The following is a 144,179-nucleotide window of genomic DNA, read 5'->3' as shown; positions in this document are numbered from 1 at the left end:
CTCTATTGTCGCAGGCCTTTATCGCCTTTTTATATGTAAATTACCTTAAGGCTTTGATATAAAGCAAAATTATAATGCCATTTAACAAATTTAACGGTACAAAAGATGATATACAATATTATATTTTAACATGTTAGATATTAAGTTTTTAGGCTTTTAAACATGAAACGTACCTTCAATAACTATCACTGTATAAAATGTCGTTTTTTGATGAAATGTCTCATGACTCGCCACCTTATTCTGCGTGTCCAACAAAGATAAACAACAAAGAAATTAATTATAATAAGAACCTATTATATATAGTAAATAGTAATAAACCTATATTAATACATCGCTCTCTGTGCACATAGATATACATATGTATAGTTTGTGTTTGCTCTTTACATCCAATTTTGTTCTTTATATTATCACTCCTCTTTGAACAGATTTGTTAATGTGCTTATTAACATGATATGTTGTCATCTTTACAGTCTACAAAGCAAACTGCTCTCGCAAAATGAAAAGCATTTCAACAGGTATGTTACTGAGTTATTTACTTATGTAGCCGAATAACATTGTATTAGATTATGTTTAAAAGAATAGTGTCAATATAATACATCTGATATAATGTTATTCAAAAATTGAGAAACTCAATGTCAATATTGTTCTTAGATTAAAATATATATATATATGTTACTGTAAAAGACCGAACTACGGTAAAACTTAAGATTTTCCAATAAAACCTAAGATTTACCGATTATCAATGGTAAACGTCTATAAAACTTTGGGATTCGAACTTTTACCATCTTTCACTTGGTAAATCTTAGGATTCGAAAGTCCGAAAAAGTCGTCCCTTTATAATAAATACTTACATTTACCAACTCATGTCGGTAAATCTTAGTTTTACTGGAAAATCTTAAGATTGACTTTATTCGAGATTTTACAGTAACATATTTATATATGTTACAGTAAAATCAAAGATTTATATCTTAAATAAATAAATCGCAAAAGCCGAACCATTTAGATTTATTTTTAGCTATCATTAATAAAGCAACATTGAATTGTTATATGTATGTGGCATATTTGTGAAATCAATTTTTCGGTTGAATAAAAGTTTTATAGAGTTTTGAGCACTGTCCCTACATCATTTATTTGCCTCAGTACAAGTAATAAGAATATCTTAGCGAGAAAAAAAAACACTAATAATATTTTTATTCCGAATTCGAGTCCCTTTTAGCTTACATTGAATATACTTAAATTCTGAAAATGCATTGCATTTTCAAAAGTATTATTTTCAACTTTACCCTTCTTAATTTAAAAATAATAAAATTACCGATAAACACTTACGCATGTAATGAGATTGATGTGGACCCTGCTCAGAGCAAGCACGGCGGCCTCGGGCGCTTAATAGCACCTCGCGGCGAGGGCGCTCAGTCACTTCGCACTCACTCGACTCTACGCAACCGCCGCCCTCATCTCGACCCTCTTCGACCACACACGCGGACATCACTACGTTTACCTAACGTTTATATTTGATTACCAGCCAAGCACATAAATTACAATGTAACACTTTATTGGCGCGTAAATGTCACGATTTAAAAAAAAATACACTTATGTTTGTAATGTTTGTCCGGATGCGTTTTGTATGAACCTGTAACAAAAAAAAAACATGGTAAAGTAAACAATTGCTTATAAAATTATATATGAGTAAAATTTATTTGTATCAATAAATTTAAACTAATCCGATTGAAAATATGCAGTATAGTTAAATATTCAGTACGAAATTTTATTAAAATAAATTGTATTAACTGTTACAATTACCGAGTATTACACAAATTTTATAACGAGTCATCTCACGGTCCAGTGATTCATGCATTATTTAATTGTAATTATTTCATAAATAAAATAGGTTGCGCTCCGTACATAAGTTTAATGTTAAAGCCTGTTATTTCTGCTAAACTTAATACTCGGTGTTGTTGCAGAATATTAAGATTAAAGTTTACATTATCCCTCGGCCATTAATTTACTTCCTACATAAACCGTTATTCAAATGAAACTATAGTTTATTCCGAGACCTGAATATATTTTTTGAGAAGGGTTAAATCATAACTATACCTATAAATAGTGTTAAAAAGTCGTTTTCTATATCCACTAACTTCTTCTGAACCATTCAATGGATTTCGATGCGGTTTTCAGTAAGACAAAGAATGATAAAGGAAGAACTTTTTTATAAATAATTTGTAAATATTTCATACAAAATGGATGAACTTTCTACTGTCACACAGTGTTATATGCAAAAAAAAAATACTTTCATACGTTTACATGGCTCACTTTGACTAAGCTTTGTATGTATGTTTTACACAAAAAGACCTACAGAAAAGTCTCGAATTAAACTACACTCATAATAACATTTTTTATCTATTACAGATAAGTAAAAAACTATATAGCAAATTCCCTAATCCATTAATAATCTTAGTCGGATAAATATATAAGTTAGCTTGAGAATTTAATATAAATTATAATTTTCTGTTCCGCTAACCCATTCGAATGAAAACTTTAGAAGATAACATCGATTCCAAATTACGTGCAACCAGTAAAATCTTTCGCTATGAAATGCCACCTTTTCGTAAAGCTGGTAACATTAACGTTTTGATCATGAAAAACTTACAACTCAAATTAAGTTATATTTTATTAATATTTCCTATTTGTCACATAATTATATAAACTAACAAATAAGAAAATAGTTATAAAATAAAGTAACCTATTTAATTCTTTCTCGCTAATCGCATTTGTCATTTTCTTTAATAATAAATTGCACTCGCATCAGGGTCGAAGTCGGGGCGGGTCGCTATTTACCTTAATAAAAAGAAACGTTCATACAGCTATAAAATATTGTTGACTAAAGTTAAATATTTTCACACCTTGACGAAGTATCGATTAGTAAAACAGAAAGCCCAAACTCCATTACTTTAATAAAATAATCCCGCAGGACACAAAACTCCACATCAAACATGTCAATCAGAATAACCATTTTCATCAGCTTGTCCAGCCCAACGTGTGTGAACGTTCCCGTAATATTTCTACCCGACATGAAAAGATTATCAATTTATTAATTTATTATTTGTGTATATACTAACGGTACCTTGGTCATATTAGAATTGGATATTTTATTGGATATGTTCATAATTTGACGGTAGCCTAATTTTTAATTGAATGTAAAGAAAAAATAGCTGTCGCCCGCGGCTTTACTAGTATTAATCAGTTAAATTAATGATTGTAAGCTGATTAACTGTGTGTTTAAATTATAAGAATAAATCTACTTATCTAACTAAGGAACACCTCATGTGTTTGCCTAAGTGACTCTGTCTGGAAAATAAAACAAAATAGAATCTGTAACTTTCACCTTTCAATGAGATATCAATCCTATCGTGTAAAATATATTTAAAACAGTAACGATTTTTTCCAAAGTTAATTGTAATAATTTAAACTATTTTTATGAAGAAAGAATTACCAGGAAATTTTATTGAAAATATAATTATACGAATTTCACTTTGATATTTTAACTTTTATAAGATTTACTCACATGACAGATAATTTTATAAACGCAAAACTTTATTTAAGTTTGACCTTGTTTCAGAGAACTAATGAGTTTTGTATATTATTTATGCCGGACAGTGACTCTTCCCGGAAAACGGACAAAAGTTGCAGGTGAAAGCAATTTGTTTTTTTAAATTGTATTTTTTTTACATAAATATTACGGTTATATTATTTACTTATTACCTTTTTTTTAAAGGTAATTATAGATTATTGTTTATTTTATACAAGAGATACCATAAAATTATACGAAAAAAATTGTTCTATCGGACATAATTCAAAAACATCAACTGTTTTCCCATTATATTGCGATCATACCTTTTTATTTTTCCCGACGTTTCGACAGAGTTGCACCTGTCACGGCTGAAACTCGAATACTTTATATAAAATGGATAACATACATTGCAAAACATTAGTCTTCAGAAATATATATGTTTTATAATTAAAAATGTTTATATAATATAATAAACATGTTTGAATTAACTAACTCAATTTCTTAATTTTAATTATCAATATAAATTACTTATAAGATCAACTATTGCTTACTTTGACATTTGAAACCAATGTGTTTACAATAAATAGTCATTGGTAACAGCAATCATTGGATATGTGGATAGATACATTAAACCTTGGTAAACAAACTGGTCACGACCTGAGAGATCGTTTGACACAATACTGATCAAAAAAATAGTTAGAGATAAAGCTTAATCCTTATACGTGAGAAATAGTCATATGGCTAAAGTAAAAAGATATAGATGAACAACAAAAAATAAAGCAGTGTTTGCACATGTTTGTTTACAATTCACGCATGATTGTTTGCTTCTGATTTTTTGATATTTCACCGCAACTGTATTTTCTACTTTAGTGGGAATAAATTTGAGAGGGGCGCTTCGTTTACTTTTATTCGTGCTCTCGAACTTTAACAATTTTGCTTATATTATATTTACAAAAATCTACGTCAATTTCGTTTCAAGTGCCCTCTTTTTTATATTTCTTTTTTTTCGATTGCATTCGTAGCTAATAATTATTTATATTTGTAAGTACAATAACATGAGTAAATTAGTATTTTCAATTATCTTAACAACTTACATAACGTTTGCTTGATACAAACACGAATTCCCCACCAACGACGCAAGTACATTTTGTTTATTGATGATCTCAACAATATTACATACTCGTGAGATTCCGTAAATTTCACGATCAATATTATGATTGTATAATGGAACTCTTTTATCGTAACCTCTTCTCTATATTCAGTATTTTAATCGAAAAAACTGTATTTCTAATCACTGGCAATTTTTTTCTTCATCTATTAAGGAGTAAGCATAGTAAGGAGTAGTAACTTGGTATATTAAATACCAGATTACTTCTCCTAGGATAAGCTAATATACTCATAAATTTTCCTCACATGCAAATTTCTTACACTATTTCTTTTCAACGCAAAGCAATTTATTGTGAAACAAATTGAGCTCTTGGGATTTTCTTCCTGAATTTCTTTCCTGAATTTCAATTAAGCGCTAAGGTATCCTTTTACAAACGTTGATGTCTAGAAAAAGCCGATCAGTCAGCATGCATTATAATAGCCAAGCTATTTTACGACAATAATACTTACGAATAAACAAAAAAAGCGAGTACAGAATACATGTACGATCATATTTACGGGAAAATATTTAAACATTCGATATAACAAGTCTTCAAAAATAACCTTACAACGGTTAAGTGCATCAACAATATGATTTATTGTTAGATAATATAAATATTCAATTTTTTCTGAATAAATATTACTATCATATACCTATATGCAAAGTTATATGTGGACTAGGAGAACTAATTATCGTTATCTGATTTAAAGTAATAGAACCGGAATAGACGTTGGAGATATTATGCATGGTCAGGACCTGTAATTGATAACATTACTCAGATTTGAATACGCTCTGAATGTTCCTAATATCATAGAGATATATTTGAATGACGAAACCGTTTAAACAAATTCTGCTTTTAAATTTTAGTACAATTTATTTGTAATTGATAAAATATTAAACATTAAATCCTAATTATTATACAAGTACATATAATATACTACAAGTATTAAAATATATTCGTTGCAAAACTCACAATTTATCTTTATATATTTTTTATAAACATTTGTTCAGTACTTCCTTGCCACTTATCATTCGTTAACAGTTTTATCATAGAAACCTTTTCTCAAGTCTTCATAATAAGTGTCAAAAACTTCAACTAAATCAAATGAATGTTTCCTAAAATAATGGAAAACGAACAACACCCTTTATTTATAACAAGCAAAACCGTCGGCAGACGTTATCCTTATTGACCATATATATATACAATACTGAAACCTTCTCCACAACATGCTGCATCTTCATACATAAGTATTATGTAAATTGGTTCGTTAGTTTTTCAATACAATAAAAGATAAATTTATTTTTTATTATTAATATAGATTATACATAAGATCATTCTAATATAATACAGATGTAAGTTACCTTCGTTTGGTTTTTTTTCAGATTCAAACACAATTACTATTTCGAATAAAATGGAACTTTCATATTATGATAACATATGGACAATGGTCCATCCGAACAGGAATGATCTTATCATTATAAGTTTGTGTTGTATATAATTTAAGATATACCAAATTATATTAAAATAGAAAAATAATTATTACACTTATATATCATTACAGACAATTTTTCTTTAATAATAAAAAACCATTTTATTTTTATCATACTGATTGATATAAATCAATATTAGTATAAATATTTTGTGCATGTTTATATAACCATATACACTTGAGATCTTGACAAGTAGTTTTATTGATATAACAAAATATATTTGAATAAACGCGTAATACGGATGAAAGGCGACGTATTCAGCTAAGATGATAGTATTGGGTGTAGAGTGACGAGAACGGATAGAATACGAAATATGTGCGTAAGAAGAAGACAGAAAATAGCCCCCGTTAGAGAAAGCAAACCCATAATCATGGTATGGACATGTAATGCAGTGGCTTGATCTAACATTATAAGAAATTGTTAGATATGAATGATGCAAATTGTATGTCTTAAACAAATAAAAAAGAAACGAAAATTTAAGAAGAAGTAACAATAATTATTTAATATGCGTTGAACGGAAAATATGGACAATGCTTATCAAACAAAATGAAATAAAAATATAAATAACTACAACTACCATAAACAAATGCACAACTTAAATATATTTATGACAAAAGTGACCACCTGTACGAGTATTCGTTATAACGAGACAAAAAACAAAACAAACTGTATGTGAGCAATGTATGCAAGAAGACATTTTATCAGGATAAGACTAGAGAAACGACTTCTATACTCTAATGCAGCAATATATATAAAATGAATACAAAAACGAAAACCAATTTATATATCACATCTCAAATTAAGGTAGTTTGCCTTTTGTCGTAGCAAAATGGAAATCCCTTTGTATGGCCAAATTCAGACGTTGACCGAGGCAGCTCCCAGCTCTGGGACTCTTTATCCCTATTGTCTCGATAACTCATTTAAGCTAAATAATATATCTTCATTTTTATTACTAAGTTGAGATGTAAATATATAAATTGAATATAAAGATACACCCTGATTCGAAATTTCTAGTAAATAAATAATCTTTTTTAGATTATCATAGAAAATTTGAAAATAAATTGGTTTTCTAATTAAGAAATTTAACGATATTAAAAAGGTAAATAATAATAAGGTGTATAATAAATAACAACGATGACATAGAAAATCAAGTATTATAGTAAGTTTTGTAAGTATGTATTTTCAATATATTAATATTATCGTTTTCCATGGGACTTACTTATTATAAAGATTTGTATGTCACATATAAAACCTCTTTTTATAAGTAAGAGGAATGTAATGTATTACTCGTAATTTACCCTTTATTTTTAAGCTAGTTCTACATTAGTGGTAATCGAATTATATATGATTACCAAATTGCAATTAATTTAAAAATAAAAATCTGTTGGTAACAGATGACAATCAAACACGATATTGTATAAGAGTTGCAATTTTTCTTACTTTTTTGTTATATTATGAGATCTAAACAGTTTTTTCGCAACATTACTATAATATATTTACATGCAACTTTAAAAGTGATTTGATGATCTCGATCACAAAGATAGTTTAGACAAAGAAGAATAAAAAGGTAAAATTATTACTTCAACACTACAAATACTGAACAAGTAAACAAGTAAGAAAATTGACTCAAGAGTTGGGTATAATAAGCAAGTAGTAACGTCTTATACAGTGTATTTTTAAAATTACTTCAATTTGAGGGCAATATGCCTTGTCGTGAAATGAGAAAAGTACGAATTGCTAAAACATGAACGTACCAAAATTCATCTTAAGTTTACTAAAGCGCAACTGTACTGAAAATTGAAGAAAAAAATTACAACGTGAAACTTATTTCGATTGTATATTTGTTCAATTCATGTATATATTACGGGTTATTATGAGGATTTGTTTGATTGATCTATAGTAAAGGAAATGTGTATTTAATTTTATAATTTTAATGTTTTTTTCTCCTTTAATTTTGTTCACTCACTAACAACTTTTCGTATACGTTTTATGGATAACAGTTTTTTTATGAGCAAATGAGCCACCTGCTGGTAAGTGGCCTCCATCGCCCATAGACAATGGCGCTGTAAGAAATATTAACTATTCCTTAAATCGCCAGTGCGCCACCAACCTTGAGAACTGCGATGTTATGTCCCTTGTGCCTGTATTTATACTGGGTCACTCACCCTTCAAACCGGAACACAACAATACTGAGTACTGCTGTTTGGCGGTAGAATATATGACGAGTGGGTAGGTACCACCCAGACGGGCTTGCAAAGCCCTAACACCAAGTAGAGTTTGCGATTCAATTGAGAGTTGTAAAGTATATTAATAAATAAATTATTACCAAAATGCTAAAGCATATTTTTCATGTTGAAAACCTATCAAAAAATTATGGTAAAAAAATGATGCTATCTGTTTTTCTCCTACTGATATAACTTATTATTCATATATAAAGGCTTCAAAGCAGGTGAGATGGATGCTCTAACGATGAGGACTATGACGCTTAAACCACAACTAAATTTAATCCAATTGACATTACAGCAATATTGCTATAGAGATATATAGAATCATTTTTTTTTATTTTATAAGAATGATACGGAACTGGAACAATTGAACGTAAAGGCTTAATGTATCTAGAAACAGTTAATAATAATTATTCTAAAGATATGAATATTTTAACAATATTATATTTTCTTCAGCGTTAAGTCAAACTTGAAGCCACGGTTACCGAAAAATGCTCATGTCATCTTATTACAGTAAAAATATATTTGTTTAATAAAAACACACTATTTTAACAATCACGTTTAAAACTGAAAGTAAAGAAAGTAATATTTTTCGTAAAACCTAAAGACATATCAGATATCAACAATTAAGAGGGCCTTAAAGTTAATCATTCAAATCTTTTTTGATTCACAAATCTCACTCGCCTAGGAGTAAATTTCTGCGGAACGAGAATACTAAGTTATAACTTACGCCAAGTGAAGCGCTTGAACAACAGATATACAATTTAAGCACTTAAAACTAAATGCATTGTACATACTCTGTAAGTCAGAGATATCACTTCAATGAAATATATTTTGTATTCGAAGTTAACTTTTATTAATAACAAGGTTTTAAATGTGGCGAAATCATAAGTCCATGCATTTTTCCATACTAAAATGTAGCTACATTTTAGTATTAGACTAATATAATATATACCTATTTAGAATAATTTGGAAAATGTTGGAAAATGAGTAAACCATTACAAATACATTTGACTAACTTATGTTTAAATTTGATTGTAAATTATCTGTATTTTCACGCTTTCCAAGATTCAAGATTCGACAAAAACCTTACACCGTTTTATCCATCAAAAATATTTAGCAAAAAATTAAAATATATTTTTTTAATCAAGATTTTTATAAATACATAAGTAAAGTTAATGAAGTAGGAAAACATTACAAGGGATATTTTTTTATACATAAAAACGTCTACGTCTTCCATCCAACTTTAGAACGTACATAACACACACGTAGTCGTTCCATAATATATTTATTACATTATATATTCATACAAATAATAATTAATAATTCTATGTTCTATAATTTGATAGAAAACCATCACAATCTTTCTGTTTTTTTGAACTTATGTAAATATCAATGTTCTATCTTAGCATCTAGCGAAAGTAAGTAATTAAATACAAATAATTTTACCATACGATGCTCACAATAACACACCGACATGACTGCGTACTTCAATAAAGGCTTCATTGCTTGCGCCTGACAGTCGGTCTGCCTATCAATTAATATAAATTAGCCGATGACCCAATAACCTAATAATATACAATATACGTAAAATAACCTGTTATTGAAAATAGTTTGACGTATAGTTTCAAACTTATATAATATGTACCTTCGACGTTAATTACTTTATAATAATAATAAAACTACTAGAGTTTAGTAATAAAAAATATAATAACGTATACATTAATGTACTAAAGATTGAATGTTAAAGTTGATTCTATTCTATAGTTATGTCATATCGACTATTTACAATGCTTTCGTTTCGTGACCTCCGTGACCTTATTATATTATCGGCCGAAGGTATTAAAGGTTTCTATTAATACTGATAGTTCACTGTTATTAACAGAAATATTGACTTGAGTTTTATTAAACTATGCACCAAAAATATAAATTTAACATAAACCATAAAAACAGTTTTGACTACTAATATTATATCATAATATATCGGTATATAATACAAGCGATTCATTATATTTTTACATTTATTTACAATCATATATATTTGTAATTTAATCTTCTTCCTCAACGTAATTAAGAAGCGCTTACGTGACCATATCAATAACTAACATCGTTATTTATCTTTTTCAAAGTGTATCCATGTAGTCACTATTAATCACTTGCATTTACTAACATATCATCATAATATTATCTAAATCATACTTACAAATGAATCCCTAGCAGAGAATTACCATGTTTGCAATCAAAACAATTCGAAAACTCACAGACATAAGTATGCCGCACATATAGAAATTGTACTTATTCTGCAGACAAGAGCTACCAAAACTATCTACAATATTAGTTCTAGGACATAGTTATGCGAAAAGTTTAAATAAATAGGTATATTAACGGCTGCTTCACATATTTATTATAATGTAATGTTTATACAGAAGAATATACAAAAATATTCCATAAAAGTTGATATACATACATACATTTGAACAAAAAAAAAGTAAATTGTAACCCCTGCTTTCCGCTTGCATACGATACAGAGAACGTGTCTGGGCAATATATGTATACGTATTCGCATATACAACAAGATCCCGGAAAATATAATCAACTTGCCATGTAACAAATATTAAAATTTTATTAAGATTAAATTAAACAATATATCTTTTTATTCGTTAAAATAATACTTTTTCGAAAATAATGCCTGGATTAGGCTCGAGCTCCATCACAGGACTGATTGAACAATAAATGTGAATAACAGCATTGAAAAATCTGTTTATTTATATATGTATTTTTGAAAAGAGCAACTATGCGAATTTCTTGACGTTTATTTCGCTAGAGGCTGCTTTCCGAAACGGTGGTAATGTTTAAATATTGACGATTCAAAAACGCTTTAATGTAAAATTTACTTGAATAAAAGACATTTGCTTTGATTTGATTTAAATTTAAAAAGTCTTAAGTAATTTATAATGAGGCTGTATTAAAATATACGAATAAGAAAAATGCGTGTTTTCTAAACCTAACTCAAAAACCTTTTTGAAATACTTACGATATAGTCTATTTAGTTGTATTAATTCTACATACATACGTATACATAAAAATTAAGCGAATAATATTTCTAAAGACTCTTTAACTAAATAGGGTTATAAGGAGCAAGACGACCAAATGGCCCGCAATTCATGGTACGTGGTCACCTCTTCTCATAGACATTACCATTACAAGCGGCATTAACCATTCCTTACATTGCTAATGTTCTGCCAAGCGTAAGTTCTAAGTTATTATGTTTCTTTTAGTCTGTTATTTCACAAGTTCGCTTGTCCTTTACGTCGACAAACAGTACCGTTTGACTTACCGTGATCTGGTTTATCTGGATTTTATGAATAGTAAAATGTAACGAAAAGGAGAAGTCACATCACATAGTCATATATAACGTTAAAATATATATTGCATCTGATGTGTTCATACATATGATACAAATTGGAATTTTACAAGGCTAATACCACCCAAATAACTACTTCTGTTCATAAAAATTAATGACCTTTGTTTGCATCTTATTCCTAAAGCAAAAAAAATCTGTCTGATTTTTTTTTTAAAAAAATTTATAAAGATAAACAGGCCAGCCGTTGATGGGTCGTCACCAAAGATATTGGAGCCGTTTCGAAACTAAAATTTTATGTCTCTTGTGTCTTGTTACACTGGCAAACTCATATTTCAACCAGAACACAACAATACTAATTGTATGGATTGCTTTTTGGCGGTAAATATGTGATGATTTAGATGGGTTTGCACTAATCCCTAACTACCAAGTAAATTTCTAATCATACATAAGTTAATATATATTTATTAAGATATATGTACATACTTCCTTCGTGTAAACTTTATTAATTGAATAATATAGTTCGAATTCTCGGATGTATATAAATAATGTTGGAATCACATCTGAGCCTCTAAGCTGTCCCTTACCAGCATTGTAACGAGTCGTGACCACATTCCGAAGAGGAAATGAAATCGACCGCGACCGTACAATATTCAAGATTGAAAACGCCCTCTTATTTCAACCCTAAAATGACAAATTTATACTTAGATAAGTACTTTTTAAAAAATCAAAATCAAAATACACTTTATTCAAGTAGGCTTTTTTACAAGCACTTTTGAATCGTCATATAATAAACTATATTAAGTGAAGCTACCACCGGTTCGGAATGTAGATTCTACCGAGAAGAACCAACAATAAACTCATTAGTTACTCTTTTTCAATATTTAAAAAAACAGCCATGTTAGTTAAATACAATTATTAATGTATGTAATATATCCTGCCTAGAAGTCAACAAGTATTAACTCCACGCTTTTTTATCATCTTTATAATCTTGTATTGATTAATATGCCTTCTCTATCAACGTATTTTTACAAATGATTTGAATTTATGAAAAGGCAAAGTTAAAAATGTCTGCGGAATTTTATTATAGAAACGGATACCTTGCCCCAAGAAGGATTTATTGACTTTGTTTTTTATTGCCTTTACGTTCTTATAAGTATTATTTTCAAAGTGCTTTTTTTTAATTTTACCGAATACATTTATTTTTGAAAAAATGAAATTTATACTTTTATTATAATTAAAATTTATATTTCTAAGATATAATCTATTACATCGATCAAACACGATTGTATAAATCTGAGTCCTCATCGTATTAGAACCACGATATTGAATTTTACGGATTTATGATTTTTCTCAGCAACCTTAGCTGCAAAAGAATGTCTACCGTCGTTTCCAGGTGATTTCAAATATTAAATATAAAAAGGATTTTGTTTCTTTCCGCTGATGGAGGAAGTTATAGGGAAGAATTTATGTTACTATACTATACTCTAATATAACATTAATAATATCCGAAAAAATATATATGATTATGGAGCCACATAATTATTAAGACGACGACTCATTAAATAATTATTTAAATCGAATAGTGATTGAGATTTGAACCAAGGTCCTAAGCTAATCACTAAACCGAAGAGCATCAAAAACATAAGTCTAAATATCGTATGCAAAAACAAAAAATACATATATCCTATTATATATGTATATCCTAATTCCCCCAATTTGTAATAAGCACGTCGGAACAATCCACATACAGCCGACAAAAAATATACATATTTATATAAATTAATGAATTTTCTCTAATATTGTGTGAATATTAAGCATTTACCAGAACAACTTTTATATTATTGCCTGATAGGAATCAGATAGGATTAGCAAAGTTCGCTGCAATTAGCACAACTCTAGATTTTATAAAACTTCCATCCTGAATCATAACCCATTTCGATTTAACTTTAAATTAACTTTAGTTTCATGACATTTACGTATTTATTTGTTGCTACTAGTCGTTAATTATCATACAAAACATAATTACAAATAAATGTTTTTAAATTTAATATAGGTAGTTAGGCCAAACAAACCACCTTATGGTAAGTGGTTCCCTCTATCGTAGGTAGTGTAAGAAATAATGAACATTAATTTTACCGCCAATCCACTACCAACCTTAGGAAGTAAGATGCTATGTCCCTTGTACCCACAATTACCTTGGCGTAATTACCATTTAAACCGGAACACGGCGATACAAATAATTGCTTTTTGACGGTAGAATAAACGATAATCGACACTAGCCTACCTACCCAGACCAGACTGACTTATACAAAGCTAAGACATTTTTTTCAAGGAAAAATCGTATCTTAACCTTTAAAACACCAAGAGTGGTGAATTACTCTGTTTATGTTTTGTAAATCTTCATACGAAGTCTAGTGATTGTGCCATGATACACAAATTTATATTTAATTTATTATAATTTATATATTATAAAAAATGAAGAGATACTTTTGTTTGTATAACCTAATTGAAAAAACTACTAAAGCAATATACATAAAACTAAAGTATATAATATAATTATATAAGTTACAGCATTACGCAGTTTCTGCTCTGAATGTAGAAAGGATATTGACGGTCTAAGTCTATATTACGGTTACGGCTTAAATTATAAAAAAATAAAACGTCAAATTTGAATGAAACCTTTCTTTCGTGATGAAGAAATGCGTTAAAGAAGCATTTAGATTTAAAGGTGGCTTGCGCCGTCTCTAATTTTAATTTCAATTCTGTGACTATATACAAATAAGAATAATTTTGTTACTGCATAAATCATGACGGAGTTTAAAAGTGGCAGTGTTAAATTTTATTAATTCTTATGTATATAAATAGTCTATGTCTATTCTGAAAATATTAATTGCTAATATATTTTAAAAAAAAAAATTTTTACAAATGAATGAGTACCTACAAATAATAACTGTCTCTAATATTAATATAATTTAGTATGAGAAATAAAATTTAAGCATCATTCATTATATTATTAAGATCATGTGACCACTGCCTAAACTTACGCAAGTTCAAAACTATTATTCACGAATTTATTTTTAGTTGTTTTTTTAATAAAATTAATTGCTTATGAAAACATATCTTACAAATAAACCTTTTCTAAAGCTACGTTAACAAAAATATAATGATCATATTCTTTTCTTGAATGATAAGTAAGATCTACATATGGGAACGAACATACGAAAATGTCAAATGTTAAAATAAACCTAATGGATCCATCATAACTGAAAACGTTAAAATATAATTCCAAGTAAAAAACCAAACAATATGTCAAGATGATTGAGGAAAAAGACGTTGAAATGCAGATATAAGTGCAGGTACGGGGGCACCGACCGTCGCACGACACGCGCCCGCTCGATATCTCGACCCACTTCCCGAATTATAACCATGCCTCCGTTTGTTTCTTTCCAACCAGGCCTACGATTACAATGCAGAAAGAACCTCTTTAGATAAATGAATCTTAACAGTTAACAATTTCGACGTAACATACTTAAAACATTCTTAATATCCTGGAATTATACTTACTCGTAATTTTTTACAAAACGTATTTCAACTTGTGTGGCTGATTATTTAGTGACATATCAAGTTCAAATCTTATATCCGAGACGCAAGGAGTTTTCACGTGCCTGGAGCCTAAAATCCTTTGTGATAAAGTAAACGATTTCAAAAGATTTTTTCTCTTTAATCTTTCCCATTGAACGTGTCCTCGACTGTTACAATAATATTGAAAAAGTTATAAAAAAAGTCTAATTGTAGTCTCCATAAAGTGGTAGAGTAAACAGCTTTGCGTATACAAAGGCGACATACTCTAGTGCTATCTCAAAATGTTTGTATCATTCTATTACAAAAATACATTCGTTTACTAAACAAATATTTTTAAATAATTTCAAGATGAAAATATATATAATTTTATAAGTTTCACGCGGGAAATTGGTTAATGTAATTGAGCTTTATTACAAACTAAATCAACGACAAATTCGTTCAGCGATTTCTAGGAAAATATTATATAATCCGAATGGAAGGTGCTTGAGACGGTCTATTATCATTAAAGCATGACTTATAAAAAGTGCCATTGAAGTGTTTATTCATATAATACATTTTCCACATAAAATGAAATTCGGGGAATATATAACATGAAATATGAGTACGATAAGATACAGTTACCTTAAATAAAATTTTTAAACATTTAATAATATTTATATGTAATTATTCTAGGTACTATAATTTAAATCACTTCTCATGAGATTGATATATTTAGCCATAACAGCAATAGTTTTAAGAAAAAATTAGACTGTTTGCTCAATTTGTGTCAAGATTTTGTGTTTTTTTAGTTTTTGCTTTTATTTCTTTTAATTTGGAGTAATTTATTATTGTTTTGGTTTCCTTTTTGTTACTTCATATCTTTCATATTTTTGTTGTTATTTTAAAGATTTATTAATGTAAGAGTGTAATGTTTTGTTATTATTTTGTTATTTGATGTGTAAAATGTAAACGCCTGTAGTGGTGTATCACACCGTACAAGAATGTATTTCTTACTTTTTCTTAAATATTTTGTGAATATGCCGATGGTGTTTCGAAAATTAATAAATAAATAAATAAATAAATAAATTAAATTTATTTAATTACATAATAGTCGGTTAAAAAAAAGGTAATTTTATTAAGTTAAAATATAGATTTTTTTTAATAATGGGGGAAATATGTTATAACGTGTAGCCCCAATTTAAAGACACGAAGGTCTTGAACACAAAAATCACACCCAGTCAAAATCAAAATATACTTTATTCAAGTAGACTTTTTTTACAAGCATTTTTGAATTGTCATTTTACAAAACTATATTGAGTGAAGTGATCAACCAATAATTTCGGGTTCATGTCACCGTACGCATGAGTAAGGGTATTTATATGCTTAATATATGTTTATAATAATTCATTTCAACTCGCTTGGTATCGAGATAAAAGATACATTTAGTTTTTTCTACAGGAATAAGACTACCTTCGCCCAACATTGGGATATTAACAAGTCCTTGCTTTGTTCCTTAATAGTGTGACATGATTATGAAAGTTACATAAAAAAACTAATTGTTTTTTTATGTAACTTTCAAAGTCGACGGTTGTCATTAACATTACGCTCGCAGTCATCACTCATTCGAGAACAGTACCCAGTATATAACATAACGCAAACTGCATTGACACTAATTTGTAGCCACGCCTGACTGGAATGGAAGCTATTATGCGAAACACGCCAACAATGCCACGATAAGATAGTCGTAGCTCGTTAAGTTGGGGATAATTTCCACGTTAACTAGAAATGCAAGGATTATAGGGAAATTACATTCTAAATATAGACAACGAATTATTTTGTTAATTTTATGTACCGTTATAACTTTAACGATTTTTATTAATTAGGCATGGAAAATATCGTATCAGGGATACTTGTTTCTTGCATTGCGTATTATAATAATTAACTTTATTTATGGTATTGTTTGGCAGACGAGCAATTGGGCCATCATCGCCACAGACAATGGCGCTTTAAGAAATATTAACAATTCCTTACATCGTCAATGCGGCACCAACCTTGGGAACTAAGATGTTATAACCCTTGTGCTTGTAGTGACACTGGCTCACTTACCCTTCAAACCGGAACACAACAATACTGAGTACTGCTGTTTGGCGGTAGAATATCTGATGCACAAAGCCCTACTACCAAGTAAATTATAAAAAATATGTAATATTATTATTTTTTATGGCATTGGTTGGCGGACGAGCATATGGGCTACCTGATGGTAAGTGGTCACCATGCCCATAGACAAAGGCGCTAAAGAAATATTAACCATTCCTTACATCACCTATGCGCCACCAACCTTGGGAACTAAGATGTTATGTCCCTTATGTCTGTAATTACACTGGCTCACTCACCCTTCTAACCGGAACACAACAATACAGTGTACTGTTATTTGGCGTTAGAATATCTGATGAGTGGGTGGTACCTACCCAGACGGGCTTGCCAAAGCCCTACCACCAAGTGAACAACGTATACAAATTAACTCTTAAATTATTACCAAAACAAAACGCCTTTTGACTAGTTCTTACTCAGACAGTGAGTGAATATTTAACATAGCTTTCCTGTTCAATACACGACAACAATCGGTTTTAATAATCGTCAACCATATTTTTTTTATTTAAAATAAATAGACAGATTTGCAAATGGGTCACCTGAATGTTTTGTAAGAAATATTTTCTATTCCTTCCATCGTAAATACGCCACCAACCTTGGGAATTAAGATGATATATCACTTGTTCGCCTGTAGATACGGTGGCTCACTCAGCCTTCAAACTGGAACACAACAATAAGCTTGCTAAGTTAAATACGAGACCCATCAAAATAGCAATACTTTGTGATCCAGAATTTAAGGTTGCGTGAACCAGTTTAATCAGAGACACAAATGATAATATTATTATTAGTAGTAGTTAAAATTAATTTCTAAAAAAGTATTTAAATTTATAGTTAAGGTCTTGATTTATAATAAAATAGCTACCCACCCAGACTTCACGCAGGTAATTTTTAGATTGAAGAATCGACATAAAATAAAAAAAATCCTGCATCTTTCGGCTAGAAAAGTTTAAATATCCGTATATTATACGAAACTTTTTTGAATCACTTTGTTTATTAATGAAAACCGCATTCAAATCAGTTGCATAGCTTAAAATATCTAGGCGTACAGATGCCGGAAAGCGACTTTGTTTTTTAATATGTAGAAACTGAGTTTAGCAAAGTAAAAACAGATTTTTTTGGTAACACATTATAATAATTCTTGAATTCAAAAATAAGAAATAAGCTTTTACTAATTACTAATAACTATTAATCCAGTGAATGAAACAAAACAATAATAAACATAACTCTAACATATTGTGTTTCAATGCGAGATAATCTACATAATTATAGAAGTATTAAGCACTAATCTCTTATATATAAGAGCTTAAAGAATAGAAACGTTTGGAATTGTGAAACGACCTTCACGAACGTTACTATAAGATTTTATGTATTTTCTTTAGGCATAAATATGACATAAATGGATTAAAGACTACTTACCATAAGGAATTATTAAACATCAGAACTTCACTTGAGTAGCTCTAACAAATATGGTATCGATTTGTAGTATATCCAATTTGGTTGAGGACAAATCGAAGCTATGGCTCTATCACCATAATACATACGAAGCCGGGATGACCCTCTGCCTAGATTACATCAATCTTAAACGACATTTGTAAGTTCAATCCTAACATACACCGTTCAGTTTTTATAGGCTTAAATTGTGCGGTGAAAGAAAACTTCGCGGGGATCACTATCGACCCACATTGAAATAAGTTCTAAACCTTCTCTTGAACAGGGAGCACGCCTTAGATCAGTAGTGGGAAATTGACCATCTGTTGCGTTGAAATACGTAGGAAATTAATTTGAAAAAATACAATTTGAACTATACTATTTTACGTTTATCTATGATTAATTATACGGTTACTAATTATAGATTTTTCTTCACTAATATTTGGAATACTTTTATAAAGATGAAAGTTTTATTTCCAAATTAATTATGGGGACTATTTACATTCATCATTCAACATTTTCGTATATGTAAGACCAGATACGTTTATGTGCACTTGGAAAATAGTAATGAAGTACGCAAGCTTATAGAATCTATTCCGTGTATAATATTTATCATCAGTTTGAGCAGCGTCGAAGTTTTCTATAAGATCTTCTAAATGTAACACTCACTATCACTATCTTCTAAGTAAAATTAGATTACATACGGGCCATTCAGCATTACCGGAAGATTACTTCTGTAACCTTTTAGGTGATGTAACTCTTTTGGGTTAATTCAAGGTCACACGACTCGAAAGGTAAGTTTTTGAGGAAACCCGATTTCTAGAATAATTTTTAGTTTTTTTACATAAAATCAGCATTAACATTAAACTCCTAAATACAAGTCTTTCCCTCTCGTACTAATGTATCCAAATCACAAATTACTCGCATGTTCCATCGGTCGGATTCGTTAATGACTACCACAGAAACCACCAAATATGCTACAACATTTAGGCCAACATAAGCGAAACTACAAACTAAAATACAAAAAAAAAAACAAAGATAGGGAAGGCGAAGGTATAATTGATTTGAAAAAAAAAAATATTTTTAAAAGATTCTTGTAATTTTTTATCAATCAGTAGACTAAGTCATTTGTTTCATTTGTAAATTACATTTTAAGTCTTTAATTTTAGGATAAAAAAAATAGCTAGTAAATTCAACTTCAAATAAAATCAATAGGTCCATCCATATTTATGTAAGTCAATACAATCAACATATTCCATCTATCAAAATTTAATCTTACTCTTGGAAAAAATTAGAAAGGAATTTTATAACAATAAAACCTTATTTCTCTACGTTTTAGGTAATTTTTGACAAAAGGCAACTCTTGGGTCACCCAAGGACTATGCCACTACAACTACTAGAAATATTAATCATCCCTTATATCGACAACGCGCCACCAACCTTGGGAACTAAGATGTTATGTCCCTTATGTCTACATTTACACTCGACCGAAAAACAAAAAATGTTATTTTGCGTTAGAATATGTGTGTGTGAGTGAATGTTCTTCAATCCTTACCACCAAGTATCAGTAGCATCCACTACTCTACCGTCTAATAGCAATTACTTCGCATTGCTATGCTGTGGTTAGTGCTGTAATTGAGCTGTACTAATTGCAGGTACAAGGGATGTAACATATTAGTTTGTGCTGCCCACCCCCGTGTATGTCGCATTGATTGACAAGAAATAATTAATATCTTTTACAGAGCCAATGTATATGGACAATATTGATCACTTACGATCAGGTGACCTATTTACTCGTGTGCTTTTATATAATATAATAAATTAAAGAAAAAAATAATTAATGTAATCCATGATAGCATACTACTGTTTTTCTTACAAATACATTGTGAAAAAAAATTTCACAATGTATTTGTAGTCGCTCTGAAAATTCGTTGCTTTTTTGCGGACCGCATTACAATAAAAAAAAGACACGACAAGGCACTACCATCAGGATGGTTAGTGGATGGTTAATGGTTAGTGGCGCCAAAAGAAATTTTAACCAATCCTTACATCACCAATACACCATTAGTTTATTATAGTTACACTGACTCGCTCAACCTTTAAACCGAAACACAACAATGCTTCTTGTTATGTTCTGCCAAGCATTGCTGCTTGGCAGAACCATAGAAGAGTAGGTGGTAGCTACAAAGACAGGCTTGCGAAAACTTTATCAAATTCAAACAGACTGTTTTATCTAACAGACTGGCATTTTATCCCAAGTAAGATACATGTATTTATATACCAAAATCTCACATTATCTTTTTTAAGAGTCACCTATCCAAAACACACAATTAGAAATAAGATATTTGTTTATATAACAATACAATTAGATTAAGTCAAAATAACTAGATAAGTTAACTTTCTCTCCGGATGAAAATTAGTGTAAGAATTTTTGATTAATCTACTTAAGTTCAGATTGTAATTAGTGTTGATCGCTCGTTTTTCATAGACTATAAACTATCTAAGCATGTGAATACAAAGCAAAGTGAGGAATATTTTTACAAGACGATATTTTAGGTAGATTATAAGTGTACATCATTTTATTTTAGTAAAGTAATGATCGAAATAAAGTATGATAAAAAAGTGAAAAAACTTTATCATCCGGCCAATTATTTTGTCGATTTTACTTTTAACAAGATATTTTGTAAAGAAGTAATTGTAAGTCTCTTTAAATATGTTCCAATACAAAACTTGTTTTAAAAGACAAGGACTTTTCGAAACAACAAGTAATAAGTTTCTGGTAACACTTCTGAAATTACTTTTTTTCTATCATTAAAACTTATATCCGAAGTAAATTATACCACGTGCGATAACAAATGTTTTGTTTATTTATACAAAATCACAATTCAATATAGCTTGTTAACAATTTCAGACGAAATGCTACGATAAAAGTTTTATTTATATCACAAAATACACTATTTTTTACAAATCATCAAATTAATTATTTATCTGTTGTATACGCATAATTTTATTAGAACTGCTTATAGAAATCGATTTTGCTTCAAATCCTGCATCGATAAATAATTTACAAAATAAATCACAGCGTAGGTATACTGTTGAGAGTTACTTTTCTTCAATTATTATCGAGCGGTAACCTTGAAACATATTCTGTAATACAAAAAATAAGGTACTATCTGATATTTTTTCTTGCTTTGAAGCGAGACCTTATAAAGATAACGATACTCGTCTTACAAGTACCAGGTTCAGTATTAGTATCAGTACCAATTTTTTATTATTGTAAATTGACCTATACAAAAATAAGCTAGATATTCAATTTACTTAACTCAAAGTCTCGACGAAATCTCACCTTACTACTTGTAAGTAGTTGTTTGAAAATGAAATTATTTTGAAAGTTTCGACAAGCTTTGATTTGAATTTATATTATATCTCAGTTTATAAATTAAAATATTATATAAAGTTTGTCTGTTATTGTGTAGATGATAATTTTTAACAAACTAGTCTCCACCACCAGCTAAAACCGCGTAGCCTTTTTGCACCTGTGTATGTAAAATTACATGATAATCATTTGTATTGTTGAAAAGTCATAAAAACCATGAAACTTACTTTATTATTTAGAATACTTAGTTAGGACAAGTTACTAGGACTACAACGCCTCAAAATTTCACACATACGTTAAAACGAAGATATTCACCCCAGTAGTTATTATTCAATAATTGCATGATATATAAACAAACTATATAATACCATTGGAAGAGACATACCTTCCCGATAATTCTCCTTTTTGTATCATGCGATACAAATATCTTGTATCGGTTCTAAAAGTACTTGTCCAAATTGGAAATAGCAAATTGCAACTGCTACGTTTAGAAATCAATAGGTTATTTATTTATAATATTGGTAGGCGGATGAACTAATGGGCTAACTAATGGTAAGTTATCACCACTACCTCTGCCATTGGTACCTTAATAAATTTAAGCCATTCTTTACATCGCCAATGCCCCCTTAAGATCACTCATTCCCCCTTGGACTCAGCAATACAAAATATTGTGGTAGAATATACCAAGATGGGTGATGGTACAGGATTAGTAGGCTATTCTTGCAGTAATATTTTTTATTTTTTCGGAGTTAAACCTTTTTTTTTTATTAAAAGTTACGATAAAGTCAGATTATTTATATTTCGTATAAATAATCTGACTTTATCGTAACGTTATTATTTCGTATTTTCAAATGATTGACATTTTCAAATTATTGATAAGTCTATTTTTATATAAGTGGGATTAAAACTTTGCAGGATACGATTTTTTTGTAAACACGTAAATACTGTATAAATAACACACAAAATGGCTGCCACATAGAGGGGTTGTTGGGCACGAGTGAGCAAAGTATTTATGTTTAAAAAGTATTGAAAAATATCTAGTATTTCGCTAATTCGTGAGTAACGTTGTATAAGTTTCCTTTAGGCTGTGGAAACGTATTTCCTTTTCAACCAATCGATAGCTCATCGAAGGTAAAGCCATCGAGAGAACGCCCAACGACGTAGTTTTGGAGAAAATTAATTACCCTCATCGCATCGCCTTGGGTCGCGGTCGGATTATGTCCTAAGAAAGATATCAAAAGCATTTCGATACGTGTGTTTTGGATTTTTGTATGCCACTCGTTTTATATATTTCACTACAATATTGACATTTTCAAGTGTAAATAAATTCCAATAAAATGAAACTCACTGCAAAATGTATTATGTAAAAAGTAAAAGAACTCATATTCTAATTAAAATTAAAAACAATCCTAGTTTTATGAATATTATGTGAATTTAATAACAAAATCTCTACTTAAAGAAAATCCGAAAAATCCTACTTATTAAATAACTAACTAATAAATTGTCAAGTATATGATGCAGTTTGCATAAGAAAACAATATTTTGTCGATTCATTTAGGCTTATAAATTTTACTAGTTTTATTTAAATAATCTGTATGCATTTGATCAAATAAAATAAATAAGTAATAACTCGTAAGTATTCAAGTACTCTTTGCACTCCTCTCCTCTGAGTAAGTAGAAAGTTTTTAAGCTTCCACGCTACTTCAGTGAGGAAACCTTTGGGCCGGTTTTATCCGACTCAGGCAGGTTTCGTCACGACGTTTTCCTAAACGCCGAATACAAAATAAACTATAAGGTTAAGGTATATTGCAGGTTAAGTAAATATAAAATCAATGATTACAAAGATTTGAAACCACAATCCTCGTTTAAAATGCAAGGTTGCTATCCACTAAGCCATCTCGGTCCTTGCATATGATTAATTATATAAAACGTATGCAATCTAGATCTGTCAGTTAATCAACCTAACACATCATAATTAGACGGTCTGGTCTGAATACACATTAATATACAGTATTGGGTAAATTCTATGAAAACTTCATAATGAATTCCATGCAACCGGGCTCGCCTGCGTGCTTACCTACGATTCTCTAACAAATGCATTGCGGAGGTCACGTCTAGACATCGGCGTAAATTGACTTGAAACTGCATTTACGATTGAACTTGTCGTTTGCCCAGGTAATGATTAGGCATTTCAAATGTTAATAGTAACTTAGTATATAATATATCGTTTAAAGATTAAATTTATATTTAAAATGTAATATAAGATTAATACTGTATTAATCTATTCTATACAACGCAATCTTTAAACAAACTACACTAAAGAAGGCAGTTTATAACAATTCAGTAATAGCGTTACACATTTTCTTTGTACATATACCTACATTGTGGGTAAACCTGCGTTGTGAGAATACGGTGTCTGTTCTATCGTTCTAGGGAAACAGCACTTTATTAACATTATACTCGTATATTAAAGCTTGTAAGATGCAAATTTGGTCCCATATTTGTATGTCATAGAAATACCTAGTTGATTAATTTATTAATTATATTACTTATGACCGTTTAAAAATGATTAAAAATAATCTTCATATAGGATAAAACAAACAATCTTTTGCACTAGAATTGTTATTATATATTAAACTCTTCTCATTAATTTATATTCACAACTGTTCGTTTGTTCGCTAAACTTCTTCTAAGATACTCAGTTGCGGTTTCCACACGTGTGTGACGTCACGTTTATAATTGATAGCATTCAATCAATTAGCATCAGATAGAGTGGAATCCAGCATACTACTAAAATGACAGTAAACGCGATTTTAAAATTATAGTGCTACAATGCCTATTTTCAAATTACACCACCTAATAGAATTTCAATAATTTGACCTTGACCAATGTCAAATTTTGACCTTGTCAATATTCTGAACAAGGTTCAAAGTTCTATGTTAAGCAAGTTTTATCATAGACTTTTTTTAATTTTGAAAATATGATATTCTAACTTCGCTAACAATAGTGAGGTGCAAGCCTTCTAGGTTTCTGAGACTGATAATTAATTTAAAAAATAATCAACACATAACATGTGCTGCCTGTAAATTAGACACTGCTGGGCTAAGGCCTCCCCTCCCTTTAAGGAGAAGGTTAGGACAATATTCCACCACGCTGCCCAATGCGTGTTGATGGATACACATGTGGCAGAATTGCGTTGAAATTAGAAACATGCAGGTTTCCTCACGATGTTTTCCTTCACCGCCAACACAATTCAGTAGTCTTTACCTGGGTTTAAAACCGCAATCATCGGGTAAGATTCTAACCACCGGGCCATCTCGGCTCTTAATTAACTTATTTCTTCCTAAAATTCGAAACATTTGTGACCTCTTTTAATATTTCTAGTGTAAAATCCCTACAATAACTAAATTATAGGTAACTATTTTGAGGTCTAGATTGAAAATCATTACATAATGAATATATGATGATTTCAGACGCCGAATACCATAAATATAAAGGATTCCTTACCGACGCCAATTAACATTATAACGCATTATGCAAGGTCTAACACATGATAGAACAGAAACTGACTGCAGTACACATTATTGGTCTTAAATCTTAATAACATTTAGGAATTATTAGGAAACAGCTACAGAACTAAAGTTACGAAACAATGGGGACGACCTCTTTATTTTTTCATGCTAAGTTCCTATTTTTCAAAATATTATGTTCTTTTTACAAAACATCATAAATCAACTGTTATTAAAGTTATATATAATATTTTATCATTCAGGCGAGTACTCAAATTATAAAATATGAAAAATATTCTTAAATGTATTCATAAACTTTAAATAACAACGCAACGCGACCAAGTAACTTATTTTTAGAATATAATGTTCCGATGTTCTAGTTTAATAATTCAAAGAAGTGGAACATATCGCGTGACGTCAAAAATGAAGTAATTTATCGGTAATAGTAACGTAATCAACAGTTAAATTGCGGTGGTTGGTATTGTACACGCCGTCTTCACAGAATTACGGCAGTAGCGTAATTCTGCCCTGGGTTTATTTAAAAACTAATTCGGTCTATTTAGCGCGTCAAAAAGGTTTCATATTTATTTATAGAACGTTAAAATAAATACGTTTTTTAACTAAAAGTAGCGAAGGTATAAATATGATAGTATAAACATCAAATATTTGAACCAACTATTCGTTATATTGTACTTATTATTTTGACTTCCGAAATAAAACGAATAAAATTATTTATTTATCTATTTATAAGTCAATCGATCAAATAGGTCACTATATAGATAAGAAATATTTATGGAATATCTTACACCGACAATACGCCGCCAAACACGGAAATCGAATTCCAAGGTGTTATGTCCCTTGTGCCTTGCTTACACCAGCTCACTTACCCATCAAACCGAAACAAAACAATATTAAGAAAAGGCAATGTTGAGTGGAGAATAAATGGTAAGTTCATTTGTCTCTTCAGTGGGTCCGTAAAAATGTTGCCATCGGGAAATCTACATTCTTTAAAATTGGTTGGTTTTAATCATAGCGGTGATGAATCTAGGAAAACCCTTAAATAAGTAGCCGTCTCGACCCAAACGAGTAGACTTTATGACTTTATTAATTTTATAACATTTTATGGTATGACGTGAAAGCGTTGTATTTTTAATAATATTAACAAGAAAAACGTGGGTAAATTTATTTTTAATGTTATTTCTCAATAATAACCTTATTCATAGCATCATATAGAAATCTTTAAATCGGGATTATCACAATACGCTCGTTTCGTTGATTGCACGACCCGATTTCATTGTACGTTCTTCATTTCTATACGTCAATGGCCTTTATCATTCTGGACTATCAATTCTACAGAACTCATGTCATGATTTGAATTTGAATAATAATAATGCGTTACGAACGTGAGTTTGTTTCTTTTGACATAAATACAATGTATATATAGTACGGATTTCCTCTTCCTTTGTATCGAGGCCATATCATGCCAGTTTATTTTTCTCTTATTTTTAATTTTGAACGTGTTATTAAAACTTCATCCGAGACCAATATATTGTGAATACCTACACATTATTTATAATTTTGGTCAATAAAAAATTATATCAAATAACTTTTAAATAATAATGCAATGGAACTAAAACTTTTGTTATATTTGATTCATATTATATTTTTCTTTGGTGTTGTACATTCGGCCTCTGTTTTTAATGTCTTGGAAAGTGTCACGGTCAAAGGTAAAACAATGTCGATTAGCATTTATATTAACCCGTAAGAAAACCGGCTTGTGGGAATTAAAGTAAATTAGATTAAGGCTACAATGTCTTCAAAACATATCTTAATTTGAATTTACTGAGGATGTTAATTATTATTAATAAGTAACATTAAGCTTCTTTAACAAAAATATTGAAGAACCTTAAGATTCAAATAAAAGTATTAAAGGGACTTCCCATTTATTAGGTATATATTGGAGATATTTCTCCTTTTATTAAATATTATTTAACAAAATTATTCAGAAATATATTATTAGTAAAGTTTTATGATTATAAATATTTGAACTTATTACAATCATATATATTCAGGAACTAAACGCATACAGTGTTTATACGAGTGCTAATATAAAAAAGGAATCAAACTATGAGAAATATATAATTGACAAATATGGACCTTAGCCAAAATTAAATCAATAGCTAACTGGAAACCGCAATTCACAAGTCTAGAAAAGTCAACATTACTTTCTAAAAACATTTTTTGAAATATGCGAACTCGTTAGAAAACAGTTTTTTAGGCAGTATATTCTACAACGGTGGCGCTACAAAGAACAACGCAGACAATATTTTCAATCTGTGTAGTAAAAATGTTAGAGCAATCAATCAAGAACTAAAAACCTTTCTAGTCGTTTATTTTCTCTATTCAGCAAAATATAGCATTAGATGAAGCAATTATAATACGAAAAATGTCTAATCCGTAATTTCCAGATGATCAGAGTTACATAGCTGTAGGTTGAGAAATAGCAATAGGTTAATTATTTGTCTAGTTCTGACTTTGACAATCAGAGTAATAATTCGTCAAACAAACAATTTGTATCCCTCTTTAGGAAAATTACGTGAACGAAGGAGTTTGAAATTTGACACAATTAAGTTTATATGGAGGTGGCAGAAATCAAATACTTTTATATCATTACTTTTACAACTACCATGGATTTAACACACACAAACACATATCTGTCATATTTAATATTAAACGTTCATAGCTCATACTGCCAATGATAACACACCTCATTTCAAAGTTAAAAATCAATGGCGATTTTTACAAGTTGCCGTCCAATTGAGCCTTATTTTTCTTATATTTCGAATGAATGTATATATACATAATATTTTTATTAGCAATGTATGAAGAATTTCCACCAATGAGTGACCACTAATAAGTTTAATGATACGAGTGGCTTTTTAAACGTCAATAGTTTTAAGTAACAGTAATGATAGTTAGGTAGTTACATACTCGGTCTTTCGCATGCAAGTAAACGTTGAAAACAATCAATAAAACGTTGACCTCGCCGTGTGTATGTATTTATCACTAAAATTATTTATCGTTGATGGAATATAATTAGTCAAAAATATGAAATTGTATACTAGTTAATGTAAATTTAAAATGTAATTATAAATCATAGAATAAATTAAAAAAATGGGATTTTGTTGCAAAATCATATTAAGCTTAACGATACAAAAAAAAGGTTTCAAGTACTGCCCATTTTTATCTTGAAATAGACAAATAAACATGTTATAATAATAAACACTTCAAGTTGACTATCTAATTTTTGTATTTTTATCTGTTGCCGATCCAGATAAAGCGAATAACATAAAGTATCTTATCTTTGTGCAACGAGAAATAATGTTAGCAAAATTTCATTTTAGTTACTCATTTCATAATTGTGTTCTTTGTATGTTTGTCTTCTATAACTAGAACAAAAATAATAAATAATATAAAACCAAGTCGATTGTGTTCGTCTCCGTTTTCTTTTTCGAAACCACTTAACGGATTTTAATACTGTTATCACTAATAAAAAGAGCGATAAACTACACAGGATTGTTTAATATCTTGACAAACAATGATCAAGTGTAACGCTTCTGTATTGAATAAAGATTTTAAAATTGACTTTGACTTTGCTTTGTTACAAAATGGCTGAACCATGGTTCGCTTAAATGGCTAAACCTTAGGTGATACATAAAAACAATGAATAAATAATAATTGTAGGTTTTAAAAAGTTATACAGATACATTCTACAATAAATTATATAATAAATATCAATTACAAATTAGTAAAAAATAGATTATTTTAAACTAAGTTGTAGATTCATTATTTTTGGTATTTAATAAAGATGTCATCACTTCCAAATTACGTGTAACGATAGAAAATCGCTGTTCGTTGCGAAACGGGTGACGTTTGGTCTGAACAAAAATAGTTTGACCTTAGCAGCTTAAATTATGCAAATTTCAATCTATAAACCGTAGATTCATTTTGATTTATGTTTCAAAATAAAATTATTATTCATATTTCTCATTTATACATTATTTACATAATATAATAAACCTTTTAAAATAAATATACCTATTATAGTAGTGGAGCCCAAGAGCGGATTTTGGGATTTACTCGAGCGTGGCAGATTAACATAAGGGGGATTCCTTGCATTATAAAGAGATCCTCTACATATATATGTATATATAAGCCCAATAAGAATCTATAAGCCTTGGAGAAATTCTGACTAGTTCTGATTCTGTTTCAAAATAAAATTACGAATCGGCCCTTTATATAGGATCGTGCGTCTAGGGCAGCCCAACAGAATAGTAAAAAAATCTATCGTCAGAAATATTCAAGCCATTAAGGTTACTAGCTGAACAGTGCACATTTCAAGTATCTGACGATCTAAGCGTAACGTTAGGAAGTGGGGGGATTGAGATTCCCGGGCGCAGCTGTTTTTTTTTTATTTGAAGGAAAAATTGCAACGGTAATAGAATAAAATCTGCCGATTTCCGCTAGCCGAAGAAGCAAAAATTCTTTGTAAAGTTAAGTGTTTGCAGGTAGAGTAAAGCATGCAAGCATTCTGCCTTTTACTTTTTCCCTATCTCTGATTCATTTGCACAGTATCTATGTCGCTTCCCGTCAGCGCTACCAACTGTACCGTAATTAAGGTAAAAACACAGTAATCAAGATAGATCTACAATATACCTTAGCGCTTAATTACGTACACTACAAAAACACCGTAATATTTAAATTAATCGACTTTATTTAAATATTATAATATATTTGCAATATACTTACAAGTATAAAATATCTTTGATTTCATCAATTTTAACTACTTTCCTCGAGATGGTTTGATTTTATTTTAATGGTAATTTATTTTTTATACTTCTACGTATTTATGTTTGGGAATTCCTCAAGACCACAACGTTTAAAGATATTATGCCAACGAGTTAGAAACCTACATATATAACGTTTTTTGTGACCGTCAGGTGAAAAATAGTCATTAAAAATAATCTTCAGATTTTTAGCTAGCACGATTGGAACATCAACCTGACCGCTATATAAAATTCTTGAGGAGCTCGAGTATTTCAATATGGTAATTTTTTTGACATTTTTAATAAATTTTCGTCACGTCACGTCGAGGTTGCGTCACTTACTTCGTATCGTCTTTTGAATGGGAACATATTTTAAGGTTCACTTAACAAACTCTCTAAATATCTAACGTGCCTGAAAATCGTTTTTGTTTTTTTATTTTCTACACATCTACGTCTATCCTCGCCATGCAAGGGGGCAGAATAGCATACTTCTGTTATCCGAGGCACGTTGGGCACCTAAACTATCAATATTTGACAAGCGCGACTGTTACCTTGTGATTATTATTAGTTTTTTCTCATCACCTAATTATCAAAATCAAATAGGTCACCACGACGCTCGAATAAATAGTCATTTAGCTTCATGGGCAGCTATTAATTGTTTTCTTGTTAAGCGCACTTATCATTTTCTTATTAAACCAGGGCGGATCGTTAGTTCAATAGAAACATTCTATGTAGACGTGCGAATCCGGGTCGAGTAGCTAATAAACTAACATTTGCCAACCTAGCCCTTCGCTAATCACAATAAACTCTAACTAAAATTCAGTTGCCGTTATTTTTAGCCATTTTTCTTAAGCCTAAAAATAGTTACTACATTTTGCCAATTAATTTTTGTAAAAATTTTAGAGATTTATAACTCTTCCATAAATACTTTTTCGTGTATCAGTTGCAGGTAGGGCGCCTGGACCGAAGAATTTTTAGTCCCGTTTCTAAAAATAAACGTGCACACCTATGCCTAACTCGACACTATAAATCACTACTACCTTAAAATGAAGATGAAAATAGAAAGGTCGTTTTATTCTTGGATTGGAAAATTATTGTTATCCGAATTATCTCTTTGCGACTCGTTTGATTTAAAACATTTTATGGACTTTAAGATAAAGTCACTTAAAAGTGTTTGCCTACTTGAATAAAGTCAATTTAGATTAATTGATTAATACGCTGTTTTATTCAGAGTTTTAATCTTCGACAATATATAAATAAGGTTAAAAAATATCAGTAGTGTTATGATAGGATCATGGATACTTGTATTGTATTTCTTTCCTTGTTTAGTAAACCGCGTTATAAATGGGTAAGATCCATAATTTCCAACGCAATTTCGCAACACCCACTGTCAGACCTCCATCAAAGGAATGATCTGCCAAATTGTACGTATGTAAACTAATAAATATTCGCAAAAACAATATACGATACTCTTTGTTTTATGAAAACTGACTCGAGGTGCAAATACGCATTTTAGTGAATATTGATACCAAAACGCAAATCCATCACAAACTTTATAATTAAACATCTACCCATAAAAGTAATATATCATCTTTATTTACCAACCTTATAAATTACAAGTTGCTTTTTACATGATGAGTTTGTATTTTATATAAGTTTATAATAATGAGGTAAAATTTAATGCAATATATTTTATTTAGGTACTCAATTAACGGCACATGCGTTATATATTTAAAGATTAAATTCGTTAGAATATGAATATGAATATCTACTGAAACAATGAAATACGTAGAGTACTATTCATGTGACACAATTATTAAGGCATTGTAATGTATTCTTATACCTATAGTCATTATACTTTTATTAAAATTTAAACTTAATATCTGCGGGACATATTTGTTCTGCAGCTGTTATTAATTAATCCTCATTTAGAATATGATATAATAATTCAAAATAAGAATTATTTTTAAGCTACTTTTCACTACACACAAACAATTTTACGTGTAAAGATTTGCAATGATTAATTGACGGTTTTTTTTTTATCCTTTACGCCAATTATGCATTTGCACTTATAAAATAATAAAATCAATTTTAGGGAATATCCCATAAAATATAAAACGATCGTAATAACGATAAACTAATCTCCGTGCCGTTTTTCTTGCTTACTTACCACTGGTGTAAACTGATATCGTAGTGAATCATGATATCATAGAAATGAAGAAAGCTTTTTATTGAACTAACTAAATACACTTTAATAAAATATATTTACAGGAAAGTATAAATAAATTATGTAGAATTTATATGTATTATACTTTAGAAACGGATCAGGTAGTATTCCTTAGTCTTCTATTACCGAACAAAAAGGAATCAATGTAACTCGAAGTGAAATTGCTTAAGCCTTAATACCTGATAGAGTGACGCTAGTTCCCTGGTAACGGGGACGAGCTCTAATGTGGAACACTTCATGTGTTGACACAATTGGCCCCGGCGCATTTCAAATAAAAAGTATTCAGGCCCGGAGTCGTAGCAGAATATACTGAAAAACTTGCTTTTTAGGAACAGAAGGTGGTAAATAATGGTCTTTTATTCCAAATTATTAAAAATATATTAGTCTTTGCAATTATGAACTTATTCCTATGGTGACAGAAGGAATTGGTCATTTTTTGTTTTAAGAATTAGAATTATAATACAACGGAGATATATAGCAAGATTTCTCCTCAACTTTCCACGCGTTCATGATTTAAACATTAAATATTTTTACATTTAATTTCTATGTATTTATTTGAGTTCTCAATGTACATAACTCCTAATTATAAAAATATATCAACATAAAAAAACTTAAGTATAGTCTTTTAATAATATTTTTGTGTGTGAATATGTATATCGATAAAAAAATTAATCTGTTCAATATTTGTACATCGTATTACATCGAAGTAAAAAAACTTAAATCGAAAGTAAACAATAATACATAACTAATTGTAATATCGGTAAATTTATTCAATGTATTTGACAAATGGTTGATGGAGTGAGATTGATTTAACATATCCATTAACCATCTCTAACAAATATATTGACTTACATTAAATATATGAATGTATTACATTCACCATTAAGAAAATAATTTAATTTATCAAAATCAAAACAAAAATAAATTCTGTAGATATAAGGTACTTAAATAAATAAATTAAATCTCATATATATGTATGAGATTTATATACATAATGGTGGCGCCAACAAGTATGTGTGACTTACGTAAGTAAGTACTTATATATATAGTGATTATATTTTTCTCTTTGATTAATAAAACTATATACATAGAAACAAACAAAGTAATTCAATATTTTAAACTGAATAGGTTTTATAAAAACGAGCAATAAAATTTACCACGATGTTATAAAATATTATATTTAATGCTTGATATAGTAAGCCTTATTTCGAATATATTATAAGCAAACTTAAAGACAGACGAAGCATATATTTATTTTACATAAATGGTCTGTTCGAAACTTGTATCAAATCTTTATTTAGATTGTTAAGAGCGACTGAAACTGTATTGCCTGAATGTGTTTCAATAGGTGCTTAGTAGCAGTGGATTTCTATGCTAATACTTAAGAGTTTCAGTACACTTATTGTTCTATATATATAGATTATTATATATCTTTTAAGAATTAAGACTTTTTATGACAGAGAATTTTTAAGATTTTAAGAAATAATTAAAGAATTAAGAATATTGAAAAGGTTTTTTAATACATATATTTTTTAAATGTTTTATAATATAAAAAAAACCATTACAAATTTAAATAAACACGCTTAACGAAGGCTTTTATTATACACGCAGGGAATCTGATCCCCGGATCGTGTCGATATAACGCATCCGCGTCCCCGCCCGTTCTGTGCTCTTGGATCTCTCCTCAGGGGGCAAAGGTAATCTCCTCCCCCCTCACCAATGCGTAAAACAGTGCGAGGCTACCCGGCTGCCGTCTTCCTGAGGGGCGTTAAAACAGGACTCACGCGACTACGGTCCCTGAATGAAGAACCTATACCAACAGAGCATTGTTGACGAATTAATTGCTTTATATTGAATTCAGACGGTATCGGCTAGCTGTTTAAGATCATTTTTTTTTTATAAAAAAAACTTACTCTTATAAATTTTCGTCTAATTCAAATTTCATACTTAACATATTTACAACCTCAAATGCAACATGATAGTACTCTCTATAAAATAATATATATCTATGTGATATATATAGTGTCATAATTCAGAAACTTTATTAGTACCATTAGAATCAATTATTGTGGTTTATAATAACATATCTTACAAATAATCTGTTCCACTGAGACAAGATTTTTTTTCATTTAAGAGCGCATCTTAGTCTTCTGACGAAAAGTCTATATACACCAAATCCAACTCTAGTCTCGAGTATTGTTAAAAGACATATATTTACCCTGAGTATATGCCTTAAAAAAATTAGAAGTGTCGTGGGACACTGGTGAGAAAGAAGTTGCTTTTCCTATAAATTAAAAAAAAAAGACTTAATTATATAATAAATAATTAAAAATAATTAAAGGATTGTCCTTTAATTATTTTGACGAAATTGTTATTTCGTTTTTGGTAATAAAATATTAAAAAAAACGTTTAAATAATATTATATAAAACCGTATAACAGAGAAAGAAGGATAGGTCGCATAGAAGAGGCATAATAATCCTTACGTGACGATTTCTGCCAATTCGCTCTACTGTAAGCCGCGTAAAAGTACTTCGATCAAGAACACAAACAAATACCTATTTTTAATTTAAAATGGAAACCTTAAAACTAGCATTAGTTAATTAGAAAGCTCTCAATACATAAAACTAAACATATTGCGCAGTAAAGAGTAAATCGATTTAAATAAATGAGCTTTAGTGGCCCAGTCTTAATCCTTCGGGATTTAAGAGCTGTATGACACAAAACTGAACATAATACTAATAATTTTATCACATTTAGAAAACTCAACTACAACAATCTCTTTACAAGGTGACCTAATTCTAATTAATACTATATATAATCCATATTATGAATGCGATAGTAGCTCTGTCCGTATGTCTGTTATACTTTAACGGCTAAACCACTGAAACGATTTTGATCAAATGTGGTACAAAACAAGCTTGTACCCTAATGTACATATGTAATTATAAAATATAGATAAAGATAAGGCACAAAGATTAGGGTTCTTACCAAACTTTGTTAAGATACATTTTTTTTTATTTATTTAGCAAAAATATGAAAACTAATATTTAAATATTAGTTTTCATATTACCACATATATCAACAATTACAAATATTATCAGGATTTTTTTAAGAATTAGGTCTCAGTAGGGATTTACTATGGAGAGCATTAAATTCAATAATCAAGATTACTAATTATTTTTAAATATTTTTTTTTTTAAATAGTTAAATATAAATTAATTAGGTAAGTATCTAAGTAGATATTTGAACACAGCGTGATTTTAACGTTTTGGTCAACTTAACCCTTAAGTTAAAAAATCTGGACGTAAATTAGTTTAGGATTTCCTTCTTTTCAAAATATCATTTTATTAAATTTAACCATTGCGAGTATTTTTTTTTTTATTTTAACCAATTATAGCAATAAAATAAATCAGCACTTCTGAATGTTAAGAAGTTAACCACGCTGACCCAGTGCTGGTTGAAACAATACATAACTAGACAACATCAAAAGTGCGCGCTGTGGGATTATGTTTTTGCATTGCAGTCCAAGAATCTCAACTCCAGACTCTCGCTGCTTCGTAATAAGATATTATTTTTATCTATAAATATGCATTATTGTTATTAATTAGCACGGTAGCAATGGATTTTCATGACAGGTTGCAATCCACGCGAATGAGTGAAGACGCAGGTTTAAATAGTCTATAACATGATAGACTTGTATATATCATATACAGATACAAATGTTACCCTATATTATCCATTACTTAATGAGGCCTTTTAATACAGTAAAAATTCTTATATAATATAACCAAACGAATAAATGACTAAATTAAAAAAGACTTGGGTTAAACTCGTAACTACCGATCCAATTATTATTAAAACAAAATATTGATATAAATCTTCATTATTCCTGATATAGCACGGGTAAAAATTAAATTCATATCATATAATATTCTTTATTAATAATTGCACCCATGCGAAACCGGGGCGGATCGCTTGTTAATGTATAATTTCACAAATCTTAATTTAGTCCGAGAAATATAGTTACGACACCAGTAATCACTTCGGACAATGTATTTACTACGAAAATAAACAAGTGATGTTCTAATATCTTTGAAGTTTCAAATTTATTTCAGTGATCGTAAAATCTTTCGTGAAATTTGTTTACCTTCAATATTCATGACTTGAAGAGCATAAGGCCTCAAACAGATTAAATATGTTTTACGAAGACGTGACCTTAATTGGATACATACTTATATCTTATATATATTTTTTATGGATCTTTTTAGTAACAATTATTAGAGACTAAGACATTTTAAAACTACTTAATAGTCTTTTATGTTACAAAATGTATTTATCATGAAGATATTCATTCTGAGAGTATTATCTTTTTTTTAAAACTTAAAAATTATTTTGGCTTAAGGCTTAAATTATTATAAAAACTAGTTGTCGCCCGCAGTTTGGCATAAAAAGTAGGCCATGTTCTTCATACCAAATTTCATCAAATACCGTTCAGTGGTTTGGCCGTGAAAGAACAACAGACAAACAGACAGACTTACTTTCGCGCTTTTAATATTAGTATATATAACTGTTTAAATTATTAAATAATATTAAAACATTGATAAAATAACAATATTATTAAGCCTTTCTTAAAAATATATACTTAAATAGGCACTTATACACATTTTAAGCTAAGATTAATATATTTATCTATTTATTCACAAGAATTATTCTCTTCAAATACGTGCGTCGTCACCTGTCAACACGATATCATCAAATTTTAAATCTGATTACTTATACATATAACATTGTTTATTTACGTTGCTTCGAGTAACTCAAACAACAGTGGGTTTTAAATATACTTCCGGATGTTAAATTAATAATACTCAACATTTTTTTAATCATTAATAAAACGAAAACATGAAACTCCATGTGTATAATTGGTTCTTACGAGTAGAAGCAATTTCAGTTCAATCAATATTTTGTGTTTCAAAACAAATGACAAACAGCAATTTATGAGCGAAACCGCAAGCTATGAATTTAAGCTAACCTGTATAATACGATACGTTTATTCATATGTTTGATTGAACTTTATATAATTGGTTATACCTGATTATTTATTTTTAAACAAAATATATATGTTGTATCCGTTTTTTATATATAAAATAAATATACCAGATCTATTGCCCCAAGTGAACTATAGTTAATTTCAATATTAATAAAGATTTCTTTTATGTTAATAATATATTCCTGGTAGAGCTTTGTTCAAGCTTGTCTTGGTAGGTAGCCGCTACCTAGCACCCACCGACTCATTACTTATTCTACCGCTAAACAGCACTACTTAGTATTCTTGTGTTCCGGTTTGAAAGGTTAGTGAACTAGTGTTATTATAAGCACAAGGGGCTTATTTTTTAGTTCCCAAGGCCGGTGTCGCATTGGCGATGTAAGGTTAAGATTATTTACAGCACCAATGTCTACGGACGATAGTGACCACTTATCATAAGGTCCATATTCCAATCCATCTTCTACTTAAGATATATAGCAAAAAAATTGCTATGCGGTGTATGTAAATTATATCCCATACTTAAATATTGCTTCAAAAAGTAAATAATTATGATTTTTTAATATATAATCCAATTTATATTTTAAACAATATATATAATAAATAAAAGTCTGTAAATGTTCCAATGAATTCCTTCTTTTTGTGTGTTCACCACACTCGTATAATTCGGAGTACACATGTTTCAAATTGTCATCCAACACATGATTTTTTTTCACCATATTTTCCTTTAATGCCGAAAGACGAGATTTGTTTATAATTAAAACACTAAAAATTCAGTGGTGCTCGCCTCGTTTACATTGAACATTTATTAAGATACGTGTTCTAAACACCACTCAATGGGCTAAAATCGTATTTTTGTATGCCTCACTTGTTCCGAATATGAAAAATAAATATTTATATCAATATAATATATTTTCAAAGTATTTTTTATTATATGCCTATCTGTATTTAAAAATAATATTTATTCTATTCAAGAAAGTCCAGTAGATAGAACAAGAAATTCTCAATAATGTCAGAGGTTAATGTCCCGCCAAGCACCCCTGTCTATGCCAAGAGATAATGTTAATAGTTTATTTCGCATTTGGTAATAAAGAAATCCCATTACAAGGAAATGTAAATATTAAAAAAAACTAAGATTTGTATATTTACTTTACGTAATAAAAATCTTTGCCCAACAGTGAGATAATTACGATCCTTTGTGTAAATAAATATTTACATACATTTTAAATTTGGTTATTTATTTTAATGTTGTATAATTAATGTCTAGCCCACAGAATTGACTGAATCATTTCTTTCAACAACATTTTTAAATAAAATTAAACTCCATAATTATAATCTCCATATTTTTATACTTCGAAATTTAATTCACATTGAAAATTCAATACATTATAACAGCTAAACGCCTTGTAGAATAAAATTCTCCTTACATTTAAAATCACAATAACGAGATGACGATGTCTTTTGACAGCTTAACATTTGACTAATGGATTCTACATTTTGAGTCTAATATATTTTTGATCAAATGATATTAAATTAGTAACACATGAAACGGTTTCATATACAAAATCATTATACTGTATTAGTACCATTATATTGTTTTAAACAAAACGTATACATTCGTTGCCATAGCAACTATAGGAACTTGTAATAGTTAATATATTCCATCAAATATTTCTTGAATAACCTTGAGGAAACTTATCACATACAGAGATATAACTTCACGGACCAATGCTAATTAATAAGTATTGATGTTACAAACAACTAATTGAACTGTCAGTATTACTCAATAATACTACGTAGGTAGTACCTACACTTCTCACAAATGAAGACGAATAGTCACTATTATCCTTTCACGCCTTATACATTAATTTAAACATGTAATATCTTCAAATTATAATCGCCAAACGTACATAACAAAAAAGTATATACGATCTACAACTTACCAAAGGAAAGCAATGTTTATTTACAAACAGCTGAAATAAAATAACACAGCATTCAGCACTTTGACACAACTACTGATTTGAATTAATATTTGTCCAACCTTTGGAGAAAACTATATAAAATTACATTGTAACACAATCAAAATATTCGATAAACACTCCCAACACTAAACAAACTATGTAAGTTACGAATAGTATTTACTATAAACACTCAGTGTTGGTAGAGCTATTGTTTTTTGTTGGTTTACTTGAATTAAATCGGATCGCGCTACGTCGTCGTAGCTCGTAGCGCGAAGAGGTTGAAAGAGGGGCGTATAAGCGACAGGGCACGCGGCGAGCGACTGGCATGGAAAATCGCCTGAAAACACCTAGATACCGTTGATGTTAATATATATCAACGCCTGGGCTCAACGTATCTACCTACTGCTAGTACCTCTGTAAACATGACCGCCACCGTAGTGTATACGATTATGACGCGATTTGCGACTGTTTTGATTTTTATCTTTATATTAACGTATTTCAATATGACAAATTATCAGTTGTATAAAGAATGCACCAATTTAGATACTATCAGTCATTTATTGATGTCATGGATTATTTAATGAATAAAAATCTTTGATTTGAAATCTACAATAAAATCTCCAAACCTATTGCTCTTTTTTTATCTAGACATTGTCAATAAATAATTATAACCCTTTACTGTAGTTATGTCATATATAAAAGTCTTTAAATGTATAGAAAGAGCAAATTTATATTAAAAACAATAGAATTATATCACTCTCCAAATCTTATCTATTATCAACGGTTATTTTACAAAAAGTATATAAAAAATCTTTTTTTTTTATTATAATTATGAGTTAAATGGTAATGTTAAAGATATATTCAAAACTTGAATACAATACATAAAGAATTCCGGAATCAGAGTTAGACTTAGTAAATGTTTAATATTATACTATTATCTGATCATTACTTGAGATAATTTTAGTAGCAGCCTGGAGAAATAAGTTACCGATATTTTACTCATGTGTCTCTGAACACATGACGTAAAGTCGAAAATGACCAAACTTTTCTTTCGTTTCAACCTGGTGCAGCAATTGTGCCTACACTGGACGTCAAGCTTGTATTTATATATAAAATTGTAAATACCGTTAGATTATAATCTATCGCGCGAGTTTGTAAGCTGTCATACATACATATGTAACTAGGGACCAGCTTCGAAGGGGAGCAATTTTATTAAAAAAGCAAAAGACAGCGCTTGACAAGTTAGTATTAAGTAAATTACAGATTTATTTAATAATGTTTATTTATGTATTTATTAGTTTATAATATAAAAAGGTACGTCTAAAATGAGGAAGATTTTATTGTGAAACAGAACACAATTTTTCCATTGTGTTGTGTTATGTATTATTATCCCTCATATACTTTCCTTCAACGAATACAACATAATATTTACCCTGATATGCCTAGCTGTTTATAACAAGACGTACTATAAATACTTTATATATATATATATATATATATATATATATATCAGTCTTCAACTTCGTTTCAGTTGGTTAAAAACAAACGTCGCCAAAGGAATGATATAATTATATTGCCTTATTCTACTGTGATCTTAGGTTTATTATTCAATGCAGTCGTTTGCGGTTTACACGCGACGTCGGTGCGGTGCCGGTGTGGTTTGTAAATGAATACGCAGTTTTTTTTCTTTGCTTTCAAATGTTTTTTGGTAAAATTATAACATGATTTTGCTTCTTTTTGGCAACATTGTTTTTTGAATTAACAAAAATGTTATAATTATAACATTTTTCATAATTCAAAAAACAGTATTTTAAACATTACTTCAAACAATATTCGGAATTTGTTATGTATTTTTCGACTTTGTAGTAAGAAAAAAAAGTTGTAAGTATATTCACATTTTTCTAATGCATCCTTCGTACTTCGTTACTTTACTTCGTACTTCTGTTACTTCGTACTTCATACGGCTGAAATAACTTTTTTTTTTTATAAAAATTCTGCAGTCGTAGAAGCCACCTACTGGGTCTCATGTAAAACATCAAGCACTTACAACCAAAAAATCATCAACATCGTTCAAGCAGTTTAACTTTAAGTATGTACTTCAGTGACGAACTTGTGTATACAAGTGCAAAATAATTTGATATATATACAAAAACATTTTATTTATAGCATCTACATATTTTATAGTGTAGAAGGACTTTTATATAGTGACTAGAAAAATATGTAAATTTTAGTAGGGTCAAGGAGAGGATCGGGCGGTTAGATCTGCAAAATCAAAACACATTACTTATTTAAATTCCAAAAAATAGTTGCTATTTTAGGTTTTCTCTCAAAATTACGCCAAAAGTAACAAAATAGTAAAAAATTAGATGTCAATTTATCTAAGTTTGATATTTTTTATATCAGAAAATATTTATTTCCTATGCTTGCAGCTTGAATTGTAGATTGTCCATAATAATATTAACTACTTTGCACAAATACATTTTTGAAGAGTATACTGCAACGTCGCTTAACAAAAACGAGCCAAGGTATATAAGACTACAAATCATTTTCGTAATCTATCAATAGATACACCACGTGCAACATGCGTTCCATGCCAAATAAAAGTTAGCCAACGTTAAAAAAGAAGTTCTGAAAAAAAATGCGAAATTCATATATATATATACAAGTCACCTAGTCTACTCAAAGACTTATCAACATAGTAATTATCTATTCGCTAAAATATATTCAACAACTGAAATACTTCTTTGTTAAAAGTTTGTAGTAAAAATTTTAGTTACAAGAACTTTTGATAAATATGATTAATTATTGTTTAAAAATAATAATATTTCAACATTTACTATATCTTCTTTCGAGTGTAAAAATTACATATACATACCTATATAATAGTAACATTTTGTTTCTCATAAATCGTATATTATAGTAGTTTTGTACCAACATGTATTCTCTCCAAATCTGTAGGAATGCTTTCCGCCGTGTTTTTTTTTATAAGATTCATGCTCCGTTTAATGGTTGTCACCTATCGACCGATATTTATCTGCGTTTAATTATTACTTTTAGTTATTATTAAGTTGTGAGGTTTGTCTTATACAAAATTTTTAATTTTTGACGTCACGTTTACTAGTGTATGAAATACAAATATGAATTGCAATAAAAATATTAATTACCTTATTTAATGGATTCACCACATCATATTTAATTTAATTTCACTTGCGAATAATGTCTTGTCCATCAACATAAAATTAAGTGTTTATTTTATATTGACAGGTTTTATTGATAGATTTGTCAACTGCTATTGTTATCAATTAAATTAATTTACTTTATACACTATTATAATACATATTTTTTATTATGTTGAAATAATATAAGTTTATTATTTAATATATTTGACATAGAGTCAAAGTGCTAGAATCTATAGCTCCATTTAAAAGCTTTTAACTCGAGTGACGATTGCGCAAATAAAAAAAATCTTCACAATTCGCATGCATGTTATAGGTAATACAAAGAATTATTTTTGTAAACTTATAAAATAACATAATGGCTGATGTTAAAGTGGTTGAAGAATTAAATAAAGTGATAGATAATGAGGAGGAAGAGGAGGAATTAGATGGTGTAGAAGAAACCGAAGCCAAAGATCCCGCTAAGAAGAAAAAAAAGAAAAAGAAGAAGAAGAAGACAGGTTAGGCTTACTACTTATTAATAACATATAATATGGTAAATTATTTAAATTGATTTTACCTTTTACATTAAATAATCATTAGGTTTCACTATTTATAAAATGTTGAGGTTAGAAATTAAAGTAAGTTTATTTTTAGCGGGAACCGATAATATAGCTGTTGATAATGAAACTACAGTATCAGAACAAATTCAAAGTCTTGCTGTAGAAGAAAATACAGGCGAAGGAGAAGAGAAAAAAAAGAAGAAAAAGAAAAATAAAAGTGGAAAAAACACGAGCAAAGTACAAACAGATCCTCCATCTATTCCAATTGCTGAACTTTACCCAGATGGTAAGTAATCTGCATTTATTATTTTTGAAAATAAATATATCTGAAAACTATATAAATACTGTAAATACTTTTGAGGCATGAACTTGAAAACTTAATCTTTATAAATTATTGCATACAAAATTTGCTTAACAATCTGTCTGTCTGTTATCAGTAATAATCTCATATTGTAATGTTTTTCCAGGTAACTTCCCTGAAGGGCAGATAATGGACCATGGGCCAGCTGAGGGTATTGATGAAAGAACTGCTAAGGATCGCTTTTCGAGTGAAGAAAAAAGAGCTTTAGACAGAATGCACAATTATGTCTATCAAGAAATAAGGCAGGCTGCTGAAGCTCATAGACAAGTACTAAACCCTAATTCAAATTTATTGACATTTAGACATATTTGTCATCTGGTAATTTTCCGTTATTAATTTCCACTGTTCACTGTTTTAGACACGAAAACACATGCGAAACTGGATTAAACCAGGTATGACCATGATACAAATCTGTGAAGAGCTAGAGTCTACTGCAAGGTGTCTTATTGGAGAAGATGGCCTTAAAGCAGGACTGGCTTTTCCTACTGGTTGTAGTCGTAACCATTGTGCTGCACATTATACACCAAACACAGGTTATTATTTTAATATTTTTTAATTCAACCTTTGGACCCTAGACTGACACAATTAAAAATAATATTGATAACTGATAAAATAAAAATAATTTTATTATATATATTTAAAGGTACTTAATAAATAACTAAATAATTACTTATATATTTTAGGAGATAATACGGTCCTTGAGTATGACGATGTTGTCAAAATAGATTTTGGTACACATATCAATGGACGTATTATTGACTGTGCATTTACTTTGCATTTCAATCCACGCTATGACCCATTGGTAAAGGCTGTTCAGGAAGCTACTGAGGCAGGAATCAAAGCTTCTGGAGTTGATGTTAGATTGTGTGATGTTGGTGCTGCTGTTCAAGAGGTAGGTGTTTAATAGTTTATTAACATTTTGGATGCCACTAGGCCTACAATCAGCCACAAAAGAAAAACTACAGATTTATTACACAATTAGCAGTATAAAGTTCATCAATTAGTTAGGTTTTTCTTATTATTCAATTATTATTTTCAGGTAATGGAATCACATGAAATTGAATTAGATGGAAATGTGTACCAAGTGAAGCCCATACGCAATCTTAATGGTCATTCAATAGGGCCATATCGTAAGTTCAATAGCAATATTACTAAAACAAAAAACATTTATATTCGCAGAATATAGTTTATGAAGCTAACTCCAATTTATAACCTTTGCATATTTTCATTAACACAAAATTTATTTTTTAATAGAATTTCTAATAATATGTATTATTTATGTAACAAGTTATCATTTCTTAACAATCATCAAATAATCTAAATATTTTGTTATATTTAAGGTATTCATGCTGGCAAAACTGTGCCAATAGTGAAGGGTGGTGAAACAACAAGGATGGAAGAAAATGAATTTTATGCAATTGAAACATTTGGCTCTACTGGACGTGGTCAAGTGCATGATGATATGGATTGCTCACATTACATGAAAAACTTTGACCAACAATATGTGCCTTTAAGGTAAAATGACAATGAATATAGTAAATATTGGTTTTTAAAAATGTATCAAATAGTGTACATTATAATAACATGCATTTTTATATCATAAAATTATCAATTTTTGTGTATTGTTTACAGATTACAGTCTTCTAAACAACTTCTCAATTTAATAAATAAAAATTTTGGCACCCTCGCATTCTGCAAAAGGTGGCTTGAACGTGCGGGTGCATCACGCTATGCAATGGCTCTTAAAGACTTGTGCGACAAGGGAGTGGTTGATGCCTATCCACCTCTGTGCGACGTAAAGGGCTGCTACACTGCGCAGTTTGAGCACACCATCCTATTGAGACCTACTTGTAAGGAGGTTGTATCTCGTGGTGATGATTATTAACATATTTTTAATGTCCTTATCAATTATATTTTATAGATACTTTTTGACAAACGTAAATATACTATTTCACAAAATAGTGATGAAGCAATTGTTTTCATAACAGTGTTTTACAATACAGCATGTATAAATTGTATAAAAAATAACACTTGCTTTATGTTATGATGACTTAGTCATTGCTTGTTTTGTTGAGTTTTGTTTATATCGTGATTGAGACAAATATGTTACTGTTGTTAAGAGTGTATTAATATGAACAACTTATTGAGTACATTAGTACTCAGAACCTCTTTATAAGTAATCAGGTCATTATTTGAATAAACTTCTTATATATAAATAGCAGTTTTATTTATTAAATTATAATAGGGCATAAAAAAATTAAAATCAATTATTTTTAATAATTTTATTTCATCCCTTAGGAAATTCTATTTTCCTATAAGAAGTAAATATAAACGATTACATTAATTAATAAATCAAGATTATCTTTGTGGTATAATAATATCGTTAATCTTTCGCCAAAAACATTACTCCATAGAAATGTATAAAATTGTTGACGTTATTTAGATACCACTAGCATATCAAATATTATTATACTACACGCACTATATCTATATATTATAAAATATACTAGACAAATCGACATGATCAAAGTGGAATATAAACCAATAAATCAACTTCTGTCTGAATGATACAATACAATTAATTAAACTAAAATCCCTCGTTTTGTTATACAAATGGTATGACGACGGTAATACTATATATTTCTAAAACTTTAAAATCAATCATTCCGATATAACCATTAAACTGATGATCAGGATTGTCAAATAGTTTTAGTCATTTATTTCAAAAGACGATAATGGTTCGGCTACACGTAAATATTTCGCAAAACATAGTTTCTGCAAAAACTGAGGCTACTTACAAACCACACGTTTTAGCAGCAAGACGATAGCAATGGATATAAGCAAGCGCGAAGTGATACTTTAGCATGTAGCCGGACATAGATTGACTGATGGAATATTGGACACCACTTTTGTGTAGAAATTTAATTGTAGACACCGAATATACTTAATTAACTAAAACGAAGACAGCCTGTTAATCCATAACAGCATGACTAGATTATGGATTCACATGAAATTATTTTGAGGTTATAAAATATTCACTGGGATTACTTTTATAATTGTTATTCAAAGAAATATAAATGATAATCGGCAAACAGTTCTAAGAGGTAATCAATCCAACTAAAATTACATACAAATACCTTATACCCCACTGGTAAAGTATCACAGAAATTAAAACATTCCTAGCTAAACTATCGCGGCATCTAATAATTTCCAACAAGACTAAGAAATTATCAGGACTTGGTCTTTATTTACCTTACATTCGAAAGAATACAATCGTAACACCTAATATTATAGTTATAAATTAGGCCATTTATCAATGAAAATTTTATTCATAAAAATACCTTGGAAATGTCTAAGACGAGGTAAATATAAAAGTACGAATAAATATTTCATTCTAATAAATTTCCAAACAAATTTAAATAATACAATCAAATCCAACTAGGTGAACAGCTATAAAGTGATTAACACTCTAAGCTCTGTACATCACCATTTGATGAAATATCAGAATGGGGCCAGTTGTAGATGGTCTGCAGTGGTACATGAAGTAATTCCACAATGTATCTGTAGTTCGGTTCTGAAAAAAAAAACTTTAAAGTTGACGAGCAACATGCCCAGACACCACTTAGACAAACACTTTAATATTGTTCATAGTAAATCATTTTATATGATTAGCCAGTACAAATTAGATTAGAGTTTTGCCCCATGATAATTTTAAGGCACTTATAGAAATTTTACAATATAATAAATATTGAGTTGTTTCTAATAATAGCTGCATCTTCCGTCTTTTACATTGGGTTTGTTAAGTTATTAATAAAAAATAAGCAAAACAGTAACAGTGGAAGTATGGCACAAATTACACAATTTAAACACCTGATATTGTTTATGTCCCATCTTCAGGACTAGTGTAAATTAAAAAATTAAACTTCATAATATGCAAAATATCAGTGCTAGTAAGTAGCAAAATGTACTTAAATCAGTGATAATTTTATAATGGATCATTTAAAAAAACATACCATTCTCAGGATTAATATATCCCCTTCTTATAAGGAAGTCCATTAGAACCGGAGCACTTGTGGTCTTAAAATGAGGGGAAAGAGCTCTTTGCACACATTCTTCTGCAGTCAAAAGTTCAAATGTTTCTACTTCACCATCTGCATTTTTTGGGACAAAATCCAATGGAAGCTCAAGATCATACACATATTCTGTATTGGGAAACAACCCTCTTTCACTTTCAAAGTAGAAGCTGAAATTTTTGTATGGATATTATGAGATTGTTTCATAAAATAATAAAAAAAAATGTAAGCAAAATTTATCATTTATTAAAAGAGTTGAAATATGTTTCTCATAAGAAATAAATCAATAAAATACCATTCAATGTAGAAATAAGTAGTCCGTTGTAATAACAGTTAATTATTACATACCTAACACACCCAGCGGGCACCAACTTTTTTACTAACTCCCCCATGACAGATGCTTCCTCTGCCACCTCTTTAACACAAGTTTCAAGAATTCCATAGCCCACTGCTAATCCACCACTAACAAAACAATCCCATTTTCCTAAAATTGATAACAAAATTGATAATTAATGATAATAATCATTTTAGTATTTATATTTAAATTTAGTAGTTATTTAAATTTTACAAATTTAGGTTAACCACATGTAATAGTTAATCAGCTATTGCTTAAAACACTTTTTTATTATAATATAATTTAAAGTATGAGCCAGTACTGTTATGCTTGTCAGAACAAGTACTATCAAGCGTTTTGCGAGAACTGTACACTCCACTAATAATCATACCGAATTTTAGTTGTCTACAAGACTATGTACTGTTGATGTTGCAGTTATTGGACCCAGGACAAGCCTTCCCCTGATCCCAAAAAGTAGAAAGGGGCTTGTTTTTTAAATCCCTTTAATCATTTATCACCAATCACATGCATGAATTATATGTCGCAAATCTCACAAATATGTTCTAACAATTAAATTTAAATATACCTGGCCAGGTCTGTTTAGTAAAGCTCCTCTGCTGTAACCAGATACAAAGTCCTTTAACTGGGTGAAACAAGTAGCCATTTACACTGACCCCATAGTTTCTAATACCAAAAAGACATGTTGCACTTCTGTCCATTTCCAGCAGGCTCTCATGATGGAAAAGGGTGCTCACCTCGAAACACTGAATAATTTAGTTTATTATTTTTTAAATCTAAATAAACAACGTCTAATGCAGTTAATAACTAAACTACTGATATACAACAAAACATTCTGGTATGTAATAGGTGCTATTTCAATCAGAACATTAACAATATTTAAAATATGCATTTCTTATTTGTAAAGACAACACAAACCTCATCTCGCCAACCCTTTAGAGCGCATAATTCATTTTCTTTACGTAAACCTTGTAATACTCCAGCAACTTTCGAGGTTCTCTCCTGGTAATCTCTGAACGCAGGATTAAGTTCCACAACTTTTCCAGTAATTCTGAATACCTGCATTTAAAAGGTTATTATTACCACAGAAATGTAATAAATAGAAAACATCAATATCGCATATATAAATACCTCCGGGAATCTTTGGAGGTGTTTAAGAATATCTGGTCGAACAAGTCCGACTTGATGTCCAGCAACTAAGAACGGCTTACATATTCCTTGATGAAGTCCTTAAACAATAAAACATATTTGAAGGTACACGGCACGGAATCATTTATTGCTTGCATTGTCATCACCACCACCTTAAAAAACAAACCTGATAAATAAAAACAATTAAATTTCCTCGCCAATTTCGTTAGTTCTGAAATGTTATTTTTATTTATAGAATTCATATCTTTCATATTTATTTTACACAATTCCAATGAGAAATTTCAAGCGAACTTGTGGTGTATAATATCGATTTCACTACTCGATTAAATTTTGTAAAAAAATTAACTGTCAATCGATTATTGCTATCTATAATTTTTTTCATTTGTATTAATACTTCATGAATTATTATACGAATGGAGCAATTGCATTCTTAATTAAAGTATAGCTTTAGCGTGTTCGTTAAATAATGGAATAGAAAATATCAATATAGTTAATAACCGTTAATAGAAATTATTGTTTTCATTTTGTTAAACATAACTATGTTTACGTTATAAAATATAAAAATAAACAATACGATCTAATTCACTTTTCAAGACAAATAAGACTACAAATAATCGATTTAAAATAATATCAAGAATATCTCAAAAATAAATTATTTGGCTATACATAGGCAGACCTAAGGTAGACACAATTATGACAAGGCTTAGAAAAAATATATGGCAAATAGAGGTAACTCTTAAAGTCTACACTAATTATGAAAATCTTAGATTATACATTATTGTTCAAGTTCAAAATAGCTAAACATAATTAAAAGTAAAATATAGTAGTTATTAATTAATTAGGTAGTAAATTAATCGTTCAAAATCATTGTTATAATTGAGTTCAAATGAAATAATAAAATTAACATAAATATAAATGCCAAATATAATCATATTATACATAATATAAGTTTAGATTGCTAAAAGAGAGGTTGGTGAAAGATATTGGGTGGCTATTGAAAAAAAAATAGAAAACCTTACCTGACTACGGAGAGTATAGTATAGTATTTCTTTAGGCTATGTAGATATATTAATTAACAAAATATATTCATCTGTTCCCGCATAATATCTTCTAAACTTCGTCATCCAATCATATTTTGACAAATAATATCTTATAAAATGCAAAAATCATAATCGTCATAATCATAATTAGCCTGTATCAGTCCACTGCTGGACATAGGCCTCCCCCAAGGTATGCCACTGAGCCCGATCTTTGCCCCTTCTCACCCACCACCAGCCACCTTCCGTGCATCATCACTCCACCGTGCCACAGAGCATCTTACACTACACTTGCCAATTGGCGGTCTCCACTCTAGAACCTTCTTGCCCCAACGGCTATCAGTTCTTCGTCACCGGCCCACTGCCAGTAGAGCTGACTAATCCAGAATCCTCTGAGCCAAGTCTACCACCTTCATTCTCTGTCAAATCATCTCGTTCCGGATTTGATCCTTCAGAGAAACGCAAAGCATAGCTCTCTCCATAGCCCACTGCGCAAATTAAAATTTTTGAACCAGCCGCACGGTGAGTGTCCGCGTCTTGGCTGCGTAGGTCATGACCGGTAGGACGCACTGGTTGAAAAACTTCGTCTTCAGGCACTGGGGTATAACAGACACGTGAAAACTCGACGTAATTTCCCAAACGCTGCCCAGCCCAGCTGATCCTTTTTATCGGCTTCCTTCTAGAAGTTGTTTTTACCTAATTGCATCGTTTGCCCGAGGTATACGCACTCTTGAAAAACCTCGAGAGGTATAACGTTCACAGAGATCGGCTCCGGACTAACGTGATCGTAATCATGACTTTGGTTTTATCCAAGTTCATTTGGAGGCCGAATTTTAGAGAAGCGTTAGCCAAGCTGTGCAGCATCAGTTGCAAATCCTGCAACGATTCTGCCTTAATGACGACATAATCTGCAAATCTTAAGTCTTAGATGTACTCGCCGTTAATATTTATTACCTCTCTAGTCCAACGTCTTAAACATATCTTCAAGGGTTACTAAACAGTTTCGGAGAAATAATGTCTCCCTATCGTACACCCGTGCATAACGAGATAGGTTTGGTCTGTTGGTTCTCTACTTAGACATTCATAGTATTGGCATCGTACAGATATCTCAGCATTTGGATATATCGCCAGTCTACCTGGCACCGTTGCAATAGTCTCCGCGCAAGATGATTCGTAATGACTCTTGAAAACAGTTTATAGACGTGGCTCAGAAGTGAGATGGGTCGATAGTTCTTCAGTAAGGTTTTATCACCCTTTTTGAAGAACAAAACTACCATACTTCTGTTTCATGCCTTCGGAGTTCTCCCTTAAAAAAACGGAATTGAAAATCTTAAAATGCATAAATGCAAGTGCCTTTTGTTAAAAAAAAATACAAATGTGATATTAAATTTTGTTTGGGGTTGATGATATTAAAAATGAATATAATTGAACAATTGGCTAAAAATATTTTTAATTGGTATATAATCTAATAAATACAATACCTTTTTTTACTTATGACATACTTCTACTCTTTGGTTTACTGGTATTGGGAGAGTAGCAACACTGTTCGTTCACTCAAAACTGTCAAAATAAATATCGAATCCTTTCAAATTTTTCTTTTTAATAATTTTTATATTTTTGTTAAGTTGTAATAAGTTATGAAAACCAAGATTTGAAAATAAGTTTTACGTTTGGTTCGAAGTTTTAATAATAAAAATGTCTACTGATAATTACAGCTTCATAAGTGATATATCACCGATGTTTCGTCCCTACATACAAAATATTTTTCAAGATTTAAAACTAGGTATATAATGCACAAATTACTCAATGCGTCGTAGTTACAACATTATTTATTTTATGTAATGTTTTAGGTCTTTGTAAAACTAAAGTGGACTTAGAAAGAATTGGTAGTACTCCTATCGGTTCAGAAACTCAGTTTCGATTGGTACTACCTTATTGTTCGAAAAAATTAAAGTGGGATATAATATTTGATCCATCGACACCCTGGTTTGCACCTGACTTCAGATTCGATGATGATACTTTCTTAAACAATGCTGATGAAGAATTTTTAGCAATTGGTGTTCCAAGTCTTACAAAATGGAATTCTAGTGATCCAAAATCCCTTAGTGATGTAATCTCAGAACTGATTAATATGTATAAAATTTACCAGGTAATAATTAATATTATGTTATATAATTATATTAATACTGTGCATTATAGTTGTCCTATTGTAATATTAATTATTTTAAATGAATTTATAAAATCATATGTAATAATTTAAAAAAAAATTAGGTGAAAAAATTAAATGAAGATGAAAGTTCACGTGCTTCATTTGAATATAGTGCATTACTAGGAAATGCCTTGACAACTGAGCAAGATGTCGAAGTTTGGGTGGGAGGCCATGTAGTGGAATTTTTAATTAAACTCAAAATAAATACGTCCCGATTACCAGAGTTATACAATGATGGGTAATATATCTATTTAATAAGATCAATTAAGTATAAATTATTACATGTATAATAATAGTACTAATCAATTAATTATTTCAGGATAGATCGAAATCCAGGAATTGATTCAGCTCTTCTTCTTGTTCGTTATCCTAACTCCACCAATGCAGAATTGATTCTGTCACCATTCCTGACTAAAGTATTAGGAAACATATCCTTACCTATGTAATATTGTATTCTGTATTAAGATTACTTTATCATTTTTGTTTACATAATTAATATGCAAAATATATATACAAATTTTAGGATGCACCAATCAGGAGTTCTAATGGATTATGTTCCTATGGTAACAGACATCATAAATAACAAGGTAATTAAAACTAACAAAATCATCTCCAACACAAAAAATTGGTTACTTTTATAATGTTAACAAGTCTTGGTAACAGAAATATTTTTAAACTCTTTAAATTGTCAACAAAACTAACTTAACTAACTTTGAGTTGTCCACCAACCTGTGAAAATACCCCAAAGTTAAAATATTATACTGTTAACATATCATTTGTTTTTTAGATTCAAGATCTTCTTAATAATGACCGACTGAAACGTGAATTATTAGCTCAACTTATTGTCAAATATGAAGGAGCAATATTGGAGCATGATGCAAGTAGTGCAGCACTTTTATTTGAAATGAATGATTTTCATTGGATTCTACAAATAGATATAGGTAAGGTTAAATTTTACTAACGAAATATTACAACCATACATTTCCACATGTATACAGACTGATTTATGTTTATTTGTGTAATTTATTAGATAGAATTAATTCCAAGCTCACAATAATTGTATTACTTGTTACAATAATTACAAAATACCCTAACACATAGATATCAGTATAAAAAAAATTTTTACCTTATGCTATGATTTTTAATAATTGATGTTTTTGTTTCAGGTATCAATTTTCCAGAAAAACCCCCAATTTTGACACTTCGTTCTGTTTATCACTGTTCTAAAGGAAAGCCCAAATTCAAAATACTTCCTAGCTGTCCATACAATAATTTCGAAGGATACATAGAGCAGCAAGCAGAAATATTTAAAAATGAATGCAAAGGAGTTATTCAAATCCATCAAACTTTAAATCTCGAATAAGACTAAGTATACTGCAATCTTGAGAATTTTTATACTTCTTACAAAATTTTATTAAAAATGAAAGAAAAATAAATATTATTAATAAAATATGTAATGGTAAGTCACTCTGGAAATATAGGTTCTTTATCTGTTTAGTAGAACCATATTTTAAAAAATTTACTCACTGTAAGTTTAAGTAAAAATTGTGACATTAATATATGAATAGTAAAAGTAGTATAAAAATTGTGACATTGTAAAAATAATCTTTAACATAATGTTATGTTTTTTACATATTTTGGTTTTTGGTTCTAAAATACTATTTGGAGTTAATATAAAATAAAAGATTATTTAACTATTAACATTTATTAGTTAACATAGTTAAAAGTTATTAACAAGAAGAATAATCATATGTAGAATAATACAGTAGTATGCAAGATAACCAAACATTTGTGTTATAGAAATGAAATATATTTCAGATTAATATGTTTTTATTCATTCATATAACTGCTTGATTCTTTTAATACATTTTTGTATCATCTAATAATAAACTACAACTGTTTAAAAGTTTGTTAAATTCTTCTCTATGTGAAATAATAGAAATCCTTGAAATAAATAATTTCTATTAATTGCTGTATATTTTTTATAATTAATGATACAATGCAATAATGATGAAACAATTAAAATCACAAAGAGTTACTGCAGTGACAAATTATGTCGACAGAAGTACCCCACATAAGTTATTCATTTTTTAACCTATATCCTTACATTTTAACTGACTGTAGGTTGTATAACTACATCTACTCAATCAAAATTGACTTAAATACTTACTACTAATTTGTCAATTTATTATCTTTTTTTTCACCAATGAATTCATAACGATATCTCATATAGAATACTTTCATTCTGTCCCAAACATTCTCAACTGAATCCATAGCTGGCCTGACATCAAGTAATGCAAATTGAAATTTGTTGTCAACTTCACCTCCATCGTAATAATCAATGACATAACGGACATCTTTTCCACAACGGTCTACAATCCAGTCATGGCGATCAAATGGCAATTCATACCTATAACAGAAGAACACACCAGTTTAATAATTTACTAAATATAATAAATATTTTTTAATAATACAGTATATATCATACCCTAATAAAGATCTAAACTGTGCACGTGGACTATATTGAGTAGCTTTGCCTCCAAAACTCTTAAGTCTGGGATGGCCACATTCTTTGGCATGCAATGCTTCCCACTTCAAGACTTCCTGCCATGCCTGAAATTAAATTTATAACATGAATATACAATTGAGGACAAATTTATACTTTCTTCTTGTGTAATATATATATAACAGACTTGTTCATTGTTAGCATTATGTATTCTTATGATATCTTCCATATCCTTTTGCTTGATATCCTCATCTTTCCAACGCCATCCTTTACGAAGCATTGCATTCCAGAACATTTGCTGACTAGGATACACCCAGAATTCTGTGGATCCATCTGGCATAGCACGAGGGATTGTAGATACTTGACGATTTGTTGGTAATGAGAATGGTTGATCTGGGGCTGGCTGCTGGTTAGCAGGTGGCATCTGCGTGATAAATTTGTGACAAAACATGAGTCCACCAACTCTGCATTTAAATAGGCGCCATACTCATAAAGATTTCGTCAGGCTGTTTATTTTACTTTATAAAATGAATCAATAACATTACTTTTTACCCTTCAGTTAAAATGATTAAAAATTAAATTTTCAATTTTAACAGACAAAGAAATAAACATTACCATATTATAAGGATTTATAGTATTGTCGTGCTGAACAGGACATTCTGAGGGTGTTTCGTTTTTCGTATTTGGGTCTTTTTTGTGCATAGGACATTCTGGTGGTGGATTTCCATTATTGACAGGAATTTTGGTGTTTATTGCTTCTGCAGACACTTTATTGCCCATTTTATATAATTAATATAATCTTACGTAAGGTCACAAGGTTAACCAAGAATAGTTTTCATTTTTCTCCTGAAAATTAAAATGTAAGTAATAATTTCGACCACTTTCTTAGTTTTCCCAGTATTTCAATTGTCACACTTTTAGAAATGTTATAAAATTAAAATTATGAAATCGAACCTGATACAAACGTAAATTTCCAAGTGCAAATGTGATTAGCTGTCAATGTCAAGTCAAATAGTTATTTCAACAGATTATGATAGGGTAGTTTGCATATCGATAGTCCACTATCGATAGTTAAGGTGTTAGCGATAGTATCAAAAATCTATCGATAGTATTATCGCGTGTCAATACTATCGATAGTATTGCTCAAACAAAACGACACTATCGATAGTACTATCGATATCCTGCATAGTTTTTGAGGTCAACTATCGATAGTTCTGCAACGCTGTGATAGGGTAAGAAATTTATACCCCCAGCGACTATATATTTAAAACTTCATGCAACAGTAAGGTATTGATCTCTCGAAATCATATTGATAGCATTTCGTGAAATGAATAGAACATGTTTTGGTTATATTCGCATAATACCAAGTGAGGCGTCAACAATAATGTAATCAATAAATATTACTCTACTAACTATCCATGATTTAAAATATGATAATAGTTGCACATTAAAGTACAACACAGAAAATTACATCAATAAGTAATCTTTGGTTTTTCGTACTAATTAATTTAATAAAAAATATGTAATATATAATTGCCGAGGTGGCCCAGTGGTTTGAACGCGTGCATCTTAACCGATGATTTCGGCTTCAAACCCGGGCAAGCACCACTGAATTTTCATATGCTTAATTTGTGTTTATAATTCATCTCGTGCTCGGCGGTGAAAGAAAACCTCGTGAGGAAACCTGCATGTGTCTAATTTCAACGAAATTCTGCCACATGTGTATTCCACCAACCTGCATTGGAGCAGCCTAGTGGAATGGAACTCCAAAACCTTCTCCTCAAAGGGAGAGTAGGTCTTAGCCCAGCAATGGGAAATTTACAGAATGTTAATGTGATGTAAATGTAATATAGACCTCATATTTTGTGTATTATTGACGACAAGAACTTTTCAAAGGTTGGAATTCTTTTATGCCACAAAATCGATTAAACTCTAACTCTTAATAAAAATTGAAAAAAATGTAAACAAAAGAAGACAAAATTCAATAATAAAATCAAAAACCATACACAATATTATTAATGTAAGCAATAGTTTTTATTTTATCATGGTTTATTTGGATGATCTATTTTTAAAGATAATCTGTTGTGCATACCCTTACCCTGACCTGTTAATGTTATGAAATAGAGAGGGTTCTGGTACTGAATAAGTTAAAAAATGATATATGGCACTATTATAATATTAAAAATTTACGTAAAATATAAACTGTACTAATAATTTTGGTTAGTTTTGTTTTATTATAAAATAATATATTTTTTAATTCTACAAATACATTAACTAACATATTAATAAATAATAATGAAATATTATTTCTTCATGTATTTTAAATATTTCTTTGCATTAAAGTTATCCTCAACAGAGTCGGTTATTTTTACTTTTCTTCTTGGTTTCCTCTTTTCTAACCTAGCTTTTCGCTCTTCTTCAGGCAATGTACTTAAATCTAAAGGTAACTGAAAAAAAAAAGTAAAATCAAGTGTTAATTGCTTAACATTATTAAAAGATATTATTCAATTAATTATTATTTAAATATACTTTATAGCAAAAGTTTTTTTTTATATTAAAGGTGCGCTTAATGCTACTGTTCAACTTTTTAATATATATATATTGATAAAGCTGTATCTGTATCCATATTAATGTCCATATGTAAATATCCAAATGTTTTTAATTACTAACTTATAATACATAATAATGTTGATACAATGCAACAAGCTCTGTTTATAAGAGAAGAAATATTATTATCAACTGCATCTTTCAAATATATGGTACATATTATATTAAAAAAAAATAATAATGGTACGTAGATATCTATGAGTTAATAACTAACAGAATTGAACAAATTACCATCTGTGTTTATAGCATTTATGCAGTTTGAACTATAATCAATTGCAATATTAATGTTAAAAATTATATAATAAAATAATAAATTTTTACCTTTATTATTTGTCGGGGTTCGTGGTATCTAATATTTATTGAAGCTCCATTTGGTAAAACAATTTTCGTAGGATACATTCTTGTATAAATTTCTCTGTGAATTTTGGTTATACTAGATACATTACAATTTAATTTTCGTATGCTACACAAATTAAATACATAAGGATTAAGGTTTAATATATTTTTTATATTCATTGTGTGTCTATGAACAATTTCAAATTAATATAAAAAGATTTAGATTTATAATTAAAATTACAAGTCTGAAGTGAAGACAGTAGTATCACGTCAAACTGCAATTGCGATTTGTCAACATCAAACTCTTGTCATACTTAGTACTTAGACAGAATAAACATAATATAAAGTGCGCTAATTCATTTGACATTGTAAATTTGATAAGGAGAATCATTTGAAAATAGCGTCTTTTGCAGGCGGTTAAATGACTTTCTCTTTTTAATTCGGTTTTACTCATTCAATGGAAGGTAGAGCTAACTCTACCAAATATGAGCGCTTTTTTAAATATATATTTTGAGACACTTTTTAATTTTTATACACAAATATACTTTCCGTTATCTCTTTTTCACAAAGTTTTTTTTAGAAATAAGTTTTCTGAATGTGTTGAAGTAAGAATTTTTTGAATTATGCAAAACATAATTATTTATCTATGGTCTACTACTACTTGTTATGGTTAACTTTAATAAATTGTTTATGTTTTCGTTTTGTTTGGTTTTGCTTGCAATTTTGGTAGGATTGTAGGCGTGGGTACTGGGAGTTTCTGTGTTTAGTAATTCAGTTTTAGTTATTGTGAATTATAACATTGTGTGTGTGTTATAGCAGGGCAAAACATGAAAATCGTTTATATATGAAATAACATTTTAAAATTAAAAAAATGGGCTGTACTCAAAGTGAAATTTCACCTCAAAATGAAACCCCTCGAAAAGGTTGTACCGATATTTTGTGGGTGGTAATTTATGTTATTTTCTGGATATTGATGGTATGTGATATTAAAATTATTTACATTGATTTCCTCTTTATTTCTAATCATAAATAAAATTATTGTTATGTTATTATTATTTTTATTTCAGATAATAATAGCCTCTATATCATTTGTGTATGGAAATCCACAAAGATTAATAAATGGCTATGATTCATTTGGTAATACTTGTGGTGTCAAAACTAACAAAAAGCTAATTGATTACCCATTAGCTGGTATCAGTACTGCTGATAAGAAATATCTTTTTTTCTTAAATATAAAAGATATTCGAAAATCTCTTAAGATATGTGTGAAACAATGCCCAAATAGGAAAATGGAATCTTTCAAAGACATTCAAAACTTTTACAAGGAGACTGGTTCAAATCTTTGTAGTCATGACATAAATCTCGATAATACAACAAGTGCAAAAGAATTGGATAATAGTTTAAAATGGCTATGCCCTACTTTGCCTGTATATGACTCCTTTCCACTACTTAATAGGTGTTTTCCGAAATCAGCGACTGATTTAGGAAAAAAGGTATTCACAGATTTCTATGCTTTGCTTAACAGTTGGGATACTATTGAACAGATGTTATCTGACCTTTATTCTTCTTGGAAGGAAATGATCATTTGTGTTATAGTTGCATTTAGTAAGTAATAAATAGCCTATTGTAATGTTTTTTTTTTCTTTTTATATAAAGTAAATTTATTATATTTTATTATATTGCAATTTTTAATTCAGTATATTTTTTTTTTAGTTTGTTCATTAATAATGGTGTCTATTTTACACTTATTGGCCACTTTGGTATCTTGGATATTTATGATCATAGTGTCAATAGTGAGTGTAGCTGGAACAGCTTTGTTATGGTATACATATTATGAATTAAAAACAAAACAAAAAGATTTTTCTGACACCACTATAGGTTTAGCTGTAAGTATAATATGAATACATAAATGTAAAACATATTTTTTTAAGCAAAAATTAAACTTGTGAAGTAACTGTAGACTGTAGTTTTTATTTATTTATAAATATCATAATATATTATCTGTTTTCTTTTTAATTTTTGTTGATAATTTTAGGAGTCCTTCAAAAATGAAAAGGCCTTTTTATGGTACTCAATCATAGCTACAATAATAACAGTAAGTATTATAATTAGTTAATAACAAATTCAAATATAAATTATTTTGGCTCATTATTAAAATTACTTTGTTTATTTCAGGTAATACTCTTGCTGTTAGTCTGGGTTATGCGGTCACGTGTATCATTTTTGGCAGCATTATTCAAAGAAACAGCTCATTGTTTAGGATCAATTCCTGCATTATTCTTACAGCCCATTATCACATTTTTCTTCCTAATATTATTTTTTACATTTTGGTCTCTTGTTGTGGTAAGATAAAATATATAACAATAAGTTTGTAATAATTGCTTGTATTCAAATAATATATATGTATAATGATTGTGGTTACAGGTTAGCTTAGCAACAGCTAATTATCCAGGCACAAATAATTTCCTTATAAATGGTACACAATCATCAGCGAATGTACAAAATGCTGCAGTTCAAACACAAAATGTGAACAAGAGCGCTAATTGGAAGAGTAAGTTAAAAAAATACTTTGTGTAATTGTTATTATGTATTATCAAAATATGTTATGATGTTTGTGTTTATACTCTACTACTAATGTAATCTCATAGGTTATATTCTAGATGACATACAGTTTGATCCAATGTGGGTAAAGAGCATGTGGTGGATGTGTCTGATTTGTCTCGTTTGGGGAAGTGAGTTTATACTCGGTTGCCAACAGATGACAATTGCAGGTGCTGTTTCACATTGGTACTTTAGGTAATGTATAAATTATTGTGTTGTATTTATTAAGAAATGAAGATGATATTGTTCACTGTCATGCCCCCAAAATATATTATAGTATATTATATAGTGAAAGTTTATTAATATTAAGACTTATATAAAATGCTACACTCAGAAATAACAAAAAAATTATATTATTATGGGTGTGACTGAATTTGAACTTTATAAATTAATTAATTACTGTCGCTAATTAATACTCTAGTGAAATAACATTCGTGACGAAATTCAATTAAAACTACTTTTAATTATCATGACCCAAATAATTATCATGGCCGTCAAAAATAAGAATTTAATATATATTTGTGGTCTCTTTGGCTTGTATCTAGCTTATAAGGCCGCTGATCTCGAAGTCCTTTGTTCTGAAACTTTTCAGGAAGTTGGCAGTGTTATTACTTCCATGCCAGGGAAAGTATGAAAATACCGTTGCTCTTTGTTTTGAACTCTTTGCGGTCGTCTTGCCTTAGCCGTTCATATTTCATCATATTTTTAATAATTGAACTCTATCAATAAGTATTTATAATATATATATATTTTTCTTAAATAGAAATCTTTTCTTTCAGAGGCCCAAATGCTCATCCATCACCAGTTTTATATTCGATTGGAAAACTTCTAAAGTATCACCTGGGATCCGTAGCTAAGGGATCATTCTTAATTACACTTTTCAAAGTTCCCCGGCTTATTCTAACTTTTTTACATGCTAAGTAAGTGTAATTTCCGGTAATGTTCGATAACAGATTGCCTAGTTTTTTATTATATATATTAACAGAATAAAAAAATTGCAATAGAACCAAAAAATCGTACAACTCAACTATATTATATTATGAAAGTCAATAAAGAGTCGGGTCTTTATTATGCAGCCAAAAATATCGAAAGTAAAAAAGAAAAGTTATTACTGTAATTTTTTTATGCGCAACTCTCTTAATCTAACTATTTTTTTTAAAAAAATATAGGTTATCGGCAAGAGCTGAAAAGGGTTCAGACTGCGCCAAATGCGGCTTGAAATGTGGTATTTGCTGTTTCTATTGTTTGGAAAAGTTTATTCGATATCTGAACCATAATGCATACACTATCATTACCATCGAGAGGTGCAATTTTTGTAAAGCTGCGGCAAAGGTAATATATCTTTTTTTAATACTCCAATAGAAATCCTAAAATAAACATTAAACGCCTTAAACGTTAGTAGAGAGATGTTATGTAATATACAACTTTTCTTAATAATAAATCTTATTACAGATTAAAGATTTTTTCAAATCGTTCTGGAAACTTATGAGTGTCCAAAAAAATATTCATCAGCCTTATTTAAAATATTTTAGATAAATTCAACGACGATTTTACATGGTTTTGTTTTATCCTCACTTCTGAGACTGTGATTCAGTTTTATAAATAGCAAATAATAATACCTACATACATAATGTAGGTTGGTAGTATGTAATTCTCTATTAGGTAATCTCTGTAAATGGAAATGTGGTCACGGTGACTGTTATATGAATCAGCATTACAGTTAGTAGTACAAGTATTTCATTCTTAGAACAATACATACTTTGTGCAACATATTAGATACTGGTTTTTTGTTGAAAATATAAATAATATTGCAATAATATAACATTAAATTTTCTACATATATTTATTTTATTATAGTAGTGCTGTTATTGTATGTAGGTATTATACAGCCAAGGATTGTATTAATTAATAATAATAATTGGGTAGAATGGATTATTTATTTTTAAAATTTAAAAATAATATATCAGCCACTTGCATTTTAAAATAGTAATTTCTGACTACTTCTAAAATATTGGCACATAGTACCAAATAACAAAAATTTAATTTCCACATTTTGTAAGGTATAAAAAGAATGTTTGTATGTTTTGGCCTCTATGCTATGCAATTGTTGCGTTGGATCTAATTGTAATATAATGTTGGTGAATTGTTCAAAAAAATTTCTTTGTCGGTTTGCCTGTCCTTAATATAAAGATCCTTAATATATACTCATGCAAAATGGGGTTGGGTAAATTTTTTACATATATAATTATAGTTTTAATGTGAGTAAAAAATAATTCCAGGCTTTTAGCACTATAGTAAACAACGCGTTACAAGTGGCGACAATCAACAGTGTGGGAGACTTCATTCTGTTCCTGGGCAAGTGCATCGTCACCGCGGTCACCGGGATCATCGGCCTGCTGCTGTTGAAGCGAAACACCGATTTACATTTCTACGCAGTTCCTACGCTCGTCATATGCATATACTCATTCTTTATCGCTCACTGTATACTTTCTTTATATGAGGTACGTAAAAGTAAAAGAAAATAATTTTAAAAGGAAATTAACAGAATTTAAACATCCTACTGCTGGGCTAAGGCTCCTGTAATCTTTTTTTAAAGATAAGATTTTATAGTTTAGTCCAATTCGAGTTGGTTTGGGTTAGTAGACATGACAGAAAGTTTTTATCTGACAAATGTAGATGTTCTCACGATGTTTTCTTACACCAAATTCAGTGATAATCAGGCAATCTTCGCGATTGAATTGAATCTTCAAGATTCGCGTGCTCTAACCCCTTTCCCATGTGATAGATATGTAGTTTTATTCATTTATTAGCTGCTCTACGTGGGTCGGTCCGCATTACAACAGTGCTATCAGTGTAAGAATCACTATAACTATATGTAAGCTGTTTTGATGCGTGTATCATTTAAATGTTATAATTATAATGTAAATTTAATCTTTTTCCTCGATTGCTAAGTGCAATTCGCATTCAATTGTTTCTTGAATAAAGTAACAGATCTTAAACCATTCAAGACCCATATTTAGGCTCTATTATTATTCGTAAAGAAAGTGACCGTAATCCATAAAAGCAGTGTGTATTCAAAACGGTGATAGCAGATAGTTCGTAGCTTGGTAGTCTAAGGGAATTAGGAGTATTATGAAGAGCAATCGAAAACGCAAAATATTCCTGGAAATGGGGTTGTTAATCACGCAACCCTAATGAATAGAATGACTAATCAAATGATGAATGTAACAGATGGTAGTGGACTGCCTGTTCCTCTGCGTGTGCGAGGACCGGAACATGAACAGTGCTGACGGGCGATGGAAGAACTCGCGCCTCGCAGAGCTGGGCACCGTCGGCGACGGAGCCGAGACACAGGACTTGCAAGAGAAGTACTGATTCTTGCTAGTGCATGCACCTGACTTGTATTGTGGTAAGGGATGCTTTTGGCTTTGTAAAATTCTTCAGTTTCATTCCTTGTAGGTGATTGGACTGTCAAACAGTTCTCTTAAGGCGGGTCTAGATTTGTGTAATATAATGTATCGTGAAATGTACGAACATGTGTACTACGATCTACACAGTAACGCACGCACCGATCTTTTATTGTGTTGATAAAAAAGGTTTTTCGTTATTAAATTATAAATTAAAAAAAATAAAAACAGGAACAGCAATCTCGACTCTTCTTTTCGGCACAGCAGTTCAAAACAATTGAGTGGAACGGCCCGGAATACAAGATACGTGATACATATTGAGATCGTTACATTTAAATATAACACGTTACACAAATCTAAACACGCCACTATAGCGTACGGACACTGTGTCCAGACTGCAAAGACTGGACTGGAGTCTGCGGGAATCTGTTAATGTACGCTTGGATATATATGAAGGAAACTATTAGATACCCCTTGTAACTCATGATTTGCAATAAAGGTGTTTTTAATGATTAGTGCATGTCATGTTCTGACTGATGACCATTTGTGTATTTAGACTTAGCAAAATAACTACTTAAAAGAATTCAATAATTAATGTTTTAAATGGGAGAGCTTGCTTCTTGGTTTGGGGTAATTTGTAAAGTAATGCAACATTCTGTAGAGCAGTTTCCTATCAAAACGGGAAATGGTATATTGTTTTCATAAATATTACGCTGCATGTTTCTTTATATACAATCAGTTGAATGACTTAATATAGATAATTAACAACGAAAATTTCGGGCATGATTTTACTTGAAAAAAATTGGTTTTTAATGTTTTTCGTGAAATGTAAATATGACCAATATTTAAATGTCCAATTCCTATTTTAAAAATATGATATATTTAAATAATCCGAAAAATAATGCAAGTAATGGCAAGTTGATATCAAATTTTATTTATTAAATGAATAAATTATAGTTACACTATGTAGCTGTTTATATTTAAAAAAGTGTTAACATCACTTGCAATTATATACATATTTTTAATTGAATAGCTGCCAAGAATTTTATATTTGTCTATAAAATATGTATAAAAGAGTTTTATTTTATTAATACAATGGAAATTTATATTTTGTTTCAGATAATCGAGTTTGTTATATGAAGCATTCAAAATTTCTAAATTGCATTACCAATTTAAATTATTTTCATAGTATTATTTAGGTACAGCTGCATTTTGACACATTTTTAAATTATATTTATTATAACTGATAGGTGTTCTAGGATCTAAGGCAATGTTTGTACTAGAATAGAAATCGATATTTGAATATTTATTACTAAAATTTAATATTGCTAAATATTCAATTGACATAATCTCAAAAATTGTGATTTTACTTTTTTTATAATTTTATACATTATTATTTAAAAAAGATAGACATTTTTTAATACGTAATAAGTACAAGTTATGAAGTAATCAATAGAGAACTCATTTTGTATTTAGAGATTCTCAAATGCCATTCCATTAAGGTTTATATTAAAGAAACATACTCATTGCACAAGTTGCATGTTTTATATATTTCTAGGACACCCAATTTGGTGCTGTGTATCCTATCGTGGCTTATAATTTCATAAATAAGCATAAATTGTTCATATTGTTAAATGAATACATATAGTTTATCAAAATCACGAGTCCTCTTAGAACAAGGATTTTTTAATTATCCTTTATTATTTGGATAATGATTAATCATTTCGACTTTGATTGGAATCTCATTAATACTAAGGGATATCAATTACAGTAAGAGACAAAATAATATTTAGTTTTCTACAAAATCATATTTTTATAATGACATAAATACAATGCCGTCCCCTTCTAAGTAAACTAAGCATAATCAATGTATTTAAAAACTTGGTTTGTAAGTTTTAACAATTTTGATTAATTTTAATTGTAACAGGCAGTTTTTGCCATAGAATGTAACTTTACATATTTCTTTTGAGCTCATATTTTTTTAGATTTAGGTTAGATTATATATTTTTATAGAACTGTTTTCTATTCTTTTTGACATTTAAATATAAGAATATTATGAATTTGTTTTATAAAAAACGAACCTGAGTACATAATTCTCAAATCAATTATTTAGGAATCATAATATAAATTATATTTAACTTGAAATTGTTATATAGTTTTCATGTAATTCTACCTCACAAAATCACTTCCATTATTTACAAAGAGAATATTATTTGGAGTTGATATGTTTAGACTTGCTTCTAAAAATATGTCATAATTAAATTATATTAAAAAAAAGTGTTCTATGACAATATTTAAGTGATGGTAAAATGTTTTCCTGCTTCTGTTAAACATTTATTTAACTTGGAATTGTTTAAACATGCTTTGGTATAAATAAAGACAAGTGTGAAATTATTAATATGATTTTTATTGTTTCAAATCATTTCTTTATAACCTTCTTCTTGATGAACTTTTTTCTTTTCTTTATTTGATCTGATATTGCCTTACTCTTTGCTTTGAGTTGTTTACGTCTTATGGTTTTATCTGGTCTGCTTATCCTCATACTAAAACCTGTTTTCATTGGTGTTTCATTTTCACTCTCATCAGCCACTGAGTCATTTTCTTGTTTAATTTCCTCTGGAAATAAAAATATTTTTTAATTTTTATTAACATTTAAACAGTTGAATAAGAATCAATAAAAAAGTCTAAACAATGTTAGTCAAAATAAAATCAATCTAATGATATACCTTCCATGAGAGCATCTTCAGCTTTCTTAATGGGATCACCTTTGAAGAAATCGGCTCCTTCTATGTCGGGATAACCTGTTTCTGGTCTAGTAGCTTCGTTCATTACTTTCTTCTCAATTCTTCTTTCATATTTGTTAGCAGCCTTTCTATTATATGCTTGCCTCAGCTTAGCGGGACTTACATACTTAGCATTTTCCCATAAAGTAGCTCCTCCAAATGATCCCGAAAATATTTTTACCTGATTAATGAATAGAATTTTATATTTTTTAATTGCTGTTATTATATAAAGAAAGAAAACATATAAACTTAATAATAATTTATTAATAGCTACATATGCTACATATACATAGTTTTGTTTAAAATGTTCATATATTATAAACAGCCTTATAAATGTACTCTTGTGAGTGACTAAACACTACTATGTTGATTCTTTTGAATGTTAACAATGATTATATAATTTTAGTGATAATAACACAAAGTAATAAAACAGTTTTTAAAGAAACAGCTTCTAAACTCTTTTCATAAGTAAAGCAAGTATGTAATGGTTAAAGTACTTACTGGGTTTAACACAAAGCGTGGACCTATTTCAGCTAGAGCTCCATCTTCAGACAATATTTGGTAATTCCTAAACCAAATTCTATTGTCCAAAATCATAAATGTATATACATGATCAAAGAATGGTTGACTTTTAGGGTGATGTTTTGGAACTCCAAATATTTGAATGAGTAATTCTTTCAAAAGACTATAATGAGGATCTTTTGTGAACTGTGGATCAAATGATAAAAGAGGCCTAGAACCTTTTAAGCAGTTACCAGTCATCTTTAATTCACCCATTGTGTAGACTAAAAAATAAAATGTATAGATTAGTTACCAAGAGTTTACCCAAAATATTGAGTTTTTAAGTCTATATTTTTTCATTTATAAATAGTCAAATTTAAAATTATTAATATACAATTTATTCAAATGAAGTAATAACAATAATACTCACTATTTTCGACTAAAAATTTAGCACTGGGTCCATTAGGTATATTTGCAAGCCATAGATACAAGTCTCTCATTTTTCTACCTTCGAATAGGATACATTTATTGCAGTTTTTCATTTCACTGATTTCATTCACGACGTACAAATTTTTGCTTCTTTCCATTTTAGACTCACTTTTATGATGTGGCATTATTTTTTTTAAATCCTCCATCAAATGCCGATGGCGATGGTTAATACCGCGTGCGGCAAAGACAAGTACCCTTTGTCTGTTGATCCATTTTACCTATAAAACGTAGATTTTAAATATTAACTACAAAGGTACAAAACAGTACAATAAGGAAACAAAACAATTTATTAAAAATACTCTAAAAGTATTACCTGTTTAGGTGTAGGATCATCAGACATACGAACAGGCGGTAATATAACTTCATTTTCTTCTTTATTGATTTCTTTTACTTGCTTATCTTGTTTCTTAGTTTTCTTAGCTTTAACTTTCACCATTTTCAATAATTTAGTACGTATTTAATTACTTTACAAATCGAAAAACCACGTGTTTACCACATAAACAATTAACTTATAAATTTGACAACTGACGAGTGAAAAGTGACATTTCATAGGCAGTGTTTCCACCTTGGTTCTTGAAAAGTTGGGCGAAAAATGTAATTGTTTTTAACGGCGGAATTTAGTTCTGTGCTTGTAGTTGCATTTAGATATATGTTGTCCCATATCAAATTAATAATGCAACAAATTAATTCAAAATGTGTTTTAAAATACGAAATAATTGTAAATCGGGATCTTCGAAAATCGTATTTGCTGAAGCTGCCTTGCCATATCTATTTTTCTATCTTGCTGTCAGTGCTCAGTGCTACCACCTGGCCTATAACCTGCAACAAAGGGATAAATCGAGATAGGTTTTTGAACGTTGCCCCATAAAAAGGAAGTAGAAAGAAGTAGAATAGGGCTGCCATAATAAAACGTGTGACTGTCAAATCTATGATACAAGGCTTGCATTCTGCATTGTTCTATAACTTGATAAGCGAGGTGCAGTTTTGTATCGCTTAATGAAAAGGGCTCTTTATAATAGGGCTAGTATGGGATGTCTTTTTGAAATTGGTTGTACTAATTAAGTCGCATTCATAATTTTGCTGCTTAAGCAACATGTACATTTTAGTTTTGTAAAGGTTATTTTTATAATTTTTTGTTGTTCCTTTTACCTATACCTATATAATATTTTATTCAAACACCCATTCTTAATTTGTCAAAATGCTATTTACGTAATTATAAAATGAGGATCAATATTTAATAAATCTAAACTTCAGTTACTTGTTTACCCGGAATTTTATTAAAGCTTTAGGAGTATATTACCAAAAATCCTTTTCTTTATTGAAAGGTTGTATTTTACTAATAAACATTAAACAATTTATAATTATTGTTATATTTTTTATTTTCGACTTTTGCGAGAATAAATTGGTACAATGAGTAGGTAATATGAAGGTTGAAGGTTTCATTCGTAATTTTACATTACAAATTTTATTAACAAATTTTATTTTCCTGTTATACGTTCACCATATTCGAAATGAGTATTAGAATTTATTTATTCATATTTGAATAAAGAAATAAATATCATGAAGTATTAGACAAATAGATACTATTACAAATATGTAGTTGACGTTTTTCAAGCACTAATTTGCATATTTTAAGAAACATTGATACACAGCAGCACATTAGACATCATTATTTTGTATTTTAATACTTATACGTCAATGTATCTAAATGCGTAATGCGTTATGCGAGTTGTGACTTATAATTTAGTAGATAAGCAAACGCAGATGTGAATGCTTGCGCAATAGTGTTGTGAAAATATCTACGGATTAAAATTAAATTTCGCGTATGCCGATTACCGAAATAATCTTTAACAATGATAAAATCGATAGCAACTCTTATTTCAAATTTAAATAAGACTAATATTATATCTCAAGCAAAATACACAACAAGTGTCCTTCCACAATTTTCATCAGTAAGTGAGCTATACAATATTATTTATCGATTGTCATTTATTTAATGACAACTTAAAAATGTATTACACGTTATATCTTTACGATGACAAAATGTAGCAAATATTATCTTCTTAATAAATGGTTTTTGTTTATAAATAATGTAACAATTATAAATAAAACGCCTAATATGATAGGTATATATTAGTTAAAATAATATACATATTTTTGGGCGATCGGCATACATAATTTTAATTACCATTTATGAAGGTTAACGTTGTTTGTATCATGTTATATTGCTGATGAAAGTTATTAAATTTAGAATATAAAACATTAGCCATATGTGTGGATTATATATGGACTGATAACAAGATACACACAAGTTTATATGCAAATTGATTTGTAGGAAAAATATGCAGTGAAAAGGAAAAAGTTTGGCGTTTTAAAATCAGCAGATGTTGAATATTTCAAATCTGTTTTAAGTGAAGATCGGGTATTGACCGATGAATCAGATGTTCTCCCTTTTAATATCGATTGGATTAAAAATTGTAGAGGTTTGTATTTACATTTAAAAACATTTTTATTAACATATACTCAAAGTAAATAATACTAGATGGGTACTCTAACTTGAAATTAACTCTAACTTAAGTTTGATTACAAGAGATCCCTTTTTGGGATAAATCCCCCTTTGTACACGTACGTTAAATTTAAAATAACATTAAATATATTTTTTATAAAAAGTTTTAGTATTATGTCGTTTTAAATGTATATAATAAACAATCAAATAATAATAATGTTACGTAAATTGTTATCATTCGATATTGATTATATTTAACGCACTCAGCCATTAAACATAAATTGAGATAGCAGTCTAGGTATAAGTACTTGAAAGATAATGTATACTTAATTTTATTTGCATGAAGTCATGAAAAATATACCGTATTTTTTTGCACAGGGCAATCAAAAATTGTTTTAAAACCAAAAACAACAGATGAAGTTTCTCAGATCCTTTCGTACTGCAACAAAAATCGTTTAGCAGTATGCCCTCAAGGCGGAAACACCGGACTAGTCGGAGGTTCAGTTCCAGTTTTCGATGAAATTGTCATAAATCTTGTACATATGAACAAAATTATCAGCTTAGACGACATATCAGGTAATTTGAATAATAACTATATCTTGTGTACCAAACTTAACCTTTCATAAATCCACGTATCTAACAACAAAAGAATTTCGCCAAGAACTTATTTCAAAGCTGCCATGCTTTACGCGGTATTTAAATAAAATGATTAATTTGTTATCTCTAAAATCTAAGAATATTTATAGGTAGAATTATTTGTATGTTCTGAGGCAAGATTTTTAAGAAAAAGTGTGCCGTAGTTCAGAACAGCATTAATAAGAATAAGAACAGTTTTCAACATGGTAACTATAACTATTCATCAAAATAACAAACTTCAGATTAATCGTAACTGAGGGCTAATTCTTCTTATTTATATACGATACGGTTGCGATACGATTCCTATTATATTTCGATCTAACTTCGATCGAATCACAACTATAGCCTATTTCCAATGGAAGTAGGAAAAAAGATAAACAAACCTCCAAGTACCTCCAGTAGTTTTGACTGTGTATTCATAAGATTAGGTAAATAATGGCTTATTAAAAATTTGTAAAAGTATATATATTTTAACAGGTGCCTTAGTATGTGAAGCGGGATGTATTTTAGAAAACTTAGATAACTATGTACGTGATCACAACCTTATTATGCCGTTGGACCTCGGCGCTAAAGGCTCGTGTCATATAGGTGGAAACATCAGCACCAATGCGGGAGGCCTCAGACTACTCAGATATGGCAATCTGCACGGTTCGGTTTTAGGGATCGAGGCTGTGAGTTTTATCTGACTATACCTATTAATCTATATTATCGTTGTAATGATTTTTGGGCATTTTCTCATGGGCAAACTTATTGTATGTAGGCATGTTTATGTGTATATATGTAATAAGACTAGATTTCCGAAGTTGGTACTAATCATTTTACAAAATTACTTACTTGAATTTTGAGATTCAATACAAAATATGTATTGACACCAGACAAACGCTGACTGTCTGCAAATGAAATTACTTAAAATTTTCGTTATTAGATGCATCTCAATAAAAAATAAAATAATAGTTTAATAAATGTGGGTAACTACATCGGAATTAATGTTCCATTACTTTGAAAAACAACCAAAACTAGGGTAAGAAACGGAAAATAAATAAATTTCCTCGTTTTTCGTACTTTAATGTATAAGCCATATTATTGCAGGTGAAAGCAGATGGCACTGTTGTTGATTGTCTCCGAACTCTCAAGAAGGACAACACGGGGTACCACTTAAAACATCTATTCATAGGTTCCGAAGGCACACTGGGAGTAGTTACTAAAGTCGCTATTCATTGCCCCGCCCTACCCAAGGCAGTGTCTCTTGGTTTCTTTGGTAGGCGATTCTGTATAATTAAGCACACAATTATTTTATAGTAAAAGTACTTATAAAAAGAAAGTTTTACACGAGGTTAAGGTTATAAAGGTTTCCCGAACAACATACCTACATTCTAGAGAACGTGCTTAAAATAATCATATAGGTATTTTTAACAAATTCGGCAAACACAAAGATAAAATTTAAAAGAAAATGTTACAAAAAAGCTTATTTATAGAGATTATTTCTTCAGTTTTGATTCAGAATTTGAGAATATTGTGCCTACTAATATATCATCTATAGACTATATCTCATATGTACATCGAAGTACCTAAACGACAAAGATTAGTTTACCTAAATACCTGTATAAAAAATACGTAATTTTAATTATTTGCAGGTGTAGAGAATTTTGAAAATCTTCTTAAGCTATACAAAAGTGCTAAGTCATCGTTGGGAGAAATACTTTCAGCTTTCGAAATGGCGGACAACAAGTCAATTAGTTTAACTGTTGAAAATTGCAAACTTTCGTAAGTATCATGGTGAATTAATATTTGATTGCATACTATTTTATCAGTTTGTTTTGTAAAGTGTTCACGTGATTTCTTATTTCATAATCAATTATGTAACATCCTTATCTGTTTTTGTCTTTCTTACGTATTATTTGTTATGTATTCAACTTACCTATTTGTCTTGGTTTTTTTTTATTTCTTTATATTCTTCGACTAAGAAATATTATTTAAAAGAAAAGCATTTAGCCTAAAAACTTACTCATATAAGTTATATTTGTGTTTTTATTTTAATAAAAACAAAACCGGCAAATAACTCAGTTTGTCTATAAACTTATGTTTTGTGAGTTATGGTCTTATCGGCTAGAGGTTACTTTAAAATAACAGTAGAGTTACTTTCAAACAATAGGATCTTGGTCCTAGAGTTTTTAAGAAAACGATAGGGCGCGAAAGGCGTTATATTTTGGATTAATAAAACGGGTTATGTGGGCATCTTATACACAAAAATCACCACGATAGTCGTCATCCGATCTCACGCTGAGGGATTTTTAAAAAAGGGCATTTACTGTCGTAGTCAGTGTAGTTATGTCATCTAGAAAACATAAAGCTCCCATAAAAAAATGTGTCAATATGTGGTGGTGGCGCGATATCAAATATTTACCAAAAATATCAGTTATATGTAAAAATGTGTTGCAGGCTCATTTATTTTATCAAAATAATAATAACTACATAAGTATGTGTTATTCTTTAACAAAAATGAATTAACGTCAATACATCAGACACTGAGATAAACGTTGCGTTTTAATTAGATAGATTAATTTCATCGAAACAAATGGCAAGAGCTTGCTATATGAAAATACGACTGTTGTCAGAAAAAATCTAATGTGCATTATATTACTTTATGTATAGAAACCCAATAGGTGACTACCCGTTTTATGTGCTGATAGAGACGCACGGCAGTGACGAGACCCACGATAACGAGAAGCTGAATCGGTTTCTCTCCCAAGAAATGGAGAGTGGACTCATATTGGACGGAACTGTCACCTCCGAACCTGCTAAAATTAAGGTATTCATTAGTAAAACGTGTGGTGGTTAGGTGCCATCCACTCATCATAAATTCTATTCTAATAGCAATATTTACTATTTTAGTGTCCGTTTGAATTATGTGTGCCATTGTAACTATAGGCACAAAAGACATAACATCTAATATGTCTCTTGTGCTTCCCAAGGTTGGTGGAGCATTGGTTATATTAGAAATACTTAGTATTTCTTACAATACCAATGGTAGTGCTGACCACTTAGAATTTGAAACTTTGTCAACTTACATGACATAAAAAATACTTCAATTTAAGTCGATTTATAGCTACGCTTGGCTTTGTGCATGTTAGTTAGTTATGATAGCTTTAATCTCATTAACGTATTCGTTGACACGCATTAACCAGTAAAGAAACAGGCACATATCTTATTTACTTAGTTGGTTGGGAAAGCATTGATGATTCGATTAAGTACTTACTTAGACAATATATATGTTTGATATACCTATATATAACTATGGGCGGTGGTGACTCGTAAATATGGATGCACCCATATTTAAATCTATCAGAATTTAGACTAGCAAAGAAGCAATAGACTCTGGTAATAAGAATTATGGTTTATATAACTTCTACACACAATTACAACATCCTCCAATTATTAATTTTAAAATAAATATACTTAGAATATCTGGCACATCCGGGAGAGTATAGCTGGCGCGGGAATGATAAACGGCTACGTTTTTAAATACGACGTGTCGCTGCCGCTACGAAACTACTACGACCTCGTGCTCACGCTGCGGACTCGTGTTGGCGACCGCGCGCGCGTCTACGGATACGGACACGTTGGTACGTAATAACATGCATAATAATAATAAAAAAGATAAATGTGACCTTAGTCGTCAAGAGCTGTTTTTTTGAGCATTGGTTGTCGGACGAGCATATGGGCCACCTGATGGTAAGTGGTCACCACCGCCCATAGACAAAAGCGCTGTAAGAAATATTAACTATCCCTTACATCACCTATGCGCCACCAACCTTGGGAACTAAGATGTTATGTCCCTTGTGCCTGTGATTACACTGGCTCACCCTTCTAACCGGAACAACAATACAGAGTACTGTTATTTGGCGGTAGAATATCTGATGAGTGGGTGGTACATACCCAGACGGGCTTGCACAAAGCCCTACCTTTAATTACCACCTGATTACGGCTTTAAGACTTCGCTCCGGGCACCTTTCATTAAATTCATTTACGTATCGAAGGAAAAAGTAACAACCGCCATTTGCACTGAATTTGGTGTAATTGAAAACATTTATCATGTTTTACTGGAATGTGTTCGGAGGGAGTCACTTAGGCAGGATATTTATCAGCATATTAAAACTACCTTAACTATTGTGCAATGTATAAGTTTTCTGGCATTTCCTGACAGTATGAAGCGAAATTATTGTACTAATTAACGAACAAATGTTTACATTTAAGAAATTAAAATTTTATGTAATCTTTCGTGTATCTAAGTACATGTTACAAATTAAAATATACAGAACTTCTTGAACCGGTTGTCATTTTTAGTGATGAGTCTTTTCCAGAGCGTCTATAATTTCCAAAGTCAACTATTTAAGTTACAGACGTCATCGTTTACATAATATAAATAAATGTTGTTGACAGGCGACGGGAACATTCACATAAACGTGAGTGCGTCGAAATACAGTAAAGAGTTATACGCGATATTGGAACCATTTATCTACGAAGAGGTCGCAAAGGTCGGAGGATCCATTAGTGCCGAACATGGAGTTGGTTTTAGAAAACCACAATTCATACATTACAGCAAAGATAAGACGGCGTTACAGCTCATGAGAGATCTGAAACAATCTATGGATCCCAATGGAATACTCAACCCTTACAAAGTCTTACCAGACTTACCTGATATTGAGAAAGATTGATAGAGATATATACTATTAATTGAATTAAAAAAATCTTATAACATTCAATTTTGGGAGCCTTATTTTATATTTCGAATTGGTAAAGAAATGTTTTCATACAAAACTGGTCATAAAAATTTAAATAAAACTCAAATATATTTAAATGACTTTTATTAAAATATCCATTTATTCTTATAACATTCATAATATCACTGCAAAAAAATACAATGGAATATTATAAACATACGCCTAATTGCTTCAAATAAATAAAACCGATATTGCATAAACACATTCAAAAATTATTTTATTATGTAATGTTGAGAATAATAATAATAACACAAAAGTATTACTTCTCATATTAGTTCTCAGTATTTATTACAGCCATTAAGCATTCACGGCGTTCATGACACGACCACACTCTCCCAAACATTATCGTACACGCATTATTATGTAATGACAACAAATAAATGTAACAATTTGGCATAATGTTGACCTCCACAACAAAATATTGTCATCATTTCAATAAAACTTAATAATATTAAATTAAAAGCTCTATCACATGCTTCTAAAGTAAATTATAAACCGTGACAAGTAAACTATAAAGCAAAAACTATTATTGTTTTAACTTTCTTTTTAATTTGTTTTTTCATTGATATTTTAAAAAAAGCATTAATTTTGAGTATTAATAATTAATTTGAAAAATGATTTTAAAATAACATATCATTAACATAAAAATGCATGTGTATGTTTACCGGAATGTTTTTCTTGCCACGAAATAGTGCAGAATATATATGAAGGTAATAAAAGAAATACCAATTTTAATTTAACCGTTTGGTAAAAGAATTTGTGCTGTTTTCTAACATTCGTTGAGTAATAATAGATAAGGCTATAGAAAAATGTCATTTGTGTTATAAATATACTCTACGTGTTAAGAGGAAGATATTCGATATTAAGATTGAATATGGCATTTATTGTCGTAAATTAGACAAAATAAATGGAAAAGTAATGAGATCACTAAACATTTTTAACATTTTAGACAAAATGTAAACAAGAATAAAGTACATAAAACATGCTTATTTCTATCAGAAGAGGTGGGTACTACATATGATATATGTTATTATATATAAGACGGATAATCAGAATAATAATAGTATTATTAAAAATCTTTAAACGTGAACCTAACACATCAAAAACAAAGCTATGCCTTTTATGATCAAGTTGTAAAAAAGTTCATCAAAATGAATGAAATACACCTTAAATTTACTTCATTTTCTAAATTACATTTTAATTGTATTAGCTTATTTCAATTAACTGTATCGCGATCATATTGTAAGGCCTTTTCTATTGCGTTTTGTGATAACAGCACCACTTTCGTATATAACTATTATGGAAGAATTCAATGTGTAACATAATTTATACTTTTTCGTTTTCCCCATTTATGCCATACTCATTCAAATGACTAATGTTTTTAAAACTACAAGTTTCACAGAAATTCCTTATGAAAAATTGTAAGACTAAATAGAAGATTTTATTAATAAAAAAAAAAAAACATCGACAATTTTGACACCTAAAGCCGCATCTACATATGTGGACGAGTTAGGTAGACGTATATAAGTAGAATATGTTAACGGTCGATCATCTACACGAGAGAGCATGTGTAAATGCGGCATGAATTATATTTTTCACCTTATCCGTAAAAAGGCTTGTTTATTTTAAACTTGCTTCATAGTCAATGTAGGTGTCAAAATGAACGATCCTTGCGATTTTATATAAAAAGAAACTCGTTATGCAAAAAAATCGGCTTGCCAATTCTACTCTGCTACCAATTGAGTTTTTCAAATTTATTTAAGAAATTTTAGTTGCCTACTTGTTTACATTTAGTCTATAATCATTATGTACTGTTACTGCATGCTCGATTATAAAATAGTAATATTAAAAATATGTTAATTAAAAACTACTCATTAGTCACGTCACGTCGTAAAGCAAGCAAGTTTCCAGAGTCACAGACCAAATTGTGTATTAGATAATTCATTTAAAAAAAGAAATATACATTATATGTTATAAAGCATTATCTATTCGAACTATGAGCCTTCGAGCCTTTAACATTCAATACTTAAAGAGCTTTTTAAGAGTATCTAGATATAATTCTTTTAAAATATGAATAATTTATTGCGATATAACCATACGTGTGTATACTTACATTACAATTTTTATTAATTTATTATTGCTCGATTTATGGCTTGAGTACACTATTGTTTATGTAGTAAAGGCAAAATATTTTAATACGTTTATGTACCCTATGTTCATGCATATTTATAAAGTGATTATAAGCATTCACCGAAACTCTTTTTATTGTTTTATAAAGTTTTATTCTTTTTTTATACTTTTCACAATTGTCCTAATATAAAGACGCAATCTGGTCTGTTCCGGACGTGTCGTACGGGGAGAGATGCGGTTATCGTTTGATTTGATTGGAAATCTTGAGGAATTCCAAGTATGCATCCTGCATCTCTAGGTCCATGCCCGTGTCCCAGGCCTCGTTCTCCAACTCCTCACTAAAGTCCATATTATTTAAGATATTAAAAAACAATACATTTGTAGATGTCTTCCAAAAATAAAAATAACAGTATACTTTTTAAAAAAACGAAATATAAATTATATACTCGGGATTTTTTTTGACAGTAAATACTAATCATAGTTATATTTAAAATCGTAACTCACAGAATGTCGTCATCGAGCGAAGCAGGTTTGTTCGGCAAGTTACTCTGCAGGAAGTTGCACTCTTCCGTCGTCAGCGACTGACCGTCGGCCAGGTACCCGCCTACCAGCCCATCCGTTTCGGAGTTTGTTTCTACAGATCGAAAAATTAGTATCGAAGAAATAATAAAAAAACATCCACTGCTATTTTAATATTTTATTAAAAAAAAAAAGAATAAAAATGAGGAATAGTTAGTTCTCTTTCGTCGCATGCATGTTTTTATTAGTCTTTGATCAGATTCATGGTGGACAGACATTTTAATTTTATATATATATATATATATATAAACGACCCGATTACGAAGTCGGGATGGACAGCTAATATCTTTATAGAGACGTGTGGCGTGAGTGTGTGAGGGTGTGTGTGTGTGCGCGCGTACGTGCAGGTGCGGGCGCGTTGGGGCGGCGCCGGGTGTCGACGGGCGCGCGGCGCTCCTCGGGCTCGTGCTCGGCCAGGCCCCAGCGCGCGGTGCGCAGTTCCAGCACGCGCTGTACGCACGCCAGTTGCGACCGGTACTTGAGTCTCTCGAACGCCGCGTGCATGCTCGCCGGACAGTCCGCGTCCAACGCGATGCCCGACAGCTGGACGTTTATTATTGATATAAGAATTTATGACGGTTTGCCCTTATACATTAAAGAATTTATGATTAATTTATAATTAGAAATATTGCATCTATAATTTTATAGATGCAATATTTCTAAGTTTTTAAAATGTAACTAATTTTGTAAATAATGTTGTAACAAAGTGAAGACATACATTAACACAACTATGACCAAAATAGATTTAGTTAGACATAGATATAGATATTATCTTAGAAAAAAATATGCACCTTTAAATAAATGTACATTTATTATTACTCACTTTTAACAACTGGCAGACTGCCTTAATATTGACTTCTTTATCTGTGTCAAGCAGGTGTAACAATACTTTGCAGAGACTTTCTCCCAATGACCTTATTCTTCCTCTCTGTAAGATATATCAGAAAAAAAAATTGGCAAATAGATATTGATGTATAGACAATAATTTCATAGAAGAATTAGTTTCATTAATCTACCACTGAATTATATATTTTATACTATATAAGTATTAAAAATAAAGATGCAAGGACAAATACAAAATTTAAATACAATGTTGCTTGCATAATAAAAGAAGTCATACATTTCTGAAATATGTTGTTTAAACATGTGGCATAAATTGGCTGTATGTCACAAAATTATTTATTCATTTTCTTTGACAATAGAATGTAATGTTTTAATTATAAAATAATTTTCTTCATTTCAGCACATTGTCATATCTTCCAGTACCTTATTGTTTCCCAATTCATATGAAGGCAATTGAACTTTGATTTTAATCTAAAACATTCTGAGATGTTTGAGTTTGAGTTAAGGAGATGGTTAAGGGTTCAAAACTGACTATTTTTGATACCTTTTGTGCAACTGAATTAAGTATTAGCTACAAATTTAATATAATATAAAAAGAGAGAAAAAATTATTCACATACTAAATATGAAAACACATTTCCTAAGAATAATAAATAAATAAACTACATATATCTAAACTCAACCAATTATCAAATATAATATTATTTTAATGAATATCATAGCTACCTGATTATCTTCAAGTTGTGTGTATATTTCAGCTAAGAACATCGCAAAACCACGCATATTCTCCTCAGATGTTTCAATGCCACTTATAATTTTGTTCTCTTCAGTCGAACAACGTTCAAGTAAACACGCACGGAAAGTGGAGTCTTCTTGAGGTACCACTGAATCATACATGGAGCACAGACGAGCTCCATTGTAGCGGAAGTTTGCTTCAGCAATTGACTGTAATATATAAAGGTTATTGTAGCTGACACATTGATAATAAATTATAAGGTCAGGTATATTTAGTACTGTAATTGTGTCAAATAACAAATAATGAATTTTATTATAAAATAGTTACATTGTTACTCATACTCTTCCCTAAGACTATTATACTAAATTTCCCCCTGCACTAATTCTACTTGCATAACAATTGTCCTATGTAATGTAATGAAATAGAATAGGTACATATTCAATATTTTTGTAAAATAGAATTTTTTCATAAGATTATTAGTCTGGTAGAATTAAGTGCTAGACAGTCTGATCTAGTTAAATAAAATAAACACTGTTATAAATATCTATTAATAAAAATAAATTATTATTATAACTCTCATTTTGATATTGAGTCTCATTTGTAAACTTACCTGATTAACAATAGCTTCAACAAGTGGTCGGGTGTAGTCCACATCATTTAGTGTTAAAATAAACGAATCGACAAGTGGTCCACATAAAGTGTCAAATTTGCCCGGGTCAACTGTTATCTCACACATGACTGTAATCAGGCTGGCTATATTACCCTACAATTTGCAAAAAAATATTAATTTTTAGAGAGGTTTGTTTTTAAAATTCATTAATTATTTAAGGTTATTTAGCAGTTATGTAAGTAAAATTTGCCATGAATGAACTATTTTAACAAACCTACTTTTATACAAATTAATGTTAAAAACTCAGACCTTCAAAGAATTACTTATAGGTCTTTAAAAGGAAATGTTAAAAACTAACATATATCAATTTAATAAAAAATTAAAACATTAAAAGAAGTGACGTATACAAACCCGCAAATCAATATTTTCAGTTTCTTCAATTGAATTCGACATCTCATACAAATTATAAGTATCTAGTTCTTGCGCTTGACGAATTCTATCTTGGGGAGAAGAAAACCGCTGCACTCTATAGGGCTCAGGTGGATATGCTACAGGAGCTTGGCGAACATAGTTGGGTGGATACCATTCCGCCGCTTCTGCTGATAGTTTCGACTTAAGAGGTTCAGCTGTGGATAAAAATTTTAAATGGTTACCATGTTTTGAACCCTATTTCCAGATTCCTAAATTAGTTCTATAAAAAATGTTGTATATAAAACACATTTAAATACCAGTAATCATTTTCTTAAAGATTTAAATTAAGGATTATTTATACTACTTCATTTAGTAGCAGGACCGGTTGCTTTATGTCAAACTACGCCGACGTCACCATAAATGAAAATTCTTACAACTTTCACCTGAGTTATATGTAGACATAATATATATGTAGTTATAAACGATTACTGACATTGATCGGTATATTTTTATTTTAGAAAAGAAATACGTGTAATTATAAATAAAGAAATTTACTTTTAGTTTCCTCATGTAAATGTTTGGGCTGACGGAGCTCGCGAGGCTTTTCGGGTTGATTCCAACCACGGCCTCTACCTCTAGATCCTCCAACCTCCCCGTTATTCATTTCAAGAAATATCTGCGATATTTGTACTTAATAAAAACAGTACGTTGACAAATCTTCGAACAAATTCCATACACCGCAACAATAAGCACTTTAAATTAGTTTTCTAATCTCGTTCGTTGATTTCGACACGTAAACAAAGGCAAATACTTCAACAACGTTTTACGACACTACCTCCATGTTTTATTTGAGCGAGTGAGACAAAATGAAATCACAGAATGGAAAATTGTATTGGATGCGTTCGTAAATTATTATTTTATCGTTTTAATCTTAACCATGTGATAATTTTATGTATTTTTAAATCAGATTATAAAATATTAACTAAAATACCACGATAATGCGTTTAATACGTAAATTACATATTTTATTTCTATTTTGCACTGGTACAAATTGTCCTTGTCGCATATTACTATTTTAACTTTATAGGTAAATTAATACGAAAAATACACTCACTTCATATTATGGTTTTCCAATTATTGTATAGTTATTTATTTACTAATACCTTTTTTATTAATAGACATAAAACTATTTGTTCTAAGCTATAAGAAGCATTTTTTTTTAATTAAATATTTACAAATATCGTTTCTTCTCGTTTAACATTAAACAGTGACTGTTCTATATTTGGAATCGATATTTGTACTCAAATTGCGAACAAAGAGGATGAAATAAAATATATATTTTGTTTTTTTTTTTTGCCTCCTCACACCTCACAACCTATTATATAATGACTGTGAATGTAAATGAGATGACATACACACAGGTTAGGGACATTCTCAATGCTGAACATATGTATATACCGATAGAGGGGTTGTGGATAATATTTGCATTTGAAAATCTATACATTTTTGCTTCATATTTCCTTATTAAAACAAATCTATATTGACACACTGTTTCATAAATTACAAAAATTGGAATTAAATATCTGGATTGTAAAGCCACACTTCTAATCTTAGGGCCTGTCAATCAAAGTAAGGAAATTATAAAATTTAAAGATTTTTTATTAACAACATTTTCAACATAGGATTAGGGGATCATTTTTGATACGAATGACTGCGGTCAGTGATAATCAAACAAGGTTTACATTTTCTTAACTGATTATATTATCTTTACTATAATTAAAGCATTAACTAAACAAGTTAAACAAAATGACGGTATTTTACAATTAACTAAATTCATAATTATATGAGATATCTTATCACTAACTGCTATACAGCAATCTACACCTATACAATTATGCTATTCTATACAAGAAAACACAATATCTATCTATATACAAAACTAATATTTAAAAGAAAATTAGCAGCAACTTTAAAATAAACCCAGTGTGTTTTTTTCCAAAAATAAAATATAATAAAAAAATAACTGTAAAAATTTAACAATGCTTTTTTTAGATTTTTTAAAAATAAAATCATGAACACTTCTTTTAACATACCATGCAAAATAATATATGCTTGGTATGTTTAAAGCATTCATATGATTTTAAAAATACTATATCATATTAATTAATTTGGGATTATTCATACACTGAAAGATTCTCCACAACCACATGTGCCTTTGATGTTGGGATTATTAAACACAAATTCTGCTGACAGCTTATCTTGTACAAAATCCATTTCAGTTCCTATAATGAGACAAAAAAATACTTGAAATAAAAACAAACATTGTCTTTAATATTATTTCTATATAGTATACAGACAAAGATCTGCATGATTATCTAAAAATTAAAAATATCATTGATAGATGTTCTAATTTATTAATATTTAATATATTTTTTAGAATATTATTAAGCAACTTCCGCTTTTTGTTATAGAGTTGTGATAATTTTTGTTATAGAATAATTATTCTATTTTAGTATTACTAATAATAAAGTAGAATAATATTCATTTTTAATTGTTAATTTTAGATGAAATTTGAATTTATTTATAGTGAAAAAAACAAAAGCAAGTTTCTTTTTAATATTGGTATTAAATTATATTGAAATTATCAGCTCATTAATAACACATACCTAATAATGTCAACTGTGCTTTTTTGTCAATTATAATAGTCACACCGTCTTGTTTTACTTCTTCATCAAGTTTTCCTTTAGCAGAAGCATAATCAAGAGTATAAGACAATCCATTGCAACCTCTTTGTCTAACACCAACTTTTAAGCCAATAAAACCTTTAGCCTCTTCCTTTGCCATAATTTCTTTAATTTTTTGAACAGCTGATGGGGTTAATATAAGAGCTGCTCTAGAAGGCAGCATTCGTTTCTTTACAGCCCGCACAGTCGCACTTGCTATAGTTCTCGTAGCCATCTAAAACAAGACATATAGTAAGAGAATATAATTACTCAAAATTGATTTATATAATTTAAAATTTAAGTATTTGTACTGCATATAAATGTACTATTTTGAAAAAATAGGTGCTTTTTTCTATATGGCTTCTATTTTATCGTGAATTAGTATACCTTATTTTTAATTTTACGCACAACTTTTACCTTCAATTTTGGAACTATAATAATATTTTATTTTTGTACTAATTTTCTGTCAAAATTGACAACAGCAAATTTTTAACCAAAATTTGCAAAGCTGTCACATTTAATGTATTATCTTGTATTATATACAGAAGTAAAGGCAAACGTATTTCACCTTGCAGCATAGTCGTCAGTATATAACTTTTACATTTTAAATCCGATTCAAATGAAAACATCAAAGTTTTTTATGTACCTTTAGTGTAATTTTTCTCTTGTAATAGGTTTATGTTATATCTGTAAAAAATCGAAAACTGCCATATTGTGAATTATTTATCTTGAACTTTTCCAAATCTACTCGATTTAATTCGGAATATATTTTGCATTAAAACAATTAATATTATATTTATGTAGTTAGTTAATTAACGTTAACTTAAATGAGCCGTAATTGTCATATTTTAGTGTCACTTAGATTCTAAACAGCACATGCGTCAAATGTAAAATAAATCAACCCAAATAACGTTGAACTAACGTCAACAAGTTATTGATAGTTACAACAGCAACAACTGCAATAAATAATTATTACTAAAAAAAATAGTATTCAACTCAATACATAAACGAACTTATACCTCTATGTACACATGTATAAGGTTTAATTAGTAAATTAAAAATATATATATAAGCAATTAGATTTTAGGTTATCTATTTGTAACTTTAAATACCGGATGAATAATAATTGGAATTACAATCAAATGCGGGGTGGAAATAATAGGGGTCGAGGTCATGGTCGAGGTAGAGGTTCTGGTGGATTTTGGCCTCAGAGAGGCTTTCGAGGTTCTAATTGGCGTGGATTCAATCGAGGCGGCCCGAGACAAAACTTTGATGGTAGAAAATTTAATCAACAATGGATACAAAAAACGAAGCGCGATGGTCCTAGCAAAAGGCTCTCGGAACAAGATATTGGAGTTACGGAGTATTTAAGTGATCATGAGGGTTTTAATGGCATTATTAAATCAAGGTAAAGATATGTTTACTATCTTTACATGGTGTAACTTGCATATAACTTGCTACTAGATAGTAAAGTTAACTTAGTAAGATATTAATATAAATCTTTAAAAAATACCATTCTAAAATATATGCTTAATATAAAACTACACACAATTTACTGTATATTATGTGTAAAAAAATGTATAACTATTTATAGTAAAATTATTTGTTAATATTGTAGATTTTCAGATTTTCAAGTGTCTGAAATAAATGAAAAAGGTGAAATTGCCAAACTTACTGATTTGTCTGCACCTGAGCCACCTGTAGATGAGGATGTAGTGGATGATGAAGACTTGATTCTTAATAAGTATAATTTAGAGATCCTTCCCATGGAAACATGGGACAATATTAATAAATTGGCTATATCTCCTGAAAAACTCGAACCAGTAAAAGTAAGTTTTATAATTATTTGAATAATTATATGGAATTATTTGGTTAATTTTACAATTACAATTAGACAAATATGTTAAGTTACAATTTTGCTAATAGTATATTTAGTTGTGATTATAATATATATTTTGTTCATTATAATTATTTTCAACATACTTAGTTGTCCATTTTCTTTTAACTGGCAGTAGCAGTTCACTAAAGTTTCTCGTTTGAGTAAAACATTGACAAAAAAGGTAACTTTAGTATAATATAAGTACTAAGATTACATTTTTAAAAAAGTTTTATTTTTTTAAAAAGATTCTGAAAGAAATAAATCAACACCTATAATTTATACTACGCTAACTCGAATTTTAATGAAAATGGTTTTTTTGTACCAAGTTGCTTAAAATAATATGTTATTTTATATGTATTAATAAAATCGTGAAGAAATATACAACATTATCGAAGTTACAAATGTATACAACGCTAACTAAAGGCAATTTTTTAAATCAATCGATTTATATTACGCTAACAATTATTAGCGGAGTGTGCGCACACTTTCGAGTTAACGTAGTATAAATTGTTGGTGTCGAAATATATGGTAGTGGTCAGGTCAAATGCAAAAGTAAAACTATAATAAGTAGTCACATTTGATAAGATAAGAGACTCTTCTAAAAATATTATTAAATGTATCACTAACTAATCACTCTGTCTATTAATATATCTCCAATTTAAGTTTACTCGGAATGCCTCTGATATAATTTCATGTTGGCTGTCCTAGTGATTCCTTGTAAAGTGATGTTGAATTATGAATATGAAAATGTTCGAAACTCAATTGTGATATGTTTTAGGTGGATGTTACTGGCATGTCAAAGGAAGAGAGAACTAAGATTCATGATGCAGTTAAGAAAGCTTTTGGTGAAAGCATTGTTGGTAGCACTATCACTGAAAATGATAAGAAGTTTGTTGTCTTTGAGAAGTATAGGAAAGGAGGTCAGTGTATTGTGTAACTCGTTTTAAGTCCAAATTTTAAAATGCGAGGCAGAAAACAATATTATTTCAATATTTTATGGTGACAAAAAATGTCTAAAATTAAAGTATACCTTGCCGTATAATTATGCAGTTTACACAACTGTTCTGAATTTGTTTTATATGGGTCGTTTTTTTGTGTCTGATATTCCATGAAATGGTTATGGTAGCTAAGTGGACATTTAAGATTGTAAAACCATAATCTTTTAGCTCGTTCATTTACTATCGCATTATATTACATTTTTAGATTTATCACATCCCTAAAAAGTTCTTTTTAAGTTGGCAGCACCTTGTCAGAAGGTAATGGTAAACAGAACATTATTTTTATCTCTAAATATAATTTGCATCTAGGTAAGACAAAGAAAGTTATATTGCCGAATTTGCGAGATCTGTGTGAGCTTCCAAAAAGCGATCAACCCAGTGGTGAATGTATATCTTCCGCAATTTTAGTATGTGTAACCTTCCAATATATAGTAAGATAAGATATACTTTGTTACAGTGCGTATAGACAACAGAGTGAAGTGGGTGTGGCCTGGAGAGTATGTTCGCTTCATTGTGTATAAAGAGAACTGTGACACTATGGAAGCCGCACAACGTATTGCAGATCGGTTGAGATTAAAGTAATTATTAATTTTTTTAAATATTACTGTAATTATTTATGTTTTGAGTGAACTCAAGCTTAAAAATTAAAGAAAAAAACGTATGTGCACTTAAGCATATGACACATGAGCATATGACCTAACTTAATGAAAATGTTATAAAAGGCAATGTAATCTATACTTACTAATAAATGAGAAGACTGAAAAAAAAAAACATTACAACAATATTTGTACATAAAACTTATGCAAGATGCAGCATGTTTCGGAAAAAAAATTGTCTATTACTTTGGTGATATTATTATGAAAGTAGCTGCACCTCTTAGTTTAAATTACTATTATTACTATAAGAGTCATTTTCAATATAAGTGAATGTCTTGGAATATTTTGAATTCTGTTATGTAATAATAATAAAAGCAAAGCAACTATTTTTCCGTTGCTTGGACGATTCAATTGCTTGCGTGAACACTTTTGGATAAAGTATATTTTGATTACATTACAGTATAAAGCCGTCAATGGTCGGTTACGCCGGTACCAAAGATAGAAGAGCGAAGACATCACAATGGTTCAGTCTGCGTAAAGTAGATCCCAGGAAGATAGTCAACGCATGCAAGGACTTGAGGGAAATCCGAGTCGGGAACTTTAGCTTCAGCAATGATAACCTCAAATTGGGAATGTTAAAGGGAAATGTGTAAGCTTTTTTTTACTTTAATTTAGTTCTTTAATCATGAGATGATATAATGATTTAAAAAGTTTTTGGTGTTGTCTAGATTCACTGTCACCTAGAAAATGTTTTCATAGCAATTAAATTAAGGATTTTGGCTTCTCTTTTTTTTTGTATAAATTAATTTTCGATCCAGCCCATATTCAGACATAAATGAGTTCGTTCGTTTCTTTGTCAATGCAGGTTCCGTATATGTCTTCGGAACGTGACGGCGTCAGACGAGTGTATCGATAATGCGTGCACGTTACTACAGAAGAACGGTTTTATAAACTACTACGGACTACAGAGGTTCGGGTCCCGTATCGACATGCCGACTTACGAGATAGGAAAGAAACTATTACAGGGGAATTTTCAAGAGGTAAGTGTTTAGTATGTTGATTTATATCTTTGTACTGCATAAACATTTAGTCTAGGATACTTATACATAAAATGGTATTTAATATGTTTTCATAAAAACAATTACGTTTTGTATGTCTCCGATGTTGTTATCAGAGCTTTGACAGTAAAATTAAAGTGGATGTGAGTTTAAAGCAAAGTGTAATAGTGTTGTATTATAGGCTTTAGCTTTAGTGGTAGGCTATATTCGGACGATAATAGGATATTCTTTGGGAGAGTTTGTTCAAGTGTAAACAAACTTTCTTTATTCACTCATAGAATATTGACATTACAATAGTATTAATTATTTTATACAAAATAAGCTATCGTACATTTTATTTTGTTGTGTAAACTTGATTAATAAGATTTTTTTGAGTAATAATTTTATGATGTATGTACATACGTATGACAAAGTTGAATTCTGTTGTCCATTAAAAAATTGTGCGATATCCTATTATATCGAAGTTACTTTTCGCGAGATCCAATGACATGAACACCAAATTTGATGTGATTTGTCGAAGCTCTAGTAATAAATATACAATCCCCTCCCGCAGGCTATCGAGTGTATGCTGTCGGAGTGCGAGGACGTGTTGTCGGCGTACCGCGCGGACGGGGCGCGCGCCGCGCTCGCGAGAGTGTCGCGCAACGCCGGGAACGAGGCGAGAGTGTTGCGCGCGCTCGCGCTCCGCCCACACGACTTACTCGGCGCGCTAGACAAGGTGATCTTTAGAGCAATTTCATTTTCTCTCTATAACGCAAGCTACATTCCTTGTATGACAACGATTGTGACGTCCGATTGAAAAGGTTTTCGGTACCGCTATCATCAATTATGTAAGTATTGAATGTCATCAGGTCGCGCGCAACGCGAGACTGCTGTACATCCACTCGTACCAGTCGTTGGTCTGGAACCGCGTGGTGTCGGAGCGCCTGCGCCGCGCCGGTCGCTCGGCCGCCGTGGGGGACCTCGTGCCGGCGCACGGGCACGCGGACGGTTAGCGAGTCCTTGCACTACTATTGTACTCTACTATGCATTTATTACTCCTCGTTTTATTTGTCCATTTCTCATAAGTTCCGCTAAAGATCAAAGGCTCTAATCTATTGATCAGTGGCTCTTAACATTCTTAAATATAAAGTATTAAATTTGGATATTGTTTTGAACTGTGCGAGTACGGTACCTAGCTTACATCCTTAGCTTAAACAGGGTTCATCCACATTTTTAAATTTAATGTCAAACAAAAGAGACCAATTTTGATTTGTTTACATTATTCAGTCATTGAGTTGTAAACATTATCCCTTTTAATAGAACATACATACATATAAGAAAGAATTAAACAGTTATTTTGAAATTGGCTTATATTTTTTTCAATATATATATTATTTTTATAGAAGCAATAGAGGAAGAATCCGATAACGATGATAGTCAAACAGATTTACAAAATGACGAACCATCCGAAGATAGCACGACCGCCCCAAATGATGTACAAAAACCAGCAGAACAAACAGATACTCCAGCTAAAAAGCTTATACCGGTAAAGGTTTTGACCCAAGAGGACATTGACAGCGGGAAATACACAATTTTCGACATCGTACTACCGCTGCCCGGGTATAGTGTCGAATATCCACCCAACATGATAGATTATTATAAGGAACTGTTGGAGAAAGATGGACTGAAACTGGACATGAAACACAAGTATAAGTAAGTTTGCTTTTAAAATTTTCGTCCTGTGCTAATTAACTACATGTCAAAAATCTCATATACACATATTTTTTTTTCATAAACTTATTATTTTGCGTTTTATAATTTCTTAAATAAGATAATAGTGCCTGTCATAGCGTCAAGAGCCTTGCCAATGACTACAAACCTTAGCCAGTGTCTGAAGTAATATTTTTTTCCTATGTACTCGACATAAACAAAACCCGAATACAATCCCTGACACAGGTATATATAAATAAACACGAAAACAATAATAAATAATGATAATTATTTTGTTACCTTATATATATTTATTATAAGCTTATCTTTGTAACATTTGCTTTTTAGGCTAATAAGTTATTATCACTGTACAGGAGCTACAGCATGTGCGGCGGGTACCGGCGCTGCGCGCTGCGGCCGCGCGCGCTGGAGTGGCGCCGCGCGCACTACGCGCACCACGCGCACGACCTGCTGCTGTCCGACCGCGACCTGCTCGACGGCCGCAGCGCGCCCGCGGACGGTATTCTATGATTATTATCCCATATAAAAGTAGTAAATGTGTCCTTGTGGGGTTAGGGCCTCCTCTCCCTTTTGAGGAGAAGGTTTGTTGCTTATTCAACCACGCTGCTCGAATGCGGGTTACGAGAGAATACCATTGGAATGAAACCATTTCGGCTCTATCCCATATATACAGTTGAATGTATTTTTCTTTTCCTAAAATATATTTTATATTAAACTATATTTTTTATTTGTTTACGATTGTATAGACTTGATTAAAATTGGATTGTAATTTTTCAGATGGTAAATACAAAGCCCTGCTCCTAACTATGACTTTACCCACGAGTTGTTACGCCACAATGGCTCTCAGAGAATTACTGAGGGTAGACACATCGAGTGACAATCAAGCGCTGCAGAATAACTACCACGAGGACGGAAATGATAAAAATAGCAAAGATAATAAAGAAGTTGAAGCTAATGAAAATGTTAGTTTGGGAGAGAAAAGGAAAATTGATGACGATAAAGATCTCGACGAAGATTTAATTAAGAAAACTAAACAGAATGATGATGAATAAATATTTAATTATTATTATGTAATTGACTTTTTAATTTAGTTACATCCTGTAATATTTTATATGTAAAATATCATCCTTTGCGAAAAATCTGGTATGTACTAACTATGATGAAAATTTTACTTAAAATATATTCGGAAATAGTTACGACATTAAATTTTTAACTATATAGTTAATTTAATGCAATGTTAAATAATCAAAGATTTAATATAAAGTATTTTCAAAAACAAATTAATAATTAATAAATAATTAATTAATCTTAATAAAACCAGATTAAACAGATTCTACTTACAATGTTAAGATCAGCAGAGGCCAGAAAGTTATCGCTCTCTTGTCTTTTATTGTGGTCGCGTCAAAGATTTGAATCTTAATACGCAACGTTAAAAACTGGGTAATTGCCCACAATATTTTTACTTTTATGTAATACAATGTTTATGAAACTATATTCTAAAATCGAGTAGGCTTAAATTTAGATTTTTAATGAAATTATTGGCGTGTATTAGTATCAGTGACGCTCGACAAGAGTACGTAGGATAACTAATGTAAAGAAGAAAAATAAAGACATAAAAAAATCTAGATTAGATTATAGTTGTTAATATACGCTGATATTTAACGCAGGGGGAGGGGCGTCTTCGTGAGTGAACAGCTTTGCATGTCGCATGTCGCATGAAGAAACAAACGTCTTATAGCAGATAATCTTCAAAAAAACAGCTTAAACTTACATTTATATGTTTTCAAGAAATTATATTATACATGTAAAAAGAAGCAGAAATGTTACTACGGCGCTAAAGCTGAAGAGCGAAGACTCAGAAACTCCCCATTTGGGACATTTTGGTATTAGTCGTCCGTCGCTTTGTTTAAAGAAAGGTCAAAAGTGTGATCAGTGGCAATAAAATAAAAAGATCGGTTGGGTGTATGTATACAAAAAGTGTACCTAAATGTATTACGCTAAAATAAATCATTCACAAAGCTTCATATACGATTTACCAGAAACGCAAAATTTTGTCTGTTAAGTCATACATTATTGCACGCCAATTAAGAAAATAATTACATAGCTACTTTGGTTACATGGTTAGGTACATAAGTTAGGAATTAACAATAGATGCTATAGGTGCCTTTATCACTAATGCAGCGATTACTACTAAGTCACCTTTGGGCAGAGGAACAATTTTTTACCAAGTTTCCTGCTCATAGTGTTTAATAAGCAAGTTTTGACACTTAAAAATTAAAAAGGAATACTTTTTTATATTTGTCTTCATAAATGGCCAGCTCTAATTGAGCGCTTACTTTTTAATTAATATCATTTGATGATAATTGACTCTGATATTTTTTTTTCACTAAGTTCTCAATTTATACTGTTAAGTTAGTCATTTCTGTTATATACAAATTAAAAAGGAATAAATCTTTTTATTTGTTCCCACGCGTGGACAGCACTAAATTATTGACACTTATTTTGTTGTGCTAGTGAGTGTTGTTTTAGTAGTATACTGCTAGCTAATTAAAAGCTACCAATTTTCTCATTGTTGGTCAAAATTAAATCAATCCATATTATCCATATTAATATTATAAATGCGAAAGTAACTCTTTCTGTCTGTCTGTCTGTCTCGCTTTCACGCCAAAACTACTGGACCGATTTAAATGAAATTTGGTACACAAATAGTCTAGAGCCTGAGAAAGGACATAGGGTACTTTTCAACTGGAAAAAAGTGCTGTAAAAGGTTGAAAAGGGGGATGAAAGGTTGTAAGTTGTTGAAAGTATTGTTATTTTTAGAACTAGGACCATAAAACTGATATTTTTGAGCCTGCACACTTATAAACTAACATATCATGACACCCACTAAGGAGGGAATTTTGGAAATTCTGCCCCTAAAGGGGTAAAATAGCGGTCGAACATTTGTATCGAAGTCCGTCATTTTTTAAAATAGAAAAATGAAACTTTAGTTTTAGAATACAGTTTAAAAATAATTAAATACGTATTGAAGTGTTTCTAGATTTTCTACCTCTGAGGAGGGTGAAATAAGAGATGAATGTTTTTATGGAAGTCGGACATTTTTTTAATTAAAAACAAGAAACTTTTTATGGGATACTGATTAAAAATGAGTAAATACGTATTTAAGCATTTCTGGATATTTTACGCCTAAGGGGAAAAATAGGTGTTGACATTTCGTATACAGATTAGTCTGGAAGCCCGTCATTTTTAAAGTTAGAAGCATGAAATTTTATTTTTGGGCTATCGATTAAAAATGCGTTGATTCGCATTTCAGCGTTTCTGGATATTCTACCCTAAGGGCTGAAATACACACCAATGTGGTATACAAAGAGGTCTTACATTAACGTAATATTTGAAGTAAATTTGTAAATATATTCTTTTTCTACGCGAGCGAAGCCGCGGGTAACAGCTAGTTATACTATATAGCTCTTGGCTTTTTTTTATAAGTTACTTTACACTACGGTATGCAAAAAATTAGCCTCCTCGGTTTACATGCATTTTGAAATGTAGATAAAGACGACTATAATAATTAGTAGGTACGATATATTATGGTACGACAAAAAGATGTGTTATATAAAAAATTTTATTCATTAAAATTGTTGTGCAATTGCTTGAACCTAGTCTGAGGTATTGTAAAGGGCCACAGGTCGCCATGTTTGCTGACATTTCCTGAAGATTGTCTACCTTGTCCTGCGTGGGATGCGACGTGAGCACGGAGTTCTCCCGGCGTGGGAAAAGAACGTGTACACCACGTGCATTTGTGTGGCTTGTTCTGGAAAGGTAACGTCTTAATTAGTATGTTATAGAAAATAATCAGTAGGTTTTATTATGTACTCTTATTTAATTTCAATTGTAGATAATTGGCGACAAACATCGTTCGCAAGCAATTAAGTTTGAAACCAGTTTTGATCAAATGTTAGAGCTGAAGTCTTGCACACGCTTTTGGTGTTGATAAAATTCAACTAAGTGTAACGAAATTAAATATCGCGTTAAGTTAAAAATATCATCGTTTTGAGATAGCGTATAAATAGTGCTTTTACAAGCTTCTTTACAACTTGTTCTCTCTACTCATATTCCTTGAAATTAAAGATTTTTGTTTGGTTCTGTAACGTCGGGTTATGGAAACGTCACATTTTTACATTAATAACCATCTAAATTTCGATTTTTATGTGGAAGTATTTTATAGTCAGTTCTGTCAACTACCTTAAGTATTCTATTTTTTGTATTGGTCTGGAAACACTTTTTTCCCGGTTCCCAGTTTTTACATGAGCAAAGGCCTAATTTATTAGCAACAACAATCTTGACAATATATTAAATAATGATATTTTTTTCTATTGACAATATAAATTAATAAACATATATTTAAAAAATAAAAAAGGAGAAAACAAACTTTATATAAGTATATTGGTTGTTTATCACACTATCTTTGACTAGATAGTTTAAATATATTTTACAGTATACCAGAAGACCTTCACATTGCTATACTATGCGGCCCGTTATATACCGATGTATACAAACGTGATTAGAGTATAAGAATAATAAAATGTAAACCTTAGTGTGCGTCATTCGGTGGTAGTAGAGATTAGAGCTGGCTGTAAAGCATTTTCCACATTCAGGACACTTATGCGGCTTTTCACCTGTAAGAAAAACTGAATATTTTCTTCTGTTCCAACTTATATACTTATTTCAAACTTACGGACTTTATTAAACTGTTATAAACTCAATTATTCGATTAATCAATACATTTAGGAGACTATTTTATTCTTACACCTGGACTAGACATAATATTAAAAAATAAGTGTTGTAATCTTAAATTAAATGATTCTTAGTAGTGTTAATGTTTTAAAATTAAATTGGAAATATTTTATTTCAATACATACTTATTTATTCATTTCTGGACGTTTAAAATACATACATATGGAGCTGAATAATTTTATGTGCCTAGTAACCTTCAGGTATATAGATTCGGACACGTGTTTGTGAAAGATTAAAAATCGGCTATCGTTACACATATCGACTTGTGAAATAATTGCTATTAATTAGAATATACCATATTTATTCACAAAGTTTTTTGACTTGTTGTCTTTAAAACGACGTAACCTATAACAATACACTAAATATTTTTTTTAAAACGGACCATATTTTACCATTTAACGAAAAATAAAAAATGATAATTTATGGAAAATTTCTTAATTAGCAGATACTGAGTAAAATAATATGAAAATAAGCGTGTAAACTTGTGATAAGCGCAATATCTGGAGGCAATTAATTGTATAAAATATTACATTTTTTGACTCCAAGATGGACCAACACAAGGTAAGTAGATAATTAAAAATTAATGATCTAATTTTTTCCGAATTTGAATATAATATTCATATTTTTGGAATATAACCCTGATGATAAACGTACGACGTATGTAACATAATACTCGACTTTGACTACGATAGTTTTATAGATGTTTAAAAAAAATAAATTGGTTTCGTGCAACATTGTATATAATTGTATTGAATGGAATTCGAATATTAAACATAGTTTTTCTTTCATACCAGTGTGAATCCTTCGATGAGTGTTCAATGAACTTGATGTGCTGAAGCCTTTGCTGCATACGTTACAAATATGTGGCTTTTCACCTGTTGAGGCAACGGTGAATTATTAGCGTTAATGTCGTGATAAATAAGATTTAAAAAATAATTAATAATTTATTACATAAAAAAGGAATGCGGGTGACTTATTTAGGATTTCAAGCATTGTATTTTTTCCGTTATAAATATAAACATATAATATGTGCGTATGAATGAAGATAAGTATCACAATATAGTAATACAAGGAAAATAGACATGAATAAATCAGAAGAATAATTTATACCGTATAAGGCAAGAGTTATTCTTATAATTTAATAGGAACAATCTATTTTCAAATATAATTTTTTTTTTAACCTTATTAACTTTTTAGTATGCTTTATTCTTAATTCAAAAGTTAGTAGCTATTTCTGGAAATAAAGTAATTTAATATCAAATTTAGAAGAGAGAGCTTTTTTAAATATTTGTATCTCCACAGATATGTAGTCCGTGTCTATGGTGTATCTTTTATTCCTGTATGTTTTATTATTAGACAGCATTATTGTTTAAGTTTTAGGATTACATTTTCTTTGTTCGATAAAAGTTCATGTGCAACATATTTATGTTTATGATTTTACTTTTTTTTATTTATACTCATATTTATGAGTCTGCAAAAATAATACAAAAATTAAAAATAATACGAGAAACTATTAAATGTAGAATACAAAATTTTTGCTAATTTCATTAATATTACATATAAATCCGACTTTTATATATTCGTAGAACAATTCCTTGAAAAACAAAAATAAAGTCAATATAGTCGAATTTGTAAAACTATTCATCACAATTTACAAAATAACACCAATACTATAATTGTAATTTCGAATGAATTGTAAGAAATGGATGAAATCGGAAAAGCTGTAGGTATGGTTATTACGATTAAATCAGTTCTATCAATTCTTACATTAAAATAAAACTGCGGTTCTGCACATTACCTGTGTGGGTACGCATGTGACGTTTCAATAACGAAGGGCGGTCAAACGTCTTCAGACACACTTGACACGGCAGCACTGATTTCATACTCGAGGCTCTTTGCGTCAACGAAGGGTTTCTTTTGTCGACGAGACTTGTCCGTTCATAGAGTTTCACCAAGTGATCGTTTAGTCCAGCGAGGAATTTCAAATCTATAACGTTCAGTATTTTGTTGGATTTGTTTCTGGTCGATAAATCTAAAGGTTCTGTTTGAAAATTCATCGTTGAAACGAATAAAATTTGAACTATTAATATAATTAAGAATTTATATAACATGAATTTGATTACATCCAGGACATATTTAGGTTTTTTTTTAGATTTCTCGAAATGCTATACTACTATGAGTTCAGTATATGATTTCTTTCCGAATTTCCATAGATAAATGTGATAAGTTTTTCCTATTACTCCCTTAAATAGCCTAAGGGTTGACACGTATAAATGACGACGTTATATCGGGCAGTATTGAATTGTGTAACGGTGTAGATCGTTTGGAGTATTGTGGTGACGGTAACAATGAGCTCCGTAGAGCATCGGCCACTAATCGACGTGATTTGACGGTTTTTTCGTCAAAATCATGAAACCAAAAAAATATTTATAAATATGAGCAAAATAATTAAAATAGGACAGTAATTTTAGAGAGGTTTTAGAAATAAAAATACAAATAAAATAAACAAAAGTAAATTCAATTACATTATTTCTTTAATTATTAACATTTTGAAATAGTAAAGATTTAATTGAGTATTCATATATATTTAGAGACAAATCATTGATTATTTTGTGTATTATTTTGTGATGAAACTATAAGCAAATTATTCTTCTTACTACCTAAAGATTAAATTCCTACTTGGGTTGTTGTAAAATTACCAAAATTATGAAAATGCCATATCCAACAAATTTCCAAGTTGTAAGTATTGTATTGAAGAAAACGTAATCGGTTATAAAGGTGACGAGGCAACAAAATGTTTGGATTTTCACGCTTTGTGCGACAAACGGAGGCGATATTTGTTATTTGTACATTATACTGATGATGTCGAAGGTATTGTGAGTTTACAATGAGGCCGAATTTCCGATTAACACCATATTTGTGAAATAAAGTGACGTGGCGATCGTTTGAGGAATCTTTGTCGAAAATATTTAAAGGTAACAAGGTAAAGTAGCTATAATATTATGTGAAGGCTTTAAAATTACTACTTAATCGTACATTGACTAATAAATAACTAACGAAGATATTAGGAGGAGCAGGAATATTTTCATTTTATCGCCTATTAAATTACTTATTGTATCAAATATTTATTTTACGCCAAACAGTAATACGTCAAAGCCTCGGAAAATACATGCACACAAATGTATTTTCATGGTCATGGATTTTTTGATAGTAAAGATTTTTTTATTTACTTATTTATTACATTAGGTTCAACAAGCGGCATCATCATTATATAGGACCAACTGCGTAGTTTGTGGGAGGGAGCACAATAAATAAAGCAAATGTATAGTTAGTAGTTACATGTATATTAAAATAGTAATAGTAAAAACGTACATTTGTACTAATATAAGAAAATCGAAAGTAGCGCTGTGTGTCTGTTGCGCTGCCTTGGCTGATCAATTAAATCGATTTTGATAAATATGGTACGAACTACGAAGCAACCTTCAATCTTAGATACCAAGATGTTTCATATCCCTCTGAGTTTCTTTCGTCGGTTCTTCTCAGGTCCGGGGTGTTAAATTCCGAACCGGTGGTAGATTTTTGACTACCAATAAGCAAGTGTAAACACTTCTATATTGAATAAAGATTTTTGACTTTGACTTTGACTTTGTTATGTCCCTTGTGCTTGTTGTTATACTGGCTCACTCTCCTTTCTAACAAATACACAACAATACTTAGCATTTTTATTGGCGTAGAATATATATTGTGAGTGTTTGGTACTTACCCAGACCGGCTTGCATAAAACCACAAACCCAAATAAAACCACCAAGTATGGATGGGCATCCATTTCTATTGTAAATTAAAAAAAAAATCGTAATTAATTTTATAGGCCATACAAATGTATGTATAAAACGTTTGATGTAGTTCATAGTGTAAACTGAGTTTCATATTGCACGTAATAAGCAACGCCCAATTATAATGATTATCCATGTCGTCAGACATGTCTTTGGTTGCACAATGGGTTATTGAACTTTTTTACCCAATTAAAAGGGGTCCCGTGGAGTTAAGTTTAACAGGCGAACCAAACAAAATATGTATGTATAATATGTACCTAATTTTTGCTGCCTCAATTTAATTTGATTATATTCTTTAATGAATGTCGTGCTGTTTTGAAAAATCTGCGTAGTAATTTTTTAATATATTATGGTTTCTATTGTATCAATGGTGTAACGATGACTGTAACTTATATAAATATTATCGATAGATTCTGATTCGACTCGATTGTTATTCTGGTACAAGAGTTACTTTTGATTGAAATTATATTGCCCCTTGTCCCAAAAATTTATAAATGAGTTTTTTTTGTAATTAGGTTCTCTTTGTACCTATCTATTTTGTTGCTTTATCGCTAGTTGTAATTAGTACGTTTCATATTCGTCCATTTCGTTAACGAGTTATGATATGACTAGGATTTCTTTTGTATTCAGGCGTATATGAGCTTTATAATCGCTATTACATTACTGTGCTTAATGATAGTAATTTGGAGCAAGGTTTTTCGTTATTGCTTTAAGGCATATCGTATTTAATGGGCTCTTTTATAATTCTTTAATCATATTAACGTTAATTTGATTTATTCTTTATTAAAAAGTTAGTAGCTATTTCTGTTATTAAGTAATTTGACTACAAAATTATGAAGATAAGAGAATATATAGATCAAGTAATGGTAAGTCGTAATTTTCCTCCATAGATAGTGGTACTGAAAGATGTCCAAACCTATTTTTTACCGCTGGAACAACGCATTTATGTGTTAGCCCCATTATGTGAGAGCCATGTTGGACTAACCGACACCAACTGTACCGGAATACCAGTTAAAAAACCAGCGGTACCTACTCCGTCTTTTCGGGGGCGGCACGGGATCGCTTGAGCAAACTATCTTGGCAAGATGTATAAACCTTTTCTTACTATGTTGGCAACGACGGGGTAAAAAAGGAAAACGTTATTAACGCTGTGAATGTGTGCTTTTGAATTGCATTGGTCTGATGCATTCCATTGGTGAGCAAATTTGAGTTAAGTTTCTGAATTAGTTAAACAATTATCAAAGAAGTGTGCAAAGGCGACTCGTTTATATGAAATGTAATAATTTCAGGCGAACGAAATCACAGCAGTTTGTGTGTTTTTTGGTTCGTCTTACACTCCTATTGCTATGGCAACAGCCACTGGAGATTGACATTACATACATTACATTAGCAGCCTGTAAATTTCCCACTGCTGGGCTAAGGCCTCCTCTCCCTTTGAGGAGAAGGTTAGGAGCATATTCTACCACGATGCTCCAATGCGCGTTGGGTGATGGGATACACATGTGGCAGAATTTCGTTAAAATTAGCCACATGCAGGTTTCCTCACTATGTTTTCCTTCACCGCCTAGCACGAGATGAATTATAAACACAAATTAAGCACATAAAAATTCAGTGGTGCCTGCCTGGGTTTGAACTCGAAATCATCGGTTAAAATGCATTCGTTCTAACCACTGGGCCATCTCGGCTCTCAGATCTGCTTCTATTTCGAAAACGCAAGAAAGGAAAAAATATTAAAAGTTACCTATTATTAAATAAAAAACCTTTGTATCTATCTTTTATTGAAATTATCAGTATCTAAGACTATTTCTATTTCAGAAATAGAAAATTCGAAACGACGATGTCATTGTCGTTACAGTATATAAATACTATCAAAAACGAAGTTTTGCATCGTAAGACGAAAAACAACAAAAAATACTCCCAACTCAAATGCCGTCTTATTCAAATGCGTTCGCAAATCGGATTTTCTTTCGTCTTGTTAAGAGCATTTGTTTAACTTTCCTTCCCGTTTTCTGTTCTTCTATTTATTTTGTTTTATTTTGTTCATAGCTAAAATAAAAGTTTAAACCATCTTTAATTTAGTTTAGATAAGTATGATAAAACTTCGCTTGTCTAAATAACTAAACAAAAACAATAAACGGTTATTAATTAGTAAATATGCTTTTCACATGACGAACTTGGCGTGGAATATTCGGTTGAAAATAAAGGTTAAAATTGTAAATATAGAATATATTTATTGATTGTTTGTTTTTATATTGCTGTTTTTTTTAATAAAATAGATCGCTTAAAGCAATAAGGCCAAAAATATACTTCTTATTTCTATTAAAATTATCTTTTTTGTATACCATAGGGATTTGTTTCTTCCTTTGTCAAATTATTACGAATTATTAATAAAATTTTTGAATCTTTAAACAGAGTATTAAGAAAATAACACTTTGTAATCAAAATAATCTTGGTTAAGCCTATATTCTGTACTGACGAATAGTGTATATATTATATAGAGTGACGGGTAAGTAAACATGTGATTTCAAAAATATAAATTTTAGATCTTTTTAAAAAGACATTACAGTACATTTTGACGATTGGTTCGGTGGATAATGTGTCATTTTAAAATAGTGGTAACGCTTAATAATTCAAAAGTAAAACTTTCTTTGAATAAAAATATGTCTATTTTCATTTATTGAGAGAAAAATGGTAATAAAAATGTTATATTTTTTTAATACATTTTTTTGTTTTTATAATTGTACCGCTAAGGCCGCCTATAATCGAAAAATACAGGTCCGGGAAAGCAACGTAGAGATTTCCATGTGCTTCGTTTTTGCTGATAATCCATCGGTAGTAAAGGAAAACATCCTAAATATATTTACGTGTATTACATGAAGTTCCTTGGCGCTGTAGCTCTTCAATAGAAACGAACCGTTTTTCCAGCGTGGGACGTTAATGGGCTGATTATTTTCTTTGAAATGTATTTAAATATGTTATACTAATGTATTTAATAATGTAAATCTATTTTAACGACCACTTAAAAATCACAATATTGTGGTAGCTACCATTACTTATTTTTCCAATCACCTACCCAGCCAAAACAAAGGAGAATAATATATTTGTTAAATTTTATACCAGCAGGAATAAATCACGATAAAACTATATTAAAACTCAAAATATATATTAAATGATTTTTTATTGCCGATGTCAGTAAAGATCAATAATACCCCAACTGTTTCTTTAACTCTGTATAGTTCAAAGCACCATCAAATTCGTTTGAAGCTCGTAGAACAAAGGATCTCGGTATAAAAATAAAACAGATCTCGCAATATTTGGCAAAATTACGGCCGCCATCGATCGACGCGCCTCTTGCATAAATGCATTAGCCTGAAGATAGGCGCCGCGCACTATTGCTGCGGTATAGGTCATGACAGGTAGCGATTGTCTTGCTGAATGAAGTTTGTTTTTATAATTGAACAAAGTTCTTACGTTTATTAAAAAAATAAATATGAAGAAAATTTGTTTGCTTGGTGGTAGGGATTTGCGCTAGGGTAGTAGTATTTATGTATTCCCAGTATTTTTGTGTTCCGGTTCGAAGGGTGAGTGAGCCAGTGTAACTATAGGTACAAGGGTTATAACATCTCAGTTCTCAAGGTTGGAATGGTTTAAATTTCTAACAGCGTCATTGTTTATGGGAGGTTGCGACCAGTTACCATCAGGTGGCCCATTTGCTCGTCCGCTACATATGTCATAAAATAAATTCTTAACTAAGTTAAGTTAATATAGTTATAAATAATAAGCTTTAATGTTAATTAAAGTTTATTCTTCGGTTTTTAATTGATTTTAATTATAATAATAATAAAAAAAAATTAACTCGCTAAGTGTTGTTTGTAGATTTAACTCACACTGGGTAATCATCGAATATTTGTTTGTTTTGCCGACGATCATTATTATTTATTAGTTCTGGCATAGTTTGTGGGGATTATTGTGGACTGAAATTATTGTAGTACAAAGACACATAAAAATAATAGAAGAATAGAAGTATTTAAAATTGACAACGGCAGTCAATTTTATGTAATCTAAGATCATGTGAATTGTAAGTAAGGTAAAATATACATCGACCACATCCATATACTCACACAACACAAAATAATGTTGACGAACTTAAGATACTTAGATAAATAATACCTACTTAAATAAATAAATAAAATATGATAATAAAAACGCTACAAGTTTGTAATTCGCTTATCTTCAGCGGCCCTAAATTTATTCTTAATAAAGCGCCAAAAGGCCGGCCGGATGTATTTTTTGATATCTCTTACTTTGAGGATGAAACGAAATCGAGGGTAGAATTCTTCAGGGATGGTTTAATGTGTCGATAGTTCTACGCGCTGAGATCGCTTTGGGATCAATTTCCAACCAATATAGCTTAGGTACAATTTTACTCATTTTCTGCCCTTTTTTAATAATTTTGTACCATTTCTCGGGAGCTGTGCATATATCGAATTATTTTTATTTATGTATTTAGTAGTATGTTTTATTAAATATATATACAGTTTATAATCATTTCGTTGCTAGTTTAAATACATCTTTGAAAATATTGATCTTGTATTGCAAAATAGATCGTTTTATGTTAAGTGCTTCTTTAATTAATGCAACGGTTTATTATGATGAGAACAACATAGACACACTTAAACATTTAGATTTTTTTTTTTTATATTTTACATTAGCTGTGTATAATGAGATTAAAAGTTTATTTTCTTAATTAAATTAACACACATTTAGCAAATTATGCCTTGTTAAGTAAGATGTTCGTATTTAAAACTCGTAGTTCTCTAATATATTCTGAAATATAAAACATGCTTGCTTACTATTATTTTTTTCATACCATAAATTAATTAAATGTAGTAAATAGGTACTTTATTAAGTGTTCCCGTTTTCAAATCTGCACTCTTTGGTCACGCATTCTATTCTCTGATGTAAATATTAATTTACGAAAGGATAGTAGATTTTTAAATAAATATATAATAAATTTTTGTAATGTAATATTGAATGGAGATTTTTGCACTGACTTTGTAAGATCTACGAGTTTGATTAATGAGGCTAATAATGTTGCAAAATTGTACATTTGTTTAGTTAATTGTAATGGCAACATTAATAAGCACAAGATGGGGTCATTCCCTCCATAATATTTTAGTTAAGAAATATGTTATTTATTATTCGCGGTATGTTATTGCTACGGAATGTTGCTAGAATATAAATAATTGTAAATATAAAGTAAAAAAGAAGAATTTATTAAATGTTTCATCAAAGATTCTTAGTAGAAATGAAAATATTTAATAAGGCAAAGTACGAAATGGTGATCTCAAAGAGCAAGTCACTTTGTGAATCTGAAACTAACCGGGCTGTTCAAAGTAATAAGTCCGAGATAAAAACCTCCAAGCTGGGCGTGGCCTACGTTGGGCGTGGCGGGGAGGGACGGGGAGGTGCTTGGAAACCATGTCGAGAGGCTTTTATTTTGTTTTTCATTCCAATTGTATTTAAAGAAATGGAGTTTTCGATGAAATTCTACGTATATATTTACTTGCTTTAATTTTCTTTGTCTGATTCTTTTTATTTCGATATCTGTTTTATTAAAATTTGTAATTGAGTTAAATAAACCTATAACATTTTTTTTATTTTTGTAACAATTTTATGAACGAAGAAATATTTCGTAAAAAAGAGATTATTTCGTTTTTCTTAACAACTACATTCTCTTGAGATTTTTAGAAAAATATTAAACATAACATAATATGTGACGTTATATTATATAAACTGGTTAAGACTAAAGCAATTAATTTAAATTAGGCCAGAACCAGATTGTGAACAAACAAAAATCTCGTTAAAAATTATTTAATTGTAGGTATCGTTTCTGTGAATCCTCACTTACACATCTTAAGCGTTAAATTAAAGTTTATCAAAGAAATTGACAACATTTTTAGAGAAAACGCTTTCTATATATGTATATATACCTAATAATTATATTTTTACATGTTAGTAAACCAAACAACAAATAAGTACTACATAGTATTGGATACCTCACCTACTGACTCATTTAATATATTATATATATTATAATAATATCACTTTTTAATGCTCCCTTTATTGTCGAAATCAGAAGCGTTTATCGAAATAGATTGTATTAACTTAAAGCTTTTAATTGATATTATTAAATTCTTAATTTAATAGATGAAGAATAATAGAATCTTTGAGGTATACATTTAAAGAAATTAAGATATTGACTGTTGCTTCTCAATATATATTCTGTAATGTTTTATATGTACGGAAAAATATTAATGTTTTTATGAGAAAATGTGATTCTCATAACGTTGGTACAAGGAACAAACACAATCTTGTTACTCCTGTTACTCGACCGCATAGAGTCAGTAACTCTTTTGTGGGGCAATGTATACGCTTCTACAACAGGATCCCAGAAAGCGTTCAAAATGCTTCTGTTGAGAAATTTAAAAAAATTGTTAAGGAACGCTTGTGTGCGAAAGGTTACTATACAATTAGTGAGTTTATGTTTGATAGCACACCTTGGGAATGAAACGATCGCCTCCTGGCTGTTTCTACTCATATACAATTATGTATATAATTAATTTGACGTAAAAAAAAATTCCCGCTGAGTATCTTTCGCCGGTTCTTCTCAGGTCAGGGTGTTTTCTTTTTCCGAACCGGTGGTAGTGTTTAATTTGACCATCAATAAGAAAGTGTAATACTTCTATATTGAATAAAGGAATTTGAGTTTGAGATGAATATTATAACTTAGAAATAAGTTATAATGTGTAGAGTATCGTAGATACACCCTTTCGATTAATCCTGGGATTATAATAGCACTTTTTTTTTAATATAATTATTAGTAACTTAATTTTATTTAAATTCATAGAGTTTTGTTATTTTTAGTAATTTTATATGAAAATATATTTTTTTAATTGCTACTTTTTACGTAAAGACAAAACTTACCAGTTATTTAGATTTAATTATAATGATATAATACGTAAGTATATGCCATTAAACCTGTCAGATCAATCATTAAAAGGTTAAATAATGGTTTTAACTTTAATTGTTATTAAGGTATGTTAATGAAATATTAACTGACCAAAGTCAGTTAATAGTTTAGAGTTTAGAGTCAGTTTCTCAGAAAAAAGTAACAGTGAAACCTCTGTGATTGTAGCTGTAACATAAATTAATTATTATTAACGACCAACGGTTTCGCATGATTTTAAATAAATAAGATGAGAAAATCGGTTAATAAGAAAATTTTAGCTATAATTATTTCATATAATTTATTTATTTATTAGTTTATATAAGTAATAAGTAAGAATATTAAAAATAGTTTGAGTAAATTATTTGGAAAATTAAATCCAAATTAGTCCATGGGTTATAGATTCGATTTGGAAAACTTTAACGGCCAACATCAAGATATTACAGCTAATTAATTATCCGACCGAGAGCTGAGATGGCCCAATAGTTAGAAAGCGTGCATCTTAACCGATGATTTTGGGTTCAAACCGAGGCATGCACCACTGAATTTTCATGTGCTTAATTTGTGTTTATAATTCATCTCGTATTTGGCGGTGAAGGAAGACATCGTGAGGAAACCTGCATGTGTCTAATTTCAACGAAATTTTGCCACATGTGTATTCCACCAACCTGCATTGGAGCAGCGTGGTGCTCCAAAACATTCTCCTCAAAGTGAGAAGAGGCCTTAGCCCAGCAATGGGAAATTTACAGGCTGTTAATTAATTATCCGACTAATTAGTGAATGATGATGCTGTATTAAGATATTCTGAAGCATTTATTTGTATGGTGTATTGTAAAAGACATTTTTATTTATAGCAATGACCAAAGTAACTAGCATTCTAATGTGAATGAGGATTTGGAAAAAAAGGGTTTCGTATAATTGTAACAGACAAAAATAGCAATTAAAAGGTAGAACTTTAAAAGATAGAAACATGCCTTTGTGTAATTTTCTATAGGCCTTTTTAAGAGCTAATATTTTCTAGGAAATTATTTTGATATATTTCAAGCGTTCAAGTGTACAAATTCAGCCGTTTTGCACAAAGTATTTAGAAAATAATTATACATAAGCATACCCTTCTCGTATATCTCTCTTGGTGACATTAAAAACCGTATTAAAATCCGTTAAGTGGTTTAGAGGTAGTAAGAGGCGATACAGACTGAGGAAAACAGTAACTTTGTTTTATACTATTTAAGAAGGTTACATAATAGCAGTATAATCTACCTTTATTATAGCAATAGGTAAACATAGGTACTACTTAATAACACACTGATTAATAATTAAATGTACCTTAGTTAATGTACAAATACCTATACCTATACGTATACCTTTCCCAAATCGTGCATATGTAGCCTTAAGCTTATAGGATTTTTTTTTCATTAATTAATTTATTTCTACATTAGTAGTTTATTAATATTATATGAATAATTACTCAATACTAATCTACAATAATTTACATTAAACTCAGCTCCATTAATCCAAATAACACAATAAATAATCTTAATAAAAGTATTGCTATTTATACTCAAATGTTTTTTTATCTATGACGACAAGAGTAAATTCAAAAAAAAAATTAATCATGTTTCGTGAACGCAATAAAGGTCCCCATCACCTTTGCAGTTCTTTCAATTTCATCATGTATATTTAAATGAGGTTTGTATTACAGTCTGTACGCTTTACCTTTAATATGTACGGAACATTCTTATTATCCTGTTGTTTACGTGTTTCCATTCTACCAAGGTAGCTATATTTTCCCGAAAAAAATATCTTCTATTATCTTACTCACATTTAAATGATTGTCTTTGTCTTGGCTTTACTTGGGTTACTTCATGTTGAATCCGCTTCTATTATTTAAATGTTTAAAAAAAAACGTAAATCGTAAGTAGGCGTGTAATATTTTTCAAACCTTACGTATAGATTATATAATATGCTTAATTTTAAGATAATATATTGTTGCTGTGTTATATAAAAATAAACAGTAATTAACTATACAAACTTAAGAAAAAAAACTATAATATAAAAAAAAATCGTTTTTGTTTATGGCGAAAGCTACTATAGCTAGTAAAGCGTCGCAAAAACTTGGATCAGTCCACAAAGTGATGAAGTAGAATAGTGAGGCTGTAAGCAGCTATATAGTGAGGCTGTGAGCTGTAAGTTTACATAGATCTATAAATAAAAGGAAAAAAGAAATAGTTAATGTTACATAGGATGAGTGCCTAGCCGAGTTTGGGAGCAATAGCTTTAATTTCATTACCAGATTTTCTTATATTATCTTATATTATTTATATAAGAAAATCTGGTAATGAAATTAGAAAAGATTTTTTAACGGTCTGTTAAATTGTTTAATAACTAATAGGATAAGACAGTCTGTTTATACCCAAATACCGAGAACGAGAGCAAAATTTTGGAGTGCATATAATTTATATTTAGGTGTAATCATTTATAGAATAAATTCCAAGTGGGAGAATTCTAAAAGTTTTAATGGGAAGTGTTTACATATTAACTCTTATATATTATATGATGACAGCATCACCTTGATGCTGAATGTGACATGGGATAAATTAATATATAAGTAGTTTAGTCAAGAAAATTGTTGATGAAAATAAATGAAAATTGTTTTTTTTTTTTTATATATAAAAAAATTGTAACGAACCAGTACTTATTTATTATTTTGTACATTCACCAAACATAGGTAATGAAACTCAATTATTGTCGTATGTATACTTATATAGAGTAAAGTTAAAAATATATCGTATATATTGAAGGACTAAATAAAATCGTGACGTTGAAGGTAACGGAGATGTCCTGGAGGCTGCAAGTCGCGCTTCTTTTTCCAATTTCCCCGTCGGCGACGCGTTGTGAAAATCCTCTTTTGATTTATTTTTTAATTCGCCGTCTCATTTCAATTTATGGTCGGCGGCTTTGAGGCATTTGTACCTGTCCCAACTTGTCTCTATGTTAATGTCTTATTCTGAACGCGTTCACTTTGAGATATTGGATTAGATATAATTGATAAACACATTAGTGATTATACATTGTATTCAAGAGATTAAAAAACAAAGGTGTGGATTTAAATTTATATGTACTACAAAAGGAATATGTTCGGAATAAACGCGAGTAGAAATAGGTGTAGTTTTTATTAAAAAAAAAAAAACTTTCTAATTCTTCAATTTTTGTATAAATAAGGACCAAATTTTTATTATATACCGTTTACCCATTTCGTCTTTATGTAATTATATTTACCAGTTTACCCGTACTTATACGGTATGGTTCAAAGTATACTCATTTCGAAATGCCAATAGGACACTAAGTTTTAGAAAGGTTAAACAAACACTTCCGAAGTAATATTTTACGAAACGTTTTCGTAGGGACGGGACGGGGACAAGATGGCGCGGCAAAAAGCACAAAGTAACAGATGATCCTAATTTAAATATCTGCGAGGGACAGTGAGGGTGTTTAGGAGTTAGTAAAAAGGGCCTCTTTTACACTATGTCGTTTCTCACATAGTTTCTTTTTTTTGATTATCCATAGAGTATCTATATTTTTTTATATGTAATATTTTGGAATTGTATGGTCCGTACTATGGTCCTATTTATTAACTAATAAGTTATCTATATTTTTAATTTTTATAACAATTACAAAAACCGATAACTCTTATAAATTTATGAGATAATTTTTTTCAAGTTTTGATTTTGACACCTCATTTGATGTTTGTCGATTTTTTTCGACAACGTTTAACCAAGACATAAATTATGTAATTAAAAATGTATTATGAAACCGACCCACTACATATATAGATAAAAAAAAACAAAGAGCTAATATTTGTTTTTTTGTATGGAGGGGATAAAATCCGGAACTAAATATAAAGTATATTCATATAATTTCATTTTTTTTTATTAATAAATTATACCCGTGCGAAGCCATGGCATGTCGCTAGTATATAATATAAATGTCCTGATTATCCTTTTCATTTGATACCCAAGGCGTGCTGTTTCATTTTATTAATACGGTACCTTATGTCTTCTGTAAAGTTCCATATTAAATTTGTTGTGACATCACATAGCCTATGACCAGCGAACAATCAAGATGCTCCTAACGATACCTCATTTATCAAATTATGATAGGTAGCTTAGAATACATATATGCAAGAGTAGATGAATATACATACTCGTTTATTCATAGCCTACAGAAAACGTATACCCTCAATAGTAAGATTAAAATGAATGTTATTTTTATTAAAATTAATGTGTAAACCTACACAGGTGAGTAAATTAATTTAAATTATTTAATATTCACTCAAACAACATCAAAAAGAAACACAGAGCAACAGAATTAGGAAAAAAATAATTGTAATATACGAGTTGTTTTTCATAGGATATAATATAATATCGTGTAATGTGTACCGCTCAGTGAGCAAGACAATATTTTGGGATCAAAGCGACGGTGAGCGGCGCTCAACGGCAATATTACTACCTACCATCGATTTATTTCGTGTAAAAAATATGGTACCTACTTACGTATTAACGTCATCGCAGCAATATGTATAAGGCTTAGATTAATTAAGAAAAAAAGATACTATTTATTTAAATAAATGTAAAAATATTCAATTATTACAATTATTAATAATAAGGTCCATACTTTAATAATGAACCTTATTATGTCACACGATAAAGACATACTGTGAATAAGATAAAAATATCGCTCGCTATACCAATGGTATATAGCACGCATTGAAGACAACTTAATATATTTTTGTATGTTTAGGGGAGCTGGTTCATTGCTATTGGCGGTATCGTAAAATAACTTAAATAACTTGCTTTGACTATGTAAAATGCATGTAGATTTTTTTAAATACATTGATTTTCGTACATGAATAACCCAAATATAAATTGATCTGGTGTGAAAAAAAAATTATTTTAAATGATAAATCCACATAATTAATTAATTGAGTATTAAGAAGTAGAAAATTTTATTATGGTTTTTACTGGTAAACTTTCTCGAATTTATTGTGTTACTGAAAATATATTTTTAAAGCAAGACAGAATAGTGAATAATGATCTAGTTGAAAAAGAGGTTAGTGGTATATTTAGTACTTATGACGTGGATTTTAGTAGTTAATTATTCAATAAAATAACAATATACTAATAAGACGAATTTATGCATATTGTTCGTCTTTCTTGAAAATAAATCAAATACTTTGATACGTTAAATATAATGTACACAAATTTATAGGGATAATATAAAAAATCTGAAGCAAAAAAAGAAATCGTGAGACAAATAAAAGTCAATATATGAAAAAAAAACATATAATAAAGTCGTTGGCCAAAAGATAATATAAAAAATTTGCTTAAGATTACAAAACAAATGTGAAATAAAACAAGTCCTACTCTACGAAAGGCACGCACTTAAACTTAACTTACACCTAGGTTGCACTTGTAACAAAAACACTAATCATAACTTAACTATCGGTTTCGCTCGTTTAACCTGGACTTAACTGACTGTTAGAAATAGTTTACACAAAAACAAAAAACTGTAGCTTAAATTAATACAACTTGTCAAAAGTAGAATCTTATTTTATTATCGCAAAGCTAACTTATGTCTTAACTCCCACAAGAATAGCTAAAACGCTTAAACAAACTATTCTAAATTTAGTAACGGAAAAGTAAAAAAAGTTAACGTCTCCATCTGGTTTACAAACATTAGCAAACGAGTTTAACAAAGAATATAGCCTAGTGACAGCCCGCGGTTCGTGGCTCTCGTCTGACGGATATGTCTTCAATATGTTACTTGCTACAATGCTAGTAAGTTACATAGTCCATTTTTTCTTAATATTATAATATCTGGAACAAACCAATACTATGTCAATACTAGCCGCAAAAGGAGTTTTAAGAAAATTTAAGCAATTATAAACAATATAGCACACTTTATAACCAAAGATACATATGTTTTCATACACTGAAGTATCTCTGAAAGATCTAAATCACTAGTGACAAAACAGGCATGCATGTGCATGCATAAGGCATGGAGATGTAATATTGTTATAATTAAATATGGTCAAATTAAAAAATACATTAGCAAATAGTTTAAATTATGAAAGATAAAAAATACTTACAGTAATGGTTAAGTGAATACTGTACGTAAACTGCCCGCGGCTGTTTGACTTCAAACGTGGCTGGCCGCGTGATCGGCAGTCTACGTCAGCGTGTACTAGAATCATACTAACGGCTGAAACAAGAGGAAAATAATTATAACATCTGTATTCTTTATGATTGCATAAAAGCAAATGCCTGAAACTAGAACCATTTTCGGACATATTTCTATGGTTTCCATAAAATCTCCAACCAAACTATAGCACAACATCAAATGAAAAAGATGAACATTAATCACTTGTAAATAAAATATTAGGAACGAATCTAACAAACCTATAAGAGGACACGTGGCCATCGACCGTGAAAGCGTACCACGTGGTTTTAGATTTTTGCTTCCCCACTGTGAGATAAAACCAATTTACACGACTTATGACACTAATATGAATTATAATAAAAGTGGTACTCACAACTAAACTAAGCGCGTGTTCTGAGCGCGGCTCGCGTATGGTGGCGAGTCGGCGACAGCAGCGCGGGCCAGCCGCGCGGCCGGGCGGCGTCGCTTAACGCCGGCGGCCGCCGCACCGGGCGCCGGTCTGCTGCCGGGAGCAGGCTGCATCTGCCTGATAAAAAAAAATACATTTTCATAAGTCAGTAGTAACCAGTAACACATTTTGAGGTTATTGACTAATTAAGATTGTATAAAAACATCAGCATATGTAACTGTTTCTAATATGTAACTAACAAAATTTAATTCTATGAAAAAAAAAGCCTAAATAATAACAATAATTAACTTACTCCCTTCAACAGACCACGTGTGCCGCGGGCACCCTGGCTCACTGTAACAAAATTAACTTACTTAAAAATCATTTAAGCAATTCAGTTAAATTTACTTATACTCTTGGAATAAATATATATAAACTAATAATTATTTTTAAGTTAATGGAAAAAGCACATGGTTAAATGGAAGAAAGGCCAACGTTTTAATGAAAACTACTCACGTCCCGCGTCATCGCCCGAGTGCAATTTGCGCCTGCGCACTTTGCCTTTTATACCGGAGATAAGACAGTTTACAAGCAAATAGATGTAACTAATTTAAAACATGTTTATTTAATTTTACCGTATGTGTTTGGTGGATAGGAAATGGTTCTTTATTATTTTGATTATATGATGTATTAGCATCAATTTACATTTAATGCTGAAACCTATATTCGTATATGGTTCCTTTCAGTTGAATTTTTCGAATCTGTTTCTTAAGTAAAAAAATATTTATATATATTTTACGTCATTGGTATGTATAGGGCAAATCGGCCATCTAATGGTAAGTTACCATTGCACATAGATATTGCCATCGTTAGAAATTTTAACTATATTTTTTACGTCGCCAATACGTCATCAACATTGGGAACGTAGATATTATGTCCATTGTGCCTATGGTTACACTTGCTCACTCACCGGAACACAACAATACTCAGTATTGCTGCTTGTCGGTAGAATATAGGATTATTGGTAAGCTCCTACCAAGACGGGCTAGCACAAAGCCCTACCACCGAACATTATATTATTTGTTACAGTTTTGTCTAGTTGTCAACTCTTATAAACGACATAAATATTTGAATATATCCTGTCGGGTTTTTGATTAGAATATATTAAAATTGTTCTCATGTCAAAGAAATTCACAACGTCATTCGGTAGTCTCTTCATGTACTGTTATATGTCGTATAGTGTGTAAAGGTACAAAAACCTTGTATGTAATAATATCAAGACACCTGATAGAACATCAAGTCTTTAATATAAGGCAGGTCTTTGTTGCGGGAAGCCACAATCCCTTACGCATTAACTTTAGTCGACATCCATCCCTTTGACCGAAAATTCACAGCATTGAAGTGCAATAGGTATAATTAAATATAAGTACGAAGGAATTGGCGAATGCTTGTGGATAAAGTTGTACTTTGGTCCGAGGCATGATTAGAATTTCACTGTTAAATTATTATTAATCGTGCTGAATAAAACACAAAAAATCAGGCAGCTTCTTAAGCAAACATATTAGCTTGATAAAAAAGTATAACTCCATGCAATGACCGTAATAATAATAGCTTTGAGGCTTTTTTGTATTTTTATTTACGTCTTTTATTTAAGTATAGTATTTTTTTAATAAATAATTATGAATTTGACATTTAATAATTCCTATTTTATTTACATCTTATATTTAATACATTATAATGAGGTAAAAATTGTTTGTTTGAAGGGGATAATCTCCGGAACGAACGATCCAATTAAAAAAAACACTGCTAAGAAAACTACGTTATCCCTGAGTGCTATGGGAATAGATTATATTTATATCATATTCTTTATTATTGAATTGCACTCGAGCGAGCCCGGACGGTTCTACCATCTTTATTTTCGGACTAGTGGGTCGCACGCGAAACTTCTCGTTTATTCAACAGATTTTTACGAATTTCGAAACTTATGACAGGTTTTTTTTAATTTAATTTCATTGTAAGCTGACGACGTCTGTTCGCACGATTTACATTTTTTTTTTTTTATATATACAACCATAGCGCCGCTCTACACGAGCCCAGTAACTTTGTTCCGCTCACTAAAATTTTTTTTTTTAAATCATAACAATTTAATAAAGGGTAATCAAGAATCCTCTTTATTTTTCTGCACATCTACAGCTGGAGCTCTTCAAAATGAGACTATAACCGATATTTTTATTGCAGCTGTCGTCATTAATCACCAGGACAAAAATCGGCTTACTCTATTAATAAGTATATAAGATGACACAATAATAGCAAATTGGCAAGTTAGTTTAAAACCACCTATTTCAACGTCGTCACTTTCCATGGCGGAAAAAAAAAATTGCATTAAAATATTAAATATGTAATTGAACTGTAGAAAAAGAAAAACTAATAAACTTCTCGAAGACTTATAGAATCAACATTTATTTATAATTTAAACTTTTAAAATAAAGATTATAAATGCTTGTAAGAATCTGCTTAAACCTTTTTGATTTTGAATACATTTTAAATAGATACTATTTTAAATAAATTATAAATATTAAAAACTAATAATTTTCAGTTATGTATTTTTCGCGCAGATTACTAAAAGTTACATCGAAGTAAACAAAGAATGATCGAGATTATTACATCTACCTACATTTAATCACTTTTTAAAATATAGTAATTTTTGATATTTTAATTATGTTTTAATCATTTTTAACATAATTTCACCTGTTATTATGTGCCCATATTCTTTATTTGATTTCTTTATGCGGGTTACTTAACTATAGCTATAATAAAGTTTTTAAATAATTACTTTGTATTAAATTTTCCATTCAATATGTAATTCAATCACGAACGAGGGTGTCGTGATTGAGTACTGTATTCATTCTTATGAGATTTAAAGACATCTATTTCTTTTTTTTTAATTGTGCTTCGTTATTCTATAAAAAAACGACCAATTGCGAGTAGGACTCGCAATTGAAGGGTTCCGTAGCATTATCTATAAAAACGTCAATAAAATTATGTCTGTACTCCCATACGAGTCGCCTTAAATATTTATTTTATTCTGTTTTTTATAGCGGCAACAGAAATACATCATCTCTGAAATTTTCAAGTGTCTAACTATCACGATTCATGAGATACAGCCTGGTGACAGATGCACGTTTGATCCTTTGGGTACGGAACCCTAAAAAGCATTAATTATAAGTACAGCACGTTCAGTAGAATACAAAAGTACTTGCATAATCTTATGTTCTGTATTTAGCGGGTAGACTGAAAATACTGATCAAAATAAAGTTGGAAGCACTGAGTTATATAGATTTAAATTTGACTAGTTACTACAAATATGCCTTTATTTTACATGGTTGTAGAACTAATAGAATATTATTTCGACTATTATATTTTTTCAAATATAATATATGTCACAATTAGACAGCAGAATTAGTACTAAATTAATTTAATAAATTGTTGTATCGAGATAAATAATCATGAGGAAAGTTCTTGCAATTAGATCTTTCATAATAATTAAAGAGTAGGCGGTGCTTTTACACGGCAGATCAAAATAAGACGTTAAAATTCTTATCTATTATATTACAATTAAATTTATTAGGAAACATACACTGCAAAATACATAAAAAAAAAAAAATCACAACAATGTAAAAGTAAACCATACAATTTTTAGTAATTAAATAAACCCTCTGAGTTTCTTTCGCTGGTTCTTCTCTGGTTAGGGTATATTCGTTTCCGAAAGGGGGGTTAGTGTTTAATTTGACAATCAAATAGTAAGTGTGATACTTCTATATTAAATAAAGGAGTTTGGTTTGATTGAATTGCCAATGTCGCCCCCGGTCAGCTCCTCTAACACCAACGCGTCTTTGGATATGTTAGAAAAGATGTGTGTCATCATGTTTAAGACTCTTTCGTTGTACAGTAGTATGTACATTTATTTAAGACTTTTCGGTGTGTTTTTTTGCAATAACATTGTATTATTATTTGTTAGGTTGAATTAAAAATAACAAATTAGACATGTTGAATTTATGTGACCAATATAAAAGTGAAAACGGAACAGATTGCCACCAGTGGACCAGTGCTGGGTTCGTTCATTGGACCGGCCCAATCATGGAGACTTCCGAAATCTTAATTTCATTAACATTGTACTTGATTTAGAAAGGTGAAAAGTTACGATATAACACATCGAGCAAAGCATTTCCCGATTACAAAAACGTCGTTCCAAAGTTAAGCGAAATAAGATATACCAGAGCATATCCAAAATCTACCCGATGTATGTACTGTAGTTGAACCTGATATAGACTGCCCGACTGAACCATCAACTCAAAATATTGGCCCTGAATTCAGTATTGCAAGCATATCTTTAGTCCTAAAATTACATACTCTCGGATAAGTCTATAAAAACATATTTTGTAATCTTAAGATATATATAAAAGGCTCTATTTAAGAAAATGTATTTATTTTTATTTTATATAATATTATAAAGATTGTTTGTATTTACTTTCATTATTTTCAAAATATTTAATAAAAAATTTAATAATAAGTAATCTTATGTATTATGGGTGAAAGATGATATAGGTAGATAGATAGATATATAAAGGTTAAATATCTAAGTTAAATTAGTAAATACGTACTTAATTACTTAGGTGATTCTAAAACTGTGCTTAATTTGAATTTAGTTGTAGAAATACGTCTCTTAATTTTGTTTGCCTTGCTGTCACAGCTGTAGTTATTTCTTTTAGTAATAATTGGTTACGTTTACTTCATGGTCAATTACAATATTATTGATAGATTTGAGACCTTTAATAGGTAGGTACGATTTTCTGATTTCTTTAGCTTTTTAACATGAACCTATAAATAAAATCTTTTAAGTCCATTGCAAGCAATAAGTGGTGCAAATTAAGAGACGGCGGTCAAAATAAAACAATCGCAGTCTTAGTTTTTTATCATAATGCTTAATTAGAAAATGATGAAAATATAGCTGTAAATACTTGAATGTGAGGCCTTTTTACGAACGTCTTTTTTTACTATGAACTGTGGGTTTGAATTTACTCTAAAGTTAAGTGGTCCAATAGTAATCTTTCCCTAATTTGAATTTATGAAAAAGAAGAATGAAGTTGTTAAATCATAAATCTAATGTCGCCAATAGCATATCTCCATTGACTATTTGAATAACTATTACAGTATTTTATCATAAGGGTTAATTGCAGATATTGCGGTATTTGCAGATATATTTGTTTTAAGATAATAATCAAGTTTTATTTTACTAATTATGGCGCTTAGGACTTTGTATTTCCATTATAACTTTAATTTATGTAAGTATTAGTTAAACCAAGCGACGTACTCATAAATAAAGAACTTAAATATATTTTTAAAGTTCCAATATGTTTTATTATGTTCATTGCGTTTTTATATAAATCAACTTATTAATAAGACGTAAAAAGCAATCTCTTTGTCTGGGAAGACGCCATCTTGGCTGGCCAGCACTTAGCTCGATAAATTTAATAATCCTTGGCAGACAACCCCCGGGAAGTAGAAGATGGGGGATCTTCTACTTCCAGGGAAATATTATATAAGAGAAATCTCCCTGTGGGCGGGGACGAGGGCGTGTCCTCTAGCGAGTGGGCGTGCCACGTTAAGTAACTTTCCTAGTTGCCGTTTTTGATAAAATAAATTGTTTTTTAAGTAGATGTTATGTAAGTGAAGAACCTGTGTATATATCTAGCCATATTATATTATTTTATCAAATAATGTTTCTCAATGGTTTTATCAATACAAATATTCGTGCAAAAGAAGAAATACTGATTTCTAATATAATTATAAGATTTGCACTTTATTATATTGTGATTTTTATAAATTAATGAAGAAAATTATGCAGCCGAATGAAGATATTAAGTTCATAACCAATTTCATTTATTAAACGCTTCTGATCTGCATCTATTTCAGAAATCAATAGAAATTTATTTGAAAATTAATTTTGTGCGAAACTTTAAGTGTTACTTTATGTGTATTTTTACTTTAGTATTAGTTTCTACTAACAATATGAAACGCAAATGAAATTACAAATAACTCAGAACATCAGAAATTAATCAACGTTTAAAGAAAAAAAATGATTTTTGTATTTATTATTACTCACTGCCTAAGTTTAGTATAAAATAATAATAAATTAATTAATTTTAGGACAGGACAGAAGGATTTATTATTATTAACTATATTTAGGTAAAGACAATAAAAAATTAACGCATTTTACAAAACACGATTTTAATAAGTGGTGGGTTAGGGCAGGCTTAAAAAGTCTATGCTTCGCATTTATTTACAGTTTAGTGTATTTTGACACGCTGAAGACGACACGACAATATTAGGATTGTGAAAATACCCGCATATTTATAAATTATTTGAATTGATATTCTCAACAACTCTTGATCATTGAATAAAAATAGTATAAACTAGTATCAAAAAATATCGATCTATACTATTCTATACAGGTTTTATAGAAATGATGCTGTTTTCATAAAATTCATATAATTTTATACCAGTGCTTTTCTATTCGCATTGCAAGTACATTTTGCAAACTCCGTCAGTTCTATTTTCAAAGTAGTTGTGACAATAGATACTTTAGCTATATTTAAATCCAAGTAAAAGATTGATAGGACGTTAATATGTTGTATATAATAAATATATTTGATTTGAATTACATTAGGAAAGATTAGTTACTATTTCATCTAAATAAGATAATATTCAACAAATAAAAATTTATTATCAAATGATGAGTTATCTCTTAAATCATTCAGGAAAGAAAAAACAAAAAAAAATAGCCTTAGCCCAGCAGTGGGAAATTTACAGGCTACTAATGTAATGTAATATAAATAATTTATAAAGTGGGTTGCTTAAACATTATTATTATTTTTAAATTTGCTATGGGTACGCATTCTTGGCAATGGTAGGTAATATTCCACCCAATGGGCTGACATGTAACGGAATGGCAATGTATCTACTTATCTGTTATTTTGTCATTATTTCTAAAATAATGATAAATAAAATGTAAATTAAAATGTTTCTATTGTAAACGAAGTCCAAACAAATGTTAATTCTTCGGAAACTAAACATTTTTCGGTTACATTACCCACGAAACGAGGATGTACTGACGTGCAAAATAAGTATACGCCTTAAAATATATTTTTATTTAAGTTTTTAAGGAAACTTGGCACGTTTACTAACTCTAAATATAGACACCATGGATACAATAATCAATTCAAAGTGAAAACAATTCCAACGTAAAATATTCACTATAAAATGCTCGTTTCGGTTTGGATGATGATGTGAATCTGACTACGAGGCCAAGAATATTGAAGTATCGGTATCTGTCAATTCTGCTCATGATTCTTTTATCTATACTATAATTACTATATTATAGTAAGAATATTTTATAATACTCTAAATAGGTTTGCCTCTAAGATTTTCGAATAAAAACATTTAGATCCTTTTGTAGGAAACTGCCAGGAAGGTGATTAATCAATATATGTATAGCAAGTAATAGTACATTAAGAAAGCTGATTAAAATAGTTTAATAGGGATTAATAAAAATATTCAGGCTTTAAATTGACCATTATTTAAATATTCAATGCTTGTATATTACTAATACAAATATCGACGTTTGAGTTACTATTTCATAAAGTTAAAAAACAGTTGCAATTTTTTAATGACAGCGTATTTTTGCTGCTTATTACTTATCGCTATCGTGAGAACAAAGGCTTGTTGTTATTCCGCCGATAGTAAGGTGTATACTTTAATAGCACCGCAAGTCTATTCATTTGTTCCGGACCGCATCTGCCGTTTCACGAGCTTTAAAAAAACACAAAAAGGAGGAAACCCGGTGGAAAAGGAAAACGACCCAGCGAGGGGATGTTTATTGTTTTAGATACGGACATATTTTATTTACTAAGTGGCTATTTTGAATAAAAATGCGGTTTGCTAACGTTAAAAAGTACAAAATGCTAACGGCGCACTCGCTCGAGATTTATACGGACGACCTTTATCTTGATATTGTACTCGGCAATGCATTGTAATGTATTGTTTATATTTTTGTTTTATTATCACTATAAATTACTAAATTATTTTTGTTTAATAATGTAGAAACATTTAATTTATAATTTTTGACATAAGATAAAAACGGTATAAGGTTTTGTTATTATTAAAGCGGCTTTTTATGTATTTTGTACGGCGGTGATCTATATTATTAGAAATTTATATTAAACTAAAAAAGATGAAATGATTAGCGTCGAATTCATATGATTTAAATATTATAATCCTGCAAAATTAAGTTTGATTTGTTTTTGTCATAAACTAGCTCATTATCTCTTCAATGCTGTTTATATGTATGTTTGACGTTCAAAAGTAGTATAACATGTCTATGAAATCGTTATCATACATCAGCACCGAAAATCTTTACAAGAACATTAATTTAATCAGCTGTTTTCTCTTCGATTTATTGTCCGTCGTGATTACGGGGCGTCGGCGACGTCGTGATGCGATCGCGTTTACGATTCTTACGCGATAATCGGCTGTACAAACAGTGGCTACACGGTTTTGCAAACAATACGATACAGGATGAATTTCAAATTAAACTATCTTTAAAAATTGATATATGTATTCATTGTACTTTTATACGTGGTAAGATCTATAAATACAATACAAATCATATCGTTGCAACGTTGTGATGCGATCATATTATTTTTATTGCAATTATCTTTTAATTTAATAAAAAATCTTAAAACTTTTTCTCTAATATTAGTAAATAACCAAATGAGACTCTTTTATGTTGTTATTAATAATAATCAAATAAAAAGGAAAATTATTACAAACATGACAAAATCTGTTATAATTTTGAGAAGTTATTTCAACTTATAAAGGTAACAAGAGAATATTTAGATATATTTTCTAATATTTCAGTCATCCTGTGAATAAACTATCGTGGGAGAGTACGAGCGTGCGCATATCGACGCCCGCGGCGTGCGCCCGCGCAACCTGCCATTACCAGCTATCATAGATCACCCGATCATCTTCGTTCAACATGAAACATCTAAACTATCAGTTACTTGTTAAAAAAACTAACGTTTTCTATGACTATAACCGTTAACTATGCCAGCAAAGATACATACATATTATGTTTGTACTTCTTTGCATGTGTTATATCCAGTGGTTAATAATAATAATAATAATGGTTAGTCTTTGATACTGGCCGCTACGCTGTAACGAAAATTCGTTCTAGAACACTTCATTCAAGTAATTTTTCCAAATATTATGTAATATTCTTTCAACTATCGTGTTTGCTTAGCATTAAAGGTGTTTTAGTCAGTTTAATTACTGGTACCGTGTATGTCAAATGACAATATTTTATAATCCCTCTGAGGATCAATAAATTTATCAAGGTAAGGCTTAATGCAAGCTCGTCTGGGTAGGCATCAACCAATCACCATGTGTAACCTACCACAAATGAGTAATATTTTGTATTGATGTTATGCGGTTTGAAGGTTGAGTCAGTCAATATTATTACAGACACAAGGGTCAACATTTCTTTGTTGGTGTACGGAGTGGATAATATTTCATAAATGCACATGTCTATAGACAATGGTGACGGTTAATGACTATAAATTTACCATAAGGCGGCTTTTCTATTTTAAATAATAAAAAATAATGATTTCGTTATATTATTATAATACAGTTGACTCTTTGGCGATACCACGGAAATTCTGAGTTTACTCATAATAAAAATAAAACACAAAGTTACTTAATTATAGTACCATAGCATTGGATTTGTTGAATTCGACGTGTCGCGTGCACACACAACATAATGTTTAATTTTGTTTGCTTGTTAAATTGATAAATCTATACTTAATATTATAAATGTGAAAGTAACTCTGTCTGTCTGTCTATCTGTCGCTCTTTCAAACCAATGCACTGAAATCGATGAAATTTGATACGAAGCAGACTTTAACTCCAAGGAAGGACATAGGCTACTTTTTGCCTAACACATGACAACCGAGCCCCAAAACGCGAGCGAGGCCACGGGTGACAACTAGTTGATTATAATTATCAATGTGAAATGTCTAAAAAAACAAATTCATAATTTAATCAATCATAAAAATGACGTATGTAAATGGGTAATGCAAATCACATGCAAGTTATATTCACACATTAATTTTTATTGTTTCTATACATAACTGCCGTGTGAAACAGTTCTGACATGAAACAGAGAAAGTTATGTTATGAGAAATAATTTGTGACTGTTTGATTCATTATACTACTCTGGTGTTCTATTAGTAAACAAGACATAACCAGATCGCACTTGTTACATTTTACGACTGGTTCTAAAATTTAGAACCAGTCGTAAAATGTTGTTCACTGTTGCAAATAGGCTTCTTTTAAAGCATGAAACTTATGCTAGCATGCGGGTGGATCAACACACGTGGTATAATTTCATCAGCAGACAAACAGGTTACATCACTTTGAATTCCTTCACCACTAAGTATGAGGCAAGTTATAAAATGGAATTAAGCACATTAAACGGTGTTTATCCTTTTTGAATCCATAATCTTCGATTAAGGTTCACGTTTTCAAACCGCTGAACCAGCGCGGTGTTCGAATTTTAATAATAGAAGTTTGTACTTTTATTGGTAAAGAAGGATAATTATCAACTGATCAGATCTTTGTCAACTGGCTTATCTTCTCGATAGGATTGACATTCAATACACATTCCACATTCTTCACAAATTTCAATGGATCTTTTTTTTTATTTAATTGCAATGACCAAATATTTTTGATTTTTTTTTAAATTAATTAATTGTAGCCAAAGTACTAAAATTTGTAATATTTATTATTTAAAAAAAAAAGTTTTCTAATAAACTGTTTATAACTCTTTAAGTAATAAGTTGCTTTGCTAGGATACAATATGTAGTTCGATACGACTATCGTTGTTTTGAGGAATATAATTGGTGACCAGACTTCGTGTAATACATTCAATTAATAATATTAACCGACCATGATAATGTTTGATATCACCGTAGAATTAACGATGTTTTCGGACATTCAAATACTCGCAACTATTTCAAATATACCACAATAACAATGACAATTACAATAAAATCAATTAAAACAACAATCAATGGAAAAATTAAAATAACACTAAATTGTCGTTCAAGTAGAATTGCGAATCGATGATTAATAAATTTATTAGGTAAATAATTATTTTATATAACAGTATTAATAATAATTCAAGAGTACGGGTATCTTTTAAAAAATAACAATACAAAATTATTCTTGTTTATACTATGTCAGAGTTACGAATAAATGACCCGCAGTGCGGAAACAGTCACTACAAAACGGGTTGAAATATTGCCACCATTAGCAACTGCTGATAAAGACGCTAATGATTATGAGTGTACTTATTTTTTAAATACATGCAAGCTTTCAAATTTTATTTACGTATTTGTAAGGAAAATATTCTAATAAGCGCAATAATCAATGTTGATTTTTCTTGATTAATTAGATACGGACCTATTGGTTTATATCTAATTAATCAAGTTCAGTTGTAATATTTATGGTAAGGTCAAGGTCGTCGGCCGTCGATATGCCACTTAACAGCCTAGCTTTGTATGATATGTACCGGTTTTAAGGATGCGTTATGATTAACAAAGCCTCTGAGCCTACATATGTCTTTATATTAAACAAAACAAAGGTATAGAATTGGTTATTAATCTTACAATTATAATTTCTATGTAAATTTTTGTATGTTTGAGAAAATAATTGTAAATATACATCCCTTAAAATTTAAGCACGAACATTATTCCATCAACACCTGTGTATTATACTTTCAATTCAAAATCATCACTGCATTCACAACGAGATTGGATAACACACGACCTGACATACAAGGACAAACTTTTATATACAAATGAACAAATGTCGTCTGATTTAATCTGATCCTTAATACAACGAAATATGGAATTGAAAATCGTTATAAAAGTTTTGACGCTTGCAAATACAAAGCATGCAATATGGGAAAATGTCAACGGATTATGAACTTCAATCCTTAGGTAATAAGGCACATGGGTGTATGTTAGTGGTTTTGACAGTTGACATAAACAAATTCCTGGATGGCAAGCAGCGGCGCAGAAAATGACGTGTCAACGAGAGAGCTCGTATCTACGGACCGACACCTCTATAATATAGGAATGAAAATTTTCATAAATATGCCGATATAAAGTACTCTCACTATTTCGTAGTTTTCAAATTTAGAGTTAACAAAGTTATACGTAATATCTATATGTTGCATGTTCAGTGTTTCACTGTCAAAGTGTAAATAATATGTAATTAAGTATTGAATATAATTAAATCGAAAAAAAGAAACAATAAACCGCTTACGCTAATATTATAAATTCCATCTTTTCAATAAGTTCACACAGTCCTAAATCATCAATATGGCTCATCCCATAAATATGACTCCCAAAATACTTAATGATATTATTTTATTTCAAAACAAATACTTAGATAATGTATATTATAGGAAGAAAATATAATTATAAGTATTGAAATAAATGTAAAATTATTCAGGAGCCATCCGATCCGCCATTTTACTGTAGAGATTGGCGCCACGCACGCCACCTAGCGGCTTCTTGTACTCACACGATCCGCCGTCTGACAGTCAGTAAAGATGGCCGCTGCACTCCAACTCCATCTCGTGACCGTCTTCGCACAGACACTTAACAAAATTACATTTTATCCACGACATCCGCAACGGACATAATAGTAGGTCATCTGCATAACTACCCACTAGAAACTATACACAAACACTCGCACACGCCACTGAGAATATAGATAGTCCATGTTCCATAATCGATCGATTGATTATTCAATACAGTATCAATGACAGCACTAATTAACCACTAATTAGTAATTAGAATGACGGAGCTATGTCTTCAACGACAGCGAGCCGTCGAATGAAAAGCTCTACCATGTTGTTACTGAATTTTATACTCCATCCCAGTCAGCAGAGCCTCCAAGTTTGCCTCCTTCAAATTCGTTATGCATACAGCACCAAGGGCTGTTGAATACCGTTCGCGTTTATTTATGAACAGGCAAACTTCTGGTGGCTGGTGGGACGCACGAAATACGATATAGGCTCGCCTCCCGAGCTCGGAGCTGGTAGCCGCCGAGGCAAGCCAGCCTACAATGCATGCGATCGCTGAAAAAGGGCTTTTTATGTATTCAACTTCACAACTCTGTAGCTCATCTGCAAGTCGTATTATGGACCTAATTAACAAGTTAATATGGACGATCCGGGGCCGCGTCTGCGCACAGGGGGCGGATGGACGTGATGCCGTTTTAAAATTTGAATCGAAATCATCAGTCGCGAGATATACCTAAAAATTTTGGAAAGATATTTACATTTACCTGCTTCGAGGATATTTTAAAGTTCGCTAGAGCGTATTCCCGCGTCCTGAAGCGCTCGCGATTACGACTTTGCAATGGTAAGGAGCGTTCAGAAATTCCGCCCCGCCCGACACCCCCATCACAAAGTATAATGATATCGTCGCCGGCGTTATTATGGGAGTCGTCATAAATATTTCATAGAGAGAGGGCAGTAATGACCGAGTGACCGTTGATCGTCGACGAGAAGCGACGGGTGGTCGCAGAGTCATCGCTCCGTATTGCCTATTTGAGCTCGAATGATCAGTCACGATACCATACAAAAAAGACTTCACGTTTCTTTCTACCTAATCTAGAAGTGTGCTATTATAGAAATAATTGTGTACAAAGTAACTGCCTTCAAACAAGATTTAGCATTAATACCAAAGAAATTTCGTGTAACTAATAATATTTTCAATGCGTTGAAACTAAATGTATTCAACATTTACATTTATTTATATATCTACATGAAAAATCTATCCTACCTATTTAAGACCTATCTGCTTAAAAAACATAGCCATCCAAGGTATTTTGTAGGAGAGTACTGACATTACTAGTTTAATGTAGTTTTATCAACTTTCCTTCTGTAGTCCAGCCGTTTCCGGAGCTTCAAGGAAGGTAGCTAATTATTGTCGGACTTTGTGCCGGCGCGCCGTCCTTTGATCACGTTACTTTGATCGGTATATCGTTGACTTACGAGTGATTCGGACAACGAGATAGTTATAAATATTTTTATCAAAGTCTAGTCAAAATCAGTCAACTTATTTATTTGTAAAAGTCAATATTAATATTCGAAATATGAACGAATTTCTATTTAATAATTTTCTTTTTATTATTTCAATACATTAGACACATGTAGATAGATCACATAAAAGAAAATAACTAGGAATACCGAACACTTTGTAGAAACTCTGCCGTAAATAGCCAATATTGTAGTATCTGCTTCGCTCGTTAGCACACAGAAACCTAGTTCCGCCGATTTCCTTTGACGACTGAAAACTTGTTAGAGTCCATATTAAAATTCAAAAAGGACTGCAAACTCTCACTCGATTCCCGAAAACATTATTCAAGGGATTTGAATAATGATTTTGTTTTACTCACACCGCGCTTAATGTATGCGAAGATAGCAAAGCTGGCCCTAACTTGGTAACGTGATTTTTGGGACTTAAATGCTTTCGAAACTCAATTTCGCGGACATTTTCGTAACTAAAGCTCAGTCGAGCTCTTTGTACTGTATTTTGTATAAATTTGTACATAAGATGCGTTTATGATTGTAATATTTAATATACTTTATATACCGTACAGTTTTTAAAGTTGGACTTTTCACGAATGGTAAAACTATAATAAAGCTCATCTAAGATAAATCTACATTAACATACATTTATTTTTAATACAAGAAAAATACGAAACGCTTGTTAGTTACACATTTACGTGTTCAAGTGATTTCAGTTTAGTCATAAAAATGTTAATGTTCCAAAAACAAATAACGCGTAATGTATGCGTGGGGGAATTAAACGAGTCGTCTTGTTTGTCTTCCAGACATTTTTACTTTGTCTCTGATTAAGATAAAACCCGCCAAATTGAATTGTCCATTGGAATTGATTTCATTATTCACTAATGGATTGGCTACGTCTTCTGTCTATGTAATTTTTTAATTTTAAGTTTGTTGATAATGTTTTTATACCTTAACTTATTAAGGGTGCTTTCTTTGAAGAGTTACAAAAGTATAATTACTTTTATTCTAAACTTCTTTTTTCTTAAATGGAATATTAAACGAAAATTTTACGTTTTTTATGTAAAGACGAGGTGACTTTTATATTTTATAAAATATACTTAATATAAATACACAAACATACTAATAAGTAAGTAAGGTTAGAAATAAAATCTATGTTGAATCAAGTAATTTTAATTGGAAACAAATACTTTAATTTTAATACTTTTAATATGAACCACTTTTTCTAATCAAGTTTTCGCAATACAGTTATATTGGTGTGAGTAGTAATTCAAGTCGGGAAAAATGTTCAGAGTCCGTAAACAAGAGCCGAAATTTTCTCTTGGCCCTTATTTATCGCGAATGATGGATGTTTGAGGAAAATATTGTTACTGAATTAATTCGGTATGAGTGGCTCACACCCCCATATAGATATATCGGTATTTATATTTTATTTATGTTATTAAATAATTATGATGTTGTAATATAGGAGATTTCCTATGCACGAAGGTATTTTTCAGTGTTAGGTCCTCTGAAAAGTAAATAAAATTTGTGTTTATTTTATTTTTCGTAATTTTAGTAACGAGTAATAGAATTATTTAAAACTATATCTATTGTGATTTTTCAGAAGTAAAGTATAACATCCAAACAGTGTTCTCACAGTGCTCATCTCCACGTTGAACTGGAATATAAAACACAGAATGGAAATGATGGATTCGAAGTTTCAAATTATTCAAATGAATGCGCCCGCGACCCAGCACCTAAAAACGTTTTGCCTCTCTCCGTTACACCTCACTCCTCCGCACTCCTCGGCACTCCTGTCGCGCTGATTTCAATCAATTTATTGGATTTTTATTTCCAATGCCAGATTCTTTGTTTCCGTATAATTTGAAATTTGATACAGAAGACTTGAAATGTTGCTATGCGTGTTATATTTTCCTTTTCTTATATCCAGGCCACATATAAAAATTAAAATCTGTTTAAACAAATTTATACCACGGTTTATTTCTGATTCGTAAATTTATTAACTATAAATAATAATTCAATAAATTAAGGTTGGCTTGAGCTAGACTCAGCTGGCGTAATTAATTTGAGTTCATCGCAAGCACGAAGCGCTATGAATAAATTGTTTAGTTACAACGGAATTTAGGAAAAAAAGGTATAAAAGAGGTAAAGTTTGTGTAAGTTAATATAAATACTTGTTATTTGTTACTGCGTACAAGTTAGATGAAAGTATAAAGTTAAATGAAATCGTAAGTATGTATGTAGATATTTTTACGAAATATTTTTTATAATTTTAATTTAACTACTGATGCTTTTTGCGAGGCTGCGTCTGATCTGGTTCTTATGCAAATTCCTGAGGCCCATCCCTGGGAACATAAAAAATAACTTTCGTTAGCATCTGCGAGACAGTCTCACTTCATTTAGCCGCCAAATGTATATAAAAGTTAAGGTGCTTCAAGCTTCCCTCCGACTGTTCTTAAGAAACACTTTGAATAATGATCGCCATTCATTCCACGGATCCTATGGTTATATAAAATATTTATCTGAGATGTATCTAATATTATTAAATCTTGCTTTAAGCTTATGATCAGTGTTTACCTACTAAATTTTTGTCTTTTTTTTAATTTTTATAAAAAAAACCAAGATTCAAGATACTCAAGTGAATTTAATTAGGAATATGTGGCCTAAAATGGAATATTGTCTGTCCAGCAAAGATAAGAGCGGTGGACGGCATAGATATGAAGCGTGCAAGTTATTACAAGGTCGTGGTGAACTGTAAAATAAGACTAATAAGACCTAACTATTTAGATGTTTTTAGATAATAGAACCATAACTGCCTAAGTATTTATGTCAAACCAAATATTTCTCGTATTCATATTATTCGAATACTGTTCTTACAATTATCGTACTAATATAAGACGAGGCAGAAAAGCAACGACTGTCTCATTTTTTACATCGGTTCCTTTATGGCGGCCTTTATGGATTTTTTTGAATAATGCGAGTGTTATGGCTCGAAATATGCTTCATTTGGCGCGAGGAAACTTCTCCGAGTAAACGCGGAAATCATATTCATATTTTTTCCACTTCAACTGCTCTAGACGTCGGATTTGAATAAAGTGCGTCGACATTATTTTCTTCAAGATTAACTCCCGTTTATACTTTCGAAGCTGTAGGTATATACAACACACAGCACGCTGCATAGCTGACTATGTACTTAATGTTTTGAGTAAGGTATTTCCATATACATTAAATACAAATTAAAAGTTTTTTTAAGACTAAATTGATTTTTATTTACTTTCCGATCGCAGCGCCTACTTCCAGAAGCAATTAATTCGGGATCGCAACAACATAACAGTTTAAACGTATTTTAATTTTAAGTTTAAAATTTTGTTCTCATATATATAAACAACCCCCATTAAAGTAGCGTGGTAGAGTAAGTTCCAAACCATCTCCTCAAAAAAGGAGACGAAATCTTAGGCCAGCTAAAAGACTATAAGCTACTAATTTTACTGCTATCATAACTCAATAGTATATTGCACTATTTTTTTATTAATCTCTTTAGAGTAATGTCTTTATTGAATAATAATACAGGCTATAATAACACATCATAAATGCTTTAAAACCTGAAAAGATTACTTTTCAAATAATTTTGTAACCTAACAATTTTCAAAGGCAAAATTTAAATTCAACCGCACATATTTTCTCCTAGCAAAGACTTAAAACTCTGAGTATTTACGCCAGACCAAACTTAATTTAGCCCTCGCCGAGACCGCAAAGAAAACTTACCTTAAAATTAATATTTCTTTCATTAAAATCTTGTAATATTTTCGCTGCTGCATGCATAAGTAATGTCCATGAATACGGAGCGTGCAAAAACTCGGCTTTTGGCGCTCGGCTGTTGGATGTCGGCTCTATTGGTTTTCGGCTATTGCCTCTCCGTTCTTGGCCCGATTGAACGCACTCTTGTTTCAATTTGATTTTCCTAGCTCTTACACAATTATTTGTTCGTTCTTTTACGTAATTACGAATTCCGTACAAATATCTGCTTTAGAAGTCTTTTGATTTGTTTTGATAAATGCTGACGGTTTTGTTGTTTTGATTCTCAATTGAAGTTGCTGTGTATGCTGTCGACAAGCATTTAAATTTCCTCACTACGCTGTTTTCTTCGACTCCTTTACGTTAAGATTTTTTTTCATTGATTTTATATATTTTTTATTATAAGTTATATACCTATGACCTTAGGTACACAGAGGTTTCTATCAGGGATGCATCGATACGCCTTTTTGCCGATACGATATCGATACCGATACACTTAAAAAAATATCGGCGATACCGATACCAATACACTTCTATATATCGAATTTAAATACAGGTAAAATAAATGAAAGTAGACATGTTGATTGATTGTTTTTATTTAAAAAAAAAGAAAGTGTTACAGACTTGGAATGTGAATATTGGTAATTAAGCTCAGTAATTAAGGTTCTTTAATAAGAGTTAGTAACTAAAAAAACATTAATCAAATTTATGTTTAAAAAATAAAGTATTATCTCGTTTGCAAAGAAAATGACAAAACAAGAGGCGCGTTTACATTACTTTTTTAAAACATGTAATTTGAACAGTATCATTGTATCGACCAGAAAAATATCGCCGATACCGATATATCGGAAAACCTACTGTATCGCCGATATATCGGTATCGGTATCGTATGCATCCCTAGTATCTATGTTTAATTAAACTTAAACCGGTTCAATGGTTCAGTCATAATGAGGTAACGAATAGACATAGAGAAACTTTCGCATTACAATCGAAGTCTGAAATCTATTACGGAAAAATACTGTTAATAGTTTAAGAGAGAACATCGATCATATACACTACATTATATACAGTCATACAGTAAAGTCCATCGAACCTTTTTTTTACATAATAACAGGTACTCGATCAATCTTTCATCAAGCGGCACCTGTGGCTTTGTAATTTGCTTGGGGTAAGGGTTGTGAGGAATATTAAGTGATCTTAGAGGGATGTCTTCGAAATCTACCATGATTTTTCCGCAGTGGACTTCTGCGATGATTTGGATTTTGTCTCCATGTTTGGTAAAGATTATTATTATCAAAATCAGTTCTTTAAAATGTTGTTTATAAAAATGGTAATTTGTTTATTTTATTTATAATATAATATAATTTATATATTATTATAATATGTTTTTTTTTTAAATCATTATTTGGCGAACAGAGTAATAGTGTGATGGTAAATAGTTACCACTATACATACAAATTCGCGCTGTAAAATTTTAATTCCATCCCTAAACCACCAATGTGCTACCAACTATGAGAATTAAGATGTTATGACCCTTGTGCCTTTAGAAAAACTGACTTTCTTACCCTTCAACCTTGAACTCAAGAATACTGAGTGTTGCTGCTTGCCAGTCCGATTAGTCCCTACCCAGACTTACTTGCACAAAGCGTTACATCATGTAATTTCAAGTTCATAAGCAATATTTTCAAATTTAGTCTCATTATCATGAGCCGAGATGGCCCAGTAGCGTGCACCTTAACCGATGATTTCGGGTTCAAACCCAGGCAAGCATCACTGAATTTTCATGTGCTTAATTTGTGTTTATAATTCATCTCGTGCTCGGCGGTGAAGGAAAAAATCGTGAAGAAACCTGCATGTGTCTAATTTCAACGAAATTCTGCCACATGTGTATTCCAGCAACCCGCATTGAAGCGAAATTCTCCTCAGAGGGAGAGGAGGCCTTAGCCCAGCAGTGGGAAATTTACAGGCTGCTAATGGAAGTCTCATTGAAGAAAGGTAGTTTATTATGTAGTATTCACTATACAATACTATAAATTAAGCAAGTAATTAGTATTTCTTGATTTTCATGCATAAATATATATATATAATCTTGTAAAGCGAAATAATTACATATTAATTTATCTCACTTCAGCAATCTGGAAATATAAAACGAAGAATTATGTTAAAACTAGTAGTTTACTATACGAGGTTTACTAGTAACAAACTACCTTTACAACAAGTGATTAGTTTCTTGTTGATCATTTTAGATGGAATAAACATTCCGAACCAGTAGCTTCGCGTTTAATCAACGCTAGGTTTTGTTTAATACAAAGAACCCGTAGATTGTGTGTCTTATATTATACTTAAGAAATTTTAATTTTAGTAATATCTGCATTATTTTGTCGAATTAAAAAGATAAAAAAAAATATATCTTAATAAAAAATAATTATGTTGAGTATTGTATTTATAATTGTAATTGCATTTATTTTTAAGTGATGATTTGCAATCACTATAATAAAGCTCATATCTGTGCCTCAGATCGAATTGTTTAAGTGTGTAATTGTCATTTATTACTTGGTTCTTGGTGTAATCTCACATTTGTAATCGGAACAGTATGTTTGACGTAGTTTTATATGGTATAAGTTTTATTGATATTGGTTTAGTAGTTTTTAAGATAGGCTAGGATTTATGGATTTGTAAGATCATGCGATATTCTCCTATTATATTATATGTATGTAATATACAACATATATTTTCAAGATTGAACAAAAAATATAAAAATTGGTAATAATCATTTTGCAGAATAAAAAAAAACGAAAATAAAATACAATTGCGATATCTCAATTAGTAATTAAATAAATATTCTAGAAAAAAGTACAAACATTAAAAGTTACTAATAAAATATTTGTATCTTTATAAGGAATACATACTGTTCTATTTTCAAATGGGAATTCTTACAAATTAAATGATAAAAATGACTTATTCAGTTTTAATGAATACCGATGTTACTGAGAATTGAGCCGTATGTGTAGTAAATAAGTGCCCCAATTTTTTTTTGTTTTTGTCACCTTACGTAGACGACGAATAAATATTAAGAAAAATAAAAATTGATGGTGTTAGCACATTTTCACGCGCGCTGTCGTGTGACTCGAGTGCTCTACGTGTAATCTATGTGCATAAATTTACCGAGATTGTGACAGACCTCGGTCACCTTTTGACGTTGATAAGTCGAGAATTTTCTAAAAAAATATCTAAAGTTAGGTTTAACATAAGCCGATGTACAGGTATAATAAATTTGTATCGAGCGCTGAATGTCTCAAATATTCAGGTAAAGTAATAAACTAATTTGTAAGGAATTACAAATGTTCTGGTGAACAAAATTGAATTTTATTGTGTACTTTATCATAAATATTAACAATAATTTAATGTCATTGAATAACTTTACCATTATTAAATTCACAAATTAACGAACCTATTTAGACAATAATTTGTCAGTGAGCCAGTGTAATTTTAGACATGAGTCTAATGATTATTTTAGAAACATTTACTATGACTATTTTTCTTATTTAATTTGATGGGTACTAATTAGTAAGCAATTATTCTACCACAGAACATGCGCACTGTATATCAACTAGGTGACCACTTGCTTGTCTAACTTGAATAAAATAAAAATCATAAGTAACGTATAATTTTACAAAACAGCTTTCTCAAATTTAATAAGCACCGAATTATAATAATCAATTACTATTTTAGCGAGTCTTTTTAAAATGACTCTCCATAAATGTTACCTCGGAGACTTTTAAAATGGAGGACAACGTTTTGTAATAATTAATTATCATTACCCTTTACGATGAATTAACACTCCGTCAGAAGTATGTTTCTCCTCTTTATTTATGTGTCGCAGATCACATTATTTCATCGTAAGCACCACATAAAGTATATACTTTTGGAAGTGTCGACACATTAAAGCATCGTAACGGGTTTAAGGAGGCATCAAATTCAACTTTTTGGTGGTTTTATTGCGTGAGAAAAAGGGCAGGTGGGTATATTAAAATGTTTCATGTAAATTTCAGCCGTTCGCTGGCTATATTTCAGGAGTTAAACTGTCTGTCTGCCGAATTTGGTATTCATGGAGGACTTTTAGTTTCGAACTTGCATCTCCCGGTTTTTTGGGATTTTAACCTAAAAAGAATGAAAGTTATTTTATTTATAAATTACCTTAAGATTTCTCTTGTTTATGTGTTTATGAAACAACTTGAGTGAATAAGGCATTTAAAACGACTTATCGTAAAATTATACTTAAAACTTATGCCTTATATAAAACAAATGAAAACGCTAGACTAAACAAATTATTCAAATATTTTTTAGAAAATATTTTAAGTCTGTTTTTTCACTTACGATAAATATGATTTATCGTAAGTGTAAAACAAACGAAATGATTTATGTAACTTATTTTATTTTATTGATAGTTGTGATAAAAATTCAGGGAAACGTTAAATTAAGCAAACGAACACGCTACATTTGCAGGAGTAAATCAATTTCTGTAATTTAAATGACGATTAAAATCCTTCCTGTGAATTTATTATTTAAAAGAGTTTTTTAGAGAGTTGAACAAGAGGTAAATATGAAAATAAGTTGACGTTGGGAGATTAATAGGTGAGGTTTTTAATAAAATTCAGCGGTTAATGAAAGACTAGAGGGTCGCTACTTGAGACGAACGGACAGGGACGTATTTTATTTGACCTCATAACAGTAATTTGAATTTAGAATTACTAAGGTGGAAAATAATGCTTCACATATATGTTGCTGTCAAAACATGTCACAACAATTATTCGGCAAATGTAGTTTTGACTAAGATAAAATAAACGTACTTTTGAGTGATAGAGAGTTAATTCTTAACATTCGGTCTAAGACTATTTTGGCCCTTGTTTGTCAATGTTAGTATTATCAAAAATATCTATTGCAATTTCAACGAGAAGGTTTATGCTCGTAATTTGTATTTCTTGTCATACATTAAAAATACCAAGACAACAATTGCGTACTCAATTAAATACTTTTAATCTAACTAGCAATTTATTTGAGTGAAGTATTTATTTATGTTCATATCTGAGTTACATTCGAATCGTAAGGTTATTTGTTGAGGCATGTATGTAATGGATTGGAGGAATGTATTAAGTCTTCATTAGGTAATATAATATAGATATGCTAGATAGATATGTTAATATATGTATGTTCACAGCTATAAATATATTGAAAACTATGGTTAGCAACCAAGCCTTACTATCGTCTTCGTTTTTTTTTAATATTAATCAAATATAACAGTAAATAATATAATGTTTTTGCGAGTTTTTCTAGATTCTTAATATTTTTTCCTATTTTATTTTCTTATTGTTTATATTACTAAATTATTCTTGTCTTCAGATCAAGATAATCAAATAGCTCTTGAATGTTGTATATATTATATCTTACCTGTTTACTGTGAAAATCTATATGTGTAAATAATAGCAAATTACATAATTATTATATTTTTATATACAATCCAATGTATTGATTTCATGTTTATTGTTTTGTAATGAAGGTTAAATCTAAGAAGGATTTGACTAAACGTTGATTTTGTGGGTACACATCGTTAATCTTGTTGGTAGACCAAGTCGAATTAAAACAGGTATATATACCAACATTTGTATCATAAGACCAACTAATCATGCTGAAATTTCACTTATTACATGAGATGTAAGAATACAATTACTATATGCTTATTAAAAGTTAAATTAAATGTATAAATATTTTTTGTTAATAATTGTATAGCTTCTGTAGTTCGTTTTAGTTTTGTAATTAATCACATAACATTACCTCATAGTTTATGTTTTTTAAATTCATAATTTTATTAAAACATTTTATGAATTCAAATTCTTCCCTGTCCGATATAAGCCGTTGAGCCCCGCTGTTTGTTTTGATTGTATTAATTAAAACTCGACCCAAGTTTTAAGATTAACACCTCTCTTTTCTTTCATTACCAACCTCCATATTCATGCCTTCAACCCTCCGACGGAAATAACCAGATTATAAAAGATTATTCCAATACTTTGTGATATAACAATCGTAATATCATTATGAAAATCATTATGATGAGTTATATAACAATAATGATTTACCAAATATTACTTACGATATTCCCATCCCATCGACTCTTATATAAAAACGATTGAATCTAGTCTTCCTTGGAAAAAATCATTAAAATTCTTTCCCCATCGTTATAAAGGAATTTGTTAAGAATTCTAAACTATTCAGAGACTTGCATTAAAAAGAATTTTATAATAAGTAACTTTAATTATTTTATATATTGTGTGTTATTAAAGAAAACATAGCGTTGTTTTGAATTAATACTCCATTCTTTAAAAAAAACAACAAATATTTGCTTATTGTTTCAAGTGGCTTCAAAATCGTTTTGTCAAAAGTATATTGCTTTCATTGATACAAAACAAAAATTTAATCAAATACACACGGCTCGGGTAAACAGAATATAATTCAGTGAAAAAGGAATACACATTGTGGGTAAATTATCATACCGCCCTTGTGCGTTCACTCTAGGTAATAAGGTATCCAATTTAATTAGATACAGAACATTTTATAAGCTTTTATTGCGGCTCGAATGGGGTTTATGTCTTCATCCTCATATTGTACGATGCGGTTATCTATTTGAGTTTGTTAGACGTTAACATTTTTTCTCTCTGTGAATGAGGTCCATTTCTTTATATTTTGGTCATTGCAATTTAAATAATAAAGTAATTGATTAGTATATTTAATTGGGATAGGAAGTAATGTTATCCAACACTTTCCGTCGAAGATTATAGTTTACTTATATGTAGATAGTAGTACGCCATTTGTCCATTTTTGGTCATTTTTGGTCCATTCATGATGATTATGATGATGTCGACCTGACTATATTCTTAAGAGAGACTAGCAAACTATGCGGTCCATCTCTCACTCTCATAATCCGATGCGATGATCTCATAATCACATCACAGGCGACCGAGTAAAGTTCAAACAGATTAGTGTAATTTGTGCTGCTATTTAAATTTTTTCTACAGGTTAATCGCTGACCGGGATTTTAATGCAAGATCTCGGAACCTGAGGCCTTATACTAACCACTAGTGACTAAACTAACGAAGCAGTCATTTCTATTCATATAAATTAGACATCAAACGTTCCAGGCTAGGTCTGAATTATAGATGTATTTTTGCTTTGGATTCTTGACACATGTCCCCGCTGGTGAAGCTTTAAAAACAAATGACAAATCTATTCTTACTGAGTGTATTAATTAACATTTTTAGTGTTACAGAAACAATACCGACTATAACTTTACAAAGGAATCATTCGACAAAAAGACGCAAAGAAAGCTCGATTCGAAATTTATCATTCTGCTTACTTTGGACTATAGAAATACAACAGTCGAATAACGTATAAAAAGGCATTAACCCACAAACATCAATCTGAATTCCGAACGTCAACAGATCTTATCCCATTTGACGGACATCTGTCCTCTATTTTTACATTTTTAACATCCCTTTATTTTTACGGAGTTGAAATAAAAAGTAACACTCGAAGAATGGTCGATGCTCGGTATATTTTTCAAAGCTTTCTCCTCGTCCTGTTTTTATCCTACTTGACTCCTAATGTGCTGAATTCATACATGAACAATCGTTGTGGAGTGTTCTTCGGAGGGTTGGTGGGGAGAGGGTGTTTTCTTTTACAGCGGGGGAGGTGTCCGCGAACGCGGTCTCGTTAGGGACGGCAATCTTACGGAAAGTATTATTTTGATCAATTATCTGACTTTCTGACATTATTAATTATAATATTTTAATTATCCTTGCGTTACATTAATTATCTTTCGTTAGTTCAACGTTTGAGAAAATGCTTATAACGGAGGGCAATAATTTCTTTGTAATGCGTTGATATTCAAAGAATAACATTATTTTGAGAAATCACGGGACATGATAAATATGTTATTATAGGAACACATAAATAAACTCTGCTACTAAAATACTACTATACGCCTTTTAGAATTATTTTAGGCTGGTAAAAATTAAGCTTACTTACTCGTAAAAAATATTATTATTATTGTATATTATTAAAAAAAAAACTTTTTTTCGTGTTAGTTGTAGAAATTTTTATTTTTTCTTATAAAAAAAGTGTTATATAATCTTTCTCTGTCGCAACTTCTATTGAAGATTATACGTTGATGTAAGTATATTTCCATATATTTTATATTATGAATGTTATGAATGAAAACAAGAATTTTTAAAAATAAACTATATGTATAACCGAACTCTTTAGAGTACAAATTTGTATTTAGTAAAAAAATGTAAAGTGTTATTTATTTTCGTTTAAAATGTTTAAAAATAGATTTTTTTATAAAAAAATGTATTAATTCATTGAATTTTACCGTAGGAGCTTATAAACTTCTAATAACGAATTATTTTAATAAAAATTGTAATACATTTTTTGATGGGAATAATGATTATACTATATTTATAAGAACAAAAGAAAATTGTTCGTAAATGTGAATTATTACACCATCACTCATGACCATCGCCGAGATGGCCCAGTGGTTAGAACGCGTGCATCTTAACCGATGATTTCGGGTTCAAACCCAGGCAGGCACCACTGAATTTTCATGTGCTTAATTTGTGTTTATAATTCATCTCGTGCTCGGCGGTGAAGGAAAACATCGTGAGGAAACCTGCATGTGTCTAATTTCAACGAAATTCTGCCACATGTGTATTCCGCCAACTCGCATTGGAGCAGCGTGGTGGAATATGCTCCAAACCTTCTCCTCAAAGGGAGAGGAGGCCTTTATCCCAGCAGTGGGACATTTACGGGCTGCTAATGTAATGTATGTAATGTACACCATCACTACCACCAGCATCTAATACTAGTTAATTCTTTAAATGCTAAATAAGTTAAATCTTCTGTTATATCTGATTAAGGCTAAGCCAGTTTTAAATTAACCATGGTTACATAGTGTCGACCCTACCGTTATCTCAAAGAACATTGGCGCGGTTGGGTCGCGCCGCCTACAAGTACATAGCCTATGTACTAAGCTCGTACAAATAATGCCTTCAGCGACTTATATACTTGAGAATGTATTTAACTAACATGACTGTATTTTTAAACGTTGAAAAAAAATAACTACTGATTTTCTTGCCGGTTCTTCTCGGTAGAATCTACATACATTCCGAATCGGTGGTCTTCACTTAATATAGTTTGTTAAATGATGATTCAAAAGTGCTTGTAAAAGCCTACTTGAATAAAATATATTTTGATTTTTTGAATTTGGAGTCCTTAGGTTTCTTTTATTGTGTTTGTCAGGCCGCTGCTGATGAAAATCATTTACCTTATGAGGTAATCTCAAATTTTCATCAGCAGCAGGACTTAAAGGACAAATTTTAAGTCAAAGCATGTTCTTTGGTATTTCTTATAAGGATTCAAATTAATATTTAATTCTAGAAAATTCAATTCAAATTATAGAATTCATATTTTGAAGTTATCTTAATATCATAACAGGACATAGGAGTGAGGAGATGGCTAATTAGCCATAAGTCCGTTGTACAATAGTTTTTTAGTTCTAAGATTTCTCTGTATTATGTTAGTGATGGACCATCAAGTATTTTCATAATAACACAATATATAAAGATTAAAACAAAAGATTGTTATCTAGGCAAGTTGACATAGTAAAGTCCGAAGTAACATTCAAAGTATGCTTTAATGCAGAAAATACATTGTGCCGCTTCGACCGTAGTAAAATTTGACACAAAAGTCTACTCTAGAAAACGCACAAATAATACTGTAAAATCGTTTAAGTTTTCTAGGCGTTGTAAATTTAAAATATGATTAAAAAATATGTAAACATAAAAACTAATTGACTAAATAAAACAATGTTATTTTTCCATAAACGTTAGTGAAAGTGAGTAAATTAAATCTAAAACTGTATAAACTTATGTAGTAATGAAAGTAGTAAATAAATACTTAATACGTAATCACTCCGTTTAAAAATATGCACTCACATGCCAGCATTGTCATTCCCGGGGACGTGGTAGCAATAATACAAGTCCACTCCATATTTATTATCCTCAGGACAATAAAATAAACCGTCTTCCGGTCGAGTTGTCCGATAAAGTTAATTAATACTCGACGTAAGAGTGCAATTACATTAATGGTGGGAGGGGAGGAATGATAATGTGGGTGGAGCCGCGATTTTCGTGAGGTCACAGCATCTCATTGAGGCGCGGTTCGACCTCGCTTGTTTGCGCCTGACGAAGAGGAGCTGGTATGTGACATTGAGGTACCTATGTCAGAAACAATTGTAATTTTGAAGCAAAAGTAATTCATTTTGTCCGAAACGTACAGTTATTTTCGATTTAATTACGTATTTGTTAAATAAAATAAAATAACTTCAGAAGACATTTCCAATTGAAGTTTCGTTACAAAAAACCTTATTAACCAGTAGATATTAATCTAAAATTTTCTAAATATTCATTCTCTACGAAATATGAAAAAAATCCTTTTACTTTCCTAGCTTAATAATTTATTTTATTTTCCTACATAACTACTATAAATTAAGAACTGAACTGTTTAATTTAATTTTGGTTTGGATAAACATTGCTTATGGTCGTCGTAATTTATTAAAACCAGTTACCTAGTTTTCGCAAAACGCGGTGCACTAGTTTAAACGAAACCGAGGTTTGCTGAAGTCCCTCCTGAAGGTATCCGAGAGGCATGAATAGTCATGGAAAAACCACAGACTTTCATTCCACCTGACTTGTTTTTGTGCTCATTGCTTTTAGCGAGAATTGCGTCTCATCTTACAGGAGACTAGTGTTTATGGAGAGTTGTTTTAATTGAATTGACTATTCCTCTTTCTAATCGTTTTGATCTTGATAATGATTTGTGACGTAATGAAGAAGTCATTTGCGAATAAATTTACAGAACAATGAATTGCATAAAAAAATTGAATACATATTTTTCGTTGCATATACTCAAATATTTTCACGAGTTGTTCTGACAACTTTCTGATGACATTCTGATGTTGAAAATTAAACGGCGATACGCTTTTTTAATACGTTTATTCTATAAATGTTTTATTTAATTATTTATAGTCAACGTCGCATATTATTTTCTGACATTTCATGATCGAGTCAGTTTCACGTGTGTGTTTTAACGTAAAGCTCAATATCTCATATAGTAACACCTGCCTGTATAATGTAGATATTTTTTGAAACCGCCGAATGAATTTATTTTTTCATTAATAACAATTTTTGAAATATGAATTTTACATTTTAAAGAAAAAATATATTAGTCCACCCGACCAGGTACCACCTACTCATTACATATTCTACTGTCAAATGGTAATACTTAGTGTTGTGTCCATTAAAAGGGTAAACGTGCCAGTAAAAAAATTTTAACATAGTGTAGCATAGGTAATATAAAAGATTAATTTATTTATATTTCTTATAGCGTCAATGTCTTTGGGCAGTAGTGACCATCTACCATCACGGCCTAATTCACAGTATGACTATTTTTTATTAAAATTAAAATAGCAATTTTAAAATAAATCATGTAATACTAAAAATTTAATCATATATGTGATTAGAATAATTTTTTTCGCATTGCGACTAATGTGTCCAGTATCTGCTCTGACCCTAAGTCTTCTAGCACGCGACTGACTCATACATATCGCACTAATGTCATTTCTATTCCACTGACGGCATCCTATTCGTCATAGTGTCGTTTGTGTGGTCTGCATTTGATATCTAGACGTCTCCTAAGTCTGACAGTAGGGTTGGAACTGAGACACATTCTACCTCGATTTTTTAGCTTTAAATATCAACTCACTCAGTCGACACACTTTTTGTTATGAGACTAGGTTTGATTTACGGCCGTACTTTGAATTACTAATAAGGAAGAGACTCTTGCAAAAAAAATTAAGTAAGAGTTTGTTGAATTAACTTTATTTCAAAGCAAAAATGAAGTCGTATGATAGTTATATTGGATTGGTTAGGTTTTTAAGTTGTCGGTGGCGTTGTTAGTTTTAAATATTGTTCCCAGAATAAGAAAAATCTTAAGTTTGATAATTGAATTAGATTAATAAAATTGTGCTGATTTAGATCGAACTCTAATATAGGTCTTATTTTTATAGTGTGTTCGCGTTATAATCGACACAGTCACGAGTTGACTCGGAGTTACAATGTCATTTACGTGAGACATTTAATTGATAAAATTGTATATATATATAGCAAAAGATTAAAGTATTATTTTTGCTTACAATATGATTTCTGAATAGGGTAAACATTTTAACATTATCCGAAAATAAATATGTACTAAAATTTATACAAATAATCTTTACAATTTATATGTTCTATCCAAAAGAGTCAGTTAGAGACAATTTTATACAGTTGCCGCTAAAATTATGCGGCCCTAATCCCAAAACTGTAGGTGGGTAGTAAAAAGCATCTTCTTGGCGTCTGTCGCGGACGGGCCACTTGTCACGAGAGCGGTGATAAATCGACCACTAGCGACATCTCTTGCCTGTTACTTATAGACCCCTTACGTATAACGCGACAACTTATACTACAACCGTTTAACTTCTCTCTCAAAGCATTGTAACCTTTATTCCCAACGTATTGCGACTACAGTTGCATTTTATAGAACGTATTATAATGTTACCTCTGGTAAAGTTTAAGGGAGACAATGTAGCAACATTGGAGTAATAGCCGCGGTTATGTCGTCGTTATGATAAATTCGTGATTTAATTATCTTTCTTGGGAATAAGGAGCTTTGTTAATGTTATGTTTGTTATATACTTATTCTTAGTCATTCAAAACTAAGAGCAAGTACATTAAAAAAACTATAAACTCTAAGGTTCTAATCTATAAACGAAAAGTATTTTCTACATAATAATAAGCAAATTTTTAAATATCGATATATACATATATATAATGTGAATTGTAATAGATGCAACAAACATTCCTACTAGTGAGTATCTACATAGTTTTAATATTTTGCAAATAATTAGCAATAGGCATCATATTTAGAAATTAAAAAACATCTTATGTTTTATAATTAATTGTGTGGAAACTTAGACGATATATTTTATTACATGATATAATGGTATAAACAAAGATCATTGAAATAAAAATACTCGACTCATTGCACCGGCCATTACTCAGGCCCGGAGTGTAATCAATCTTGCGTATTCTACGATTATTTAGTTCAGCCGCGCAGCGCTAGATGGCGGGCTCTCATTAATTATGTATACTGATGACCCACGGTAATAAGGCCGAGGTTTTCTTGGGAAAATTTGGCAACAGTATACGAAGATTTGGAAGATTAGTGAAAGAATAGCTTGATAAGGAAAGCTGAATAGTAGGTCCTCATTTCTTAGTCAGCTCTCTGTTTTCTAGTTAAATGGCTTAATTCTGGGTGTAATCTTGCTTGTAAAAAGCAGGAGATGATTTTATATTATGTCGAAACTACGCATAGGTGAAATGTTGATGTATCTTCAAGATAGGGTTAATTCATGCAAATTTACGTAATCATTCATCACGAGAAAAGCTTTCAGCTGTATACCTTTCGTTCCTTATCTGTTTAAATATTTTGGTAATATAAATGATACATTTTTCGATATATGAATGCCATTTTTGTAGCTAAAACATGAGTAGTATAAACTCTT

At 30.3% G+C, this 144,179-nt stretch overlaps 12 protein-coding genes and 1 long non-coding RNA gene across 16 annotated transcripts; 5 read left to right on the top strand and 8 right to left on the bottom strand.

Annotated features, from left to right (window-relative positions):
- Nucleotides 1–43,316: 43,316 nt before the first annotated feature.
- On the top strand, nt 43,317–46,165 carry LOC125063974 (methionine aminopeptidase 2). Its single transcript, XM_047670727.1, has 8 exons — nt 43,317–43,552; nt 43,689–43,880; nt 44,062–44,222; nt 44,314–44,488; nt 44,639–44,847; nt 44,995–45,085; nt 45,296–45,470; nt 45,588–46,165. Exons 1-8 carry the CDS (start codon nt 43,411–43,413, stop codon nt 45,838–45,840), a joined length of 1,398 nt encoding a protein of 465 aa, XP_047526683.1. The 5' UTR covers nt 43,317–43,410; the 3' UTR covers nt 45,841–46,165.
- Nucleotides 46,166–46,234: 69 nt separating this feature from the next.
- On the bottom strand, nt 46,235–49,838 carry LOC125063984 (uncharacterized protein YJR142W). The gene is made up of 7 exons (XM_047670745.1): nt 49,696–49,838; nt 49,512–49,609; nt 49,299–49,439; nt 48,949–49,126; nt 48,377–48,512; nt 47,969–48,198; nt 46,235–47,529 (listed from the first exon to the last, which is right to left on the bottom strand). The coding sequence occupies exons 1-7, from the start codon at nt 49,778–49,780 to the stop codon at nt 47,417–47,419; spliced, it is 981 nt and encodes a 326-aa protein (XP_047526701.1). The 5' UTR covers nt 49,781–49,838; the 3' UTR covers nt 46,235–47,416.
- A 2,271-nt stretch (nt 49,839–52,109) lies between these two features.
- Nucleotides 52,110–54,426, top strand: LOC125063983 (BRISC and BRCA1-A complex member 2-like). The gene is made up of 7 exons (XM_047670744.1): nt 52,110–52,349; nt 52,417–52,715; nt 52,838–53,013; nt 53,095–53,217; nt 53,299–53,362; nt 53,563–53,716; nt 53,942–54,426. Exons 1-7 carry the CDS (start codon nt 52,262–52,264, stop codon nt 54,136–54,138), a joined length of 1,101 nt encoding a protein of 366 aa, XP_047526700.1. The 5' UTR covers nt 52,110–52,261; the 3' UTR covers nt 54,139–54,426.
- Nucleotides 54,427–54,767: 341 nt separating this feature from the next.
- LOC125063985 (holocytochrome c-type synthase) lies at nt 54,768–56,296 on the bottom strand. Its single transcript, XM_047670746.1, has 5 exons — nt 56,236–56,296; nt 55,897–56,127; nt 55,469–55,705; nt 55,264–55,388; nt 54,768–55,185 (listed from the first exon to the last, which is right to left on the bottom strand). Exons 2-5 carry the CDS (start codon nt 56,059–56,061, stop codon nt 54,948–54,950), a joined length of 765 nt encoding a protein of 254 aa, XP_047526702.1. The 5' UTR covers nt 56,062–56,127; nt 56,236–56,296; the 3' UTR covers nt 54,768–54,947.
- A 1,232-nt stretch (nt 56,297–57,528) lies between these two features.
- Nucleotides 57,529–58,499, bottom strand: LOC125064249 (39S ribosomal protein L55, mitochondrial). Its single transcript, XM_047671201.1, has 2 exons — nt 58,210–58,499; nt 57,529–57,728 (listed from the first exon to the last, which is right to left on the bottom strand). Exons 1-2 carry the CDS (start codon nt 58,402–58,404, stop codon nt 57,585–57,587), a joined length of 339 nt encoding a protein of 112 aa, XP_047527157.1. The 5' UTR covers nt 58,405–58,499; the 3' UTR covers nt 57,529–57,584.
- Nucleotides 58,500–58,932: 433 nt separating this feature from the next.
- LOC125064012 (choline transporter-like 1) lies at nt 58,933–66,770 on the top strand. Of its 3 annotated transcripts, none has more exons than XM_047670777.1 (12): nt 58,933–59,200; nt 59,292–59,829; nt 59,938–60,110; nt 60,260–60,319; nt 60,400–60,567; nt 60,649–60,775; nt 60,885–61,020; nt 61,605–61,745; nt 61,995–62,157; nt 63,105–63,326; nt 64,057–64,234; nt 65,352–66,770. In XM_047670777.1, the coding sequence occupies exons 1-11, from the start codon at nt 59,096–59,098 to the stop codon at nt 64,198–64,200; spliced, it is 1,977 nt and encodes a 658-aa protein (XP_047526733.1). In that variant the 5' UTR covers nt 58,933–59,095; the 3' UTR covers nt 64,201–64,234; nt 65,352–66,770. The 3 variants fall into 3 exon arrangements, with proteins under 3 accessions (XP_047526733.1, XP_047526732.1, XP_047526731.1); XM_047670776.1 differs by having other exon boundaries at nt 58,934–59,200; nt 60,873–61,020; nt 64,057–64,193; XM_047670775.1 differs by having other exon boundaries at nt 58,934–59,200; nt 60,873–61,020.
- Nucleotides 66,621–68,550, bottom strand: LOC125064013 (ribosome biogenesis protein BRX1 homolog). The gene is made up of 5 exons (XM_047670778.1): nt 68,319–68,550; nt 67,947–68,223; nt 67,517–67,800; nt 66,959–67,196; nt 66,621–66,848 (listed from the first exon to the last, which is right to left on the bottom strand). The coding sequence occupies exons 1-5, from the start codon at nt 68,439–68,441 to the stop codon at nt 66,652–66,654; spliced, it is 1,119 nt and encodes a 372-aa protein (XP_047526734.1). The 5' UTR covers nt 68,442–68,550; the 3' UTR covers nt 66,621–66,651.
- Nucleotides 68,551–69,728: 1,178 nt separating this feature from the next.
- LOC125064264 (D-2-hydroxyglutarate dehydrogenase, mitochondrial) lies at nt 69,729–75,980 on the top strand. The gene is made up of 9 exons (XM_047671216.1): nt 69,729–69,957; nt 70,341–70,488; nt 70,890–71,087; nt 71,625–71,818; nt 72,237–72,405; nt 72,782–72,911; nt 73,800–73,956; nt 74,608–74,770; nt 75,588–75,980. The coding sequence occupies exons 1-9, from the start codon at nt 69,859–69,861 to the stop codon at nt 75,860–75,862; spliced, it is 1,533 nt and encodes a 510-aa protein (XP_047527172.1). The 5' UTR covers nt 69,729–69,858; the 3' UTR covers nt 75,863–75,980.
- Nucleotides 75,981–76,077: 97 nt separating this feature from the next.
- LOC125064154 (polyadenylate-binding protein-interacting protein 1) lies at nt 76,078–82,095 on the bottom strand. The gene is made up of 8 exons (XM_047670993.1): nt 81,792–82,095; nt 81,237–81,451; nt 80,826–80,978; nt 80,206–80,424; nt 79,461–79,565; nt 78,979–79,180; nt 78,563–78,692; nt 76,078–78,396 (listed from the first exon to the last, which is right to left on the bottom strand). The coding sequence occupies exons 1-8, from the start codon at nt 81,898–81,900 to the stop codon at nt 78,297–78,299; spliced, it is 1,233 nt and encodes a 410-aa protein (XP_047526949.1). The 5' UTR covers nt 81,901–82,095; the 3' UTR covers nt 76,078–78,296.
- Nucleotides 82,096–83,213: 1,118 nt separating this feature from the next.
- On the bottom strand, nt 83,214–84,466 carry LOC125064136 (iron-sulfur cluster assembly 1 homolog, mitochondrial). Of its 2 annotated transcripts, none has more exons than XM_047670962.1 (3): nt 84,377–84,466; nt 83,903–84,194; nt 83,214–83,518 (listed from the first exon to the last, which is right to left on the bottom strand). In XM_047670962.1, exons 2-3 carry the CDS (start codon nt 84,192–84,194, stop codon nt 83,415–83,417), a joined length of 396 nt encoding a protein of 131 aa, XP_047526918.1. In that variant the 5' UTR covers nt 84,377–84,466; the 3' UTR covers nt 83,214–83,414. The 2 variants fall into 2 exon arrangements, with proteins under 2 accessions (XP_047526918.1, XP_047526917.1); XM_047670961.1 differs by having other exon boundaries at nt 84,347–84,464.
- Nucleotides 84,467–84,819: 353 nt separating this feature from the next.
- LOC125064028 (pseudouridylate synthase 7 homolog) lies at nt 84,820–91,255 on the top strand. Its single transcript, XM_047670800.1, has 11 exons — nt 84,820–85,367; nt 85,578–85,788; nt 86,617–86,758; nt 87,294–87,414; nt 87,893–88,081; nt 88,298–88,472; nt 89,044–89,208; nt 89,342–89,480; nt 89,876–90,185; nt 90,557–90,702; nt 90,981–91,255. Exons 1-11 carry the CDS (start codon nt 85,075–85,077, stop codon nt 91,253–91,255), a joined length of 2,166 nt encoding a protein of 721 aa, XP_047526756.1. The 5' UTR covers nt 84,820–85,074.
- A 2,570-nt stretch (nt 91,256–93,825) lies between these two features.
- Nucleotides 93,826–97,054, bottom strand: LOC125064329 (putative zinc finger protein 66). The gene is made up of 4 exons (XM_047671304.1): nt 96,796–97,054; nt 95,789–95,872; nt 94,794–94,879; nt 93,826–94,014 (listed from the first exon to the last, which is right to left on the bottom strand). The coding sequence occupies exons 1-4, from the start codon at nt 97,052–97,054 to the stop codon at nt 93,826–93,828; spliced, it is 618 nt and encodes a 205-aa protein (XP_047527260.1).
- Nucleotides 97,055–111,170: 14,116 nt separating this feature from the next.
- LOC125064174 lies at nt 111,171–113,062 on the bottom strand. The gene is made up of 5 exons (XR_007119576.1): nt 112,963–113,062; nt 112,760–112,800; nt 112,432–112,584; nt 111,988–112,100; nt 111,171–111,715 (listed from the first exon to the last, which is right to left on the bottom strand). It is a non-coding gene; the product is annotated as an uncharacterized LOC125064174 (long non-coding RNA).
- Between the last annotated feature and the right edge of the window lie 31,117 nt (nt 113,063–144,179).

This window comes from Vanessa atalanta, chromosome 5 (genome assembly GCF_905147765.1).
Source record: "Vanessa atalanta chromosome 5, ilVanAtal1.2, whole genome shotgun sequence".
NCBI classification, from domain to species: Eukaryota; Metazoa; Arthropoda; class Insecta; order Lepidoptera; family Nymphalidae; genus Vanessa; species Vanessa atalanta.
This window is presented reverse-complemented; position numbering and strand designations above follow the sequence as displayed.

What these genes read in the sequence shown, in the direction of transcription:
- LOC125063974 (XM_047670727.1), top strand. Translation starts at nt 43,411, where the DNA reads ATGGCTGATGTTAAAGTGGTTGAAGAATTAAATAAAGTGATAGATAAT. An exon ending in AAAGAAGAAGAAGAAGACAG is followed by an intron (nt 43,553 to 43,688) that starts GTTAGGCTTACT and finishes GTTTATTTTTAG; the next exon opens with CGGGAACCGATAATATAGCT. An exon ending in TTGGTGCTGCTGTTCAAGAG is followed by an intron (nt 44,848 to 44,994) that starts GTAGGTGTTTAA and finishes TATTATTTTCAG; the next exon opens with GTAATGGAATCACATGAAAT.
- LOC125063984 (XM_047670745.1), bottom strand. Translation starts at nt 49,780, where the DNA reads ATGAAAGATATGAATTCTATAAATAAAAATAACATTTCAGAACTAACG. An exon ending in TAATTGTTTTTATTTATCAG is followed by an intron (nt 49,610 to 49,695) that starts GTTTGTTTTTTA and finishes TTATTGTTTAAG; the next exon opens with GACTTCATCAAGGAATATGT. An exon ending in TACTAAACAGACCTGGCCAG is followed by an intron (nt 48,513 to 48,948) that starts GTATATTTAAAT and finishes TATCAATTTTAG; the next exon opens with GAAAATGGGATTGTTTTGTT.
- LOC125063983 (XM_047670744.1), top strand. Translation starts at nt 52,262, where the DNA reads ATGTCTACTGATAATTACAGCTTCATAAGTGATATATCACCGATGTTT. An exon ending in TTTTCAAGATTTAAAACTAG is followed by an intron (nt 52,350 to 52,416) that starts GTATATAATGCA and finishes GTAATGTTTTAG; the next exon opens with GTCTTTGTAAAACTAAAGTG. An exon ending in CCAGAGTTATACAATGATGG is followed by an intron (nt 53,014 to 53,094) that starts GTAATATATCTA and finishes TAATTATTTCAG; the next exon opens with GATAGATCGAAATCCAGGAA.
- LOC125063985 (XM_047670746.1), bottom strand. Translation starts at nt 56,061, where the DNA reads ATGGGCAATAAAGTGTCTGCAGAAGCAATAAACACCAAAATTCCTGTC. An exon ending in ATAATGCTAACAATGAACAA is followed by an intron (nt 55,389 to 55,468) that starts GTCTGTTATATA and finishes ATTTAATTTCAG; the next exon opens with GCATGGCAGGAAGTCTTGAA. An exon ending in CAGTTTAGATCTTTATTAGG is followed by an intron (nt 55,186 to 55,263) that starts GTATGATATATA and finishes CTTCTGTTATAG; the next exon opens with GTATGAATTGCCATTTGATC.
- LOC125064249 (XM_047671201.1), bottom strand. Translation starts at nt 58,404, where the DNA reads ATGAATATAAAAAATATATTAAACCTTAATCCTTATGTATTTAATTTG. An exon ending in AACCCCGACAAATAATAAAG is followed by an intron (nt 57,729 to 58,209) that starts GTAAAAATTTAT and finishes TTTTTTTTTCAG; the next exon opens with TTACCTTTAGATTTAAGTAC.
- LOC125064012 (XM_047670775.1), top strand. Translation starts at nt 59,096, where the DNA reads ATGGGCTGTACTCAAAGTGAAATTTCACCTCAAAATGAAACCCCTCGA. An exon ending in CAAGAGCGCTAATTGGAAGA is followed by an intron (nt 60,776 to 60,872) that starts GTAAGTTAAAAA and finishes GTAATCTCATAG; the next exon opens with GTTATATTCTAGATGACATA. An exon ending in GTTTCACATTGGTACTTTAG is followed by an intron (nt 61,021 to 61,604) that starts GTAATGTATAAA and finishes CTTTTCTTTCAG; the next exon opens with AGGCCCAAATGCTCATCCAT.
- LOC125064013 (XM_047670778.1), bottom strand. Translation starts at nt 68,441, where the DNA reads ATGGTGAAAGTTAAAGCTAAGAAAACTAAGAAACAAGATAAGCAAGTA. An exon ending in TAAATTTTTAGTCGAAAATA is followed by an intron (nt 67,801 to 67,946) that starts GTGAGTATTATT and finishes TTTATTTTTTAG; the next exon opens with TCTACACAATGGGTGAATTA. An exon ending in CACGCTTTGTGTTAAACCCA is followed by an intron (nt 67,197 to 67,516) that starts GTAAGTACTTTA and finishes TTCATTAATCAG; the next exon opens with GTAAAAATATTTTCGGGATC.
- LOC125064264 (XM_047671216.1), top strand. Translation starts at nt 69,859, where the DNA reads ATGATAAAATCGATAGCAACTCTTATTTCAAATTTAAATAAGACTAAT. An exon ending in CAGCTTAGACGACATATCAG is followed by an intron (nt 71,088 to 71,624) that starts GTAATTTGAATA and finishes ATATTTTAACAG; the next exon opens with GTGCCTTAGTATGTGAAGCG. An exon ending in CCGAACCTGCTAAAATTAAG is followed by an intron (nt 73,957 to 74,607) that starts GTATTCATTAGT and finishes AAATATACTTAG; the next exon opens with AATATCTGGCACATCCGGGA.
- LOC125064154 (XM_047670993.1), bottom strand. Translation starts at nt 81,900, where the DNA reads ATGAATAACGGGGAGGTTGGAGGATCTAGAGGTAGAGGCCGTGGTTGG. An exon ending in TTGAAGCTATTGTTAATCAG is followed by an intron (nt 80,425 to 80,825) that starts GTAAGTTTACAA and finishes TATATATTACAG; the next exon opens with TCAATTGCTGAAGCAAACTT. An exon ending in TCGCTCGATGACGACATTCT is followed by an intron (nt 78,397 to 78,562) that starts GTGAGTTACGAT and finishes TATGGACTTTAG; the next exon opens with TGAGGAGTTGGAGAACGAGG.
- LOC125064136 (XM_047670962.1), bottom strand. Translation starts at nt 84,194, where the DNA reads ATGGCTACGAGAACTATAGCAAGTGCGACTGTGCGGGCTGTAAAGAAA. An exon ending in AGCACAGTTGACATTATTAG is followed by an intron (nt 83,519 to 83,902) that starts GTATGTGTTATT and finishes GTCTCATTATAG; the next exon opens with GAACTGAAATGGATTTTGTA.
- LOC125064028 (XM_047670800.1), top strand. Translation starts at nt 85,075, where the DNA reads ATGAATAATAATTGGAATTACAATCAAATGCGGGGTGGAAATAATAGG. An exon ending in TACAGGGGAATTTTCAAGAG is followed by an intron (nt 88,473 to 89,043) that starts GTAAGTGTTTAG and finishes CCCCTCCCGCAG; the next exon opens with GCTATCGAGTGTATGCTGTC. An exon ending in CCGCAGCGCGCCCGCGGACG is followed by an intron (nt 90,703 to 90,980) that starts GTATTCTATGAT and finishes GTAATTTTTCAG; the next exon opens with ATGGTAAATACAAAGCCCTG.
- LOC125064329 (XM_047671304.1), bottom strand. Translation starts at nt 97,054, where the DNA reads ATGAATTTTCAAACAGAACCTTTAGATTTATCGACCAGAAACAAATCC. An exon ending in TCATCGAAGGATTCACACTG is followed by an intron (nt 94,880 to 95,788) that starts GTATGAAAGAAA and finishes TTTTTCTTACAG; the next exon opens with GTGAAAAGCCGCATAAGTGT. An exon ending in ACCGAATGACGCACACTAAG is followed by an intron (nt 94,015 to 94,793) that starts GTTTACATTTTA and finishes TTACCTTTCCAG; the next exon opens with AACAAGCCACACAAATGCAC.